This window comes from Chenopodium quinoa, unplaced genomic scaffold (assembly GCF_001683475.1).
Source record: "Chenopodium quinoa cultivar QQ74 unplaced genomic scaffold, ASM168347v1, whole genome shotgun sequence".
Taxonomy (NCBI): Eukaryota; Viridiplantae; Streptophyta; class Magnoliopsida; order Caryophyllales; family Amaranthaceae; genus Chenopodium; species Chenopodium quinoa.
This window is the reverse complement of record NW_018744582.1, coordinates 689841-819906: the sequence shown is the minus strand read 5'-3', so window position 1 is coordinate 819906 and position 130066 is coordinate 689841. Positions and strand designations below refer to the sequence as shown.

At 35.9% G+C, this 130066-nt stretch overlaps 11 protein-coding genes, 3 non-coding genes and 1 pseudogene across 17 annotated transcripts; 10 read left to right on the top strand and 5 right to left on the bottom strand.

The window, feature by feature from the left end:
• Positions 1 to 32544: 32544 nt before the first annotated feature.
• LOC110699186 lies at positions 32545 to 38621 on the bottom strand. The gene is made up of 5 exons (XM_021876677.1): positions 38310 to 38621; positions 38132 to 38198; positions 34367 to 34415; positions 33328 to 33372; positions 32545 to 33005 (listed from the first exon to the last, which is right to left on the bottom strand). Exons 1-5 carry the CDS (start codon positions 38508 to 38510, stop codon positions 32939 to 32941), a joined length of 429 nt encoding a protein of 142 aa, XP_021732369.1. The 5' UTR covers positions 38511 to 38621; the 3' UTR covers positions 32545 to 32938.
• A 1200-nt stretch (positions 38622 to 39821) lies between these two features.
• LOC110699185 (protein N-terminal asparagine amidohydrolase-like) lies at positions 39822 to 48688 on the top strand. The gene is made up of 11 exons (XM_021876676.1): positions 39822 to 40151; positions 40717 to 40871; positions 41470 to 41652; positions 42111 to 42175; positions 42264 to 42363; positions 42440 to 42478; positions 42581 to 42763; positions 43855 to 44033; positions 44243 to 44362; positions 46996 to 47105; positions 48284 to 48688. Exons 2-11 carry the CDS (start codon positions 40824 to 40826, stop codon positions 48301 to 48303), a joined length of 1047 nt encoding a protein of 348 aa, XP_021732368.1. The 5' UTR covers positions 39822 to 40151; positions 40717 to 40823; the 3' UTR covers positions 48304 to 48688.
• Positions 48689 to 49532: 844 nt separating this feature from the next.
• On the top strand, positions 49533 to 55306 carry LOC110699445 (ras-related protein Rab2BV-like). The gene is made up of 2 exons (XM_021876953.1): positions 49533 to 49764; positions 54327 to 55306. Exons 1-2 carry the CDS (start codon positions 49600 to 49602, stop codon positions 54801 to 54803), a joined length of 642 nt encoding a protein of 213 aa, XP_021732645.1. The 5' UTR covers positions 49533 to 49599; the 3' UTR covers positions 54804 to 55306.
• A 4067-nt stretch (positions 55307 to 59373) lies between these two features.
• On the top strand, positions 59374 to 73630 carry LOC110699184 (protein NRT1/ PTR FAMILY 5.6-like). The gene is made up of 4 exons (XM_021876675.1): positions 59374 to 59779; positions 60022 to 60239; positions 71913 to 72463; positions 72585 to 73630. Exons 1-4 carry the CDS (start codon positions 59614 to 59616, stop codon positions 73450 to 73452), a joined length of 1803 nt encoding a protein of 600 aa, XP_021732367.1. The 5' UTR covers positions 59374 to 59613; the 3' UTR covers positions 73453 to 73630.
• A 1114-nt stretch (positions 73631 to 74744) lies between these two features.
• On the top strand, positions 74745 to 77558 carry LOC110699183 (protein NRT1/ PTR FAMILY 5.6-like). The gene is made up of 4 exons (XM_021876674.1): positions 74745 to 75047; positions 75256 to 75473; positions 75709 to 76259; positions 76640 to 77558. Exons 1-4 carry the CDS (start codon positions 74867 to 74869, stop codon positions 77508 to 77510), a joined length of 1821 nt encoding a protein of 606 aa, XP_021732366.1. The 5' UTR covers positions 74745 to 74866; the 3' UTR covers positions 77511 to 77558.
• A 2411-nt stretch (positions 77559 to 79969) lies between these two features.
• Positions 79970 to 83915, top strand: LOC110699407 (protein NRT1/ PTR FAMILY 5.6-like). The gene is made up of 4 exons (XM_021876924.1): positions 79970 to 80156; positions 80301 to 80518; positions 81197 to 81819; positions 82176 to 83915. The coding sequence occupies exons 1-4, from the start codon at positions 79970 to 79972 to the stop codon at positions 83032 to 83034; spliced, it is 1887 nt and encodes a 628-aa protein (XP_021732616.1). The 3' UTR covers positions 83035 to 83915.
• A 310-nt stretch (positions 83916 to 84225) lies between these two features.
• On the top strand, positions 84226 to 87143 carry LOC110699182 (protein NRT1/ PTR FAMILY 5.6-like). Its single transcript, XM_021876673.1, has 4 exons — positions 84226 to 84575; positions 84890 to 85107; positions 85479 to 86032; positions 86166 to 87143. The coding sequence occupies exons 1-4, from the start codon at positions 84395 to 84397 to the stop codon at positions 87043 to 87045; spliced, it is 1833 nt and encodes a 610-aa protein (XP_021732365.1). The 5' UTR covers positions 84226 to 84394; the 3' UTR covers positions 87046 to 87143.
• A 1757-nt stretch (positions 87144 to 88900) lies between these two features.
• Positions 88901 to 90238, top strand: LOC110699406 (UDP-glycosyltransferase 76F1-like; the record flags this gene model as incomplete). Its single annotated transcript, XM_021876923.1, has 1 exon — positions 88901 to 90238. A coding segment is annotated over one exon (882 nt), but the record flags the coding sequence as incomplete, so codon positions are not given.
• Positions 90239 to 90246: 8 nt separating this feature from the next.
• LOC110699405 lies at positions 90247 to 94885 on the top strand (annotated as a pseudogene).
• On the bottom strand, positions 94769 to 94841 carry TRNAK-CUU. Its single transcript has one exon. It is a non-coding gene; the product is annotated as a tRNA-Lys (tRNA).
• Positions 94886 to 96325: 1440 nt separating the features above from the next.
• Positions 96326 to 102004, top strand: LOC110699181 (BEL1-like homeodomain protein 9). Its single transcript, XM_021876672.1, has 4 exons — positions 96326 to 97518; positions 100523 to 100872; positions 101005 to 101065; positions 101244 to 102004. The coding sequence occupies exons 1-4, from the start codon at positions 97030 to 97032 to the stop codon at positions 101682 to 101684; spliced, it is 1341 nt and encodes a 446-aa protein (XP_021732364.1). The 5' UTR covers positions 96326 to 97029; the 3' UTR covers positions 101685 to 102004.
• TRNAK-CUU lies at positions 99858 to 99930 on the bottom strand. The gene has a single exon. It is a non-coding gene; the product is annotated as a tRNA-Lys (tRNA).
• Positions 100058 to 100130, bottom strand: TRNAK-CUU. Its single transcript has one exon. It is a non-coding gene; the product is annotated as a tRNA-Lys (tRNA).
• An 8024-nt stretch (positions 102005 to 110028) lies between the features above and the next one.
• On the top strand, positions 110029 to 115241 carry LOC110699180 (mitochondrial substrate carrier family protein B-like). 3 transcript variants are annotated; one of them, XR_002506876.1, is made up of 8 exons: positions 110029 to 110675; positions 111725 to 111901; positions 112005 to 112154; positions 113182 to 113283; positions 113374 to 113444; positions 113542 to 113609; positions 114029 to 114337; positions 114661 to 114772. XR_002506876.1 is itself a non-coding variant. In XM_021876671.1 (7 exons), the coding sequence occupies exons 1-7, from the start codon at positions 110481 to 110483 to the stop codon at positions 114900 to 114902; spliced, it is 1005 nt and encodes a 334-aa protein (XP_021732363.1). In that variant the 5' UTR covers positions 110031 to 110480; the 3' UTR covers positions 114903 to 115241. The 3 variants fall into 3 exon arrangements, 1 of the variants encoding a protein (XP_021732363.1); XR_002506877.1 differs by having other exon boundaries at positions 110030 to 110675; positions 113542 to 114337; XM_021876671.1 differs by lacking the exon at positions 114029 to 114337 and having other exon boundaries at positions 110031 to 110675; positions 114661 to 115241.
• Positions 115242 to 118923: 3682 nt separating this feature from the next.
• LOC110699179 (protein DA1-related 2-like) lies at positions 118924 to 125535 on the bottom strand. 2 transcript variants are annotated; one of them, XM_021876669.1, is made up of 12 exons: positions 124398 to 125535; positions 123978 to 124165; positions 122057 to 122144; positions 121766 to 121910; positions 121272 to 121392; positions 120987 to 121070; positions 120685 to 120804; positions 120322 to 120534; positions 120174 to 120236; positions 119971 to 120086; positions 119767 to 119825; positions 118924 to 119606 (listed from the first exon to the last, which is right to left on the bottom strand). In XM_021876669.1, exons 1-12 carry the CDS (start codon positions 124444 to 124446, stop codon positions 119281 to 119283), a joined length of 1572 nt encoding a protein of 523 aa, XP_021732361.1. In that variant the 5' UTR covers positions 124447 to 125535; the 3' UTR covers positions 118924 to 119280. The 2 variants fall into 2 exon arrangements, with proteins under 2 accessions (XP_021732361.1, XP_021732362.1); XM_021876670.1 differs by lacking the exon at positions 124398 to 125535 and having other exon boundaries at positions 122053 to 122144; positions 123978 to 124065.
• Between the last annotated feature and the right edge of the window lie 4531 nt (positions 125536 to 130066).

Here is a 130066-nt window from a genome sequence, read left to right as displayed (position 1 = left end):
AGCTCCGCCTCCAACGGTCAAGTTAGTACTTGCTTGAGGAGTGAATAGTGCGGAAAAGTAAAGGTTGGAAGATCTGGTTCCTCTAGGTGAGGAGTGATCAATGTGTTTTGACTTCTCTAGGTGAGAGCCATTAATTGCTGCATTCCCTTTAATGAGGATTAATTAAGTATTTATAGTCTTGAGAAGCGTGCCAATTTTAGGTTTAGGTTAACCAGGGGCAAATTGGGCTTCTCTCGGACTTTGGGCCTTGGTGGCCATTTTGCCTATTTGGCATATGGGAGGCCACGTGGCATGGCCTGATTAGTCCATGTTGGACCTCTTAGGGTGACAAGTGGCGGACGCTGATTGGCCCACGTGGTGGACACGTGGAAGGTCCGGATTGGTCCATTTGTCATGGGTAATTTTTACCCTAAACATTTGCCCCTCGGAAGGAGTAATTTCTCTTTCCAGGAGGGATTTCTCCTTTCGAAAGTTAGACCCTCGAAGCTTTGCTAGGTCGGCATCTTGTCTAGTTCTAATGGGAGATGGACTTGATTAACTTAGAAAATTTTGATACCTTGGGCGGTATGACATTTTCAAAGTTAATCAATCATAATAATGATTGCCGCCGAACTAGACAGATGCCGATTCTTTGCCCTACTATGCAGATAGCCCCTCATCAGGTGGACTGTCAACTATTGCACAAGGGGTAAGCGTTTTAGCATTATTCGGCCGTTGGCCTCTTTTGATTCAATATACTAAGTTCGGTACTTAGTTTATTTCGTTGGGGGATGGCTGGTCGTCTGCTTTGGTGGCTGCATAGAAGCAGGCGTCAGACAGGACGTCCAACCAAAGTAGCTACGTCTGTTGGGTTACAGACGACAGCTTTAAGTATAGCCAACCTAGTAAGAATAGTGGTCGAGTACCTCTGTTTACCAAAAAACAGGCGGACTCCTCATACCTTTTAGGTTCCGTACTAAGGAGGGCGACTGGTTAACCTTGCGGTTAGTCAATCACTGCCTATTTTGTTTGAGTGGTAGGGAAACCAGGCGGCGGGGGCCGGATAGTCCCCTTGATTCGCCAAGTTTTTCTTGGCTATTAACTCAATGGTTGTTAACCTAGCAGGAGTAGTGGTTGAGAGCCCCTGTTTGCTAAAAACAGGCGGGCGACTCATACTTTTTAGGCTCCATACTAAGTTTGAGGGAGTGACATAGGAGTTACTTAGTCTCCGTCACACTCTAGCTTGAGTAGTAGAGGTACCAGGCGGCGGAGGCCGGCTGATCCCCTTGATTCGCCAATGTTTGTTGGCTATTAACCCAAGGAGTGGTTACCTAGTAGGAATAGGGGTTTAAGTGCCCCTGTTTGCCAAAAAACAGGCGATCTACTCAAACCTTTTAGGTTCCATACCAAGTTTAAGGGAGTGACTATGAGTTAACGTTGGTGTTACTTAGTCTTCGTCACACTCTAGCTTGAGTAGTAAAGGTACCAGGCGGCGGAGGCCGGCTGATCCCCTTGATTCGCCAATGTTTGTTGGCTATTAACCCAAGGAGTGGTTACCTAGTAGGAATAGGGGTTTGAGTGCCCCTGTTTGCCAAAAAACAGGCGGTCTACTCAAACCTTTTAGGTTCCATACCAAGTTTGAAGGAGTGACTATGAGTTAACGTTGGTGTTACTCAGTCGCCGTCACTCTTGCTTGAGAAGTAGAGGTACCAGGCGGCGAAGGCCGGCTAGACCCCTTGATTCGCCAATGTTTGTTGGCTATTAACTCAAGAGGTACCCCCTGCATTTATCCCAAGTAATACAGGCGGTCATCTGACTCAGATGTCAACTGCTACCACTGGTTTGGTTAGTGATAGAGTTATCCTTGTCTCAAAAACGGCTACGTGGTTGCCCTTGGGGACAGTCGTATAGGTGGCGTGTAATTAGTTTATAAAGCAATGTTCCACCCAAAAGGGAGCTGCTCTCTGCGACAAATTTCATCCGGATGGATGCTGCCGGACGCCTGCTATGATGTTGGGACAGGTCGTATTAGTTTAAAGATTGGATCAGTTGGCTTGGCGCCTGGACTGATCATTCGGCTTGTGGCCTTGGTTAGTTCTTGGTGAACGTAGGTGCTAAGTAAGAGGAGGGTAGCCGCCTGTTTAGGCACAGGGTCGGCCAGGCCCTGATCATTTTTTAGCTAAGTATAGGGGGGTGGCTGTAGCCAACTGTATGTCCAGACGACATGCCCCTATGGTGAGTAAAATACTCAATGGAGAGTAGCCGACTGTAAAGGTACAGACGGCATGCCCCTCTGAAGATAGAGTAAAATACTCAATGGAGAGTAGCCGACTGTAAAGGTACAGACGGCATGCCCCTCTGAAGATAGAGTAAAATACTCAATGGAGAGTAGCCGACTGTAAAGGTACAGACGGCATGCCCCTCTGATGATAAAGTGAAATACTCAATGGAGAGTAGGCGACTTTAAATGTATAGGCGGCCTGCCCCTCTGAATCAGTATCAAGTATTGAAATCATTTCAAGTGTTAGAGCAGATGGATCACCTAGTTCCCTTCCATAAAGGATGGATGGTGTTATTAATGAGAGTCGGTTGCTTTCATAGCTACGAGACTTCATTGTATAGGGGGCCGACTACTATTCATACCGCCTCTCTTGCTTGATAGACTTAGGCAATATTCTTTAAATGAGAATGACAAGTGATCACATAACTGGGATAATCATAATAATGATTGAGGTAGCTTTAACAAGGCTATGAAACCACGCAAACCATAGAACTAGACATTCGGCATGCCGCCTGTTTTGAAAAACATCCTATTCTTTGATGGATTTCATGCCGCCTGCTAGCCTATTTGTGAGGACCAATGAAGGTGCCATCGAAGTGCCGGCTACCCAAGCTGAAGCGTCCACGAGAAGTTGCTAAAATAAGAGTAATAAAGGTTCTGACTTATCAAGAAATTGCCGGTTGTTCTCATGATGATTTGCTTGATGATCTCGTCCATCCATGCTTATTATGGCTTGTCTAACAAAATACGAAGGTTGCTCTGTTTTTCTCATATCCAACCAATAAGGGTTGCCCACTTTAGTTAACCACTGACTTTTAAGTGAGCATGTGCCACTTGCTTTGTAACATTGCTAGCTCCATTGCCGGTTAGTGGCTTTCTTGCTTTCCTTGCTTAGCCAAGTTCGAAAGGTTAACCACCTTACCGCCTGTTTACATGTGAACAAAGGTGTCATTTAATCATGGCTTTGTTCATTGCATCACAATACAATAAGCCATAATGTAAATGCCGGCTGAAGCTAGGTGACTAGCGCATGATGCCGGTTGCATGCTATTTACGTGCTTGGCATTATTTAGACAAAAATGATCATAAGACTCGGCCCCTATTTAAAAAGTATGAAGACCCACTTTTGCTCATGCCCTTTCAACCAAGTGCCGGTTGTTTAAGGTGAGTCTAGCTGGGACTGGGCTTGAGTCTTGAAGAGCACTTGTGGCCGCCTGTTTTTATAACAAGGGTGGCCGACTATTTGATTTTATTGAGCGTCTGAGCACTGAATGCCGGCTGAAATAAGAGCAATGAGGATTCCCTAACTTAGCAAGTTGAGTTATATACTCTTGGGCTCATAAATTTGGCTTGGATGATCACTTCATGCGGCTCTTCAAACACATGGATACACACTTGGTTGGACGAATGGATAGCTTAGCATCTACTTGGCATGTACTCGTACCCAGCATCAACGTCAAATCTCAGCATGATATTTAAACTTAGCACGATAATTGTGTTTCATGTGCCGCATGTTTTACTATGGCTAGCTTCTTTGGTTGAAGTGCCCCCTGCTAGCTTGAGCTACGACACCTAGATGCCGCCTGCTCTCGAATGCTTCGACCATCTGAACTCAGCCAAGACGGATGTGTTTTAGAGCCGCCTCCTTGCTGTGTTGCTAGGACTAGGCCGGCTGTCTATAGACATACAAGGGACTTGCTGTTGCGTGCATACACATGGTGGCTGTTTCTTTACAAAAAATAGCAATGTGTCGTTTGATTCTTGATGTTTACCCATGATACTATGAAATTTCAAAAGGCACTCATTTTGAGCTTACATGGTGCTTTGGTAAGGATGCCGAGCTGCTCTTCTCAATGGAGCTAACTTTCAAAATTTTATTCGGCCACATGATGTCGTATGATCAGCTTGCCGCTTGTTTTAATTATGTTTTGATCGTGTTGGGCATTATTTAGACCAAAGTGATTCAAGACTCGGCCCTCATTACAAAACATGAAGACCCATATCACCTCACGCATTGCTTGATGCGTTCGCTGTGGATGCCGCCTGCTTTCATAAAAGACAAGTGGTTTGTTGGATTTACTTGATGGCTAAACAGCCGGTTTCAATGCTTCCCATACATAAATACAGTTGCCTAGCTGCCTATTTTTTACATACACACGAACTCATTCGTCTCGGCCTTTTGAGTTGCTTGTTCTTGAAGTGATCAATCCGGCTGTTTGGTGGCTCGGATTGGGCTGGCTGTTTAGGTGTCGCCTACATTAGCATGGCTAGCTGATTTGTCATGCTTCGTGGCTAGGACTAGGCCGGCTGTCATCTGGCCGCCTGCTTCCTTGGGCGAGACGCCAATGCCCAGCTTTCACAATAAGAGACTAGCACATGAACAAGTTAAAGCATTCACTCTCATGGCCAATTATATTACTACGAGCCAAGCGCTACTCCTCTCGGCAGGCCGAGAGATTTTTATATGTGCGAGTATTTTGGCTGTTTGCTTTTGGAAGAACAAGCTGGAACCAAACTCATTTGTATCAAGTATACTTGGCATTATATTTTGAGCAAAAACCTTGCGACTGTACCTTGATAAAACATCATATAGAGCCGGCTGTTTATGCGAGAATGAGGGTTGCTCTTATGGTTGCCGCCTAAAAGCTCAAAGGCTCGACGTTGGCATGCCACTACTGCACTCACAGTCGGGCCTTTATCGAAGAAAAAACAGCAGGCTTCCTAGACATGTAGAACAACCGACCGAGGAAGCTGTTCGTGACAAGCATCATGGGAGCCGGCTATGTATATAGCGATGTGGGCTGGTAGTTATGATACTACTTATGCCACTTGATAATATCAAATGCTAAGATTAACTTTGTAGTAGGTTGCCACCTAAGGCTCTTAGGTGGAGCTTTGCCATACAAAATCAGTAAGTTAGGCGCATGTGGCCGTATGATAATGATTTGATAATAATGAATTTTTTTTTTTTTTTAAAATCAATATTATAATAATGATTTGATAATAAAATTAATAATAGCTTACAAGCCTATCCATACGACTCTTGGCATCCGACCGTACGACGCTTGTAGTACTTGGCTGTCGGGCCGAATGCTGGGAGGCTGATATTTTGCCGGATGTACCCATTGAGTGTCGTGCTAGGCGTATGTAACTTCAACTGGGAGTGGTTTGATTTGGCCGATTGTTCCTTTGCAGGAACAAGCGCCCTTTGGTTGATCAAGTCTTGGATCTCCCCCTTGAAACTACTCATGAGGGTCATGAGTTCATTCCTGGTGATAGGGGCAGATCCCTCGGCCGCCTGTTGATGATTAGGCGGCGGGCCGACTGGTTTACTAAATTCAGCCAGGCAGTCTCCCCGTTCCTTCCTTTCGATGGGACGGGTGCGTCGAGCTCTGAGGGACCCGTCAGGGGCCGTGTGAGTCTCGACTTCATATTCTTCGTCGGTACCCTGGTCTGACTGGACCAGGGGGTCGTCCATGGGACGCTTCTCACTTAGAATCGGTACAGACTGTGATACCATCTCGAAAGTACTCTCCCCACAGACGGCGCCAAAATGTTTCGGGGTTTTTTTATGTCCTGCGGGAGTGTTACAATTTCGAGACTGGAACCGGACGCCTGTACCTGCAAAACAACGGAGACTCCTTGTGGTGGGAGCTCCGCCTCCAACGGTCAAGTTAGTACTTGCTTGAGGAGTGAATAGTGCGGAAAAGTAAAGGTTGGAAGATCTGGTTCCTCTAGGTGAGGAGTGATCAATGTGTTTTGACTTCTCTAGGTGAGAGCCATTAATTGCTGCATTCCCTTTAATGAGGATTAATTAAGTATTTATAGTCTTGAGAAGCGTGCCAATTTTAGGTTTAGGTTAACCAGGGGCAAATTGGGCTTCTCTCGGACTTTGGGCCTTGGTGGCCATTTTGCCTATTTGGCATATGGGAGGCCACGTGGCATGGCCTGATTAATCCATGTTGGACCTCTTAGGGTGACAAGTGGCGGACGCTGATTGGCCCACGTGGTGGACACGTGGCAGGTCCGGATTGGTACATTTGTCATGGGTAATTTTTACCCTAAACAATTATAATCTAGCGGATGACATCTAATGTATATAACCTAATTTTCTCTCTCCTCCCGCGAAAACACCTTCTCTCTCCTCTGTTATTTTCTTCCTCCTCTTCCTTCTCTCTTCACTTTCTCTCTCCTAATTTCTCGACATTTTTTCCCCAATTTTCACGCTACTTTTTCAAACACCGCTTCAATTATTTTGATTTTTAGCAATTTCTCAGCTCTACGATCTATTATCAGGTGAGTTCTTTGTGGTAATTTCGCTATTTTTGCACGATTTGAGGTTATTAGGTTTCTGAAATTTTGTTTGCTGGAATTTCATGAGTATTTTTTTGTAGATTCAACCGGAAATTTAATGTCTATTGTGTTTTTCGTGTATGCTTTTTGTTTAATTTTGTCATTTTGCAAGTTTTTTTATTTATTTTTTCGATTTGATTTGATTTTTTGATTTTCAACTTAAGTTCGTTTTAGTAGGAGTATTTTTGCTCGAATTTCTACTTTTGTTGTTGTTCTTCACCTTCTTAGTAACACGATTTTTGTGTTTCTGATTTTAGTAAATTAAGTTTGGGTAATTTTAGTAACATGCATGTTTGATTATGACGAGATTTTGCGTGTTTCGTTCATCAATTTTGTTCGATTTCCAGTGCGATTTTGCGACTTTTGCTCATCAATTTTTTCGACTTTTTTCATCAATTTTGTTCGATATTGTTTTATTTTGCGATTTTCTGTTCGAATTTGTTCAATTTTGTTCGATTTCCTGGTTGATTTTGTTCAATTTTGTTCAATTTTATTCACTCATTTTTTGCTTTCAATTTTTTTGATTTGTGGGTATTTGCAGGTGAAATGTGGGAATTGTGGAGAGGTGACAGAGAAGGAGAGTTATGTGATGTTGGGAGAAGTTGTTCCTATCCCTAAGAGTCGTGTCCAGGCTAATCTTGTTCAGAAGGTTTATCTCTATTACTCTCTGATAACTTGTTGTTCTATTCTGATTTGATTGTGCTCGCTCTATTTGAGATTTAGTTGTCGCATTGATAGTGTAATTTGAATGAGTAATGTTACAATTATATTTGAATGGAGGTAGTATTTTGGCACTATTGATTGGTTTTGTCAGTGTTAATTTCTTTTTCTGGACTAATGTCTTGCCATTTAGTTTCATGAGGGTTTTAGCATTATATTGACTATTTCTTGGTTATTGTAGTGATTGTAGTTATGTGTTGATCAATGAATCATATGCTGCATTTATCTTACTGTAAATGTTACATGGTTATTGTAGTGATTGTAGTTATGTGTTGATCAATGAATCATATGTTGTATTTATCTTACTAAATGTTACAAAAATGTGTGTTATCTGTAAGATGATCAGTGTTTATGAAGTCTATTTCTAGCGTATCTTATAGTGAAGGAAAGTGTTTTAAAGTTTTTGAGAACTTGTGGGTTCTAGGAGCTTTGAACTTTCATCTTTTATGTTTAGTGATGATCTTTCGTCAATTTGCTAGAAGCGAGTTGAATACCCCTTAAGCTTCTTCATCCATTACAGGAGTATTGAACATGTATTAAGGATTATGAACACCAGGGTTGCAAACTGGAAATTTCTCCTCGTTGTTTTGATACCTGTCTGATTTATTGAACTGTTCAACATGATATAGCGTTTAAGTTTGGTATGAAATTTCTGCAATTTTGTTATCTTAGGATTATTTGCTTAGGAATTAGGACTTGTTTAGTATGTTTCTTCCGGATGTTAATTGATGGCCTTGTATTGGCACTTGGGGAATGGTTTATGATAGTGTATTGATGTTGTACTAGTACTTCTGCTCTGGCTCTTAGAATTCTTTTTTTTATCTATTGTTCATTCATTTGTTGTACTGATTCCATCTTTTTCAATAATAGTGTGCCCGTTCAAGTGATATATGGCTTACGTTGTTGCTATATCTGTATTGACTAAGCCTTGAATAATGTCCTGCAGCTTATAGAATGTGTTTGATGCTTTGATATGTATGAATCACGTGTTGCATTTCTGCATTTTTCTGGTTTACACTTAATTGACATTTGATGCCTGAATTATATTACAATGTATACATTTTCTGTGAGCTGTTAACTTTGTTCCATTCCAGCTATTAAAATTCTGTTGCTTTTTGTGTGTTATTGCCTTCTAAATTTTGGATTTTCTTACATTGGTAATGGTGATAGTTACATTGTGTTTTTGGCTTGTTGCTAATCAATCACCCTTTCATTATTTCAGTGCAAGTTCTGTGGCAGGGAGGGTACTATTACAATGTTACCAAAATCTGGCTGCTATCTAACAGGTGATGACTGACTGTGAAGCAGGAAAGTTTGTCCGTTTGATGAGCTTTGACTGTCGGCTTTGGAGCCAGTGGACTACTCCTTTGGTGGTGACAAGGAGGAGCAGCAGAAATTATCTTATGACAAGGAGCAGCAGAAATTATCTTATGATAAGGAGCAGCAGGAGAAGTTATCTGATGACAAGGAGGCCGGAGAAGGGGAAGTTATTTGATGATAGTTACCTTACTTTTGTAAATAGTGACATCTATATAAATGTGGTCAATGTTGTCAAAATTTATATAATTACCTTATTTTTATATATAGTGACCTTCGTTATTTTTATATATAGTGGCCTCTGTATAAATGTGGTCAAAATTGATATAGTTACCTTATTTTTGTATATAGTGACCTTTATGTAAATATGCTCAAAATTGATATAGTTACCCTATTTTTGTATATAGTGACCTCTAAGTAAATATTCTAAAAATTGATATACTTACCTTATTTTTGTATATAGTGACCTTTATGTAAATATGATCAAAATTTATATAGCTATCCTATTTTTGTATATAGTTACGTTATTTTTATATATAGTGACTTTATGTAAATATCGTCAATTTAGATAAAGTTACCTTATTTTAGCATGTAGTGACCTTTAAAACGTTGCGTTTGTCAAAAAAAAAAAAAAAAACCTTTAAAACAGTTGAATTGATTATATGTAAGGTTGGAATGATCTTAGGGCTTTATAACCGTCTGATCTTTTGTGCTAAAAACAGAGCTTGTGGTGAAAACTAAAAACAAGCAATCTTAGCCATTCATTACTAGCACAAAAGATCAGACGGTTATAAAGCCCTAAGATCATTCCAACCTTACATATAATCAATTCAACCGTTTTAAATGTTTTTTTTTTTTAACAAACGCAACGTTTTAAAGGTCACTACATGCTAAAATAAGGTAACTTTATCTAAATTGATGATATTTACATAGAGTCACTATATATAAAAATAACGTAACTATATACACAAATAGGATAGCGATATCAATTGTTACAATATTTACATTAAGGTCACTATATACAAAAATAGGGTAACTATTTCAATTTTGACCATATTTACATAGAGGTCACTATATACAAAAATAGGGTAACTATAACAATTTTTACAACATTTACATTAAGGTCACTATATACAAAAATAAAGTAACTATATCGACTGAGTTTTTGACACCATTTACATAAAGGTCACTATATACAAAAATAAAGGTCACTATATATAAAAATAAGGTGACTGAAACAAAATTTACAACATTTCCATAATTCTAAGGTCATTATATTGAAAATAAGGTAACTATATATTAACTTCGGGTAATTATATCAATTTGACACCATTTACCCATAGGTCAATAAATATAAAAATAAGTATTAAAAAAGTCTATGTAGGATTCGAACCTACATCACGTGATTACACAGTGCTCGACCAATTGAGCTAATAGGCTTTCAACATGCCAAAACAGCCAATAAAAGCATACCAACATCACAGACTGAAGCAAAACAAGCTTGACAAGATCAACGTTTCAAGGACAGAAGCAGAGGCAAATAAAAGCATACCAGGATTTCATGATACGAGCAAGCCACCTGTATATGAGGAATCCCAACAAATATAGATATTGAACAGGCAGGCACCAAAAATCATAAATCTTCATAAAGGCTGAAGAAGGTTACTACACTAACTCCAGCCGACAAGGTAAGATCAGGCATGATAGAGCTCACAATAACGCAAACTAGCATACTCGAATTCTAGAAATAAATTTCTAAAGACACGCTTCTACCATTTAACTAATATGTCCTTTACCCTGCATATTTCAAGATGAGAATAAAGTATCAACAATTATTGGAGATCAAAGGGAAAAATTGATACAACCTATAAATGGTCTTGAAAGCATTGTACAATCTCAACAGCTCTAGTATATTAAAACCCCACAGAGGCCTACTCAATAACCTATAGATACTACTACATGCCAGACCAAAAAGGAGCAAAAGGAATACATACATACAATCTCCCAAAGGACAAATAAAACAAATCAGATCAGTAATCAAATCATTACTCCTAGATCAGTAATCAGGATGGATGAGTTTTGCTAAAAATTTAGTCTTAAGCTCAATTAAACAGAGGAATTTCAGAAATCTGCAAGCTTCACCTGATCCTTCATCTGCATGAGAGCCAGGGGATACTTTGATGTCAACCTGTGTAAAAAAGACAATACTTGTATTATTCGTCTGAGAAAATCATGATGTCCCCATTACACAAGAGCCAGAATATCATGGTTCCCCTTACACAGCTCGAAATCACATTGAACGAAAAGTATGACTCAAAGGACAACCAAACGATCAGTTTCAGAAATAATTACTCCCAGATCACCAACATGGTTTTATTTCAGATTACTCAAGGACTGAAGACGACTAGATGACAATGTAAGACATCATTCTTCTTGTTGGATATGTTAATGAGCTGTCGATTTCAATCTATGGCAGACTGGCACACAAGCTAGCAGATGTGATGCATACAAAAACTTAAGACAAATGACAATTAGAGAGTGGAAGTATCTATATCTGAGCTACCAGTATCAACCCACCAGTTACTTAGGGTAGATTTTGTTCTTCACTCGAGTTGATCTATACATTTTGTATTTATTGTATGGCATGACGAACAGAAATGGGCAGTCTCGAAAGGCTTCTCAGATTATATTTCAAGCATAATCAAACAGGAAATCGAACAAAAATCACAAATGAAAACGAACAAAAACCAAGCAAAATCAAACAGGAAATCGAACAAAATTGAACAAAATCGAACAGGAAATCGCAAAATCAAACAAAATCGAACAAAATTGATAAAAAAAAGTCAAAAAAATTGATGACCAAAGTCGCAAACTCGCAGTGCAAATCGAACAAAACACACAAAATAGCACAGAAATCGAACAAAATCGCAGAATTTTTTTTGATAAAATTACCAAATGATATCGAAAATTAAAAATCTGAAATCTAATCAAATTATGAAAAAAGAATATACAAATTTGATGAGAAAAAGTCGAAAAATCGCACTAGAAATCAAACAAAATTGATGAACAAAACACGCAAATCGCACAAGAAATCGAACAAAATCGCAGGAAATTTTTTTTGATAAAATTGCCAAATAAAATCGAAAATTAAAAATCTGAAAATCGCATAAATCAAATCACAAAAATCGCAAAAATTAAAATCGGAAAAAAAACGTACCTGATTTGAGCAATTTAGGTTGTTTATGCGAAATTTGAACAAAAATTCTTCAATTTCTAGCAATTTGTGTTTAATTTTGGGATTTGAGGAGAGAGAAAGACAAGAGGTTTGCAAGTTTGAGGAGAGAGAAAATTTTGGACGGTGGTTGAGGGAGGATATGTGTTTAATCTCAGCCGTGAGATTTGATAGGTCATAATCTACGGTCTTGATTATCCGTTTTCATGTTTTTAGCTATAGGCTTGTTTTTACATGATCCACACTCTCTCTCTCTCTCTCTCTCTCTCTCTCTCTCTATATATATATATATATATATATATATATATATATATATATATATATATATATATATATATATATATATATATATGGTTTGATTAGAAGTATTGAATTAATAAATTTATCTTTTCCTATATTTTTACTTTATTTTTTTCATTAAAATAATTTAATTCGTGGATTATAATTTATGTGGCATTAAAACTTTAGATATGTCAAATCTAATTCGTTACTTTTATCTAGGTGGCGACATAATTTTTTAATTCAAAAATAAAATACAAATCTTTCTTCTTATTGGTCGAAATAAGTATATTTCTTACGTGGCACTCCGAATGCTCTCCAAAAATACCTAATTTATATATATATATATATATATATCAGATTTTTATTTTTATTTTGACAGGTTTTCTATCGAGTTTCAAAGCTGCTACGTACTTGTATGTGGTAACGAGAAGTGTCCTATTGGATCTGGTCAGTATCTTTCTTGATTATTGTAATCGAAAAGGATGACTTTTAATGAAAAGATAATCAAAGACTCAAAGTAGATAATATTTGTGAAACTTCTTTAAATAGTAGGATATGATATGATCAAATCCTATCAATATTATTATCTACTAGTTTTGTGCCCGTGCAATATCCGGGCTGTTTATTGAATTTAAAGATAAATATTTTATATATATATATGCCAAACATACATTTGATACAGACAGTACAGTGTTACGTAAGAGGTGTATATTTTGACGTATCATATTGTAAGAACGCAATAATATTATAGAATATACTTTATATGAGAAAAATATCTATATATATTTAGATTTGCTACTCATGAATTAATATTTTTTAAAAGTACCCTTATTAAAATATATCATAAATAGATTTCTTTTGAAATACTCTTTTTATTGAAAATAAAACTCTAACTAACTTTTTTGTCTTACAAAATCTATCTAAATCTATCCAATATTTTTATCCTACGTGTCAACTAATAATTAGTTGTTGCCTACGTGGCGCAACTTGACGAGCGAAACATTAAAACGCCAAGTGTCACTATTTTGTAGCCTGGCTAAAAGTTTAACTTTATATATTAGTTACGTTATATATATATATGATATGATTGTAGTTCTATACTTCTATTTGTATTATATGAAGTATTTATTCTGTATGAGAATCAAGAATTAAGGGATTAATAAGTCTTTTAGATTCTGATAGATATTATATTTATGATAATATTTTGTCGCAGATTAGGATAGATTTTGTGTATATTTTGTATCCTTATTGTATTAGGTTTTCTAAAATGATTAGGCCTAATCTTGTAAGCTCTATATATATTGATCAAAGGTACATGTTCCATTTTAAAGAATTTTCCCGAAATCTAACAGATTTCTTTTGTTCACTTTTATATACTCTCTTTTGGTAAGTGCTATCGATTTCTTATGATTCTATTCCTATAATAAAGATAAAATGTCACTTTATATGAAGAGTTTGAAGAGATTTTTTGGGTGTTTTATGGAGAATCCATTAAGACATCAAATTAAAACATGATTGAGGTGTACTCAATTAGATAATCAAAGATTTTCTAGTTATTATTCATGTACTCGTAGTAAAGATTATAAAACTTTGTTTGTCGTTGATTATAATATAAGGCATGTATGATGTATCAAGTGGTATATTTTGATATTATATATATATATATATATATATATATATATATATATATATATATATATATATGTATGTATGTAATAATGTATCTTACTAATTTAATATCAACTTTTCATATCCTCATTGCTACGAAACTAAATACTCCGTACCATAATATGTATTTTTATAATTAAAAAAGTGCGCAAAAGATTACTTTAAAACAAATTGAAAGAGAATGTCACTAAATAATTACATTGACTTATTTTTGATTAATAGAACCATCTCATTTTGGATGTATACAAACAATTAATTAGGTTGCGATTTATAGGATATACATTTATATACAAAGTAATTTTTGTTGTGAATTGAACTTACGTAGCTTTTATATTAATCATTATAAAACTAATTTTTCCTGATCTGAATTTAATATGAATTAAGTCTTATTAGAAAAAATCAGAGCCATAATACAATTTTCCTAAATTGATATTAATATATATGCTGCCACTATTGCAACTCTACTACAATGTTTCATCCACCATTAATGCTCAAGTTCAGGGGAGGAGATTGAAGGATATTATGTTGTTGAATTGGCATATTCCATTTCTTCGGTAGCTAACCAATAATCCAATGTGCTGCTCTATTAGCGTATGTCCTGGTAGCAGTTTCTAAGGATGGCACTGCACCATGCGTAAATTATTGAGTTATACTCCATCGGTATCACTTGAAAATTCTATGATATTCCCTGATTATTATTTTCATATATGTATTAGTATACGACTGTATTTTTATTGTTTATAAGATCAATACAGAGTAATATAATAGATAGACCTAATTCTATATTCCTATAATTTAATGGCGCTAACTTTTAAACTACGTAAAAGACTAAAATGAGCAACTCTTTCATTTTTTTAACGATATAATATTAATATATGAGATCATATTTGCGAAAAACAGAAAAGGGACGGTATGTCTATTTCCGATGTTACATTATTTTTTACAATTTATTTTGGGACTGTGTGACTCCGATGTTAATTTATATACATCATGAATCATGATATGAATAATTTTATCATATTTAAATAAAAAAAGATATGTGCAATCTTTAAGGCTGCATAAAAGAAGTTAAAAGTAAAAAAAATAGACAATAAATAAACATTTATTACACCAATTTACTCATAAATTATCGATATATATTAAAAAAGGAAGTATATTTGCATATAGCATTACCCTATTTAAATAGATGATTTCGTTTTCATTCCCACACAATTTGCACCAAGTTCGTAACTTTTGTTTTGTTTGATGGTACCAAATTCTTACCTCATTCACCTTTAACAAAGATCTTTTAGAAGATAATTACGTGTGTATTATCTATTGATTACATTTTATAAAGGTAGTACAAAGTCTAAGCTAGAAAGTAAAAACACATTAGTTCCAAGAATTGAAACTTGAAGTTTTATAAATCTATTAATTTTAAAGGAAATCATAAATATTCACCATCATAAGTCCCCTTAACGTTAATAATAGCATCATATCTATTATATATACATTCGATTACCTACTATATATGGAGTATCTAGAAATATAAAGTAAGAAGTAAGCTAGTAACAGATAAAGATTTAGATGATCGATGGACAACACTGTGAATATAAATTTTACATAATGTCATGTCAATTTTGTTATGGAAAGATATTAGTTTAAATTCTTATATATATTTAAACTATATCATTAATATTAACTCAAACCTTAATTCAACTATTACATGGTTGATAAGGTCTAAAGAGTTGTAAACATAAGGTAATTGAAATTGGAGTTGATCAGCTGTAATCAAGTCGTCTAATAAGTTTAATTTAGATAAGTTTAATCATACCTTTGTGGTAAATTATAAGTATGATTATAGCGGTTAATGACCGACAACATGATTACACGTGGATGCATAGACTAGTGCCAAGTGGACAACGAACCCAAGTACATACAGCAATTAGTTAAGCCATGTGTCTAGGAGAAGAATGAACATGGTATGAGATGCATATCCCTGACTATATATGTTATGGTCCCTCCTCAATTACTCATTCATGTTCAAGACCAAAAGAAAAAAGAAAAAGAGCAAAGAAGGGCAGAAATGTACATATTAATGAAGACACAGACCCCATAAATTAGTGGATAAGGGTAGTTGCCCCCCCACCCCACTTGTCAATTTAGCTTATTCGGATATGTTTGGCATACCACCTTTTAAGTCCTTAATTAACCCCAAAAATATGAAAGACGGTTGACTGAAAAATATTATTATTCCTATGTTTCTCGGCTATAGGGTTTGTCATTCACATACAATGGAAGATATTAAATGCTTCATCTTTTCATTCTTCAATTCCCCTTTTTGTTCTTTTAACGATTCTCTAAGTGGAGAATACAAGATTCTAGTGTGAGAATGAGAGTTTACTCTATTTTTCAATAACATCATAATATAAGGGTGGAGGGTTTGACTTTTGTCTGTTTGCTCTTACTTATGCTAATGTATGGTTGGGGTTGGGTGGATCGGAATCCACATAGGCACATATATGTATGAGACGAGTATATGATGGCGTTATATATAAGTGATGAGTTGAATTTTCCTACTACGATGATAACTTTGTTATGCATGATTAATTAAGATGAAGATCAGTTTGTTGGTGATTTCTAATCAGAAATAAATGATGTGATAAATTTTATAAGATCAATTTAGGATTTGCACTGGCCTTTTATGTGTTTTATTGAAGCGACGACTCCTAGTGTTTAGAATTTAAAATTGAGATTTGTGGTCTTAAGGATTCTACACTTTTATGCGGGAGGAATAGTTCAGTATGAGTTTTCTTGAAAATTCATGGAGTTTTTAGAAAACCTACACTATATTTTAGTTATTATTAATAATTATTAGGATTTTGCCTATGGGTTTTTACCTTTCAATTGAAAGGATTTTTCTATTTTTAGGCTTTAAGAGTTTTACTTATTAGGATATTTGTTTGTTTAATTTATTTATGTTAGGATAGATTTAGTAATTGGTTACAAATATAATTAGGAGATTTATTAGGATTAGGATTAGGATTCTTAATATTATATCTTATTTTAGGATATGATTATTAGTTTCCTATCTTATCTTTGTACGATTTTCCACCCTATAAATATGGGTGCATATCAATAGTGATTTTTAATTAATAATGATGAGAGATTTATTACGGGAATTAACCCTTTGAGCGTTGCTCGTTTGATTATTAATAAAAACATTGCGACTTGTGATTATCTTCTAGTTGCGACTAGGAAGAGACCCTCTATTCTTGCGAGAATTAGAGTATTATCCTTTTAATTATCTTGTAATTCTTTAGTTTTTATTAAAATCCGAAGATCCAATGTTATTATAACTTGCGAGCCTTGTGAGGTCTTGAGAGATCCACATCATTCATTTAAGAGTATATATACCCTCAAGAGTCAAAGAGTATGTACCAAAGAAAAAGTATAAAATTGGTCTGGACCTTTTGTATTTCAACTCTTTTTCTTGATCTCCCTAAGGAATTTTAGTAGAATGCTTTGAGTATTAGAACTTGTCACATTGAGACGTTGATAAGTCAAAATTAGTAATTGTCTTAGTAGATGCCAATAATTATAGCATGTAATAAGCCTTTGTCTAAAGCTTCGAATACATACGAAACACAAATAACAATATGATATTAAATTAGTTGCAATCGCTAAAATATTTAACCTAAACAAAAGGATTCTACTATTTCATTTAAGAGTATATATACCCTCTAAGACTCAGAGTATGTACCAAAGAAAAAGTATCAATTGGACCTTTTATATTTCAAATTTTCAACTCTTTTTAGGGGTCGTTTGGTTGGGGTTATTCATTAAAGGGAATAGGAATCAACTGTTCGTATTCCCTTTGTTATTGTTTGTTTTGCCTTTTCCTCTATTCCCTATACCCTCCTCATTCCCCCAAATCCTTTCAACTTGATTCCCCACCTCTCTTAGGATTTTCCATTCCCTTTCCTTAGCCACCATTACACAACCATACCCACACCAGCCACCACCTTCCTAACCCTACCCCCATCACCCAGCCACCACCCAATCGGCTCGTCGCCCACCGCACCTCCTCTGCCCCTTGCCACCCCTGAAAAAATCCCCAAGGTCCACCCCAGCAAAACCCTAGGAACGCCTCCCCCTCCCCAAAAAATCATCAGCCGCTCCCCCCACCCTCGAAACCCTAGCCTATAGGATTATTATTATTTGGATCTTACTAACAAGAATTTCGGAGCGTTAGATAACTTATTAATAAATTACTTAAAATAGTATTAAGTTCGGAATGCATGACAAAATCACGCATCGATGGATGTAGTTAATATATATTAGTTTAACTTTAATATTTCCACATTTAGTTCTCTTATTTAATGCCCCCGGCTCCCCGATGGCTTGTTAGCTTTTACCTTATTATTTAGTGATTAAATAAATAAATTTTATAGATTCAAAATTATCTTTAACAAATACTTGTATTATTTTAAGCTAATACAAATATACCTAATTTAAAATTAACATCGAAAGAACCACGACCATTGTTATATATTCTTTATGATGAAAGGTAGGGATCGGAGTATGTGATTAGTGGGATCAATGGTGAGTGGTGACTGATTCATATACACAGACTTTATCGGGGTAATTATCCTTTCGATCTTTATACATAGTTGTATATAATATGGTTGGCAAATGATTATCTACAAGTGTCTACTTGATCAAAGTTAATGATTGTAAACAGTTTAATGATTGTACTTAGTGGTTGGACCACCAACCTCAATCCAAAATGTCATACTCATGATATGATTGAGAAAGACAAGTGATTAAGTGAAGAAGCCATAGACGAAAAGGAACAAGATCAAAATCTATTTAAAATGATTGATAAATTGTATTTCTATGTTCTTTCCTAAATGACTTGCGTTTGATTACGTTTATAATAGGTAAGACTAACTACGATTACATAAATTAATTGATACTTTCATTTTTTACATTATTCATTCATATACTTAAATATATAATCTTAATTACGGAGTTTTTTTACTTAATAATTATATATCCTAATGGTTAAAGTAGTGTAAACATATAAATAAAATGTAACGATTGTGTTAAGGACTGATGGAGTATAAAAAAAAAAGTACTATTAATCAATATAGCTGTTTTCAATTAGTAAATTAAGTTTTAGGTTATGTTTCCTTCCTTATTTGATATAATTTGAAATGGAATTTATTGATTAATTTTTTTTAACTATTATATTTTGCTTTGTAAGGTTAGATTTTTATTGATTAAAACTATTTTTTTTCTAATAAGTAAAAATTAATTTCATTGACAAATTACTACTTGGTGACTTGGTGTATCAAGTACTCATGTTATTTTTAGAAGTGATTTGTCGTGCATCTTTAGAGAGAAGTCATTATCATTATAACACTCATTTTGAATCTACTATCATTCACTTATTACAATATGTCCTCCCGATTCCAAGATATCTCGGGATCGATTCTCATGACCTGTCCTATGACTCTCTAAACACCAAACAAAAAAAAAAATAATAGGCCCTCCTTCATATTTGCCTAAATTGGACAAACATGTAACACCCCCAAATCTCCCTCTACGGAAATACTAGTATAATATGTATAATTATATCGTAGATATAGACTTAGGCGTATTACTGCCGCATGATTACACAAGGCTACTCAAAAATTCTTAACTCAATAACAAAACTTGCAGCGGAAACTCAACTTTCTTTTATTAATGCTTATAAATATAGTAACATTGTTATGAGTACTCAAAATAAAGACAAAACCAACATTCCTAAACTAGGTGAAGAACATCCCGGGACTCCCATATGCTCAAATATTGACTCCACCTGAAAATAGTCAACCTAACACTGCTTACCATTAAGGTAAACAGGCCGAACCAAAACAAATAGGAAATACGGATTAGCAAATATGCTAAGTACGATAAGTACAAGATAAGTAAACTCAATATATTTGCAAATATGCTTTTAAAAACCAATTCCAATGTTAATCCAATAATTCCAAAACTCATAATTTCAAAACCAATTCTCAATATTCTGAGAGCAATTCCAATAACTCAATAATTTAATAAAAACAAATAAAACCAATTCCTCTTTTGAAAACTAATTTCTTACCCAAGTTTGCACACCCCCCAAGCTAGTCTCCTACTATTTCAAGGCTATTCTTCAGAAAGACTCGGTCATTCAAAGGCCAAGGTCTTATCAACCAAATCCGCATAGTGGCTTTAATAATAAAATTCAATAAATTCTCTTTAAATTCATCTTTTGAATAAATCAAACTTTATAATAGAATAACTCAAAAACTCCTTTTGTATTTAATTCAACAAGCTTTTAAAATCAAACCTCTTTTTTTTTTTTTTTTTTTTTTTTAAAAAAAAAAAAAAAAAAAAAACTTTTTAAATCCATCCAACATACTTTTAAAAACCAAATTCCTTTAAACATAATAAATAATTATAACACTCATTTTGAATCTACTATCATTCACTTATTACAATATGTCCTCCCAATTCCAAGATATGTTGGGATCGATTCTCATCACCTGCCCTGTGACTCTCTAAACAACAACAAAAAAAAAAACACAATAGGCTCTCCTTCATCCTAAATTGGACAAACCTTACTCAAATACATTCTTCTTTCTCCTTTGTTCTTCCACTCCCATAATTTGTCCAAAGAAAAAGAAGTCCTAAAGATATGATTCTACTATACATTCAACCGGAGATCAAAGCTTGGAATTGCGGCTGAGTAAGAAGATTTATCAAAATCAAATCAAATCATATCAAATCAAATAATACTTTCATATGCTAAAATTTTTATAATGAGAATCTTTAATTTTCCTTTATTTTTCAATTCATGACAAGACTATGATTTTTATTCTTTGAATTTAAAGATGTTAGCTAGACTAGATAAACATTGAGCAAATAATTTATAAGATAAGGTTTTTTTGTTACATTGTAATGACCAAAAAAGTTAAAATAGGAAGGAAAAAAAAAAACTATAAATTGTTTTTAACTGTCTTGCCTATATTTGGGCAATGCCGACTTTAGCTGTCTAAAAGATAAAGTTGGAAGTTTTGATATGATCAAATACAGTTAAGAGAGGTTAAAGGAGGAAATTGGTTGCCGAATCAAATCAGATTTACGTGTAGATTGTTGAATGGATTTTAATCCCAAATATAATTGAGGTATATGCATGTACTCTTAGAACCATTGTTTAAGAATTTTCTCGATTGATACATTAATGTTCCAAAGTGCCCTTTTGATAAGGGAAAGATAAGATATGATATGATGATGCCACCAATAATCTGCTTTTTCATTGAGAATGATATGTCAATTGAAGAATCGTGGATTTAATTTTTTATTGATGATGAGTGATTAAAGTTAAACCATCTTTATTTTCAATGCAGCCTGTATATATTTAACATTTTATCTTTTAAAATTAATTACATATATGTAGAGTATTAAAAGCGGGTTAAATATTGTATTTTTTTTCTTTTTGAATGATGTTAAATATTGTATTTAAATGCACAATATATAATATTTTTATATATATAAAATGTGCATGACACGTATTGGTATATAAATTACACGTGACTAACATGTACACATTATTATGCTGATATATGTGACACACATACCACATACATAGTTCATGCGATAGCAAATATTGTACGTACATGCATTCATATTAATTAAGTCCACAAACCAATTTTGTCAAAAAGATATATTAGCTAGCTTAGCTTCTTTGAGTACCTTTCATCTTTATCTATTCACTCAACGAACCTTTCGTACAAGAAATTTTTTCTGTTGTAAAGGAATGCTAATTTTAATTAATAGCTCTATTAAAATAATTCTTTCTAGTTCTATTATGTTTGGTTGGTTTATTACCTAGCTTGCTCATCAGCTTGCCAGTAATTTACAGTCCACTTGTTGAAATTATGAAGTTTGCAACTCGAAACAGTAAATAAGTGAATTAGTGAGACAATAATATGCAACACACAACTGTATGATCCCCTTTAATGATCAAACTATATATTGCAAGATGCTATCGTTGTAGCTAGTAGGTTAAAAAAAATCAGAGATATGAAGTATATATTATGATTTGTACATGCATGTTATAATACTTAAATAAAAATTCATATCACTTTTTACTATACGTATTAGGTATATTGAAAAATAAAAGTCGTTGATTCTGGCACTCCAAATACACGATAGCATCTTGCAATATATAGTTTGATCATTAAAGGCGATGTGTGAGAATCAGAATAATTTAGGGTGTCTATTATATAGGAATGAATAATACTTTCATTAGAGATGAATCAAGAGCTAGTTTTTAAGAATCCAATAGATCAAACTAATTCAATTTATACTGACCAAAAATGTGCAAACATATGAGATTCTTTAGTCAATGTACACCATATAGTTTCTCTATGCTCCATAGAATTGAAAATAATAAAGACCAAAAAGACAAGAGCCATGTGCTCTTTACCTAGTCCATCCTAGATCCTCTGTCTACAATTTCACAATTACTTTTTTTTTTTTTCCAAAGCTTTCACACCCTAGTATATCTTCAATTCCTTCTCATCATTTTTTGTAAATTATAATGCTTCACTCTAATCCGTTCCTTAACGTTTCTTCCATTTAACACTAGTATGCATAAACTATTATTTATATCTAAAATATGGTGAGTTGATATTCAACAAAATATTCAAACTAAAATCTTGAGTCTAGGTTAGTTGTTAATTAGGGATTTTTGTAGGGAAGTCAGTGGCGGGTTAAATAGGAGACTCGCCCCATGATGGGTCTTGATTTGGCGAGTGATGGGACAGGGATGGGGATAAAAACCACACTCGCCATGGGTGATGGGGCAGGGGTGGATTTTAGGTTGTACCCGCCTCATCCCCGCCTCGCCCCGCCCCACCCGTCCCACTTCGTAACCGCCCCATCCCCACATCTATATATTTTTAAAAACAAAATTTTATATTTTAATACTATTTTATAAAAAAAATTATGTAAAATAAAATAGTAAATATAATACTTTGTAATACACTTATATTATAAACAAAAAAATGTGTAATATTAACAATAATTTATTTTTTTTGCAATCTTTATTAATTATGAAGGATTGTGTATTTGGGAGGCGGGGATTAGGCGGGTCTTAGGTGGGGATTAGGTAGGGGTGGATATCCAAGTGGGGGGTGGGGCGGGGATGGTTTTGGAGTTGTATCCGCCGGGGCGGGGATAGGGATGAATTTTAGACCCACCGCAGGGATGGAGATGGGGATGAAAATTTTAAGTGGAGATGGGGATGAGAAGACCAACATCTGACTCGCCCCGCCTCATTGACATCCCTAGATTTTTGCAATGAAATATTCGCTTTTTATCTATACATTTATTAAAAGGTGTAAGACATTAGCGTCGATATATAACATATGTTGATTGTAAATCAACATGAATCCCATCTTCATCACTCTTTACATGTTCGAGGTGAGTTGCTCGTGATGTTTTTGGTCTACTAGAATCATTCATCAAATACACGCGTCTTAATAGTTATGTATTAACGCACTAAACTTAATTCAATTCATCACTAGCTACAATCTGGTTTAGCTTTAGCCTATGCTTGGAACCTAAGATATAAATTATTTCCACCATCGATACATACATGTAGATCTAAGCTATTATAATCACTGCATTAGTGCCTAATACTCGAGTTAGGGAAAAAGAGGTGATAGGAAAATAAAATGAGCTTAAAGGCTTATAAGGCTGTTGTTTCATGCGCGACTAAACTAGCTTTAATTAATTTTTTTTTTAATTGTACTATACTTCGTATTTCATTTGCTGTATGAATGCAATACATGTGCATGACTGAAATTTGTACAGTAGTTATTGTGAAGAGAAAGGTCGATGACCGTTATGGAGTTGACAGTGCAACTAACTAGTTAGTTTATAGTTGAAGTCTTACTTCCATTATGGGCTTGAGGTTGAGGCACATGATAGCTATGCCTTATATACTACGTGTATTTTTTAAAGTTGATTTAAATGATGCAATTGAAAATCTTACATGACAAGAATGAAATCAAAATATATTTGGTGAACACCAAACCGTTTCTTATTAACATAGCTAATTAAATGTTGAAATAAAAAAAAATATATATATAGAATTTTATATTGAGGTTATGAGTACATTATCATTGTCGCAGATGCATACCATTCAATATACCTCGTAATCTCCGATCCAATTCAACAACCGGATTTTAGTTACTAAGAACAATCAAATTTGAATGACATTAAGTTAACTCAATGTCAGTTATGATACGCATGTCATATTTTGTAATTATATTTATAAGTTACGTAACTTTGTATATATACTGTATATTTATACCTCTGGTGTAGAATCACCAACTCTACTATAAATTGCAGTTGGACTAGATTGAGGATTAGAACTAATGATATAAACAAATAAATGGAGAGGATCATATGTAAAGGCAAAACGATGGATCAAGCAACATAGAACGTGGAAAGATGAGGAAAACTGGAATCTAGAATCTCAAGCGTAAATAAATTAAAGTAATGGAATACACAAGATTGTATTGGGTGCTCTACTTGTTCAATGTTCATTACCTAGGTCAGTGTCAGTCAATTAGTCAAACTCATTTTAACTAATTTAATGACCAAATGTGGTTTGTCCCTAAAACGGTTATAACGGTTGATAAAGTAAAAATACTTATATACCTACACCTTCCTATTTCATACAATGGTTACGGTATTTTTTTTAGTCATAACTAGTATAGGACCCGTGCAATTGCACCGTATAATAGGTATTTTTTTTAGTCATAACTAGTATAATACCCGTGCAATTGCACGGTATAATAAGTTTATTTAGATTTTTTTTAAAAAAGTATATTTACACTAATTACTGAAGTTATTTTCAGTTCAACTTATTTTAGAAATAATCAGATTAAACCAGCTAGCAAATCAGATCTTATCTGTTTATTTGCTTTTATTTATCGTTGAACAATTATATTTTCGTAATTTAAAAAATTATGCAAATTTCATATTTACAAAGTGCATATTAATTTCGTAATATGAATCAAATGATATCTCATCTTATAAATCTGGAAATCAGATCAAATAAGAATTTAGTCAAATCTGGAAATCTGGTGAACTGTACTGAACATAACCCAAGGTCAAATCTGAACAATCAAACATAGCCCAACAATAAGTTAGGTCAAATCTATAAATCAGATTAGATCATATCAGGAAAAATTATTTAGATTAGATCATATGAACTGTATATAGCCCAAATCTTAATAAATTGAATAGTGATAATATAAATATATTTCATTTAAAGATATACATAATTTACATATCAAAAAAATTTAGGATATGTTCGATTCACTTAATTTTTACTTATCTAAACTTATCTTATTTGAACTTATTAAAACTTATTAGACCTTATTTGAACTTATTTTAGTTGTAAATTTAACTTAAGTGGCCCTTATCAACACTTATTAGAACTTATGTTTCTTAAACTTATATTATCTAAACTTAATTAAACTTGTTTTCTCTGAAATAAATGAAAATAATAAGGTGAACATAACAAACCTTAATAATGATAAAGTGGATTGGAAATCAACATTTCTCTAACATTCACAACTCCTAGCAACAATGTAATCATATCATAACTCTACACTGATATTTACATTACGAGATTAATAATTAATCCATTACTGTTTTACCAATCATATTATATATTGACTTTAAAATGATGTAATTGATTAAAAATTTTAGTCTTTGTTTTTCTCCGTTCTTTTTTGTTCTACTCACTTTCTATTTTAGGTTGTTCTTTTTTTGTTTTATTTACTTTGCTTTATTCCATTTTTAACATGCTCATTTTACCATCTTATCCCTTCAATCCAACAATAATTACACCTTTTCATACTCTCTCTCTTACTTTATTTAATTTTTTCTTACACAAATCCACTTTTTTACATTATCTCTATTACTATATCTTACACCCATTCACATTTTTCAACGACCCTTATTATTATAACTTATTTTCCCTGGACTTGTGTTATCGATCTAAAGTTATTTTTCCTGAAAAAGTGAAAATAAGGTGAACAGAACATGACTTTAGTTGAATTAAGATTATTTGAAATTACCGCACGCATCATATGTATATAAGGCTAAATAAGGTGAAGAAAATATGGATTACATGCAATATTCAAAACATAAGAGTAATTTTGATGGCTTGCATTATTTGGTTATTCTAGAATTTCTTCTACATTCCATAATATTATAGTTAATTATCATTATTATATAAGCCAAAGGGAAGGGGAGTGAAAAGTTGGTGTCCAACTTTTGAACTACCCAAATAGCCTCTAAAAGCTAAACAAAAAAAAAAAAAAAAGAAAGATATTTTGCATAATAATGTGAGTTTCCAAAATTTTAAATAACTATTCTATTAATAAGAAACAAAAAGAAAACATTTACATAAATATGTCAACCAATCAACATTCATATGTTGTTGTTAAATTGATCACTAATGTAATAATTTTATCGTTTTCATCCATATACCACAATGCATAAAAATTATTTAAAACACAATTTAAATTATGTATTAGCAATTCACAATATTCAATATATAATTATACAAGATTTATTAATTATTATAAGAAGTTTTGGAAACTTTTTAATAACAATCTATCTAGCATTGATCTACGGAGTATTAAAATAGTGCATAGTTTATGACCAAAATAATTAGATTTTTCATGCTCTGTATAATTTTTTACTATATTGATTATTCTTTAAGTCATAATCATGATATATTTTGAATTTATATATAGATCTTTTTAACATTTTTTAAAGTTTTCAACTAATCATTTGTGAAAAAACCTATAAGAGGTACTTACCCAGGTCGTGTATTCATTCTAAAATATTAAATATGAATTTCTTAATGGTAATTACATGCATTCTAGCTAAAATCAAGCACTCATCGCGTGCATAGAGTACTAGTCAAAGTATATTGTATACGAAGTGTATATTAGTCAAATATATGCATGTTATCTTACACTAAATTTATGGTCAGTTAGTATATATGTATAATTGTATGAATGATTCTAAATATATATATTTGACTAAATTCTATTATATCAAAGCTTTGTTCGGCTGCATTCCATTATATTTAGATAAGATTCATCATTACCGAAAATATAAGTTTGAAAATCTCACAAATAATTGCACGAATTACTTAAATATCATTATCATGAGATCAATTTAATGACCATTAGTATAACTTACAAGATTTTTCTAACATGCATGATAATATACAACAATAAATTATAGAATTATTTTGCAATTACATGGGAAACTCTATATTGTGAGAGTGACATGTGTCATTTTAGCACTTAGGTGCTTGTGTTTTTGTATAGTTATAGATTAACATAAATATATTCAAGTTATAATTACTTACATGTGTTATAATAATTTGACAATTTTACTAAATATATTACAGTTTATATTATTATTCTTCTTTATAGTTTTGACAATTAAGCTAATAGATTCTTATTTATGGTCAAATTTTTGCGTCAAATTAATCGTAACTTATTTAGCTTAATACTTTTTCGTATATCTCAATTTGCATGACATTTGACAAATTTAGATCAATATAAGCTAATAGCTAGTCTAATATTTCCTTAATAAAAAAAAAATTGCGTGACATTTGTCAGTTTGTATGAGTTGTATGAGTTGCCGCAATTGCATGATATCACATAAGATAAAAATTATCAGGCAATTTAATTATAAACTACAGCTTAAGATCAATATTTTTGTCTGATATATATAGTCTATTAACAGAACAATAAATCTTGCGTGAACCTAGTCCACAATAATATTATTGTGGACCCGAGGCTTATACGCACGTAGCTGACATTATATTGAACATAGTGACTCCTAATTTTAACATAGTAACCTTATTATTATAAACCTAAAGTACGATGTTACGTTAAAGATAGTGACCTTTATTATTCATATTAACCAGTCTTAAAAGATTTTACTAATTTTTTTTTTTACCTCTTATAGCCTTATAACACCAAAATGACTTTTATTTCGACATAATAACCTTTATTATAATATAGTGACTTTTTTAAAAAAACAAACAAACATAGGATCTCTAAATATTAGTGGTCCACAATAAATTAGTGTGAACCAGGTTCATTTAAGAGTTTGTATTAACCGAAATATATTCAAGTTATAATTATATTACATGTGTAATAATTTTTTGACAACTTTACATAGTATATATAATACAGTTTATATTATATATATTTTGATAAGATCAAAAAATTGATCTTGAGTGATAACACATATTCTCAAAATATACGGATATCTTTTTTTTTTTTTTTTTTTTTTTTTTTTTGACAGCAAATATACGGATATCTTACCTTGAGTGATACCACATATTTCACAATCAGAGCGTATACTCAATCATTGCATACATACTCCATATATGATTTTTGGAGTATCACGGGTTCGTGCAATATAGAGTTCGATAACTGCTTTAATATCTTTTATTATATATTTTTTGTGATAGAATCTTTTATTATATTATACTATGATTTAATATGTATGAAATTAATTTGTTACATACTACATATTAACGATATTATACTATAATTTAAGATAAAAAATATTACGCAATTGTCACATAAGATCGTAAGATTTTTTGTAGGCAATAATTTATGATAAAAATATTATGCAATTTTATCACATAAGATCAAAAATATTCGTAAGATTTTTTGTAGGAAATAATTTAAGATAAAAAATATTATGCAATTTTGTCACATAAGATCAAAAATATTAGTAAGATTTTTTGTAGGCAATAATTTAAGATAAAAATAGTATGCAATTTTGTCACATAAGATAAAAGGTTTTTTGTAGGCAATAAAAAATTTCTGCAATATATGAAGTATATATTTTGACAATTGCTTTATTTAGGATTGGGAAAATGGGCGGGAAAATGTTTAATAATGGAGTGACATGTGAAACTTTTGCATATAGTGTCCTTTGTTTTAGTATAGTTAATAGATAGATGGTTACACTTATATTTTTTATTTTTCTAATTTTTGGGAAACATGACCTATTTTTAGAACCTCTTTCTAATTTTTTGCCTCGTAATCTTTATTTTATTGTTGTCAAAAAATCTTTATTTTATCATTATTGTTTTTTATTTGTTATGAGTTTACTGTATTATTTTATGACTTAACAATTAAGTTAATTTTGTTTTTCTTTTGTTTTTTTACTGTTAATTTAATTACAATAATTCTAATGGAAAGAGATATGTAATCATTAATTACTTCAATCGAAAATATTAAAATTTCCTAATGTATCTTTAAATTATTTTACTTAAAAGTAAAATGAGACAATATTAGCGAGACAGATTGGCTATCGGTTGATGCAAATATCTAAGTATTGTTCATAGGAATAAGTTAGGCAATAAAAGCCCTGAAGTAGGCAACATCTAGTTAGGGTTGCATACCAACGATATTCTACGATAGACAATAAAAGTTAGTTGTTGACTGTTGTTTGGTTTATGACAAACATGTTCATGTGATATGGCCGGGCACGCAAATAACGGAATTTTATGGGATTCACACATCATCTCATCTTCTTGTAAATCGTTAAACTTTGATTCCAAATGCATGGGAATGGGAAATTTTAACGTACATCCATTTCTTTTTTCTTTTTTGTTTTTTTATTTATTTTGGTTTGTTATAAAAGTTTGATGATGTGATGGATCACATTTATTGATATAGGTTGCTAGTGAAAGGGAATTGTATGCGAGGGATGTCCATCTAATTAGCATCGTTCTGAGGTGAAGTTGATAGTTCATGTAAAAGGAGGCTTAGATAAGTTAATGAGGTTCGCGATGTTGCCTGCCACCAACATCATGGATGGATGATTATGATACGAATTTTGGTGGTTGTTTACGAGTAAATTATGATGGTATGGTGTGTTTAAAACCATTATATATGATGCATTCAAGAACACTAAAGAGATGCTTTCACAAGGTCACACTATAGCATGCATGCACGTGAAGAGGCGTGTATGGTATGGTTGGTATATAATACGTGTAGTGTCAACCTACACATGTATGTCTTGAACAATAGTAGAAGTATCATCAACACATTGATGTTTCATCTATTGATGTAGTATTAATTATCAAAGTTAATATGATGTAAATACACGATCAAGTGTTGTGTTTTTGGCCACCAATAAGTATACTATAGTGAATAGTGTACACTTAATTACTATAAATCTTAACAAATACACCATATATACTAGTAAGTAATACATGTACTCCCTCCGTTTTTAAATACTTGCTCCATTTCTCCATGCGCGGAGTTTTAGAAGAAATTGGAGAAAGTAGTAAAATATGGAAGTAGTGGGATAGGTGGAAGAATAAAAATTGTAAAAAAACAAAAGTAGTTGAGAGGATTAGAGGAGAGAGAATATGAAATTAATAAAATATGATTTATGTTGGGTCCACTAGGTGAGAGAAATGAATTAAATATTGCAAAATCTTTCCAAATAAGAAATGGAGCAAGTATTTAAAAATGGCCGAAAATGAAAAGTGGAGCAAGTATTTTAAAACGGAGAGAGTATATTAGAATTTTTGGATAAAAAAAAATTGACATAATTGATAGAAGTGTTGGGTTTACCTAAAATTATTATCAATAATCCTTTTTGGATCGGATTCTGCATGGTAATCGTTTTTTTCAATAGTATTAGTTATTAAGCCCTGTTCTTTTGAACTTTTAGGCAGAACAGAATAGAGCAGAGTAGATGTCAGCAGAGCAGAAACATGCCTAGTATGGCAAACCATTTTTCTATAGTAGCGCAACGCGTATAAGCTTGTAGTATATGACTGACTATATGGGAAACACAAACATGAAATAGTGTGAATACAAATGATGGGAATCAGTGGGAGGGTAAAAGACCCGCATTTGTGTCAGAAGAGCCCAAAAATAAAGACCAAACTTATTAAAAATTTAACACTCTTGTAAACATTGGTAGTCAACATTTTGATAGATCAAGCCTTTGTCTCTAATCTTTCAGTTAGTCCCAACTCCCAACTGCTAAGCTACTATGAATTGAGCAACCATGCAGTGTTGCAGTTGCAGTTGCAGTTGAGTTTTTCATCTGTCTACTATGTCGGACCCGGCTAGGAACGAGGCTTGACGGTGAGGTAAACTAACCAAGTGAGAGCTGAATCGCGAAGCACACAGATCATCAAACAAAGAAAATCCCAATTTTATTTTATTTTTAATTTTTTTTTGAAACAAATCAATTTATTAATCAAAAGTCATACAACATCTACAAATAAAATCTAAATCAACAAATACATAAAATTGAATCAAATAAGGGTTTCCTTCATCAAAGCTACGATCGTTGAATAGATATTGCGTTGTGGTACATCTCTCGCACACATCGTTGGAATATACAGTTTTTTCAGAGAGACGGTCTAATGATTTGTTGTAGCCGTAAAAATGATTTTCATCTGATTCACTTGAACGCCTTTGAAGATATGACAACCGTTGCGTTCCCGCACAACTCTTTACCAACGAACTGATAATAGGGCAAAAGATGATTACTTTACCATAGGGAGACACTCCAACATAAGGAGATGGACGAATAATATCTACACTACTCGTGTAAATTTATTAAAAACTAAATTGCAAAACTGGAGAAAAATAAGGGATAAGGGTCAGAAATAGTCTAATTTCCGAAAAAATTAGACTATTTTCGGCCTAAACGGCCAAGAATTTGGAGAAACCCTAAAAGAGAGGAGGAGAGGCGGAAAGGTTTTATTAGAAAAATTTAAGAAAACCCCAATATTGACCACGGTATTTTAAATTTTAAGTTCAAATTTTTAGCACAAAAATTAATATATATAAACTATGTAAAGGAGCAAGAAGCCCATAGCTCAGTGGAGCTAGGCTTCGGTTCCCGTGGCAGTGACCCCAGGTTCGAGGCTCATATCCCCCCTCCCCGGGTGGGTAATACCCCCTGGATATTCCCTTGGTAGGAAATCAAGGTAGAGCCCACCCCTTACCCTTTAAATATTTATATATATATATATATATATATATATATATATATAAAGTTGCGTGAATGAGCTTAACTCCAATAGCCAGAAGTATCTAAGATCACACACTCTTTTACAGAAATCACACATACTAATAAACATATTACAAGTACAAATATTCGAGATATCATGGTTCTGTACCATTTCGATTTCAAGGAAAGACAGCACTACCGGTTGTACTACAATATCATGTTTACATGTAAGATTACAGATGCAGTTATTTTTAACGTGTAGTACTAATACTTCAGAGGACTCCTTGTGGGAGGCAAGGGGCAGTAATGTGTACTTGCTCATGGTGAGGCACCAGCTCTGAGCTCAAAAGTTTCTAATGGACATTTTTAAATCTCAAAGATAATAGAGGAGAACATATGAATAGCACAGGCATTCAATCCATATCAATTTTATACCAATGCCTCTAAAGAGACTCCTCCCTTGAACAAAGTAAGAGTGCCGCATGTACACATGCGTTACCCCTATACAGCACAGGTTACTTTCAATTGCCCTTTCATCCAACATTTGATTGTATGCCACTACCAGTCTACCATTATCCCATAGTTATGTTAACATGTACTAGTAAAAATACTCCATTATACCTACCCAAAATAACACACATTTGACTGCCAAATAGACCAGTTCACCGAGGATAGAAGAACATAAAGCATTTTCAAGTTATCATTGATAGATTGATCTAATTACAGGCAGCTAAGAAGTATAAGTTAGATGTACTATTGTACTTCTAATCAGATACAAAGTCAATAAGCCAAACATAAACAGCAGGACAGTAGATTTGTAATTGCTTGCCTTCAAAAGACAGGGTGCCGATTGACGATCTCTATACAGTGACACCAATCACCTAATTCAATGTTAATATGACAGTTTCAGAATAGTCAAGAAAAATGTTCCAGCTTTAGTGACCTGCATGAGTCATCAGAATGATGAAAAAGGCAGATCATGTGATTCGGAGGAGTCGGCTGGCTGCTGAGTCCAAAGCATCTACATTTCTCTTGAGGATTTTTCTGTAGTGTGATTAAGGATGCCAAATGGCCCTAATACCATATAAAGAAGTAAAAGGAAGCAAAGAAGAAGGAAAAAAAAAAGGGAATCCCACAAGAAGTAGTTTTCAGAGAATTAGATACTTCAATCATTTTTTTTATTTATTTTTTAACTTTTTTATAAAAGGTAAAAAAGTTGGGAGCTAACCCGTTTGGATGTGAATACTCCCTGAACACAAGGCATTCTTGTTCTTAGTGAAAGAAAAATATAATGGGAGTTAGATGCACAACCCTTGGTAACAGTTTTTAAGAAATGAGCCAAAACAGATCATATCAGCAAGGATACAAATGAGCTGCTAAATCATCAATGCCTTTCATCTCATCATTTAACCTGCAAGAAGTACATGAGAAAGAAAACATCACAAATCAGTGGTCAATCTAATTAACTATTCAGTTAACCAGATCACAGCAGAACCAAGCAACTGAAAATTTGCCAAAACCTAATCAGAAATGAGACGGTAAAGCTATCAGACTTAAATTACAGCTTACAATGTCATGAAACAGTAATATAAAAGTGACATCTAGAATATAAATGTACAAATTTTTTTCATAACCTAATGTAGCAAGGTCAAACAACGCATTGGGATTGTGAAAATGTGTGCTGCAAGGCCAAACATTATAATCAAGTACGAATCTTCAGGAGTGCTGAGGGGAGGAGGATGTGTACAGCAAGGTCAAATGGCACATTAGGAATCAAAATGAGAAGCATAAAAGAAAAGGTGTGGATAGCAAGGTCAAAGGGCACATCAACCACAAAAGGTCTATTTCCAAGTATGAGTTTGGTTCGATTTTATGGCTATTTCGAAATTTCTGTTGTAGCAGTAGTAAAGAGATTCAAGAGATGATTCTAATCACCAACTTGACTTTGTGGGGTCCTGTTAAGTGACATGAATCATTCATTGGATTACCAAAACCAAACCCACCCATCACTTACCATTGTTGATGGCATGGGTTGCTAATATCATATTGGTGTTACACACACCATTATAATTGTTTGGTTGTTTAGAATTGTTAATATGGTTGGCAATCCTACGTAAATTACATAAAGAAGTATTATTATTTACGAAGAGAAAACAAAAATTGATAAACACAAACCACCCTTCCTTCCCACAACCACCTAGACCCATTTTCACTCATAACGTGAACATGCCCGAACCCTGAAAAATAGCACATCGGGACCCCGGGAGCTCCCAAAAAAAGGAAATTGACATTGATTGATATTCTAGAACAACTACTCATATCTGCATAAAGGAAATCAGCAATTGCAGTAGATGCACAGACATGGATTCCAAATAGAAGTTTTAGCCTAGACATAAGATACATACCTGATACATGAATGTATAAAACGATTCCCTCTTGTTGCTGCATCAATTGCTGCAAAGTGCAGATAATGACAGTTATGGTTGGGTTATATGCAGTCAGAACTAAAGGTTGAAACCTCTTTTTGTGATTACCTTTCATGTGTTTCGGAAGAACACAAGTATAACCAAGAAAATTTCCCCAAATAAATGAGATTTAAACATTATGGTCTAAGTTACCACATCTAGACCAAAATGTACATCATCAGCATTGTATTCATCATGCCTATGTTAATCGGACACGGCTAATATCGCGAAGTGACTTCACGGACACGGACACGGGACACGTGTCCGATCCTTCACTGTGCACTCGGACACTTCCATTAAGAGAGGAGAGGAAAAAGAGAAGAAACATGAAAGAAAAACATATCTTGACAGAAAACCACCATTAATATAGAGAAGATGGAGAGAAGAAGATTGCCATTTATTAGGAGAACTAGGTTAAGACCCGTGCCATGCACATTCAAAATTAAATTTTACAACAAATAAATTATAAATAATGGTGTCAATTCAACAATAATTTATCTAAAAAAATTATTAGTAACAAAATAATTTGAATTTAGTTTATACCAATACCAAATACGTAAAGATTATTGAATTGGATTGTATAAAAAAATAATATAATAATATAAATTTAGAAGCTATAAGGTTTTATATAAGAGAATTAAAATATTAGCTTAGGTTAATACCCATATACGAACTCATATACATTTATCCTTAAATTGTTGACATACTTTGCCCGGCATAATATGAAAATTTAGTTAATTTTATTTTACTTTAAAAATAATTAGTATTCCGTAATCAAATTTTCAAATATATTTTTAGTGAGTAGTAGGGGTTTTTATTTTTTAAATAATCACATTAATATTTAGAGTAATTAGTTTAAATTTTCCAATATATGTTATGTATACTATAACAAAATGATTTTGTTCTTAAGATTTATACAAAGTATGCTACCAAAATGATTTTTCTTTTTTAATTAAAATAAATTTTATTGTCAAATGATAAAAGTTGGAGAAAAAAAATTGATACTGATAATATTATAATAATCTTGGAAAATAATATACTACAATATCTTATTTTTAATCTATGCTAGTATTTTTGTAATTAAAAGTTTCCTAGTATGTAAAATATATGTAAAAAAAAAAAAAAAAAAAAGAGTATAATTGGATTAAATATGTTGTCAAAATGGAAATAACTATTATTGTAGGTTATAAAATGAATGTCATTAAAATATGGCAAAAAAAAAAAAGGCGGGAAAATTTTTAACCAGAAAATGACAAGTGTCATTCCAGGTTTCGCCTTTAGTATATAGTTATTGATTATAATAATCTTGGAAAACAATATATTACAATACCTTATTTTTAATCTATGTTAGTATTTTTTGTAACTAAAAGTTTCCTAGTATGTAAAATATACGGTATGTAAAAAAAAAAATGAGTATAATTAAATTAAATATGTTGTCAAAATGGAAATAACTATTATTGTAGGTTATAAAATGAATGTCATTAAAATGTGGCAAAAAAAAAAAAGGCGAGAAAACTTTTAACCAGAAAATGACAAGTGTCATTCCAGGTTTCGCCTTTAGTATATAGTTATTGATTTATCGAGGAAAGAATTATAATAAAAAAAAAAATAGGGGTAGACATAATGAAAAATTTAAAGCTTTTATAATATATAATTTATTTATAAAAATTTAAGTGACGTATTGACGTGTCCTCGTACCCGTGTCCAAATATCGGACAGAGTCCCGTGTCCTAAAATTTTGGAACTTGCCGGATCGGACACTTGGACATGTGTCCGTGTCCGACACCCGTTCCCGAGTCCATGTAACATAGCATCATGCATTAGTTTTTACCCAAGCTACAATCTCACAGATGACATCAAACTCCTAAACCATACTCCTTTCTACAATATTTACCACATAATACCATAAAGAACAACACCAAGTCACCCAATCAACTCATGAGCCCTTTTGGAACTTCTGCGAATTGCAAGCTGCAGTATGAAGCTATTGTGACCATAAAATACCCGTGTGCAAAGGTGTAGATGCAGAATTGAACTGTTTTAATCAGCATTATAAAACATGGTGTGTAATTTGCAGGTTTTAGACTCTACAGAAAGAGTGGAGAAGATAGACGAGACAGAGGAGAGGAAATGATCTTTCAATTTGTGTTACTGTAACTCTGTAAGAAGAAGAAAAAAGTCCTCTATACAACACTTAAAAGAAATCCTCATTTCAAATTTGAGTTAAATTGCAGTTCTGTGCAAAGAGACTCTAACAAAGTCAACCAAAAATGACATTCGGACAGATGTAATTTGTCTACTCATGGAAAGCAGGATCTTCTTTCATCAAAAACAATCTGCTTATCTCATTTGAGAGGAATTTGAGTAATGCTAAGAGCTTTAAATTCACAAATAATTTGGAAGTATAGGACAGAATACTGTAGTCTACTTGCTGTTGGACTAGCAAGATATTAGACTTCCTCCAAGGTAGTAAACATTCAAGCAACAAATTTTCTAGAAGTGAGGCACAACCTATAGGGCATAGCCTAAAATGAAGAAGAAGACATCATAAGGATATGCAGGAATACCTTGAGATACTTAAGGACATGACCATTGTTGTAAAATGAGGAGCCTACATGAATTCAGTTAGTTGTTCCATTGCAAAGATAAATCTTATCTAGCATGGGTCAGGAATATAGTTTTCCAATAAGCTTCCTACGGATGATAGGCTTTGGAAAGTGAGCCTCTGGCATATGGCAGCAACTCTGCGTCCATGCAGACCGACAACAAAACCCAAATCAGAACACAATCCTCTCAATCTAAACCATTCCAGAAGCACAGGGTGTGATGCAAAGAGCCCAGGTATTCGAGTTATGAATATTTGTAGACTGTAAGTCTCTAATTATTACGTCCTCAACATAAATATCATTAAAGACAGACGAACATTGTCTGTTTGGTATAACCAGGAGTAAATATTGAAAGACCGAGTATGCTCTTGATAGAAAAAGAAAAACTTGGCATAACACAGGGTGAAGCCTGTTATAGATCATTATGTAAAGACTCTTTTAGCTTGTATACAGTGGATGAAATGGGGATAGACATATAAGGAGTCAATTTTTATGTTTTTTATAACCTTAAGTTAGAGTAGATCCCAAACAAATTGATAGCTATCTACAGCAACAAGAATTCTAACAGTAGTCCTTTTACCAATTCTATGATTTCGTAGGGTGAAAAACCATTCAAAAAAAATGCATGCAAATCCGTCTCTATAAGAATTTTATTGAATCCTACAAAATGCATTTCTAAGCTCCAAGACATAAAGTTTGTTCTTTGTTGTATAATTGCTTCGGTAGATCATATAAGACCTAACAATCTTGATTGTGCGGTGTGCCAGTCAGATTAATTCCTATTACCTCCATTTTTCATTATTACCGGATACCAAATGGGCTGTTGAGCTAACCAATTATGTTCCATTTGTCAGACTAATATATCGACCATAATATCAATAATAATTGTATATCTGTGAGTTACTTCGACCCCAAATCTCCTTATACTTTATTTTGAAATATGTTTAAGGCGATATCTACCTTGCACAATCGTTGCTATCAATAAGAAACACAATATCAATTACACCAATATTATTTCACAATATAGTTGGCAATAAAAAGAAAATGAACAATTGATCCATAAAATAAAAGTCCCAGAAAAATTAAGTAGATAATATACCTGACTCTTGAACCTTGCCTGCAGCATCACTAAAGCATTGGATATGATCAACAGAAGTGTTGGTAATCTAATCATCAAATCCAAAAACCCCAGAAAAAATGAAGTTAATTAACAAAACCCCAGATTAATTAAATAATTCCCAATAAAAAAAAGGGATGATTTTGATTAATGGGTGTACCTCGGAGAGTGCTAATCGGAGAGAAGCGAAGAGAGAGGTGTAGCTCTCAGCAATGGCGAGGGAATCTCTCTCAACTACTTCAAGGGCTTTGAAGAGATCTTCTTGGTTGAAGGTTTTTGAAGCTTCCATGGCTTCTTTATCCTCCATTGATGAATTATCGATTGAACTCATTGAAGCTTCCTTGGCTTCGTTATCTTCCATGTCTTTTACTCTCAAATTGTTTTTCAACTTTTGGAGTTCTGAATTCTGATACCTTTGCACTTTGCCTACAATCGAGTGATTCGAGTCTTTACAAATCGGAAATAGGGTCAAGTAAAATTGGGCATGAGCTGAATCGTGTAGGTTCATGAGTCAGGCTAGAGTGCGTCATATTCAACTAATCCAAGTAGACTATGACCCTGTTCTGTTTGGTAATTAGCTGGTAGTTGATTGATATAACTTATTGTGTTAGCTGATTTGACTAGCTGGTTATATTAGCTGATTTGACTAGATGGTTTTAATTAGTTAGTTTGACTAAAAGTGTTTGGTAAATATCCGTTAATTGTCAGCTGTTTTAGCATATTCAAAAGACAAAAAGCTAATTATTCAATAAGCTAATTTTAAAAAGCTCTTATAATGAGCTTTTTGAGCCCAAAAAGCTCTTTTAATAAGCTATTTACCAAATTAGCTTTTTTAATTGGTCAAACCTCTAATTGGGCAAAATAAGCTAAAGGCTCTTTAAAAAACTCTTTACCAAACAAGGCCTATGTCTAAACTTTGAAGTATGTTAAAGAATAATCGCGTCTGTTAGGCTCATTCTAATTTATCATAAACAACATTCATCATGCTAGCATATCTCTTCGTATTTATGATTACAAATGAGTGCATTGAAATGCAAACTAACTTGTTGTGCTCGTGTTAGGCTCATTCCCCAATTGAAAATGATGTCCATGTATGGCTATAACCCATCATCATGTCTCTTGTGCCACGTTGGGCTTAGGATGGTTTTATGCCAAGTCAGGTCAAATGTGTGTTATATTAAAGAGACCTACGTCCCAACTCTGCTTATGCTTAGCTTTAGGGTCAGGTAAGAACATTCGTTACACACTTAGATGCATTTACCTCACTGTCTCTTGAATCTTACATATTCTTAGTTTCTTAGTATGCTTTTCAAATGAGCTTTTAAGATTTTTTTTATTTAAATCTTTTTTAAGGGTTTACCTTGCCTATGACTTCCTTTCAATTTTGAAAGCAAGCTTGTACACAATATATTAGAAAATGATTAATGCAAAATTACGAAGTCTCCAAAATACGAATTTAAAATTAAACTTTACGGATACAAGAGTTAAAGAATTTGTCAAGTATCAAACTCATGATCTCACCAACTCTATTCTTTGATTTCTCTCTTTCCAAATTCTTAAATATTCCATAACTTCACATTTTGCAATATTTAAATGCTTTAATTTGTTTCTCACGAAAAAAAAAAATGCATTAATTTGTTGTTGACCTGGTTGTTGTTGTAATTTTGTAAATGTAACTATCTTAGTTTTATTGGGTTGACTAAAGTTAGGTTCCAAACCTTCAAACAAATACCTAAGTTTCGTGAAAACGCCAAACTGCCAATTGCTGTCCCGGTGACTCCCAGATTCCCTAAACCATTGACCACGACGTCGCACCACCACTCCACCACCGTATTCTCGCCGGAATTCAGTCAATTGTAAGCTGCTCTTCACTTTCTTCCTTTTCCGTTGTTCCTGACCGGTGTCGCTCGGCTCCCTGACGGTTGACCTAGCCTTCTCAACCGCCGGGACCCTATCGACGGTTGTACAATCAACAGTGCGACGCTTTCATTTGCCATTATTGGTAAGTTTGCTTCACTTTTACTCTCTCCTTTAGCACTTCTTAAAAACTAGACTAGCCTACTCTTAATTGATCAAATTGGGATAATTTTAGTTAGATTGTTTTATATGGTTTGATTATGGAAGAGTAGAATTGCTGAATACTTTGGTTTGATTGATTAAGGGTGCGTTTCGCGCTTATTTTTTTCTTTTTTTTTTTTTGTTCCATCCGGTTCACCCTTTGGACTAATCCATATCCGGATCAGTTCTGGGTGGTTAGGTTCCACTCCCCTCCCAATTGTTGTTGCGGGATCAAACACGCGGTCTTCCCTACCAAGTGTAGTCCTAATCACCACTACACCAACATCACCACTACACCAACAGCTAATTGGTTAATTTTCATTTATTTGAACTTAACCGAACTTATTTTGATCGTAAATTGATTGTGGATGGATTTTTCCTGAAATAAGTGTAAATAGATTGAGCACAACATACTGATAGCCTAAGAGAGGCATTGATTTTGCTTCTCATTAGATCTTTGGGATTAAGGCTTTGATTGTTGTCGTAAATGGAATTTGTTCATTTTGCAGGTGCCTCTTGCGGTCTCTTTGCTGAATAGCCAGCGTTTCCCAATACTTTCAGCCTTCAGTTCACCTTTATTCGAGTTCTGCTGCAGTTAAGCAGCTATTTAGCAATAATGATATTTGTTGGCGGGGTTTTGTTTGAGCGCAATTCCACCAATCAGGTACCTTAAGTGTAATAATCTTGCTATAGTACATGTTTAGCAAATGTACAATGCATCATTCTTTTCATGCTCAGATGTTAGTGCTTAGAGTGACAAAATGAAAGATAAACTGTTTTACACACGAAAGCATGGTAGGGCGGGGAAGGCTGGAAACTCAGGGTTCTAGAAGCATGGATCATTGTTTAGAGAATATCACTTCCACTGCAGAAACTAAATATTTTTGGTAAAATTGATCTGCTTTAATTTTAGAAACTGCTTCGTTTTTCCTTCTTTATATCTCCTCGCCAATTTGGGGGGGGGGATTGAGCAGTTATTGATGTTGAGCTATTACTTTTTCTATGTTGGTTTGGGGTAGAATAGTTAACCATGTGTTACTGTCCTCCACGGAGGTCATTGTTATGCTCTTCTGCTTTATACTTCTATGGGGATAGTGTCCCATCTTCTTATACTCTTATGTTTACTTTATTGTTTCCTAAATAATATTATCCTCTCTATTTAAAAGAATGATGTAACTATCTGTAATGTTCAAGTCATCCTATTAGCTAGATTATATGGCTTTTCTCATAGTGTTCTTGAAATTTTTTAATATATTTGATAGGGAAATTGTGATCTTGTTGCTCTGATGACGCACCCTGTTCTTGTCTCTGCTTCACTCTCTTTCAAAGCAATCCCTGAGAAGAAGTTTTCGACTTCTGATGCATCTTCAGATGAACTCACAAAGAGCAAGCATGTTTATTTGTTTCAAAGAGAATATGCTACAGTGGACCCTATGCTTGTGGATGTAGGTCAACATAATACTTTACTTTGAGTCATATATTTACACATGTCTTTATAAAGTTAGTTCATGTTTGTGCTCTTTTTTCCTTTTCTTCTTCTTTATGTGACTGTGAATGGGTGTTTTCATGTAAATTGCATTTGTAATTGTTATTCAAACTACATTATTTTAATGGATTCCAGATAGCTGGGATTAGTAAAGTGGTGTCATAAAATTTGTGAAGAGGCTTAAGACTCTAAATGGGTTTCATATGAAGGAAATGTCGTATTAGTTTGCAACTTTGTAGACTTCCTTACGGAAAAAGAGCTGTAAAGGCGGTGATGGCCATTTATATCATTATATGTGAAACTCTCAAATTATGCTTTCTTAATGCTAGTACATCTATCTATGATTTTCCATTGTCTGCTAACTCTGCTTAACTTAAATTTATTATGTTTCGTTGCTTTATTTTATTTTCAACAAAGTTTATTGGCACGGACGAAGCGACTACTTGTGTGGGCATTGTAATTAGGAACCGGAACAATGGAATGTAAGTTCCATTGGTTTAAGGTTCAGCTAACACGGAACTCTCTTAGATAGCTAGATTCTGTTTATCTTATTTACTTGGCTCTCTTCAGGACTTCAGTTGCTCACTTGGATTCTCCAAAGATTGTAGACCTTGGCCTGTCTCAAATGCTGTCAAAATTAGGAGATTGTGGACATGATACTGAGCTGGATGTAAGTTTAGTGTTAAGTTTACCTTTGTGTATTCTGACTTACACAAGTTTTGACAGTCTTAAGGCACATTTTGCAGGTGCATCTTATTGGAGGGTTTGAAGATAACCTAGATAAAGTCTGAGTAACCTCTAAACTCTTTTGTTGTTTTACTTGGTCTCTCTATCCAGCTAGAGGCAGAACTCAAAATGATTATTTTTTTTGTAATTTTTTAATGCAGCATACTGAACAAACTGGAGGCAGTTCAGAGCAGAAGGACCATTCTTTTCCTCTGTGTGCAAAAATTATCAAAGCCTTGGGAAAGAGTGTGGTAAAGTTTCATATCCAAACTCTGTTTGTTCTTGGCCACAATACCAGAAAAGATACTGCAGGGAATGCACTTCCGATATTCAGCGGTGTGCTGGTGAGCAATGAGACTTTAAATTGTTTTGGTTGATCCTCTATATATTTCATGATTGCATCACAATTTCCGAATTGCAAGTCAATTTAAAATTACCACCAGTGAAAAATTAAGATATGTACTACCTCTTTTCAATATAGTTGCAATGTTGTGCCCTTTTCACCACCAGACTTGGTTGGAAGGAGTTAGGAAGGATATGAAATATATGGTTTGCATGAGGATGAAGCATTGGATTATAAGGGATGGAGGAAGAAGATTTTTGTTGATGACTACACGGAATAATTTTTTTTGGTTCATGTAGCCGACCCCACTTATGGGATTAAGGCTTTGATTGATTGATTGATTGACTACCTTTTTTCAATATAGTTGCAATGTTGTGCCTTTTTCACTTTGTCTAAACACAACTTTGGCTATAAATTTTTGTATATACTTTGAAAATACACAATGAAACTAATCCTGAATATTTTACATATTAGTATTAAATTTTATATATAAGTAAAAAATGTAATCAAAGTTGATAAATAAATGGTGTAGTAAGTTAAAACAATGAATGTATTGTGAAATGGAGGTAGTATATACCTAATATCTATGTACTCTATATTAAGAAGTTAAGATTATTTTGAAAATTTGTGTTTTGATAATCTAATATTTTAATTTTAGTAAGGCTTGAACTGTCATTTCTTTGCAAATTTATGTTTTAGCTTTGCAAACCTAAAGTACTGTACTTCTTATAATATTGGTACCTAAAACTCTTAATTAGGCTTTACTAGCAATTAAAATCTAACTTAAAGCTTCAAGTGTGATGAGGTTTCATATCCAAACTTTATTTGTTTTTAGCCATATTACCAACAAGGAATGCACTTCGATATTTAGTGGCATCCTAGCGAGCAATGAGCCTTCACATTCATTTGGTTCATTTCAGGTAGAAACTACTCATGATTTTGTGCTGTGTCCCACAATAGAATATTATTTCCTATCGGTATCCATATTGCCTGCTTTCAATATGATTAAGTAGGTTGGATGTACCTCGAAATAGCTTAAATAAAATGCATTTAGACCACTTTGTTTTGATCTCATAATTTGTTTCATTTCAGGTAGAAACTAGAACAGGAACTGTCATCCCAGCCACATTTGATCAGACCACAAGATGCCCAGATGAAATTGTTAGGAGAATCCGCATCTCTGGTTCTTTTATGGACTCTCGTTGGAGAAATAAGTTACTCGAGACATATGACACTCAAACTGACCGGTTCATTATTGCCCCGTGCTCTTGGTAAAAGTTTTTTGTAGCTATTCTATTTGCTAGCGGCCATCCTAGATTTTCTTTAAGATTAAGATTATCTTATATGCCTTAGTTATTATAGCTTCTTATATGTAGGTTTTATTATCTATTAGTATACTAAATGCTCTCAAATGATTTAAGTTTCTTTTTAGGCTCATTGCTGTTTTCTGATGTGGATCATGTGATTACGACTGTTGCAGGAGTTCACGCCTTGTACGTATGGCTTCTTTCCTACAGCAGTTTCCTGATTCTGAAGTTCTTCGTACTTGTTCTACTTCACCTTTTGCTGAGGCCCCAGACTTTGTGCATAATCAAAGAAGGTTTGAGTTGTCTATATATTTGTCAACATCAGCATTTGCTTTGAAATTTCACATTTATATGTGCTTTCACACTCCCTGTCTGTCACTGATCACTGATCAGCAGATGAAAAGGTGATAGTGTGATATGAAGGGTGCTTTATTTGAATTTTTAAAACAGATGTTGCATTGCTGTAGTCCAGTAGAGTTTATTATTTATCGTCTTCAACCTCTCTCGTGACAAGCAAAAAAGGGAATGCTATCTAGCCTTGGGAAAATGTAGAAGTGACGAAACCTTTGCAGCGTATAAAGAGGCTAAGAGTAAGGCAAATGCAGCTGTTCGCCAAGCAAAAGAAAAGGCTTATCAGGAGGTTTATGAAAAGCTTGATTCCAAGGAGGGAGGATAGATCATTTATAAGATGGCAAAGAGAAGACAAGAGACAAGGAAAGATATTGGCATGGTGAAGTGTGTCAAAGATAAGAACCAAATGGTCCTAGTACAAGAGGAGGACATCAAGGACAGGTGAAAGGGGTACTTCGATGAATTGTTTAATGGAAGTAATGGAGTTGTGACAGGAGATACTTCCGTGAGTGATGAAGAAATCAACATGGAGTATATGCGGAGGATTAGGAGAGTAGAGGTGGAGATTGCACTGAATAAGATGAAGCCTAAGAAGGCGGTTGGCCCTGATGGTGTACCGATAGAGGTGTGGAGGTGTTTGGGTAAGATTGGTATTGATTGGTTAACAGACCTTTTCAACAAGATATGGACGGCTACAAGGATCCCGCAAGATTGGAGGAAGAGCACCTTGGTCCCGGTCTATAAAAACAAAGGAGACGTTCAAGATTGTTCTAACTATCGAGGGATCAAGTTTATGAGCCACACTATGAAGTTGTGGGAAAGGGTGATTGAACATAGGTTTAGGGCATGCACAAGCATTTTGGATAACCAATTTGGTTTTATGCCCGGGAGATCTACTATGGAAGCAATCCATTTGATAAGACAAATGATGGAGTTGTATAGGGTAAAGAAGAAGGATCTTCATATGGTCTTTATTGATTTAGAGAAGGCATATGACAAGGTGCCAAGAGAGGTACTTTGGTGGGCAATGTTGAAGAAAGGTATCCCATGAAGGTACGTGGACCTGGTTAAGGATATGTATCGGGATGTGTCAACAATTTTGAGCACATGTGGAGGGTTGACAAAAGATTTCCCTATTACAATTGGATTGCATCAAGGGTCTGCATTAAGCCCTAATCTTTTTGCAACGGTTCTAGATGAAGTAACTAGACCAATTCAAGATGAGGTTCCATGGTGTATGTTGTTCGCAGATGATATCGTTTTGGTGGATGAAACTAAGGATGGGGTTAATGCTAAGTTGGAGCAATGGAGGCAAAGGTTGGAATCTAGAGGGTTTAAGCTAAGTCGGAGTAAAACTGAATATTTGGTATGTCATTTTGGTACTCAGAGGGGGACAAGCAATGAAGTGGTGAGTTTGGATGGAAAGGATTTGACCATGAGTGAATGTTTTAAATATCTTGGGTCGATTATCCAGAAGAATGGTGACATTGATCAAGACGTGGCTCACAGGATTAAGTCGGGGTGGCTTAAATGGAGAGCGGCCACGGGAGTGTTATGTGACCGAAGAATTCCCTTATAGTTGAAGGGAAAAAATTCTACCCATAAGACCAGTGTTGCTCTACGGTACAGAATGTTGGGCTTCTAAGGAGCACATTAAAAAGCTGGAGGTTACGGAAATGCGCATGTTAAGGTGGATGTGTGGGAACACTCTAAGAGATAGAATCAGGAATGAGGTTATTCGTAGGAAAGTAGGTGTGGTAGACATTGCAGATAAACTAAGGGATAATCTCCTGCGTTGGTTGGGGCATGTAAGATGGAGACCCGAAGGTGTACCGGTGCTAAGAGTGGAAGAGTGGGACCATGGAGGGGTTAAACGAGGGAGAGAGAGACCGAAAATGAATTGGTTGGAAGGAGTTAGGAAGGATATGAAGTGTATGGATTTGCATGAGGATGAAGCATTGGATCTTAAGGGATGGAGGAGGAAGATTTATGTCGATGACTACACGGAATAATCAAATTTGGTTCATGTTAACCGACCTCACTTATGAGATTAAAGCATTGATTGATTGATTCAGCTTCTCTCGTGGTCAACCTGTTTTTTAAAGCTATCTACAAATTACTCCTGTTTCATAATGACACGTTTGACTTTTTTTCATAACTTTGATCATGTTTTTATTTAAATTTTTTTTTTTCTCGCTATTATACAAAATAAAATGTTAATAAGTAAGTTGTTGGATTTATCTTAATATATATTATTGAAATATCAAGTTTTTATTATATATATTAATACGTAATTAAAGATATAAATAGTCAAAGTTGAGAAAAAAAGTCAAATGTGTTAATTATTATGGAACGGAGGGAGTACATCTTAAATTCATCGGTGAAAAATTCCGTCTATTACTCTATTGCTGAATCTTCATCGGGTTTTTGTTAGTATTATATAGTCATCTAGAACAGTTATTGTCTAAGCTATTAATTTTGGCGGTATGATAATTGTGTGCTACAAATGCTATTTTTTTTATTCTTTTGTTTAATGTTCCAATATTTATTTCAACTCCCTTTGTGTTGCCTTCAGGCAGTGGGATTATTTGATTCAACATCCAAATTGGAAGGAAACTTTCCAAATGGAAGAAGCACGCATATTTACAAGGAGTGCTAGTGGAGGATGGATAATGGTTGAGCCAGGTAGTGATTTTCTTCCTCATCAACTTTTTTTTTTTCCTTCCTGAGTCAAATTATAATTTATCAAGGGCATCCCATATGAGTTTGCATTTTTTTTTTTCCCATATGTGTTAGTAATTGGAAGAAATCAAGAAATTAGATGCATATGATTAGTAATCATGTTTTTATGAACCGATCCTGGGCTTCAATCTTTAGCTTATGCTTTTGGTTAAGTTGGGCCTTTTTGACATGGTATCAAGAGCTAGCGTGACAAAAAGGTCATGGGTTCAAATTTCATTCACCTTTCCTTTTAGCGCTGGATATGGGGAGGATAATGTTGCATCCACATTTCAAGCCCAATGGGCTTTAATGTGAGGAGCGTGATAGAGTTTTGCTAGTGATTATGATGTGACGTAATTTTGTTGCAATTTTCGTGTCAGATGAATGACTGTTGTGTTCTTATCCCGACTTTATAGGATTTTAATTATGATGTGACGTAATTTTGTTGCAATTTTCGTGTCAGATGAATGACTGTTGTGTTCTTATCCCGACTTTATAGGATTTTCAGCTAATCTAGATGACTAATGAGAGAGTTAGTTGTCGAGCATAATTCTCTCATTTACATCAAATTCTAGGACCAACTCTTGTTCGGACTCTATTACCTAAATTTTCTAGTTTGATGTCTTTGATCGTAATTGCTCAGCTTTGTTTTGATTGTCTACAATCTTAACCTCTTAGTTAATGTAACTTTGATACCTAGTATAGCTTGCTTTTATTTGAACAACTCCTAAGAGATAATGTCAAGCATCACATGGAGGTTGCAGCATTCAGGTTAAGCATTACATGGAAGCTTGCCTCTGTCTTGATGGCAGCGCCTTTTTCCCTTGCTTTACATGTTTAAAATACAGATTTGTTGAGTAGTCTCCTCTATGGCTCTATCTATAATTGTTTGGTAAATTTCAACATCTTCTCGTTCTGTACTTCTGTTGGTCACCTAGATATGCTTTTGCACATCAACATTATTTTCTGATATTTGTCTAGTTTCTGATGCTGTATGTTCATCTACTAATTAAATAGTTTTTATGTCCGATTTTAGTTTTTATTAGTTAACTCGTGTCTCTGGTATAAAATTTGCCAATAACTAAGCATAATTCTATTTTCTTTGATGTGATGTTGAAGTGATTTTTTATGCAATATTTCAGCACACGAGGCGGCTGACTGATGTTTTCGGCGCTCACATAGATTGTCTTTGACAAGTTGAGCGAATTTATTCCACATTGTTGATTTGACTCATTTGACAACGTTGTGGCTCTTGAAGTTTGCCTGCCTTTTTCTGTATCAAATGCTGCATACTGTGAGTGGGTGAGGAGTTTTTCAACAAATCCGTCAGTCCATTTAAACTTTTAAAGCAACTAAGTGTAAAACTAGCATACCATCGTATGATTATAAGTATATTTGGGTAAATATTTTTACAAGTGGTACACTGTCAGGAAAATATTGTACTGTTGAGATGCTTTGTTTCTTTTTTCTCAATTTGCAACACTTGCACTTATTTTTTGAGAAAATTCTATTTTTGTACTATTTATATATAGTACTACAATTATTTCTTTTGTGCTATGTACTTCCTACTTGTATTTAAGAAAAAAAGGCTGTCAAAAAAAAAAAAAGAAAAAAAATTGTAAAATCTTGATGATTCCTTTAATGTATATTTACACAATATCAACATTGATAATATATAATGTTAACAGTTGAATTTATTATACATTGACAAGTGTAAAAAAAAAAAAAAGAAATGTAATAACTATATAAAAATGAAGGACTCTGTATTGTAATTATTTTTCAGTATATTAGGTTTGAAGATATATTATTTGTCAAACTTGGAAAGGTGTAGATTCAAAATTTCATATGTATTTTATTTTTATTTTATTTTTATTTTTTTTTTTATTTTTTTTTGAGGGGAGAATATTATTTCTAATATATATTCATATAGTTAAGAAAAAATATTGAAGAAAGCCTGTAACTTTTGAACCTTTCTCGCAAGGTGTTTTAGCCCTTGCGGATTTGGATGCTTCATAATAATATTGTTGCTCCTCTGCTTTCTTTCAAAAAAAAGAAAATATTGAAGAACGTATTAGCTTAATTTATCAAAATAACTAGCATCTCACAAGGACTAATTAGTCAATATATATTTACATTCCTAATCTGCCATGCTAGGAATAAATAGATTGTCTAATTTCTTTTGCCAACAGTGTTCTCATATGATCCCTTAATTCATTTGCCAATTTATTCACTTTATTGTAATTTTCTTTTTTATTGAGTGATTTATGTGCAAATCATTTCTTCAACCCTCAAAATTTTTTAAGGTTCCTAAATTAGATAAGTTCAAAAAAACGTTATGAGTTGTATAAGTGTTATTTACCCTCCATTTTATTCTTCTTTTTCTCCAAGGAAAATATCTTAAACATGTATATTTGATCAAATAGATATATTTTTTTATTGGAAGTTACTTATTCTTGTAATGGCTTATAGAGTAGATCATGAATATGATTATCTATTCAAGATTGTCTTGATCGGAGATTCAGGTGTTGGCAAATCCAATATTCTGTCAAGGTTTACCAGAAATGAGTTTTGCTTGGAATCCAAGTCAACAATTGGAGTTGAATTTGCTACAAGAACGTTACAGGTGAGTTCATCAAATATTTTATGCAATGTTTTATGTAATCAAATCATCGATCTTTTCGTCAATTAATGAAAATCCACCTATCACAAAACTATTTTCGCACAAAGCACGGTGCATAAGGGCATCATTCTTGGTGCTATCAGGTGCATGGTATAAGTGTAGTATTATTGCAAACTATATACTTCATCCGTTCTTTTTTTATTGCATTATAGGGGTTTTGGAAGCAAAATTTGGTAGTGGGAAAAAGTAAGAGAGAGAAACGTAAAAATACAAAATTGTCCATGTAATACAAAGATAAAATAGAAAGTAAGTGTGAAAAGGTAAGGGCATGTTGGGTATTTGCAGTGTGAACATATATATTTTTTGTCCTAAAATGGAAGTGATGCAATATTTGTGAAACTTCCCTAAAAAGCAAGTGATGCGATATTAAAAGAACGGAGGAAGTATATATATTCGTAGCTGAGTTTGCCTTGTTATCTGCTCTTATTATTTGGTATCCTATCATATAAAGTATTGCGAAATGAGTATAACAGGAATATTACATACTTTATATTGGTATATGAGAAACCTTGAAACTGTGTACTTGTAGTATAAAGTACTGTATAATTGTATTATACATAAAAATCTAGGCACGTAAAATAAAATTACCCAGTGTAAAATTGAAGGTATAGTTGTTTAGAAAAAAATGACGTTCTCATCAAGGGAGAAAAGAAAAAAATCTTAAACACGAGAGTTTGTGTAAGAGGAGTGATCAATTACACGCATTATTCATTTTTTGCGTCTAATACAGTGAGATTGTGAGAGTACACAATATTATTTATTTATTTATTTTATTTAATTTAGTAAGTACACGTTATTTTCATAACTAACGTATAAGAGTGTGAGAATTACAGTGAGAGTTCACAAATAACTTTATTTTATCATGTTCGTGGTGAGATTTGATGATTTGGATGATGAGAAATATAGTAGCGTGATGAAGTTCAAGAGGATTTTTTTTGTGATTTTCTGCGGATTGTTTGATGATTACATATTGCATTTAAATGATGACATGATGCAGATTTTATTTTATTGTCCAAGTCGGACGTTCGAGATCTACACCTCCCGACTTGAGGGAGGGTATTGAGATAGGATTGTGTATGTTGATATGATATTATGAGAATAATCTAATATATCATATCACTAATAAATAAAGCCGGTCTCGCAGTCAGACCACGAGACAGCGGCACTTGACATTCCAGTTTTTCGTCAAGTGTCGCGCCACGTAAGAGATAAATAGGTATTATTGTAACACATATGATGTTAAGTAAGCGATTTTTGGATAGATTTTATAAGATAAAATTGTTGCATAGAGTTTTATTATCGATAAAATTCTAATATTTCATATATACAAAATTAATCATAACTTTTGATAAATATCCTGTAACTCAATTCTATTTCCATTATCAAATTCGTTTTAAAAAGTTCTTTAAAATAAGATCCATTTATAATATATTTAATCACAAACTTTTACACGTAGCTGGCCAAACCTTGTCACCAACTATTACAAGATCAGAGTTACTTCGTTAGTGCTATAGGGGTTACTTGGTCAGCGTTATAGTAGTTACTCAATCAGTGTTATAGATAGGGGTTATTTAGTCAGTGTTAGAGGTTACTCGATCAGTTAGTATTATAGGGGTTACTCAATCAGTTTTATAGAGGTTACTTTGCCGGCCAGATGGTGTAATTAGCCGCATACAAAATGCATTGTAATTTAATTTATTTTTTTAAAAAATAGATAATTAGTAAAATAAGTATTAATCAGCAAAAATAATTTTAGTTTGGTAAAAATACTTTAAGTTCAATGAAAATAATTTACGTTCAATAAAAATAATTTTAAGCCAATAATAACATAGATATCTATTTACAAACAAAACTATACAAGGTACACTCCATATAATATCGTATGTCTAAATATCCTACATTATCACAACGAATTATTTGATCGTATTTAACATTCAAGTAAAAATGTTATCTTAAATTTTTTATAACCATCTGGACATCGCCCGGGCACAAAACTAGTCACTAATAAATAAAGCCGGTCTCGCAGCCACGCCACGAGACAACGACACTTGGCATTCCATTTTTTCACCAAGTTTCGTACCACATAGGCGACAAATAGGATGCTAAATAATCGAATTTTGGATAGATTTTTTAAGATAAAAATATTGTATAGAGTTTTATCTTCGATACACTACTAATAATTCATATATACAAAATTAATCATAACTTTTAATAAATATCCTATAACTTGGTTCTATTTTCATCATAATATTCGTTTTAAAAAGTTTCTTAAAATAAGATCCATTTATAATATATTTAAAATAATAGAGAATTAGTAAAAATAAGTTAATCGGTAAAAATACTTTTAGTTTAGTAAAATTATTGAAGTATGATATCGCATGTCTAAATATCCCGCATTATAAAAAGTGATTATATATATGACCGTATTTAACATTCAAGCCAAAAGGTTTGTCCTAAAATTCAATAAACAACTTGGGCATTGTCTGGGGCACAAAACTAGTATATCATATCACTAATATATAAAGCTGGTCTCGCAGCCAGATCACGAGACAACGACACTTGGCATTCCACTTTTTTGCCAAGTGTCGCACAACGTATGTGAAAAATAGATATTATTGTGACATATAGGATGCTAAGTAAGTGGTTTTTGGATAATTTTTTATAAAGATAAAATTGTTGTATAAAGTTTTATTATCAATAGAATTCTAATATTTCATATATACAAAATTAATCATAACTTTTAATAAATATCCTATAACTTTATTCTATTTCCATCATCAAATTCGTTTTAAAAATTTCTTTAAAATAAGGTTCATTTATAATATATTTAATTTATTTAAAAAAATAGAGAATTAGTAAAAATTAAACAATTTAAATTCAATAAAAATAATTTCAAGTCAATAATAACATAGATTTTCACAAACTAAACTACAAAAAGTACACTATTATTTAATTAAATAAGCGATATGACATTGTATGTCTAAATATCCAACATATCAAAAGGGATTGTAAGACCGTAATTAACATTCAAGTAAAAAAGTTTATATTGAAATTTTATCGACAATCTGGGCATCGCCCGTGCACAAAACTAGCATATATATAAAGGGGAGTTTTTTCCCGAGTTTTAAGAGAGCTACATAGGATTAAATATTATTAACGCGCCATGTAGGACTAAAAATGTTAGTTATGACCAATTAAATAAAAGATTTGTAAATTCTTTTAGAATTAAATAATTCAAATGCCGCATAAGCAAAATTGGCGAATGAGATTTTAAAGTTTAAATTAATTAAATATAAATTATTATCTTTTGAGATAAGGAATTTTATCTAAATATATAACAAAGGGAAGGAAATTTACAATTTATTTTAAAAATATTCTAGTGAATATCTTGTGAGAAAGATATATATGTGAGATATTGTGATGGACTTAGGAAGTTAAGATATTTAGAAATATTAGGGTTAGATATTCCTATTGTCTATATATATTGTAATGTGACCGAATATTAAGAAGGGAAAATACAATGGGAAAAAATACGGAGAGAGAAATATTTTCACCACAATTTAACATGGTATCGATCAAGAGTCTTGGGGTTTTTCACAAAAATTTTCTCCCTGCCGATGGGTTGAAAAAGTAAACTCACCGGTGGAATAAACTTTTAGCCAAAATTACATTTAATAATAAAAAATAAAAAATTCCGCTGTGCAAGTTTTTTGGGTTGGTATACTTGATATATATATATATATATAAGTGAACTTTCTCCCATAATAAAATAGAAAAATCACGTTTGGCGCAATATTTTTATTATAAAAAAAAAGAAGATTTTTCGGCTCTCTTGTGTTGTGAGACAAGATATATTGGTTCTCCGTTCTCCTTGTGCTGTGAGACAAGGTTTATTTGTTGATTCTCCTTGTGCCGTGAGACAGGGTTTGTGATTTGATTCGAGCTGATTTTGCTCCTTTGGATATGAGTTTGGTTTTGCTCTAAAATAAAACCAATAAGAGATTTGAGTGTGGTTTGCTCTGAAAAACCAATATTGATTGGAGCACGGTTTTGCTCAAGAAAAACCAAAATACAACGAGTTCGAGAAGAAGAGAAGTTCTCGTTGTAATGTTATTTTTACAGGTTCAAAAAGAATGATGTTCCTGCTTGTTTGATGATTGATGGGTTCGAAAAGCTGAACGTTCTCATCATTCAAAAAGAAAAAATAAATTCAAGGCGACATAAAGTGAAGAATTTCCATGTTACTGCCGTTACGATTGCGGGAGGGTGTTAGAGATATGAGATCAAATCATATCGGAAATAGATGTGTGATATATTTTCCATATTGATATTACCGTGAGAATAATATATTTAGGTTTATTTGTGTTAAAGATATTATTTAGTGAATATATCTCTAGGATATATAGTTATTATAGTATATTTTTTAGGAAGATTGTTTCCTATCTTATGAGCGTAGACAAACCATTTAATTCTCTCCTCACCCAAATTTGTCAGTGTAAGTGCAGGTAGAAGGCAAAGTGGTAAAAGCACAAATATGGGACACAGCAGGGCAAGAAAGGTACAGAGCCATAACAAGTGCATACTACAGGGGAGCTGTAGGAGCCCTGTTAGTGTACGACTTAACCAAGAAGCAAAGCTTCGACAACGTTAACCGATGGCTTCATGAACTACGTGACCACGCAGATTCGAACATCGTGATAATGTTAGTTGGCAACAAGTCCGATCTTAAGCATCTGAGGGGTGTTTCCGAGCAGGAAGGGCAGTTCTTAGCCGAGAAGGAAGAGCTTGTTTTCCTCGAAACATCAGCCTTAGACTCAACCAATGTTGAGAAGGCTTTTCAAACAATTCTCTTAGATATTTACCAAGTTATTAGCAAGAAATCTTTAGCTGCTCAACAAGCTTCTGGTTCTTTACCTCAAGGCACCAACATTAATGTTGGGGTTAATAATATTTTTAACAAGAAACCATGTTGTTCCAACTGATACATTTTTTTTTCTTATTTTTTTTTTCTGTTATTTTTTCCCTCTTATGATGTAATTTTATTTTTTAGGAGGGTGTTGAGTGAAATTTGTTGCAAGGGAAGGAATTGAAAGGAACTTTATTAGTACCACAAAGACATAAGTAGTGTTGCTTGATAGTGATAAATTGTACAAGAATAACAAATCTTGAAATATTTGCAAGCTAGTTTGTCAATTACTGTAATGATTTATTGTGTTACTCCCTTTGTTTTTTTTTTTTTTTTTTTTAAATTTTTTTCACGTAGGATATTGTTACAACTTGTATTTTCATAATATCAACTTTATATATATATTTTTAACAATTCATAATTAGAGTTATTGATATAGTATATAAACTGATTCGGAATTCAATCACCCGCTTATGTTTTTGATTGAAGTGCTCCTCATATATGGTATCAAGAGCTGCGTTGTGACAAGGGATCATGAGTTCAAAACTCATCCACCTCTAACCCCTTTCAAATTATCAAATTAAAAAATGTATAAAATACAAATGGAATGATCTGTAAAGAACAAAGCGAGTATATTTTCAAATAAAGTAGGGAATATAAAATACAGTACTCTGCGTGTCTGAATACATATTTGTGGATAATAACCACAAGTAGAATCGATGGGCATAGGCTATCTAGTCCCCCTCGAATCAATCTTTACAGTAGTATTCCTAGCAGAAACCTATCTAGCCGTTGGTAACTCGCATATTCACAAAAAAAAAAAATCTGTTCATCGAATCCATTTCGGAGACAACGTTCAATTGTTACACCATTAATATTCCGAGGTTTTTTTTTTTTTTTTTTCAAGGTAGAGAAATGAAATTCCTTAGAATTTTAAGTACGAAGATTTGAAACCAACGTAACTTAAGGCTTTTTATATATATCTATATATATATATTTTTGGTGTTTAGAGAGCCTACAAGGGCGAGTTTTTAGAAACGATCCCATGATCACCTGGAATCGAGAGGGAAGCTCTAACCACTTGAGCTATCTCTCACTCTCGGCTTTTTATATAAGAAGGTAGAATTTGTAACATTAGATGGAATTATTAAGCATTAAATCACAAATAAGAGTTTTATTTTGTTGTTCATAATGTTCAAGATACAATTATTGTACAGTAGCATGTTGATACACTACTTGAACTTTATTTTATACTTACCTAAGTGATTTTAGAATTATTGTACAGTAGCATGTTCAAACCTTATTTTTCCATATTATTGGCATTATAGTATAATAACTTCTTTTAGAAACGAACAAACAATTGTGTGACCACATGTCATTGTGAGTGGAGGAAAGGGCGATGAAGAACTCCCAAAGATGCCATTAAACTGATCGAATAAAGCTATCTTGGCATGCTTTTCAGTAACATATAAGCTAATTTACTTTTCATTTCAACTTATAAACTTAGATGTTGATGAGAGAAATAATTATTAGGGTAAAACCGACTCGTTCTTTCTGAAAATTGGTAATTTTTATATTGACCTAGTTTCTATATAAATCACATCTAAAAAAATTTCAACAACCATAACTTATTTCTACCTTTTAACCAAATAAACTTCTAGCTTCTTTCTAATTTTAGTTACCGTTGCAACACTACTTGAGATTTTGGCATTTGATTGATGCTGATTTCTCTACATGTTAGCAATGATGTACATATGTTTTTGTAAAACTTCTTTTGGCATGGGATATGGAATGACTTTTTTCCATGTTAACTACTGTGTATGTCGTGGTTTGTGCTCTATTGTATTTACTCATTATTTAATTATTCGAAAAGAATTTAAACGGATTAGTCCTAACTAAATATGTAGTACTTTGTCCGTCATTATAGATTTTCACATTACTATATGAAATAATACTATCGACATGACCCATTATCATATTTTTGATCAGATCATATTCTAGAGAATAATAGCTTCTCTGGATTAACACGAATCCATTCAAGGGAGCTAGCTCGATTGATTGATTGAATAATAGACAGGAAAAGGTAGGTTAACTAGCTTAGCTTAGTACCACAAATAAGAAATAATTTAGTTTCATAGTGGTTTTACCATATTGCCAGACCCCTCATTCCATTTGATTCAGAATTCATGATCACATCTCAATTAAGTAGGAGTAATAATTATTTGCTTATCTTTACTAAAAAAAAAAAAAAAATAAATAAAATTAATTCTCCAATTAGCAACCAACAATTTGTCAATTTGTATAATGCTTAGTACACGACATAACGTATCTAATTTTCAACCGCATAATATGGATTAAAAACGGGTCTAGGCAGAATATATCATCTTGTTATGTCTTTTTAATTATAAAAAGTAAAGCTTAAAAAGCATCTAGAAAAGCATGATGTATTAGTTATAACCATATAATAGACATATAATATGGGTAGAATATATGCTGATCTCTGGAATTTTAAAGCAAACGTTATAAAAGGGTTTATATAGGTTAAATTTCACACATGCATGCAAATTAAAGCAAAATGAAGGAATATATTTTTCCTTTTGACAGAAGGATTTAAATGAATTCATATTGAAATTCAAAGTAACTAAAAAAGAAAAAAGACCAATTGATTGGATAATGCATGGAATCATATATATACATATTGGATTATATGTGACATTATAAAATTATTATAATCCTCCCTTATCAAATCAAAGATAATTTTGAAGAGGATTAAGGTTAGGATATGCAAAAGGACTTGATAAGTTTATACAGGGAGCAGTAGATAATATTATATTTTAGCGTTTAGGAGAATTTGACCGATACATTTATTTGTTTATTTTTTGGGAAGGGGGTGTTAGTGTGTTAAGAAAGGCATAAAGAGTGATCGGTATAATTGTATGAATGAGATTTGTTATTAGGTCATATATAGTATAGATACAGCCTTATAAGATATTAACAGAGTTGGTATCAACATTTGATAGGTTCTTAATAGTAGTGCATGCTAGATGCAATTATTTAATTTCTACATATATGTACCGTACACCCGAATATATCAAAGAAAAGACCCGAATGTATCAAAGAAAAGTGTACATTCAAAACAATACTCATTTATTAGGAGGACCAAGTTATGCTTTGTACTTCATACTCCCTTTTATTTATTTATTTATTTATTTTTTTACTCCATAGTTTACTACTCCCTCTGTCTCTTTATTTTTGCCCCATTGCCATTTTTTGGGTTAAACATTGAAAACTTTGACTATAAATTACCGTTAATCTATAAAAAATAAGGTATGAGTGATTTTTTTAGATTCGTCTCATTGTGTAGTTATTAATTTTACATTTTTATAATTTTTACATGTATGGAAATAGAAATATAGACGTTTTAAGACACGTCTTGAAGACCGTACACTTTCAAATGGGGCAAAAAAAAATAGGGATTGAGGGAGTACAAAGTATATTTTCACTTGCAATTTTGGAATTGAATTATTATTATTGAAAACTCTTGAAAAGATATAAAGCATATATAGTATATTCTAAATCAGGAAATGAAAGTGCATACAACATGTACTTCATATATAGCATATTTAGCCAGGCCACTTTATTATGAATTATACATGTGTAAATGTACTTAGCCACTTAAAAGTCAACTTATTTATGTAATATAATAAGGGCCAATAAGGGGTCATGAAACATGTTATATATTATTCACCCCTAATTTCAAGACCTACACTTAATATTGTGGTTGCAATCATGTATAAAATTTCCACTAAAACATGTTAATGGTCAACAACTCAACATATATCAAATACTCGTTGACGTTTACTTATCATGTTATCAAGCAACCAAGTTTGACCTCACATTTGCAAATTGTTGCGCACCACCCCAAGGCCCCAACCTCTACGGCTCCACCTCAATAGAACCAATTCAAATTTTTTTTTTTTTTTTTTTTTTTTTTTTTTGAAGGTAACTGATGCTCTCACTAGGAGTTTTTGACTTTGGCATACTCCGATCCATTGAATATAGTCATAGTAAATAATACTTGCTTACCTACAAATTGCGTGCGTGAAGAGTCAACTTATGAGGTATAGTATTGTTATATTAGATGCAAGAAAGACTAAAGAAATTAGTAAACAAGAACAAAGATTTTATATTTTTACTAAATTAAAACGATGAGTTAGTTATATCAACAGATAGGCGAGAGGAGAGTTTTACAGATCTTGAGGATGTTACATATATATTACAGAATAGCTGATAGGTTATATAGTCCCCTAAAACGAAAAACGGAGTAGATCTAAATAGGCTCAAAAACAGAAAATTGTAACCTCACGCAGCATATACTGTAAATTTTGGTAGTATTGCCCCAGAATCCCCCCTCATTGGCCACGTTGTGCCCTTGAGCCTGTCCCAAACGACATTTCATTTATTAAAGGTGTCTTGTTTTGTTGAGTGAAATACGGACTATTATTTAAGAAACGAGTATTAAATCGGTGTATATGGCTTGCTGTTTTCAAAAGTAGTTGGAGAATAGCATAAATTGTTACGCTTTTTTTTTTTAGAGAATATTACATGTCTCTTTAAACTCTTTGCATCATCCCAACTTCCAATTTGCGCAAAGATGAGTGGGGGGTACTATACATACACACTGTACTGTATTTATCAATTAATTGCACCGTGCACTATCTTTTGTTAACTTAGTCAAAAAAAATTAAACACCACTATAAGTGACAATTTAGACCTTAGGATTAAGACTTTTTTCATACAATAAATACCATGCCATAGTCACTCTTACCCTCTTAGATTTAATTTGCGATCAACTTATAACAATAATACAAAAAATACAAAAAGAAATGGGTGATCTAAGTACTCCTGAAATCCCATTAAAGAAATTCGAAGTAGAAGAAGAAGATGAAGATGTCGCGAAATCACAAGTTCTTGATTCGTCGTATGATTACAAAGGAAGGATTCCTCATCGAGCTTCCACTGGCTCATGGAAAGCCTCATTCTTCATCATAGGTAACCTCATAACTTTTTTGTTGTTATACATTATACTAAGCTAGTTTTTTTTTAAAAAAATTTATTATCAGCAAAATCTTATATGAGGCGATCTTCTTTTAATAACTTATGACTAGACTAGATGACGTCTCACTAGCTTCTTATAATAAAAGTTAAAGTTATTGTAAGTTTGACTCACCTAAGATTTGCTGATAGCTCAACAAAATTCTAATATCGGTTGAAATGATTATGTATATATGTAGCAATTGAGTTTAGTGAGAGATTGAGCTACTTTGGAATAGCAACAAATTTGATAACATACATGACAAAAGTGATGCACCAAGACCTGAAAACGGCGGCGAACAGCGTGAATATATGGACAGGAGTAACAACAGTAATGCCTCTTCTTGGTGGGTTTCTTGCGGATGCTTACACTGGCCGCTACTTCATGATTCTCTTCTCTGCTATCCTCTATGTCTTGGCAAGTCTTTTCTCTCTCCTCCTAATTCTATATTAATATTTCCAAATTTAAAAAAAAAAAATATCTTTAATTGCTTTTGCTTTATATTTGGATTTTAATTTTTATGGAGAATGATAAATGCAGTCTAACAACATATGTGAATATTAGAAAGGAAAAAGTTAAGACTTATTTAGCGATGATGTTGATCAATGGACTATTTTGTCATTTATTCTCAAATTTGTATTCCCTTCATTATATTTGTTCAAGTTTAGAATCTTGACACTATTCACAATTTGAAAAAAAAAAATCTATCTTTTAAAAATTACTCTCAATATATATGATAATTCGTAAAATATAATTAACTGAAATCTTGTCTGATTCATTTCAGTGAATACTATAATAAGAATATCAAATGTTTATAAATTTTGTTGTAACACAATTAAAGACATTGTTAGTCAAAAATATGAATGCATTGACAAACATGCACAATCAAATTAGAACGACAAAAACGAATGAAGGAATTATTATTTATAGGAAATTAATGGTTATATACAACCCTATATGTCATGCATAACCGAATTTTTAAGAGAAGAGATATCCCGTTTAGACTCTTTAGAGCTTAGATATTAGCCCCAATTATATGTAATACAAAGACTAATACTTTTTTCACCAATAAATGAGTACATACTTTTTTTTTACCAATAAATGAGTACATTACTTTTTGAGAAATAAGTGTTATAGTTGAATTTCTTTTAGTTTTTGGTAGGTTAATTCATAAATTTACGCAATAAATTAGCCTTTTCGTTTAACATGTCAAATGATTAGGGGATTTTTCCCCACCAATCACCATCTGACAAGTGGACCAATCAGGTTCCGCCATGTGTCCGTCACATGGGCCAATAGGAGCCTGCCACGTGTCAAGCAATGATCCGTCCACCATGGACCAATTACGACACGACACGTGTCCTTCCCATGACACCTGGGATAACCGGTCACCTAGGCCCAACTCCCGAGGGAAGCCCAATCAGCCCAAGGTTAACCTAAACCTAGATTGGCACGTTTCCCGAGGTTATAAATACCTCCCTTAATCCTCATTAAGGGAGATTACATGCTGAACATGCTAAAAAGCAGATTACATACATTAAACACTCTCACCTAGAGAGACCCAATCACTTTAATTTCCGCATTAATTACTCCTTAATCAAGTACTAACTTGACCGTTGGAGGCGGAGCTCCCACCACAAGGAGTCTCCGTTGTTTTGCAGGTACAGGCGTCCGGTTCCAGTCTCGGAATTGTAACTCTCCCGCAGGACATCAGAAAACCCCGAAACATTTGGCGTCGTCTGTGGGGAGAGTACTTCTGAGATGGCATCCACGTTTGTACCGACTCCTGAAGAGAGGCGTCCCCTAGACGACCCTCAAGTTCAGTCGGACCACGATACTGAGAATGAATTTGAAGTTGAAGCTCACACAGCATCAGACGGGACCCTAAGGGCCCGACGTACCCGTCATACCGAAAGGAGGGAACGGGAACATCTTCAAACTGGAAGTGAGCCAGCAGGCGCACCGCCTGTTCGGCAGCAGCCGACTGATGGGTCTGCTCCCATCACAAGGAACGAACTCATGACCTTCATGAGGGACTTCAAGGGAGAAATTCAAGAGTTGATCAACAAGAAGCCGCCTGCTCTGGACAAGGAGCAGTCGGCTAAGAAACCCTCCACTTCACTGAAGAGAAAGCCAGTTCAAGGGCGAGAGGCGACTCCTCATCCTAAATCTAGGAAGCGGGAGCCGACTGCCCTTGATTTCACAAAATACCGTTTTCCTACTCCAGGAAATAGGAAACCTGTTCGTCATATTCAGGCGAACGGGTCGAGGAAAACATACACAGACGCTCGGCTACTGCTAGAGCAGAAGAAGAGTAGCCGATTGTCAGAGTCGGCCTCTACTTCAAATTTCCAAGACAGTCTGCGAAATACCTCGATGAGGCATGCTCAGTCGTATCATGAGAGTCAGTCAGGCGGCACCTCCCGTCAGTCCGGCTTTCATAGCGATCAGGCGGTACCAAACTTACCGTTTGTACCGCAACAACAATATTTTTTACAGCCACCTCCGTTTGGTGGACATGCAGCAAAAAATGTCCAACCTATGGACTGGCAGCTACGGTTGCTTAGACTAGGTGAACAGCCGTCGGCCTTCTCCAAGGAAATTACTGAAGCCGCTCAGCCGGCCAAAGTGAAAAATGTATTAGTAGGCGCCTATGACGGCACTACTAACCCAGAAGACCATCTGATGGCATTCACCAACCTGATGTACCTTCAAGGGTTGGATGATCCCACTTGGTGCAAGTGTTTCCCAGCGACTCTCAAAGGAATCGCACAACAATGGTTCGGCAACCTGCCGACTGGTTGTGTAAATAACTTCAGGACGCTTGCTTACTTATTCACCTCCAACTTCGCCATGAACATCCCTGCGAAGAAGACGACCCTTGATTTAGGAACAATTCAACAGGACGAGAAGGAGGGTCTTCGTTCTTACATCAGGTGGTTTAACCTGATGAGAATACAGATTCAAAGGTTACCGGATGAAGTAGCCTATACTGACTTTTTCAGAGGTCTCAAAGACGGGTCGACCTTCAAATTTGACTTGGTCCGAAAGAGGGTGGCGACTCTTCAAGAGGCCTTGATTGAGGCGGAAGCCTATATACAGGCGACTGATCTTTGTAGTACGGTAAAACGGTCAGACGGGAAAAGGTCCGACAAAAGAGAAGGACGACAGAAACAGTCGTCAAACAAAGACGAGAAAAGAAAAGAGGTCTGGGCGGCTGATTCCTCTAAACAGCCGGCCCAGAAAAAGAAAAAAGAATTCAAACCATACTCCCCAAAGTATGCGTTTAACAAGGATAGCCAGTTTATCCTAAAGGAAATCAAGGGACGGATCTCAATTGAGAAGCCGGTCCCCGTGAAGGGTTCTGCAAACAATCGAAACCAAGAAAAATTCTGTGATTATCATGAAGATGTTGGTCATCACACCAATGAATGCATCAGTCTCATGCGGTATCTGGACCGCCTGGCTGAGCAAGGTGATCTTGACACTTATGTCAAGAAATCTACGAGGAACACTTCCTCAAAAAAGCAGTCGACCAAAAAGAATCAACAGGCCGACAGCTCCGATACAGATGATGCAGTCGTCTACACCATTGCAGGCGGCTTCTCAGGAGGCGGCCCCACTATTAGGGGCAACAAAGACAATATCAGACGGTTAGATGTAAATTCCGTTCACCAAGAACGGCCCTCCAAATATTCATTTCCTGAGATTGTCATCACTGAAGAAGATCTAGGAGGGGTAAGAGGGTCGCATGACGACCCTATCGTTATTGAATGTAAAGTGGACAACCAGAGAGTTGGCCGAATCCTCATAGATATCGGAAGCTCTTCAGATCTCATCAGTAGCAAATGTCTGTCGAAACTAAAATATCAGACTGATTGCATACATCCGGCATCCCACCCTTTAGTAGGGTTTGGAGGAGGAGTCGTCCACCCAGTGGGACGAGTGGATTTACCCATCCGCCTGGGCGAAAAAGGGGAAGGACGACACATGGTAGTCCGGTTCCTGGTAGTAGAAGAACTCTCGGCCTACAACATGATTCTGGGACGACCAACCCTGAATAATTCCAAGGCTGTTATAATTCCATCTCTTATGTTGCTCAAGTTTGAGAGGGATAATGGAACAGTCGGGTCCCTAAAGGGAGATCAGAGGATGGCCCGAGAGTGCTATCTCTCGGATGTCAAGCCCACTGTTATGGCCACTGGGTCGAGTGGTGGAAAAATAGACCTTGACAATGTCAAGGAGAGTGCGCCTGTTCAAGAAGCAGGCGGCAAGAAGAGAAAGACATCCTAGACAGAAGCTCAACCTGGATGGATCCAATCAGGGCATATCTGACAAACGGTACCCTGCCGGATGATCATCAACAGGCGGCAGCACTGAAAAAACGAGCAACCAGTTACCTTCAACCCTTCTTAAAGTGTGTTACTCCAGAAAAGGGACGAGAGATACTAGACGATCTTCACTCTGGTTACTGTGCTTCCCATATAGGCGGTAGGATGCTTGCTCAACGGGCAAGGCGGCAGGGCTACTTTTGTCCTACTTTAGAAGCAAATGCGATGGTGATGGTGAAAAAATGTGACAAGTGCCAAAGGTTTGGCAAACTAAATCACCGTCCGGCTACTGACCTCACTACCATTCATAGCCCACTACCGTTTGCTAAGTGGGGCATGGATATTCTGGGTCCATATACGCCTGCTACAGGCGGAAGGAGGTACATACTTGTTGCCGTCGACTACTTCACTAAATGGGTAGAGGCGGAGGCTGTAAAGGGAATCAAGACGAAGGATGTAATTTCATTCATTTGGAAAAATGTCATCACTCGGTTCGGGGTTCCCATGTCTATGGTTTTTGATAATGGTCCCCAATTTGAGACGTCTGTTCTCAAAAGCTGGTTGGGTGACCAAGGAATTGCACACTACTTTGCATCTGTCGGCCGTCCACAAGCAAATGGCCAGGTAGAAGCCTTTAATAAAATCATCTCAGACGGTCTCAAGAAAAAGATTGAACGAGCAGGCGGCCTATGGGCGGATGAATTACCACATGTTCTCTGGGCCATTAGGACGACTGAAAAAGGGGCGACTGGAGAAACTCCATTCCTCCTAACTTATGGTGCGGAAGCTGTTCTTCCAATAGAACACTACGAGCCGACTCTTCGAGTAATGCTATATGACGAAGAGGCAAACTGGGAAGCCATGCGCCTGGCATTAGACTCACTTCCTGAAAGGAGGGGCAATGCTGTCTTGCGCCATGAAATTTACCGCCTGAGAATGACTAGATCATACAACAAAAAAGTACACAGGCGTCCACTCAAAGTGGGGGACTTTGTACTTAGAAAAATGGAAGCAGTTGGTAGGGCTAATGAGTCTGGCAAACTAACTCCCAACTGGGAAGGACCCTACCAAATCTGTGAAGAGGTCAGGGACGGTACCTACCGTCTGGGAACACCAGACGGACAACCGTTGCCTCGAACTTGGAATGTAGATAATCTTAAGAAATATTTCTTTTAAATGATGTAAATAGTCAAGGGCTACTTAATAAAAGTTTGCATACTTAATATTCAATTTTGTACTAAGAGGGGCACGCCTACTAACAAACAGTCGGCTACTCTCCATACTCAGTTTTTATTCTTACTTCAGAGGGGCATGCCGTCTGTACCTTTACAGTCGGCTACTCTCCATTGAGTATTTTACTCTATCTTCAGAGGGGCATGCCGTCTGTACCTTTACAGTCGGCTACTCTCCATTGAGTATTTCACTCTATCTTCAGAGGGGCATGCCGTCTGTACCTTTACAGTCGGCTACTCTCCATTGAGTATTTTACTCTATCTTCAGAGAGGCATGCCGCCTGTACCTTTAAAGTCGGCTACTCTCCATTAAGTATTTTACTCTTCAGAGGGGCATGCCAGTCGGCTACTCTCCATTGAGTATTTTACTCTATCTTCAGAGGGGCATGCCGTCTGTACCTTTACAGTCGGCTACTCTCCATTGAGTATTTCACTCTATCTTCAGAGGGGCATGCCGTTTGTACCTTTACAGTCGGCTACTCTCCATTGAGTATTTTACTCTATCTTCAGAGGGGCATGCCGCTTGTACCTTTACAGTCGGCTACTCTCCATTAAGTATTTTACTCTTCAGAGGGGCATGTCGTCTGTACCTTTACAGTCGGCTACTCTCCATTGAGTATTTCTCTTCAGAGGGGCATGCCGCCTGTACCTTTACAGTCGGCTACTCTCCATTGAATATTTTACACCATAGGGGCATGCTGTCTGGACATATAGTCGGCTACTCTCCATAGAAGAGGGCCGACTGGTTCCAAAGCACACAGCCACCCTTATACTTAGCTAAAAATGATCAGGGCCTGGCCGACCCTGTGCCTAAACAGGCGGCTACCCTCCTCTTACTTAGCACCTACGTTCACCAAGAACTAACCAAGGCCACAAGCCGAATGATCAGTCCAGGCGCCAAGCCAACTGATCCAATCTTTAAACTAATACGACCTATCCCAACATCATAGCAGGCGTTCGGCGGCATCCCTCCGGATGAAATTCGTCGCAGAGAGCAGCTCCCTTTTGGGTGGAACATTGCTCTATAAACTAATTACACGGCACCTATACGACTGCCCCCAAGGGCAACCACGTAGCCGTTTTTGAGACAAGGATAACTCTATCACTAACCAAACCAGTGGTAGCAGTTGACATCTAAGTCAGATGACCGCCTGTATTACTTGGGATAAATGCAGGGGGTACCTCTTGAGTTAATAGCCAACAAACATTGGCGAATCAAAAGGTTCAGCCGGCCTCCGCCGCCTGGTACCTTTACTACTCAAGCAGGAGTGACGGCGACTGAGTAACACCAAAGTTAACTCATAGTCACTCTCTCAAACTTAGTATGGAGCCTAAAAGGTATGAGTCGTCCGCCTGTTTTTAGCAAACAGAGGCTCTCAACCACTACTCCTGCTAGGTTAACAACCTATGAGTTAAAAGCCAACAAACATTGGCGAATAAAGGGGAACAACCGGTACCAACCGCTTGATACCTCTACTACTCAGTTACTTGGCGACTAGGTAACAATCATGTTTACTTGGTCAAACCACTTTCCTACTTGGTTAATTTTACAAATGACAGGACTGTCTGCCTAAAGGGGATCCAGTCTTTAAAATGGTTCGAATACCGATTGGATTAATTGCCGACTGATCGTCTAGCCTGGAAACAGACAACCAGTCGTCCAGGGGCATAGGCGGCGTGACTAACTATCCGTACCTGTCTGCAACTATCGGCCATGTAAAACAGTCGGTATAGTGTACAATTGGATATCAGAATATTCAATACTTAAACAAATTTGAAGCAAAACAAAAAAAAATTCATTAAAAAGAAGCCAGTCATTAAAGACCGGCAAAATATTCAGAGCCTCGGCCCCCTGGCCGGGTAAATACAAACAAACGGCACGCAGGCCGTGGAAAGAAGACATAAAGCTTAAGAAGGGGGCAGATCTTCAATATTAGCAGCTGCCGCCTGGTCAGCACTCTTCTTGCTGGACTCGGCTTCAGCTGCATCCTTTTTTGATGCATTACCCCAAAGCGGCACGAGCGCCACTACCGGCTGCTGCTCCTCCTCCAACGCCTCCTCCAACGCCTCTTCCTCAGCAGCCGCCAGGATCTCTTGATTATATCTATCAGAACACTGGCGGTACGTTTTTTTCCATGAGGCAAAGTCGGCATTGGGGAAGAGGCGGCCCCAAGTCATGCGCTGGATTTGAGCAGAGTCTTCCATCATCTCCCGGACCAACTCTTTCTTTTCTTGCTCGGCCTTTTCCGAGAGCTCCTGAGTAAGACTCTTCTCCTGGGTCACCAGGCGTACCTTTACGCTCGCCAAGGATTTCTCCAAGGTTTCGTATGAGGAAATCTTTTGGCGAAGAGGTCTCAGCTCGGCCTTGAGGTTGTTGATGGTCGCCTCCAGCTCGCTATTCCTCTTCTGGGCCGCCTCTAACTGAGCCCGGATAGCGGCGGTAGCCTGCACCTGATAATAAAGAATATCAATAGTCAGAACTTCATTTTGGGCAATTTGAAACATTGCCTTATCACAGTCAGAGGCGGCCATAGCTTTTGCAGCCTTTACCTCTTTGTTCTTCCGGTCAAGCGGCTTGCGAAGGCCGTTTACTCGGAGCAGGGCCTAAGTAAAAAGGGGAACAGGCGTCAGTTTCCAAACAAAAAGAGAAAACAGGCGTCCTGGAATTCAAATACTAAAAAATATGCTAAGTATACCTCAGCAAGGACCCCTGCAATCCCGTCTAGGTCAAGGGTGCCGACACCCCTGACCGCCTTCCTTTCAGTTGGAGGAACGACCTTGATCATAGACTTGGCCACCTCGACCAAGTCAGGCTCCTGAGGGCCGGCTGCATCAAGCATAAACAAACGGATTAGACCTAGTAAAGAAGGGAGCAAGTCTAAAATTTACAAGGACAATTTCATACTTCTAGGTGGCCCAGCTGGAGTTTTAGAAGAAGTGGCCGGCTGTTTCTCAGCCGCCGCATGTTTCCTGGCAGAACCAGGAGAGCTCGCAACAGTCGTCCTCCGGGCCTTGGGGTCCGGCTGTTGGGAAGAAGAAGCTCTTGGAGCGCCCGTCTAAAAAAGAAGAAGTCAGTATATGCATAAACACAACTCCAAAAAGAGGGTTAAAGGTTCGAAGCCCACCAAGGGTGCCCCCTTGTTGGGGGAGTCGGTTGAAGACTGTTGCATGATGGAGGCCCGCAACATGGCCGCCGCAGTCTTGGAGGCGGTAATTTTGCTCATAGCGTCCGCTGCAAAAACAAATAGCAAAGTTAATAAGTCATAACAAGAAATGCATGGAACAACAGAGTATTCGACAGGCCGGCTACCTCTTGAGCACCGACTGCTGAGGCCACATGCGGCCAAAAAGTACTCGTCGTAGAGCCATTTGAAGCTCGGGACGCAGTGCAGGGGTACTTGCTCTCGTACCCCTGAAGTAGAGTTCACCTTCGCCTCTACTTTGAAGAGTCCTTTATCTAGGATCTCTTTCTTAGCCTTAGGGGGAACAGGCGGCATGCTGCGGCCGCCTGCAAGAAGGGGCGGATTCCTATTCCACCTGTTGAAGCGCTTGTTCAGCTCTGTGTCTGAACTCTCAATGATGAGGAAGGTGCTCCGCCAGTCCTTCCATTTGTTTGCTTTACCTCTCGTCATGAGGTAGCCCCTGTGGCTCGTCAATTGATACCAGCCGGTACCGCCTGCCTTAGGGGTCCGGCTGAGGTAGTTCATGTGGGCGAAAGCCTCGAAGCTCGGCTCCACCCCGTGCAGTTCGCACCCGGCCACATAGCCGAGTACGTTGACCCAGGAGTTCGGGGCTAACTTCCATAACCCCAACTCATACCCATCCAAGATCCGCTGAACAGCCGGATGTAGAGGGAAGCGCAGCCCAGCCTTGATGGCCGCCTCGTAGCAGCCAAAGCAGGCGCTATCATAACTGGTACCAGCCGGCCAGACGACTGTGTCTTCTGGATCCGGCACAAACACTAAAAAGTCGGGGCCCATTGTGTGGTTTGCGATAAAGCTCTCCACTTTCTCTTGCATGGCTGTGATCCGGCCCCAAGGTACCGTGCAGTAGTAGGGGGTATTTTGCTCTCGGTGAGAGGCGGATGGCTCCGCCCAATCGTCCCCCTTCTCAACTGCGTGAGAAAGCCTCGCCTCTTGTAGGCGACTGTTTTTCTCTTCTGTGTCCAGGGAAGCATGACCAGAAGAGCTAGACTCGGAATCGTCCTCTGACGAGTCCGAAGAGGACGACTCTTCCCCTCTCCCGGAGGGGCCCGCCTCCTCTCCTTTAAAAGGAGCAGGAGAGAATGTAGAATTGTCAACTGTAAAATGGGAAGGGGTCACTTTGACTCCTCCCTCAGAACTGCCGGCTTTCAAGCCGCTTTGTTTCACTTCCACATCTGGCGCCTGGTCAGATGTTTCACTAATCGGCACCCTGTGGGAGGAGCCGTCTGAATTTGAGATCCTGGCAGTCTTTTTTGTTCTGGCCATCATGTTCTGCATAGACACAGATACAGTCGGACTTTGTATAAAGGGAAAAGATGGGTCCAGAAAAGGGCAGGCGGCACTCCTAGTCCTAGATTCAGCCGTCCCCGGTGACCGGATGATCACTAACCTAGGTCGTGTCGTGTGCTTCCGTGGTGCCATTTCAAAAAAGAATAAAATAAAGAGAAAATTAAGAGTAAGAGAACCGACGGTTACCTGAACGAGTGACGATTGATGAAGTTCTAAAAATCCTTTGCAGTCGGCTTGTCACAGCAGGCGGTAGGCAGAAAGGGTCCAAAATGTCAGAGCAAGTTCAGGGGACCGAATGTTCTCTCACAAAGTTCTCAAGTGGGAAAATGACCGAAGTCAACACTCCTTTATATAGGCGAAGTGAGAAGGCGAAGGGTCACTTCCAGAATTCAAAATTTTGGCGGGAGAATCTCTCGGCCTCTCGCCGAGTGACACCTGTAGCAGGCCGTCGCCTGTTACAGGGCGATACCTGTCACAGGTAACACGTGACCAGTCACGTGCCACATGTGAGGGGCAAATGATTAGGGGATTTTTCCCCACCAATCACCATCTGACAAGTGGACCAATCAGGTTCCGCCATGTGTCCGTCACATGGGCCAATAGGAGCCTGCCACGTGTCAAGCAATGATCCGTCCACCATGGACCAATTACGACACGACACGTGTCCTTCCCATGACACCTGGGATAACCAGTCACCTAGGCCCAACTCCCGAGGGAAGCCCAATCAGCCCAAGGTTAACCTAAACCTAGATTGGCACGTTTCCCGAGGTTATAAATACCTCCCTTAATCCTCATTAAGGGAGATTACATGCTGAACATGCTAAAAAGCAGATTACATACATTAAACACTCTCACCTAGAGAGACCCAATCACTTTAATTTCCGCATTAATTACTCCTTAATCAAGTACTAACTTGACCGTTGGAGGCGGAGCTCCCACCACAAGGAGTCTCCGTTGTTTTGCAGGTACAGGCGTCCGGTTCCAGTCTCGGAATTGTAACTCTCCCGCAGGACATCAGAAAACCCCGAAACATCAATCAAGAAGGAAAGTAAAGTGATGAAGTCATACTTTTTAACAACCTTAAAGAAAGAGACATGCAACCATGAAGTATATGATTACATGTCTATATCATGAAGTATTAATTACAAATAATGTCAATTTTTGCAAATTCACCACTATTGGTTATTTTGGGATTTACCTAGGCTAGCAAGTTGTAATGCCTAACATTTTCTAGAAGAACTTTCTTTTTAAAACCAATATCTTTTATCCCATACAAATATTAAGCAAAAAGTTAAAAGTAAATTTAATTAAATTGTTGAGCAGAGGACGTTTGTTTCATTCAATTATTAATCTTTTTTTTTTTTTGTTTTTTTTGGACACAAACATTCAACTATTAATCTTATCTATGAGGTTTAACTTTTTAAAAATAATTTTATTAGTTTAATACTATTTTTTAATAAATTATTAGTAGAAAGTATGAATTTAGTTAGCTTTACAAAATTAATACTCCACGTTATAACTTGTACTCCATATTACATAAGTTTAGTAAAATCAAGTATAGAAAATTTAATTTCTAAGTATTTGTAAGTCAAGTTTGCATCTTACAATCAAGAGGTTGTGGGATCAAACCCCACTAAAGACACTTTAGGGATGGGGATTCCCTAACCCTCCCCCCCACTTTTAAATTGTCTAGTCCGTTAATCAGGATCGGAAGAGGTTTCTGTTTGATAGGGCCCTTGTCCTTATCAACAAAAAAAAAAAAAAAAAAAAAAAAAAAAAAGCCTTTTCGTTCAAACACTAATGGGCTTTGGGCCCTACATTTTGATCAAATGCAAAATGTGGCATTGACATTATTCAGACCCAAAAAGGGGTGATCGAACAGTATAATTGGGCTTTTTGGCCCACCAAGATATGATTGGATTAGTTGAAAAAACTACAAGGTCAATTAGTTTCGTAAATTAGATTGTACACCCAACTACCCAAGTGCGCTTTTTCGTTGACAATTTAAACTAATTTCTTAACTCTTTTGTTCAGGGCTTAGGTCTTTTAACCATGACACAATACGTTCCAAGTCTTAAACCCTGCAGTACAACCCCAAATACATGTGATCATGCTAGCAAGGTTCACGAGGTAGTCTTCTTCATAGCGGCCTACCTCGTGGCGCTAGCAACGGGTGGTCATAAACCGTGCTTGGAGAGTTTCGGGGCTGACCAATTCGATGACAATCATTCGGAAGAAAGGAAGCAAAAGATGTCATTTTTCAACTGGTGGAATGTTGCACTTTGTAGTGGCCTCTTCTTTGGTGTAACTTTGATTGTGTACTTGCAAGACAACTTTGGTTGGGGTGTTGGATTTTTTATACAAACAATAACTATGGGAGCTTCTGTCTTGGTATTTGTTCTTGGGAGGCCATTTTACCGTTATAGGAGTGCCCGTGGTAGTCCCTTAACCCCGCTGTTACAAGTCTTTGTCGCTGCAATAACAAAGCGAAATCTTCATTGTCCTTCGGATTCTTCCATGTTATATGAGCTTACTAATTCGGAGAAGCTCGAAGGACGACGTTTAGGTCACACAGATAGGCTCAGGTAAATAAAAGATTCAGGAGAATTCGCGCTAGTTGTACTTAATTGTGTACTAGCTGTACTATTTTCTTAAATCTCATTTTGATTTTAATATTCATGAATTGAATTGTATTTTTTATTGCAGACTCCTTGACAAAGCTGCTATAATTGAAGATGGTGAATATAATGGAGCAACTAGGAAAAATCAAAGTCCATGGAGGCTAGCAACCGTGACACAAGTAGAGGAACTAAAGCTCATAATAAACATGGTTCCTATATGGCTAAATTGTTTGGTGTTTGGCATAGGCATTGCACAAGGGTCCACATTCTTCATCAAGCAAGGAAGCGCGATGGATAGGAGAGTCTTCAAACACTTTGAAATCCCACCGGCTTCAGTGTACACCCTAACGGCCCTAGGGATGATTGCCTCAGTTTCCTTCTACGACAAGGTCCTCCTACCATACTTAAGGAGAGCCACTGGCAATGAGAGAGGCATCAACATTCTTACAAGAATCGGTATTGGTATGGTCATCTTAATCATATCAATGATGATCTCGGCCTTAGTGGAGAGGAAAAGACTAAAGATGGCATTGCAAGGGAAAATGATGAACGTATTTTGGCTTGCTCCACAATTCTTGCTAATTGGTATAGGGGACGGGTTTTCCCTAGTAGGAATGCAAGAATATTTCTATGACCAAGTTCCTGACTCGATGAGGAGCTTAGGGTTGGCATTTTACCTTAGTGTTATCGGTGTAGGGAGCTTTCTTAGTACGTTTTTAATCAATATTGTGGACTATGTGACAGGGCTGAAAGGCGGTAAGGGTTGGATAGGCAAGGATTTGAACCATAGTCGTCTTGATTATTTTTACTGGCTATTGATGATCATGGTTGTGTTGAACATGTGTGTTTTCGTGTTTTTGGCCAAGAATTATAAGTACAAAACTGTTCACAGAAGTACGGCTGTAGGTGATTCTTGTAATGGTGAGAAGACAGAGGAGATGGCTAGTGTTTAAAAACATGAGTAAACTGAGTATACTGCTGGCACTGAGATTTTTAGTACGTACTCAGATAATGTAGTAAGTATATATGAAGTAGAATTTTTATCTCTCCATATTTCTATACACATTTAGTAATTTGCTCCACTTTTATCGATTGTTTTTCTTAATTTTCAATGGTACAGTTCATGTTTCAGATGTTGAGTTGTGCACTTATAATTGGCAAATAATTTGGGAAGGGCTCTTTTTTTTTTTTTTTTTTTCATCTTATTTAATTAATTTTATGTAAAAAAATAAGTTTTAATAAAAAAAATCGGTAACTTTAAAAAACAAATAACCAAGTACAGTAGTACGGGCAGAGTGTATGGTTAAATTTTCTATCAGCCTTCAAAAGTAAACGATACCTAATGTGTTTACTTTTAATGAACGTGAATCTCATTGTATGAGATTTTTAATTCTTTATTAAGATGAGGATTGCTTGGATGGTTGACTAAGCAACCTTGCTTGATCTAATTATTGCATCAAGCTAGAGTCTACTACCAAGTACCAACCTCCGTCTCAATCAAATATGTAATCACTTTCAGCCATGCATTATCTTTTCACCGACGATAAATTTTCAAATATATATTGCTAGATTCAATTCGACTTAATGAAATATAAGACAATTGCACCCAATATAATTAACTATAAAATCACTTCGAAAAAATTAATTAACTATATATAATATAATTTTGTTGTTCAAATGATTATCTTTAGAGTATTAATGTATTATCATATCCAAATCACATTGTCATATAAATCACATATGGCGTTAGAAAATCCAGAGTAGTGCGAATCATATCTTCTAACATACTTCCTCACTTTGTTTTTATTCGCAACGTTGGAGATTTCACGCTTGTCAATAATGTACGTTTATAACTAATATTAATATCTTAAATTATACTTCCTCCGTTCTTTTTTACTTGACCCGCTTTGACTTTTACACTATTCATCACCCTTCCTTTGACCGTCTTTTGTGACTAATATGTAAGGAAAAACATATTCATGTGAGATCTTTTTGAATTCGTCTCAATAAATACTATCATAATATATAACTTTAATAATTTTTACTTATAGAGAATTAAAGTTATTGATCGTTTAAGTTTTGCATTGACAAGCGTGATAAAAGAAACAGGTCAAATAAAAAAGAACGGAGAAAGTAGTTTATTAATATAAAACTATAACATGTTGATATTTTGAAATTATATTTCAATACGAATCTTATAAGTATCACACAACATTCAGCATAATAATATATGTAAACGCAAATCCGCACGTCTAAGAATTAGATAATAGACATACAATACATGGGTTTGCGGGTTAATATATAGCGGAGCAATTGGGGTATCGATTACTTATCCACTTACCTATTATTTCCTTAATTTTGTGTATAATGATGGAAGGAATAGGAACAGAAACACATGATGAAACACAGAGAGAAATAGGTGAGTTTACAAAGAAAATTGATGAAAATGTCACAAACTTACAAGTTCACGACTCGTCTTTGGATTACAAAGGAAAGCTTCCTCTTCGAGCTTCGACTGGCTCATGGAAAGCATCCTTCTTTATCATAGGTAACATTATTCTAGTATTCTGCTTCTCATTTTTTTTTTGGACAAGCAAGTATTTATTACGAGCGATGATGTTGTATCATCAATCATGTTTCATGTGTTATATTTAAGTAATTCGTAATATACTAGTACATACTATGAAAGTTATTTCCGAACATATATAAAGGTATGTTTTAGAGGCTTAAATTAAAATTCTATATGAAATATGCAGCAATAGAGTTTAGTGAGAGGCTAAGTAACTTTGGAATAGCAACAAATATGATAACGTACATGACCAAAGTGATGCACCAAGACTTGGAAACGGCGGTCAACAGTGTGAATTTATGGGCCGGAGTTTGTACTGTTATGCCTTTGCTTGGTGGGTTCCTTGCTGATGCATATACCGGTCACTACTTCATGATTCTTTTCTCCGCCATCCTCTATGCTCTTGTAAGACTTCTCGAAATTTTCACATACAATCGTTGTAAATGATAGCTGGTACGTACAATAATACAATGCTTTAATTTTCAACCAATTAGAAAAATTTTACAAAATTTCATGCCATATTAATTTGTAACACTTATTGGATTTTACAACCTTCTCGATGCTTCTCTATACTTTTTTCTTAACACTTTGTTTTATAGAATGTTTGTGTTTGATTCTTTGCACCGTCATATGTATTCAGGGTTTAGGTGTTTGGACCATGTCACAATATGTTCCTAGCCTTAAACCTTGCGGTGCAACCTTGACTACATGCGAGCATGTTACCAAGGTCCATGAGTTGGTATACTTTTTAGCGGCCTATCTTGTGGCCCTAGCAGCAGGAGGCTACAAGCCATGCTTAGAGAGCTTTGGGGCGGACCAATTTGATGACAACCATACGAAAGAACGAAAGCAAAAGATGTCGTTTTTCAACTGGTGGAGCATTGCTCTTTGCACCGGCCTATTATTTGGAGTGACTTTGATTGTGTATGTACAAGACTACGTAAGTTGGGGACTTGGATTTCTAATCCTAGCCATAACTATGGGATTTAGTGTCTTAATTTTTGTTCTTGGAAGGCCCTTTTATCGTTACAAGGCCGCTCTTGGAAGTCCCTTGACCCCATTGTTGCAAGTTTTAGTTGCTGCCGTGGCCAAAAGAAATTTAGCTTGTCCTTCTAATCCATCCTTGTTGTATGAGACGCCGGATTCAGGGAAGCTCCAAGGCCGGCGTTTGGGTCATACAAATAGGCTCAGGTAAATAAACGGTCCAACACCTCTCCATATGTATCATGTTGGCTAGTTAGGCCATTTTTATTGTTTATACTCCCTCCGTCCCAGAATAACTGGGACATTGGTCATTTTTTCACTATTCATATATCAACTTTGACTATTCTCTTTACCTAACCTAAAAAAAAACATATTTTATCATAAAATGTGTTGTTAGATAGATATTGATATAAGTTTCATAATACGTAGTATAACTTTTTAAATAATTTTCGTTAATATTTAATTATGCAAAAATAAGGTCACACTAGTGCATTGACATGTGTGCAAAGTTTGACTGCGTCAGTCATTCTGGGACAAAATAAAGTAATTATTTTATACAAAAATTGTGCATTTATCTCATATACCAGATTTTTTGACAAAGCTGCAATCATCGAAAATCATGAAAGTAAAGGAGTAGCCACGAAGAAACAAAGTCCATGGAGGCTAGCAACCGTGACACGAGTGGAGGAATTGAAATTATTAATAACCATGGTTCCCATATGGCTAACTTCCCTAGTGTTCGGCATAGGCATTGCCCAAGGTGGCACATTTTTCGTTAAACAAGGGAGTTCAATGAATAAGAACATAATCAAAGACTTCGAAATCCCAGCAGCTTCTATGAATGCCCTAATAGCCCTAGGGATGATTGTCACAATTTCTTTTTACGACAAGGTCCTTCTCCCATACTTAAGACGAGTCACAAACAATGAGAGAGGCATCAACATCCTTACAAGAGTTGGTATTGGCATGGTCTTGTTAATCATTGCATTTATGATATCGGCCTTGGTTGAAAGGGAAAGGTTAAAGGCGTCACTAGAAGGGAAAATAATGAACATGTTTTGGCTAGCTCCTCAATACTTAATCCTTGGTATAGGAGACGGGTTTTCTCTAGTAGGATTGCAAGAATACTTTTATGAACAAGTTCCTGACTCTATGAGGAGCTTAGGAATGGCGTTTTTCCTAAGTATTATCGGCTTTGGGAGCTTCCTTACTAGCTTTTTAATCATCATTGTAAATAGCTTGACAAAGATGCATGGAGGAAAGGGATGGATAGGCAAGGATTTGAACCATAGTCATCTTGATTATTTTTACTGGCTCTTGATGACCATTTTTGTATTAAATATGTGTGTATTTGTGCTATTGTCTAAGAATTATAGGTACAAAAGTGTTCAGAGAAGTGTGGTTATAGTAGATAATTCTTGTGATGGTGAGAATAAAATGGAGCCGGGTTGTGTATAAAGAGAGCTTAATAAAAGTGACGTTGAATTATTGTTTGTTCATCATGAATTTTATTGGTACTAAAAAAGCATTATACCAACCAATCAAGTAGAATTTGGTCTAATAAAAAGGATTGTTATTGTGGGATCAATTTCCACTAGAGGCAACTATCCCTTACTTTCAATGGGCTTTTCTCGATGAGTGTCAGAGGCTCCGGTCCGCTATTCTGTAATCACAACAATTTTTATTTATTTATTTATTTTTTAATTTTTTATAGGAACATCAATAATTTATTTATTTGACATAAGCTAATAATAACAAGACAATAACACTACTGAATTGTAAAATTGGAAATTTTGATTAGAAGGCTCACAAATCGTACAAGCGGTTGACAATATTTTAATGCAAACAAAATAGACATAAAATAATAAAGAACACATGAAAACTTCCTCTTTGCCATAGAGAAGTAAAATTAATTACCAATTTGCCCCAAACTTCAATCAATGTGTAACATGAAAAAACAAGGCTTTCAAGATCTCTCAATTCAAGCCTAAGTTGGTTTAACACTCTAATATGTATGCATAATTTTTTTTCTTTTATTTAGATCTAATTATGTTATTAGACTTGATGGCCTAAACATGTATATATATTATGTAGGTCTTATATATTATTCATATCACAATAGGAGAAGATATGTAGGTGTTCAAAATAGTTGAGTAAAATTCTGCGACTTTGCTCGAATAACACTTGCACATGCATGCAAGAGCAGCCTAGTTGCATGGGCGTACGTGTTTCCATCTTTCCTGGCTTCTTTTGCTTACTCTCATAGTCAGATCGATCACTCAACCCCAAGTCAGCATCATCATGCAATGAGACCTCTTTTAATAACTCGTGATGATCATCATCGTATGTTGTGTTGAGCATGTGTGTTTTCGGCCAAGAATTAGGCCTTGTTATGATCACCTTATTTTCACTTATTCTAGTAAAATTACGTTTTCCTACAGGGGTAAACAACACTAATTTCTTCTTGGTCAAAGCATAGGTAGGCATCTAGAATATAATGCACAGCTAACTAATACCCTAATTATGTAATAATCAAACTAGTATAAAATAATACTGGCAGATTATATGCTGATTCCTATATATATCAATTTTCATAAGTAAACGAAACCAAATGAATATACATTTTCTGATCGTGAAGCTCATTATGAGAAAACGATACGAATATTATTAATTATAAGAATACCTGAAGTCTATGTTTAGACCAAGATTAAGTACTAATAAACCCTATCTAAATTATAATCTATTGCACCCAACCGACCTCCATCTCAATCGATCAATAATTTGGAGTATGTAACAATTATATTTTTCAGCAATAAAAAGGTATTAAATATTTTGAAAAAACTTAAATCTTTTTATATTTGCTTAATTACACTAAAGGAAAACCAAGACTACCCTTTGTTGGGCCGGGGTTGTCCATCCCAAGTACCACATGAAAGAAATATGGAAGAGGAGACTTTATTATAAGTGGAAGCATACTCCAATCCATTAGTTTGAGGTTTTTTAAGAAGGTGACTACAAACAAATCTATACGGGTTTAAAATAATTTAAGTCAGCAAAAATATACAGTGAAGTGAATAGTGCCTAATTTAGTGTGTGTGCGGCCCAACGCCCTTGTCATGACCAGCCTAACACAATAAAAATAAAACTAAAAAATCAGAGGCTAATGCAGACATGTTCTCAGCATAATTATATTTTTAACATTTATAGTAACGGTAATGATACATTTTAAATAGTATGATACCTTACTGATGAACAATAAGGTTATTTATACTAGACCTGGCAATCCTGACCAGACCCGATGACCCGACCCGACCCATGACCCAAAATTGACCCAAAACATTGTCCCGAAAATGACCCGAAATCCGAAATTGACCCGACCCATACCCGACCCGAAAATGGAATTGACCCGATCCTGATCTGACACCTGAATTGACCCGACCCAAAATTGACCCGAACAGACCCTTTACCCGAAATGTCCCGAACTAAAATTACCTTATAATTGAATTTAAAATGTCTTGTACCAAAAGTAACTCAAATTGTTCATCTTCAACCGTAGCTAAGTTCATAAACTAAATTGATAGTTTTTATTATAACAATAACAAAATATATACTCTGTATAAAATTATTCATTTGAGCTTGATTCACAAATGAAACAATCCGAACATGACTCGACCAGATTTTTTGACTTGACCCGAATATGACCCAAACATACTTGACCCGATACCTGACCCAAAGTTGACCCGAAACCTGAATCAACCCGACCTGACCCATACCCAACCCAAATGTTAGCTGACTCGAAATGACCTGACCCGAAAGTGACCCGACCCAGACCCGACCCGAATGACCCATTTGCCAGGTCTATTTTATACAGCGCTAGTATCAATTAAAACCATTATTTCCATAATTTTGCACTAAAAATGGAGGGAAGAGGAGATATACATGATGAAACACAGAGAGAAAAAGGCGACGACTTCAGAATCCCAAAAGAAAAAATCGATGAAAATGGCATGGAATTACATGTTCATGACTCAACTCTGGATTACAAAGGAAAGCTTCCTATTCGAGCTTCCACCGGTTCTTGGAAAGCATCCTACTTCATGATAGGTAGTGCTTCCTTTTGCTATACTAAGCTAGTAGTTTCAAGTTAATTCTCCTTCCGTTATTCACCTATATGTGACTATTGATTCCGGACAAGTATGTAAAATTTTGTACAATAATTTGGTTGAAAAAAAAAATTTGTATATGCAGGAATTGAGTTCAGCGAGAGGATGAGTCACTTTACAATATTAACAAATATGATAACTTATATGACTGATGTGATGCACCAAGACCTCGAAACAGCGGCTAACAATGTGAATATATGGGGTGGAGTAGTTACTGTCACGCCTATGCTTGGTGGCTTTCTTGCGGATGCTTATACCGGTGGCTACTTCATGATTCTTTTCGCCGCCATCCTCTACGCTTTGGCAAGACTTCTTTCTTAGTTTCTCTCTAACTTCCTTTCATTTCATTTTTTGTTGTAATATTTTGATTGGATGTATATTTATAAATTATAGGACTTTTTGTCAAAAACTACCTAATAAAACCCAGATTTTGTGAGAAACTAGCTAATAAAAAAAATGTTGTAATGAGCTATCTAATAAAGGTAAAATGTTGTATAAAACTACCTAAGAAAAGGTAAAATGTTTTAAATTACTACATATACCGGATTCCACCGTTAACCAACCTCAAAACAATCTCGAAACCACCGCTTTCATTCCTAAAACTAACACAACTTGCTTGAAATCGTCTCCACCACACCTAAACCACCTTTCAACCCCAAAACCACCACCTCTAACCCCCAAAAACCACCATCCGGATTAAGCACTAATTAATCTACCCTCACCAACTCTAAATATCCTCCAATCACCCCGAAAATAACCTTACCACCTTGAAAACCAACCCTCACGGTGATTTGGGGGTGTTTTAAGGTGGATCAACGTTGTAAAATTAAGTCAACAGTGGAAATTCGGTCAAAGGTAGTATCTTATAACATTTTACCTTTTATTAGGTAATTTCTTACAACATTTTTTTATTAGGTAGTTTCTCACAAAATTAGGTTTTATACGATAGTTTCTCACAAAAAGTCCTAAATTGTAATATAGGTCCTAAGTCTTGACAAGAAAATATTTCTTACTATTGGAAATAACAAGAAGCACTATCCTATTTCTATTCAGGGTTTAGGTGTTTTGACCATGTCTCAATACATTCCAAGCCTTAAACCTTGTGACGCAACCTCGACAACATGTGACCGTATTACCAAAGTACACGAGTTAGTCTTCTATCTAGGTATCTACCTCGTGGCCTTAGCAACAGGGGGTCACAAGCCGTGCACGGAGAGCTTTGGGGCGGACCAATTCGATTACAATCATACAGAAGAGAGGATACAAAAGATATCGTTTTTCAACTGGTGGAACATCTCCATTTGTGGGGGTTACTTCATAGGAGTGACTGTGATTGTGTATGTGCAGGACAATGTAAGTTGGGCACTTGGATTTTTAATCCTAGCCATAGTAATGGGAGTGAGTGTCTTAGTGTTTTTTCTTGGAAGGCCTTATTATCGATACAAGACCGCTCTTGGAAGTCCCTTGACCCCGTTGTTGCAAGTCCTGGTTGCGGCTGTAGCCAAGAGAAATCTAGTTTGTCCTTCGAATCCATCCTTGTTGTACGAGGATCCTAATTCAAGGAAGCTCCAAGGCCAGTGTTTGGATCATACGAATAGACTCAGGTAAATGTTGTTGAACCCCAGGCCTTTAGGCCATACCGCCTTTTTATAATCCTCCGTTCTATACTAGTTGCTACGTGTTAGAGTGACACAACTTTTTTTTTTTTAAATTTAAGAGATCATCTGAAAAGTAGAGAAATACAGAGGGATAACACGTAAGAGGGATCATGCGACAAGGAGACAAATAAAATACCTTACCAAAAATGGATATGTAACAACTAATATAAAATTTTCCAATTGAGAAATATAGCTAGCAATTAATAGAGTAACTGAAGAAAACAAGATAGATCGAGAAGTTAATTTACTCTTCATACCGTTATAATGCAATTCATCAATCTATCTCCTTGTATGCAATGCAGATTTCTTGACAAAGCTGCTATAATCGAAAATCATGAAAGTAATGGAGCAGCAGTGAAGAAACAAAGTCCATGGAGGCTAGCAACCGTGACACAAGTGGAGGAACTAAAGTTGATAGTAACGATGATTCCCATATGGCTAAATTCCTTGGTGTTCGGCATAGGTGTAGCCCAAGGCCCTTCATTCTTTGTCAAGCAAGGGAGTGCAATGAATAGGAAAATTTACAAAGAATTCGAAATCCCAGCAGCTTCCATGACCGCCTTTATAGCCCTAGGGTTGATTATTACAGTTGCCTTATACGACAAGGTCCTTGTCCCATACTTGAGGAGAGTCATAGGCAACAACGAGAGAGGTATTAACATCCTTACAAGAATCAGCGTTGGCATGGTCGCCTTAACCATATCAATATTGATATCGGCCTTGGTTGAGAAGAAAAGGCTAAAGGCGTCACTAGAAGGAAAAATAATGAACATATTTTGGCTAACGCCTCAATTTTTTATCCTCGGAGTAGGGGACGGGCTTTCCCTAGTAGGAATGCAAGAATACTTCTATGAACAAGTTCCTAACTCAATGAGGAGCATAGGAATGGCATTTTACCTTAGTGTTATTGGTATTGGGAGCTTTCTTAATAGTTTCTTGATTATTATCGTGAATCATGCGACAAAGATGCATGGAGGAAAGAAGTGGATTGGCAAAGACTTGAGCCATAGTCGTCTTGATTATTATTACTGGTTGTTGATGATCATTATTGTATTAAATATGTGTTTATTTATGTTGTTGTCTAGGAACTATAGGTACAAAAGTATACAAAAAAGTGTGGTTGTAGATGGTGAGAAAAAGTTAGAGCTGAGTACGGTTTAAAAAGAGTTAAATATGTTGACATCGAAAATGATTGCTCATCATAAACTTGGTACTAAAAGTGGCACATCATGGTACTAGAATTTTTTTATTTTTTTATTTTTTTTTTATGTGGAGAAGATTTCATTACTAGACTATTATCAAAATGGGGAATGGTTTTTTTATAAGAAATTGAAGTGTATCTACAAAAAAAATTATGATCTTTCTTTTGTCTTCCATCAGCAAAACTATTAATTGGTGTCTATATAATTATTTAAGTCTAATGATTAAGAATATAGACACCAAGCTCGATTTAACCACTACTACTTAACATGCTTTGTCCACTCCCCAAGCTCGATCTAACCACTATTAATTGGTGTCTATATTCTTAATTAAGTCTAATTATGACTTGTATTTATCTTAATGTTTCATATTTAGAACAATATAATACTACTAATGAGAAAAGAATAAAATAAAAAATAAAAAAATCAACCAATCAGATAATTGAGACAGCAAGTGGGATTGTATATACTGGTATAATTGACTTGAATTGACTTGACCTAATATCATTAATTTGGTGTTGTTCAAAGCATAAATTACAGGAAATCATGTGCAGCAAACTAATAATAGTATTCGGCAGTTTAAATGCTGAATTGCTGATTCTTTCATCAACCTGAAAAGTAAACGGTACATACCACATGATTGTACATTTGTACATATAATATGCTCAACGTACGTTAATTAAGCTTATGATATATTATAAAAAATGATATTAATTGTATTAAGCCTTTGTTCACGTGAAGATTACTGACCAAACAACCAAGCTTGGCTCATCCTACAAATATAGTAATCACACTTGCACTGCGACCTCCTTCTCAATCAATACGCAACGACTATCAGCTAGACAGCTACCCTGAATTATATAACACGATTTGTATTATTCAACTCCATTCATGATACGAAGTAATATTCAACTTTATAAGAAAAATAACTCAAATGTAACTTGAGACTATTGATCCCACGTTGAAAACTGAGAGGGGGATTAATATACGGAATGTAATATTATTGATGGTTAGGTCGTGAGATACTCTACTTATAATTTTAAAGAACTAGCAGTGAAGTAAGGATTTTAAAGACCGAGTGTCAAAGTATAATAAATGAGTAGTACGGGCTATAAGATTAACATTATACAGACAATTGTCAAAATTACAACAATTGAGCGAGAAATTAAACAAAGGTGGTATTGCTGTAATGCTTGCAGTTATTGCTGTATGAAGTATATAATATACTCCTTGTATTAGAAAACGTACAGTCGGCTTAATATCTAGCTGATATATTAGTAATAATCAAAACTATCATTATTACCTTAATTGAGCGTTAAAAGATGGTGGGAATAAGAGCCGATGAAATAGATGATGAAACACATGAGAGAAAAAGAGGTGAGTTTGAATTCCCAAATGAAAATTTGGACGAATCACAAGTTCTTGATTCATCATATGATTACAAAGGAAGGATTCCTCGTCGAGCTTCAACTGGCTCATGGAAAGCAGCCTTCTTCATCATAGGTAACCATCTAATTCTATTTTAACTAGCTTGTAAGTCAGTGAATGCGCCATAATATATAAAGTCCCGAGAACATCTATCTTACACCCGGGTGCCCTACATGCACCTAAGCGTGTTTTATTACCCTCAGCTAATCAATTTTGTAGATTTTTAAAAGTTTTGAAATGACCAAATGAAAGTAAGCCTATGTATATATGCACCTTGGTCTAGGTGCACCTGGATGTAACAAGCAGATGTAATTAATCAAGTCGTCACAATATCCTAATAATGTTGGTTGAAAAAAAACAATTGATGATGTATGTATGTATGTATGCAGCAATTGAGTTCAGTGAGAGACTGAGTTACTTTGGAATAGCACCAAATATGATAACATACATGACAAAAGTGATGCACCAAGACCTGGAAACAGCAGCCAACAGTGTGAATATATGGTCTGGAGTTGCCACAGTTATGCCATTGCTCGGTGGGTTTCTAGCAGATGCATATACTGGTCGCTATTTCATGATTCTTTTCTCTGCCATCCTCTATGCACTGGTAACGAACTCTTACTATATCTACTCACTAGTCACTACACATTACTCCGTATTTTCTAAGAAAAACATATATATACACCCAAGCTAAGAGACGTTCTCTCAATAGTTAAATTTTAATGTTGTTGTTGTTGTTGTTGTTATGTACTTCTGTAGTCCTATATGCGTAGTGTTTGTTTTTTCCTTAAAGATATTTTTTCAAAGCAATTTTTGGGGCAATACTTTGACATTTTCTTTACACTTGTAACTAGTTACTCTATAAAACAGAGTAACTTTAACACATCATGCTAATATAAAACAGGGTATTGGATTTTATTATGGTGTATGAATCTATTAAATTCGGTTGTTGATTTATCTATCTATAATTGAAATCAGGGTTTAGGTGTATGGACCATGTCTCAATACGTTCCGAGCTTTAAACCTTGTGGTGCGACCTTAACTACATGTGAGCATGTTAACAAGGTCCACGAGGTGGTCTACTTTGTAGCGGCCTACCTCGTGGCCCTAGCAACAGGAGGTTACAAGCCATGCTTAGAAAGCTTTGGGGCGGACCAATTCGATGACAACCATACGGAAGAAAGGAAGCAAAAGATGTCGTTTTTCAACTGGTGGAACATTGCTCTTTGTACTGGCCTCTTCACTGGGGTGACTTTGATTGTTTATGTGCAAGACTACGTTAGTTGGGGCCTCGGGTTTTTAATCCTGGCCATAACTATGGTAGCCAGTGTCTTGGTTTTTGTTCTTGGAAAGCCTTTTTATCGATATAAGGCCGTGGTTGGGAGCCCCTTAACCCCATTGTTGCAAGTCTTGGTTGCTGCCGTGGCCAAAAGAAATCTAGTTTGTCCGTCAAATCCGTCCTTGTTGTATGATGAAGCTCCCAATTCAGGGAACCTCAAAAGCGAGCGTTTAGGTCATACAAACAGACTCAGGTATGTAAATTATTGTTAAACCTCTTCTTAATTTTGTATGATCGTAGAGTAACTAAGCTTCTCACCATTGCCAATTGATTTTGAGATGAAACCTCACTAGGAATGAATTTAAATGGTCCTTGTATACATGCAGATTTTTTGACAAAGCTGCTATAATAGACAATCATGAAAGTAATGAAGTACAATTGAAGAAACAAAGTCCATGGAGGCTAGCAACCGTGACACAAGTGGAGGAATTAAAACTCGTAATAACCATGGTTCCCATATGGTTAACTTCCTTGGTGTTTGGCATAGGCGTTGCACAAGGCACCACATTCTTCGTTAAACAAGGGAGTGCAATGGATAGGAAAATTTCCAAACACTTTGAAATCCCAGCAGCTTCTATGGCCACCCTAATAGCCCTAGGGATGATTACAACAATCGCCTTTTACGATAAAGTCTTACTCCCATACTTAAGGAGAGCCACGGGCAATGAGAGAGGCATCAACATCCTTACAAGAATTGGCATTGGTATGGCTTTCTTAATCGTTGCAATGTTGACATCAGCCTTGGTTGAGAGGGAACGATTAAAGGCCTCGCTAGAAGGGAAAATAATGAACGTGTGTTGGCTAGTGCCCCAATTCTTGATCCTCGGTATAGGGGATGGGTTTTCCCTAGTAGGAATGCAAGAATACTTCTATGATCAAGTTCCTGACTCGATGAGGAGTTTAGGAATGGCGCTTTACCTTAGTGTTATCGGTGTTGGGAGCTTTATGACAAGCTTTTTGATTACTATTGTGAATCGTGTGACTACTATGCATGAAGGAAGTAAATGGATAGGGAAGGATTTGACGCATAGTCGTCTTGATTATTTTTACTGGCTCTTGATGATCATTTTTGTATTGAATATGTGTGTTTTTATGTTGTTGGCTAAGAACTATAGATACAAATCTGTTCAAAGAAGCAAAGAAGTTATTGTAGACGATTTTGATTCTTGTGATAGCAAGAAGAAACTGGGATTGGGTGGTGTTTAAATTGAATATATGTATGTTGACATTGAAATGCTCAATCACATACTCCCTTTGTCTCATTTTAGTTGTTTAAAGAAGTATTTCGTACATGTTTTGTAATTAAAAAGAAATGTAAGATAATTTTTTTTTTTTTAATAATTTACTCGTATAATGTTTTAATGTGAATTATGGTTTTATATAGTACTCCGTTTGTCTCATTTTAGCTGTTAAATTTTCCAATGTGAAATATTACAAAATACTAATAGTTGTAAATTCCAATTATAAACAACAAAAATATTTAATATGCCTTTATACTTAACCATACAAAACATAATGGGAAAAACATAATAAACGGGAGAGTATCATTACAAGAAAAAGGTATACAAGAGAAATGGCAATAAACCATGCATTATTAATACCAGTATTTGTTAATTCTCATTGGGAGCTTGAAATTTTAAGAAGATTATATGATTGAAGTAATTAAGTTCATATGTTAGAGTTATAAGATCTTAAATAATACGAAGTAGGAAAATATATACTTCGTGATGTATTCTCCATGTCGATATTAGGATTGGTTTGGTAAATAACTTCATGGTTATATACACAAACCCCCAAAGTCTGTACTCTTAGTTTGGAAGCATGGTACAAACAAAGCTGATTTTATAGAGATAGTCTGCGGATTAGCCAACAGCAAGCAGCCATTCAAATGGGTGGGTGGTTCGCCGTGGCTTGATTGAAGGATCAGAGGAAACTGATCCACTTCCCTTGCTAGTGGGTTACTCAGACACAATAGGTCAAAGGGGTGAATAATCTGAATATTGTCAACTGGGCACCTAAAACATTAAGCTTCAGCCCACTCTGCTGCATGAGGTTTCATTGCAGATGGAATTCAGTTATGTGGAGCATTAGTGAAAGGACACCAATGCTTTGTCTACCCTTCTTTGTTAGTCAGAATATAAACTCTACGTGAATAAACGGAGATTGAAAATTTGATATGGAGCTGGACAAAGGGATAGACAGGGGTGAAATACAGTCAGTCAGTCAGAAAACTGATGATGGAAGAAGAGGGTGCTGGGTCTATCGCTGCTAGCTTTAACCTTCCTAGGATGGCGCTGAGGACTGGTGGTGTGTTGTCTTTACTGGTTTATCTTTCCCTGCCTTCTTTACGAGAAAAAGGCTATCTCCCACCCCAAGGTAACTTCCGCCTTTATATCTTTTCCTTCCCAAGCAAATGTCTAGCCATAAGGGCGAACTGGTGAATTTTACTGGGATAGAAAGTTAAAAGAGCTTTTCTCCAAAAGCCTGAATCTCTACTGTACACCCATTGGATTTTCAGGCGCCGTGTGCATGTTATGTGCCTCTACACATATCATGCATCATATACACGCAAATATGTGAGGCATGTGTACAGCACATGCCACCTGGGTAACAGTACAAAGTTATTATAGTGTAAAATTATATACTGATAGAGACCAAAGTCCCTGAAAGAAACACATGGCTTTCCCAATTTATATATACATAATCAATACACTACATGTACAAAATCACTACTAGCTTCAGATCTCATTAATTCCTTAGGGTCAGACTCATTGTTCAAAAGCATAGTAAGCAGATGATGTTCAGATTTGGTATACATCTGCAATGTCTACATAAATGCAGGATATAATTCATGCAAACCCTAATTCCCAACGCATAAACGCAATTAACTCCAATGCATATCAAAAACATGAAAAATCAGTGTTTACAAAAACAACCATATCGTTTATAGATAAGTAATAGCATAGCTGCTTTATGACCATTAAGAAAGTATGTGTTGAAGTTGTTTTACTTGACGTTATTAAAACTTCCGGTCTATACTGTTCTGTAAAATCCTTGACCCCTCTCTTTTTCTCTCCTACATTTAGATCATAAATTAGACGAGCCACTGCCAGAGCTTCCTCCTTTGAAAGTCAGGGACCTTCCTTTACAATTGCTACATGAGCTACTGGAAACTGTAGTCCATCAATTTAAGACTTCCCAAGGTGTTATATGTAATAGCTTTGAGGAACTTGAAGATTCTTCAATAGCTCAAGTTCACCAAATCCTTTCCATCCCCATCTTTCCTATAGGCCCTTTACACAAACACTCACCAACTTCTGATACCAACTATTGGGCACAATACAAAACCTCCATCACTTGGCTGAATCATCAAGCACCCAAGTCTGTACTGTATGTGAGTTTTGGGAGTGTTGAAGCTATAGACAAAGCTGATTTTCTTGAGCTAGCCTCGGGATTGCTTGAAAGCAAGGTGCCTTTCCTGTGGGTGGTACGCCCTGGAATGATCCAAGGCACAAACGCTTATGACTCATTGCCAGAAGGCTACCTTAAAATGGTGGGTGAAAGAGGACACATTGTCACATGGGCACCTCAATTAGAGGTTTTATCCCACCCAGCTGTTGGAAGTTTTTGGACTCACAATGGATGGAACTCAACTTTGGAGAGTATTTGTGAAGGAGTGCCAATGCTTTGCCAGCCTATCAATACTGACCAGTATACGAATGCAAGGCTGGTGAGTGACGGTTGGAAGATAGGATTGAAGTTGGAAAAGAGGGTAAAAAGAGAAGAAATAGTAAGGTCTATAAGCAAACTAATGCTGGAAGATGGTGGAGAGATGAAGAGCAGAATCACAAGTTTAAAGGAGAAGGCAACTCTCTGTGTCAAGGAAGGTGGTTCTTCATACACATCTTTAGAGAAGCTTACCAAATTTTTACTATCATTTTGATTCACTTGGTCTTTGTACCATTTAATATTTTCATTAACTATATAGTCTGAGAAGAAAATTTTATATAAAAATTACCCCAAAAAATTTGCTTGTTCAGGTCCTAGAGCAAGTCCGAACTGATGACGAACATTGCTTGTATTTTGATTTTTTAGCTCTTAATCCCCAAAAAAAGAAGAGGGGAGAATTTCATCAGTCAAGTAAACTTCAGGCATGAATAAAATATCTTTAGAAAGGAATCGAAAAGATCCGTTTTCTTACCTTTTTTAAAGAGACTGAAAATTTCTAATGTTGGAAAGATTTAAAGATAAACATAGAAGCTCAGTCACTCACCCATTACCACTTCTTGCATCTCCTGCCACCATATTCTCTCCAAAAAGGTCATTAGACACGCTGCTAAGCTCTTGATCTCTAAAAAAGAATTTGAGTTGAGTAGTTTTCAGTTGTCTTACCCTTTGGAATCTACAATGCCATACAGGACCAAGGTAAGTTGAAAGCAGAGATATAGAAAACTTTTGGTAACTGATCAAAAGACCAATGGAAGTTCAGCAATGCATGATGCTCACTACCCAAAAATCCCGTGTTGTGTGAAGTTCAGCAATGCATGATGCTCACTGCAGACATGCATGAATCCTTCTTCATACGGTTTTTTTCTGATAAATTCAGATAGGCATAGTTTCAAGGCAGTACGATACATACCTTATACTGTTATACAACACAAAAATGACAGGGCTGTCAAGGTTTCATGTTACCCTGATTTAGCCCTGCTAAGAAAGATAGGCATGATCCTATCTACAATACTCACTACAAAGAACTAGAGAAGCCTTTAACTTATTTCTTAAATATCAACCAATATTCTGAAAGAGAGAAGCAGCAAATTAAGATAAGGGTAAGGGTATTCCTAATCGTACAACCAATCAAGGCCATATTACACCAATGTTCCACCTAGCAAATATTCTCCATTCAAAACTCTTCTCAACCACCGTCATCCAAACAAACTACAAATCTTTTCCCATTTCCCACGTTTCTTTATCACTTTCACCGAATAGCTTCCCTGATGATACCATATATGCATCAAGCCATCAAGTAATATAAGCAGTCTTAGCTTCCCTTAATACAACCCGCTTAGAAACTTTGAAGAAATTGCTTGTCCTAGATTTTGAGCAACAGTGTGGCCTCCTATCAGGAGACCATCAGAGGTCTCATTGTGAACACTACGTGGTCGTGTGCTGGTTCTATTGCCAGAAGCCTAAGCCTTCCAAGGATCATGTTGAGATGTGGTAGATGTCTACCTTTTATGTTTATCATTCCCTGCTAACTCTCAACAAACAGGATTACTATCCATCCTCTCCTAGGTACTAACTTCAACATCTTTGCTTAGAAGACTCTAAATTATTAATTCTAACATCCTGAATTTCTTCTATCAATTTGTTACTAAGCTGAATGATGTAAAGTGAACTTCAGTAATTTGCATAAAACATGGTTTAAGTTTATGTATGACACACCAAGGGTTTATAATAAATAATAATCTTAATTTTGCAACTTTAATCGCGATATCTAACAATCGACAACATCAATCATTTAACAATTACTCCTCTCTTCTATGCACCCGAGAGCATGATGCGCATTAGGAATCACATTTTGTAAATTACGTAATCAAATTTTATACTTGTATAATAATTAAAAAGAAGTCAGAGATAACTTAACTCATAAAGTCATAAGCATAACACAAAAGGCAAACCCAAATATCAATCAAATAATAAACATTAAAAGAATGAATTTTAAGCAAACAATTACAATCAAATTTAAGAATATAGACAAAATTTAAGTGGAAATAAAACTAACCTAAACCATCCATGGAAGCCTTTATACAGAATATAATAATTCTCCGGAGTCTCAAGCGCCGCGCCGCCGCAGGAGGAGGAGGAAGAAGCGGCGTCGTTTCAAACTGAGCAATTGGCCCGTTCAGAGCACCACCATTGCCGGAGGAATTACGTCTGCGGGGTTCCTGACAACGAGAATGAGTTAATGACAGGTAGGAAATTTACATTTAGTTTTTTTTTTTTTTTTTTTTGAGGAAAGATTAATTTTTTTTTTCGACGGGAGGATTTTAATTACTGTAGTAGATACTTAGTTAGGAAATTTACAGTATGCACCAGTTAGCGGTTACATTTTTTTTTTACTACGTAACAAGAACCCACGTATTAGCATTATAAGAACAAAATGTAGTTGGCTTTATTCTACTTCTTATTCAAATAAGTAAACTAACACAAATTCTTATATGTGGATGGCCATACGTGTGGTCAATATAAGTAAACTAACACAAATTCTTATATGTGGATGGTCATACGTGTGGTCAATATAAGTAAACTAACACAAATTCTTATATATGGATGGTCATACGTGTGTTCAATCATCATAAGGTTACTTCGTTAGTGTTATAAAAGTAAGGTTACCTAGTTAAGTGTTCAGAGGTCACTTCGTTAGTGTTAAAGAAATTACTTCATCAGTGTCACAGGGTTACTTAGTCAGTGTTTTAGGGGTTACTTTGTTTTTTTACAAGCGGCCACACGATGTGGCAAGCCGGCAGCCGCACACAAGACGCAAATTTTTTAAAAAAAATACTTGTTCCCTCCGTTTTTAAATACTTGCCCCATTTTTTCATTTTCGGCCGTTTTTAAATACTTGCTCCATTTCCTTATTTGGAAAACTTTTACAATATTTAATTCATTTTTCTCAACTAATGGACCCAACATAAATCATATTTTATTAATTTTTTATTCTCTCTCCTCCAATTCTCTCAACTACTTTTGCTTTTCAAAATTTTTTTTTATTCTTCCACTTACTCCACTACCTCCATATTTTATTATTTTCTCCAATTTCTCTTAAAACACTGCGCATAGAGAAATGAAGCAAGTATTTAAAAACGGAGGGATTTTATATTGAAATAAAGCGTATATTCACATGTGTATAAATATATTATGTTTTGACACTTTCTTTCAATCAAACAAAGGGAAATCTTCACACAATTTCTATAAAATCTAACAAAGATGTACATTTCTTCCATTGCATATTCAGAGTCTAGGTATATTCACCATGACACAGTACATTCCAAGCCTTAAACCTTGCAATACAACCTCGAGTTCATGCCAACATGCTAGCAAGGTCCATGAGACGGTCTTCTTCATAGCGGCCTACCTCATGGCCCTAGCAACAGGGGGTTACAAGCCATGCTTAGAGAGTTTCGGAGGGGATCAATTCGACGACAACAATCCTAACGAAAGGAAGCAGAAGATGTCATTTTTCAACTGGTGGAACATCGCGGTTTGTAGTGGCCTATTTGTTGGGGTAACTTTGATAGTGTATATCCAAGAAAATGTAAGTTGGGGCATTGGATTTATAGTATTAACCATAACAATGATTGTTACTGTCTTAGTATTTGTTCTTGGAAGACCATTTTATCGGTACAGTACCGCCCTTGGAAGCCCCTTAACCCCGTTGGTACAAGTCTTGGTTGCAGCCATTGCTAAGATAAACCTACCGTACCCTTCTAATCCCTCTTTGTTGCATGAGGCTAACGGTTCAAATAAGCTCCAACGACGACTTTTGGGACATACTAATAGACTAAGGTAAATGCAATGTTCATGAAATCTAGTATATAAATACAAAATTAAGTTTGTGCTTTGTGTTGTCCATTTTAATTTTTACGTGACTAAAAATAATATAGGTTCATTATACAGTATAGTATAAAGTACTTCGTATATATTAGTGCTATCATGAACAACTTGATGTATGAGTTGATCATATGATAATGAGATAATGCATACGTATTACAGATTTCTTGACAAAGCTGCAATAATCGAAAAAAAAACGAAAGTAATGGAGTAGCCAAGAAGAAGCAAAGTCCGTGGAGGCTAGCAACCGTGACACAAGTGGAGGAATTAAAACTAATAGTAACCATGATTCCGATATGGCTAACATCGTTAGTGTTTGGCATAGGCAATGCCCTCGGCCCAACATTCTTCATCAAGCAAGGCAGTGTAATGAATAGAAAAATCTTCAACCACTTTGAAATTCCAGCAGCTTCTATGGCCATCCTATCGGCCATAGGTATGACTGCTTCATTAGCCTTCTACGACAAGGTCTTACTCCCGTACTTAAGGAGAGTCACAGGCAATGAAAGAGGCATCAACATCCTTACAAGAATTGGTATTGGCATGGTCACCTTAACTATAACGATGGTAGTCTCGGCCTTGGTAGAAAGAGTAAGGCTTAACGCGTTTTTACAAGGGAAAACAATTCATGTGTATTGGCTCGTTCCTCAAGTCTTGATGAGTGGCATAGGGGACGGGTTTTCCCTAGTAGGACTACAGGAGTATTTCTATGAACAAGTTCCTGATTCGATGAGAAGCTTAGGGATGGCGTTTTACCTTAGTGTTAACGACATTGGGAGCTTCCTTATGAGTTTTGTCATAACTATAGTGGACTACGTAACTGGGATGAATGGCGGAAAAAAATGGATTGGCAAGGATGTGAACGACAGTCGCCTTGAGTATTTTTACTGGCTCTTCATGGTTGTTTTTGTGTTAAACTTGTGTGTTTTTGTGATGTTGGCTAAGAATTATAGGTACAAAAATGTTAAAATTGGTGATATATATGATGACGAGAAGAGAGTGGAGCTCGCTAGTGTATGAGCAACAGGTAGGGTTGACATTGTAGACAAAGTTTGTGGTGACGATAAAGAGAATCATTAAACGATTAATTTGAATAATTTTTGTTTTCCCTAATTGGTATCTCTTAGAGCATAAATGAGCACTCTTCCTTGAGTTTGATTTTGGCTTTTCGAGACTCTTTGTACATCTTTGTATTTCGATATGGTGTAACTAGATTGTACTCATACTAATGCATAACATTAATATAATGTACTAGTAATTAATTTTACTTACAAAATTGGATAAGAGATTAAAAAAAAGGTAAAACAATTGCATGCGCCCACCGTGGGGCTCGAACCCACGACCACAAGGTTAAGAGCCTTGCGCTCTACCAACTGAGCTAGACGGGCTTTTGATTTTAATCTGATTGTTTTAGTTTAGATTTTGTCTTGTATGTTTTTTTTTTTTTTTTTTTTGGTGACAAAAGTGGAGACGTGGGGTATGCATGTCTCAGAGAAAATATGTAGGAGTATTTAGTACTTCCGAGATTGGTCTCGAAACTTTATTTTGGTGGTAATGTTCAAAAGTAGAATCAGAGGCGATCTTTCGTGGCACTAATCCATTATATCAGATTTTGATCCCCAATGTAAAATTGTATGATATTTTATAAAGAACAAGCTAACTAGCTCAATATCATAACTCATTTATTTAACTCCTACCATTAGTAAATAAATTGAGTTTATATATATTAGTACAAGGTTCATATGTTATAGCATGTATATAGAACCAATCATGTGCATGCGTAGTTTTAACCATTAAGTCATTAATTAAATTTTTGAATGGTATGTTGACATACTATCAAAAGTTAGCATGAAAAAAAAAAAAAAAAAAAAAAAAAAAATTATAGATTCATCACTAACAAAATTATAGATTCATCATCATATATTAGTATTATCTCATCCATCTATCGTTTAGTAGCTTCATGCCACTCAAGCACACTCAAGTCTTTTGAATTAAAAGATTCATCCAGTTGGAAATTTTCACAACAGTATATTTGTATCACTAACAAAACCCGAGGCTGATCAATTTGATTCGTGGACAACCGAGCGCAGACTGGTCGAAGTAGTTCAACATGCGTAGAACAGATTGTGGCACCATTCGATCCTTTCTAAAATGGATTGTCTAACGTTGTACATAAATCTCTATACTACATCCACACCCAAATAGATCTCAAGTGAGATAATGTACAAGTTATAAATAAAAAGATTAAAAACAATAATGAGAGTGTAATCATTAATCTAAGCTTTTAATTGTTGACAATATACATTCTCCTTTGATTTTATATTTTATTTTTTGTGAAAAAACCTGTTGTATTAATTTGTTTTGGGGTGGGTTTCTGATAATTAAAGTCCCTCGTAAAACCAGGGGTGAAGAAATAAAGAAAGTACGTACGAGTAGAAAAAAAACAAGTGCAATACAGTAAAGTACAAAATAAAATTGAATTGGATGTCACTACTCAAACACATGGGGGAGAGTTAAGAATTAAAAAAAGGGTGAGGGTGAGGGTGAGGGGTGATTTGGGTATGTAAGTTAATTGCAGTGGAGTTACCCACCTATCTTATTTTATGCTGATTAGTCCCATCACTCGTCTGTCCGTCAGTCAACTTAATGCCTTTCTCTCTCTCCAACCTTAGCTAGTCTCCTCTTTATAACACCCTACCTACATATATCATGACATAATCTTCCTCAATTGTCCTTTTATCACTACGTGCATCTTATTTATACTTATAGTACCAGTAAAATAAATACGATTACAATTTTACAAAAGGTTGTAAACACCTTACTACTATGAATTCAATTCTTCCAAAGCCTTGGCCAAGAATAAATAGAGAGTAATATGTGCTCATGTATGAGTACCTATTTTAATTCCAAAAATTGCTTATTATTATCTACTCTTTTTTCTTAGAATTAAACTTATCTTGTTTAAATGTGAAAAGTACATATTACAGAGTAAAACATAATAAAGTTTTTTGGATATAACTCACAAGATTAGAATAATAATTTTATCTTTTTGAAGAAAGTTATAATTATAAAAAAAAATAAAAAATTAAAACCACTGGTCCACTATTATTCATGAATATTATATTAAATGTAAATAGTTAATTGAAAAAAAAGGATCATTTACCCCAACATAATTCACAAAATTCACATCATATAGAGTATTATCAATAAGTGCATAAAAGTGTGCAATAATTAATACCTCAATTTTATATTATTTACAACAATTAGATACTTTCTAATTATATTTTATGTCAAAACATTAAATACAAATAATATAAAACAGAGATAGTACACCCCAATAGATGGATAGCATCATTGTAAGAGTGTCCATTTGTATAGCAAAGAACAGTTCCCCTCCCCTTTACTCCTTTATTACTCCAAAAATACATCTGCCTACCTCCCCATCAAATCATCAACTCCCTCTCCTACCTTCTTTTTCATATAACCACTCAAAATTTAGTAATCACCTCTTTCCCTCCCTCTTAACTCTTTCCATTTTCTTCCACTCTTTTCCATTTCCCATTTTCTCTCTCCTCCATGGACGACGATCCTTACCACGTCCCTCAACAAAGCCGACGTCACAAACTCCGCTACCACCCCCACCACCACAATCATCGGAACAACGATATTGATATCGATATCGTTGTTTCGCAACACCACCACCCTTTCCTCTCCCCTCTCCAAGTACTCCAACCAACTTCCTCCGCTTCTTCATCAGCTGATCATCCGCCAATAATGGCGGCGGCATCAACTAATTTATCACTGTCTTCCTCCTCCGCCCACGCGCGCGCGTACCTTCCTTCTCCAGTGGGCCCATTTACGGGCTACGCTTCTATATTGGGCCGATCTAGGTTCCTCCGGCCCGCCCAAGAAATTCTCGAAGAATTCTCCCGTGCCAGTGGAGTTTCCTTCGAGAAACAAGGGCCTTATAAGATTCTAGAAGATTCTGGAACCTTGTTTAATGATACTGATGATGATTTGTCACTCCGATGTAGTAATCCTAACCTCGTATCTATGCTTCATGAGGTCTGTTACTACTACTCGTAATACTCACGTACTCTTCCGTACAATTACGTTTATTTTAATACAAGTACATTATTAGTGTGCTTTTTCTTTAATCTGTTTTTTAATCATTCATGCATTGTTTTAATTATGTTGGTATAGTAGTTGTTTATTGTCCTTGTTAGTGTATATTATCTATAAATATGTTACGGAGTACGAGTAATATTATTTAATGTGATCTTTGTTATCATGTACGAGTACAAATATAACAATGTAAAATTAATTAACATGATTTAATTAGGTATTACTCCGTATTAATGTTATGTTATTGAGTGAAAGTGAGAATGTTATTGTTTTAGGTGAAAAGTGAAAGTGAGAATTTAAACAAAAATAGGATGTTTTTGAGTTTCAAGGCATATTTTAGCCCAAGATAGTGAAAGTTGAACTAGTGATATGCTCCGTGTATGACGCTGAAAAAACCTTAAAAAGTTGTGATTATAGGTTACTTTGAGTTAGTTTTGTGACAACTAAAGTTTGAGAAAATATTAAGGGTATAATGTAAATTTTTATATGCATGCATTATTGTGTTATTTCAAAAGCATTATTACTTTGTACTCGTATAAGATTGCTTGTCCCATTTCAATTTTTTGGGTCAATTATTTAATTTTGACCATCACTTTTCCTGAGTCTATAAGATATCAATATTCACATTAGATATTGTTAGGATTGTTTCAATGCATTATTTATGCAGCATTTTATCTTTTATAGGCATACATGAAATTAAAGATATCAATGGTTTAATTTATGCGGTAAAACTAGACAAAAGTATAATAGGGTGACCTATAAGAGATCGGAGTATTCACTATAATCCTTGTGCAGTTGTGCTTAATTTTATAAAGCTAGATATTTATTGTTTGAATGTGAAATCCTGTGTGTGGGGAATTGTTGACTTGTGAGAGGCTTCATTCAAGTAACGCATCTTCTCCTTATCCACCTAAAAAAAATACTTCATACGGAGTATAAAAAGGTGTTAAGAGTATTGGAGTGATATTTTCAGATTAGAATAACTGCTCTATCGGTTCAAAATCTATCACAGGTTAACTCGATCCGGGCTTGTAGGTGGTTAAATAATGAGATTACAGGTAAAAAGGGTAAGGGGAATTGGAGTTATCTGGTGATGTACAGTGTACTCATATGTAGATGTTGATATGTATGAGAGTGATGAGTTGATGATCTGATAGTTGCTGTCACTGTAAAAGGGCAGTAGTTTGGGTTTTCTTGCGGTAAAAATTATTATTATTAATCATATCTCTCTATTTCTCTCTCTGCTGCACTGGCAGTGAGACATAAAGATGTCTAGTCTTGTCAAAACTTATTAATCAAATCATTTCCTCCTATCTTTTTTAATATTCATTTTTTATGTCTTTTCTCTGCCCTTTTCCACCAATTTTTTTTATTAAAGTATGATTTAAAAAATCCTTTTTAGCTCTACGATTATTATTTACCCCTTCTACTATGCATTAACTATACTGTAGTTAAGAGAATGTAATAAGTTATATTTTTTCTATTTATAGTAAGGTTAGTCAGTCAGGTAAGATTTTCCATATTTGCATGACACAATACATACTTTAGAGCTTGGAACCTAAAGATAGACTAGGAGAACCATACATGCAAAATGTAAAGTGACATAACCCTACTCCCCTAGTTTTTGATTAAAAAAAGTAGGTATTTCAAAAAAAGGAAGCTTATTAATGAATTCTCCTACCATCATTTAGATCTGTAATGCATTGGTCATTTGTGTGTTAATATCAAAAAAAATATAGTATGGAGCCATGTGTCAATAATGAGACGATAGTGAATCTTTCGTATTTTAAGGGTGACTTGTTGTATTTTTAACGGAAGAACTAACCTTGATAATTTCTTTTGCTTTTAGAAAGCTAATTCTTTATGAGACGACGACACCTATTAAGGTCTATTCATGTTCTACACCTCTAGCCACTTGCAACAATATTAGTTCAAATTGCACTATTAGTTCAGGTTACTAAGAACTTTATCAAAGAGGATAGCGAGTCATTTGAGCCTTTTTTTACCTTCAAAACTCCAACTATTTTACAACAGATCGATCGATGATTCACCTTCTGCAAGAGTTTCTTATCTTCTTAGAGGATGTTAATTACTCATCTCTTATGGAGCCTTTTTTTGCTAGTTTGAATGGGATATGGTCTAAAGTTTAAGTGTGTTAAGTATTTGATAGGATTACTAAAGTCGAGCTGACCTTTAGTGATAATGAAGTAAAGTGCAGTAGCAGCTAAGAATTTGCGATGTAAATAATAGTTGTTCAAAGATGCGATTATAAAAATGAGCATCCACCGTGGGGCTCGAACCCACAATCACAAGATTAAGAGCCTTGCGCTCTACCAACTGAGCTAGACGGGCTTCTTATTTTTTACTACGCTTGACGTAATACTGTAATTTACTGAAGAAAAATTAGAATTTGTTTTTTTACTAGCTGTTTATAAAAGGGTTGTCTAGAAAAATGATCTTTATTCTTTATAAAAATAGTCGCCCACCGTGGGGCTCGAACCCACGACCACAAGGTTAAGAGCCTTGCGCTCTACCAACTGAGCTAGACGGGCTTTCTGTCTCAGGGAAATTCTGATGCAAATATGTCATATGAAGTTGTGAAATTTGTGACAAAAAACCAAAAGTTGCAGTTCATAAAAAATACATCAGCATAGATGCATAAATTTATCACAAAGGAGGTTCTTGGGGAAAATAATCGGCACAAGCTAAGAGGCTTGCGCTCTACCAACTGAGCTAGACCGTCTTGTGAGAGTTGTGACTATGGTCCCTTTTTCTACTATTTGTGCAATGTATCCCAATAAAACAATTTGGACGAAGATATGATTTGCTTGCATTGCATCAGTTTGATGGTTGTTTTGTGGACCAAACTACAGCATGCAGCATGGTCCTTTCCTGTTGGACATTGTTTCTCTTTTTTGATGTTGATCCTTATTTTCTGTTTTAGGTTTACAAGAGATATAAACTCTACTGCCAACAAATGCAATCAGCTGTTTCATCATTTGAATCTGTTGCGGGTCTTGGAAATGCTGCCCCATTTTTATGCTTTGCTGTTAGAGCCATGATTAGGCATTTCCAGTGCTTAAAGAATGCCATTCTGGATCAAATTCGCGTTACTAGTAAAGCTTTCTCAAGTAGCGTAGATACCAGGAGTGATCGCACTCCAGGGTCCTGCTCAGAAGACAAAGGTCCATCTCCTAACTTTCTCCAACATCCTGTCTGGCGATCCCAAAGAGGATTTCCTGATAAAGCTGTAGCTGTTCTGAAAAATTGGCTATTTGAACACTTTCTACACCCGTAAGAAATTACTTTGTTTTCCCTCAGTATTGCAATTACCTCATGAAACAAGAAGCTCCAAGTTTCTATCATTTGATTATATTCATGGATCTTGTTTACTGATGCTATTATGCTCTGAATTCATTATTTCAGTTATCCTAGTGATTCTGACAAGCACATGTTGGCGCAGAAGACCGGCCTATCAAGAAGTCAGGTTAGTGCTTTTCGAGTATTGCCTTGTTTCAACTTTCAAGCTTATGGGTATACTAGTTACAATACTTCCCCTTCAACATCAAAATCCCCATTGAAAATTAAAGAACCAACATTCTTAACATGTTTACGACGTTTATAGTAGCGTTTTATAAAGAGGTCTTCATATATCCTTTGTACAGGTATCTAATTGGTTCACCAATGCAAGAGTGAGGCTGTGGAAGCCGATGGTGGAAGAAATGCACGCATTTGAGAGGAAAACTCAATGCTCCAAGGCAGAAGATACGCCAAAATTCTTCAGTTTGGTGACTGATCAGCAAACTTCATTACAGCCCCAGCTATCTGAGAAGGATTTCCAGATTACATACTCACATAGAGATCAAGATAATAGTCATTGTAAGCGCAGTAAGATTGAAGCATTTCCGAGAGCAGAGCAGGGAAAGGAACAGTTCAGCATGCTTTGCAACCGTCTTCCAAACAACCAGGTTCTCGATGTTGGAGGAAGTCATAGTGGAGCACATATAAGCCATTCTTCTGCTATAGGTAGCAATCAAGATAATACAACTGGGTTGTCGTGGTCTAATCATGGGCAAATCGTACCATTCTGGCTTGCCAAGCAATAATTTTCATGGTTCTAGGAAATTGATTTCGGCTCTTGAAAGTGCATAATTAGAATCTCATATGGACTCCAGAATTATTTGCCCAAATTTGTCTAGGAAAACTGATGTAACTGCATGCTCGATCTTGAGAGTGCCTGAAATTCTACTAGATTCAGAATTCAAATTGCTCGAAAGTTTGAGCATGTGTATGTAGTTTGTGTTTAATTAGATGACTTCATGTTTAGCATTGTAGAATATAATCCATTGACTTGCATAGTTGCTTGTCCATCTTCCTTTCCTCGAAAAATCTTGTGATTCATCTTGTATGAGAAATATTGTGAAAATACCGTCTGGCCTGGCAAAAAATTCCAAAACATTTACTCGTGGTTAGATTTGTTTTCATTCTTATAGGTAAGCATACAAACATGCTCTATCTCAGGCATTGAACCCAGGCCGAGACTCAGCTCAGGAACAGCAGGTGCTTCCTACTGAACCATTTACAACTAAGCGCGGTGAGGAACTTGTTAGGCAGTATCACAGCATAAAACGAAGTATAGTACATTCTAGTTAATCTAGTACAAGCAATAAATCAACGTGAAACATGAGGTTCATAATATCGGTCGAGAATTAGTAGCTATCAGAGGGGGACCTGGCCAGCCCCCCTAAATTATTGTAATTATTTATTTATTGAACTTAAATAACCTATATTTACTTATAAAATATTGGGGTTTAGTGATTAGTTTTGAGCAAGAGCTAAAATATTTAAATCTCGGCCCTTCTAATATTTTCGGCCAAGATCCACCACTGGTAGCTATCGTAAAGTTTAATATTTGACTAAATAACTAATAAATATTGTTGACAAATATATAATCAGTCGTTTGTCAATTAGCTGTAAAACACGATAAGCATTCACAAATTATAGAAACTAGTATATATAGATCCCGTGCATACACGGATAGTACTAAGATTTTTATTTAACTTATTAATTCAAAGATTATCATAATTTAACTTTAATGAATTGAAATTAATTGACACATAAATATGTCTCACTTTTGAATTTATAGTACTAACATTAATTTTATAAGAAATTATTATGTATAATATTTTTTTTTTTTAAATGATTTTAGTTTATACATTTTCCTTATCCGTTGATTAATAGAAGTTTTATAAATTATTGAATTATTGAATAATATTTTTCCAACTTTAGATTCGTTGTAATATAAAAAGGAAATTTATTGTAATTAATAGTTAATGAAATATCATGTACACACTTATTCCTTGAAAATGATAATTTAAGTTATGGTAAGATTTAGTAACAATTGTAATAAAAAGAAAATTTTGAAAAGTGAAATTAGACGGGAAATATTTTATCACAAAATAACACATGTCATTTGAGATTTGTGTTTAGTATAAGTTTATTTATTATTGATTGATGATGGAGCCCACAACTCAATATTTCTTGATTGTAAATTGTAACCCACTCATTATACACGGTAAATGTTGATAAGTATATTAGGTGACTCGTACTTCGTAGCTTTGTCCGCCCGATCGGGCGGACATTGCCCGGTCTGACCGGGCGGAAGAAGAAGAGGTGCCTGGCAAATTCGTTGAAGAAGCTGCTCTCGCGCCCGACCGGGCGAGCCTTCGCCCGACCGGGCGAGCCTTCGCCCGATCGGGCAGACCTTGCCCGGTCTGACCGGGCGGTGGGGGTTGGATACGTTGAAGCATTCGTATGGAGTTTTCTTCTCGCGCCCGATCAGGCAGACCTTGCCCGGTCTGACCGGGCGGAGAAGGAAAAATACGGAACGCGGATTTTGCGGTTTTAGGTTATCTTATTTTATTATCTTTTTGCCCAAGTATCTTTTAATTAGGGATTAATATAAAACCTCCCTAATATCAGTATTAGGGTTAAGAGAGAGAGAGTGAGAGCCGTTCTTGAGAAATACAAGAATCATCTTTGTAATCTTTGCAGTTTATAGTGAAATCATTCGATCTCGGTGCCCGTGGACGTAGCTATCACATCGATAGTGAACCACGTAAATTCTTGGTGTTGTTCTTATTGTTTGCATTGAATTTCTTTATTGTTTTCTTGTTTGTTTACGACCTTTGCTTCCGCTGTCGCACAACAATTGGTATCAAGAGCTCAGGTTCAATCCTTGGAGAGTTTCTTGAAGATAACAATGGCAGGAGATTCAACAATAAGAATTGAGAAGTTTACCGGGAAAAATAGTTTCGGGCTATGGCAAATTAAGATGAAGGCTCTGTTAAAACAACAGCAGATATGGCGTCCGTTGGCTCCAAAGAGTACTACTTCGGAGTCAGGAGACGGACCGACTGACTCGCAGTTAGAAGTTATGGAAGAGAAGGCACACTCTACCATATTACTTAGTCTTGATGATCAAATCATCACGGAGGTTGCTGATCAGGAAACGGCGGCTGGATTGTGGCTGAAGCTGGAGTCATTGTATATGACTAAGTCGTTGACCAACAAATTATTACTGAAACAGCGGTTGTTTAGCCTCCGGATGCAGTCAGGTACTTCCTTACGGGAACATCTAGAAAAACTTAACTCTATTTTGCTTGATTTACGTAATTTAGATGTTAAAATTGATGATGAGGATGCTGCGTTGATTTTACTTGTATCTCTACCGTCTAGCTTTGAGAATTTTGTAGAGTCTTTTGTTGTTGGTAAGGATTCTATAACCTTAGAAGAAGTGAAGGCAGCACTTCATACTAGGGAACTCAGAATGAAAGCTACGAGTGATAATGGGGATAATGGTAGTGGGTTATTTGTTAAGTCCGGAAAGTCTAAAAAGAATAAGGGGTTTAACAAGGGGAACAATGCTGGGTCGGGTGCTGGAAACGGCAAGGATGGATCTAGTAAAACTACTACTAAAACATGTTATTACTGTAAAGAACCGGGTCACTTTAGGAATAATTGTCCGGTGAGGAAAAACAAGTCCCAGGCTGCTGTAGTTGAAGAGAAACCGAATGAGAGCTATAATTCAGAGGAAGATTTAGCATTAGTCAGTTCTGCTAGGTCTGATGATTTATCTGATAACTGGGTTCTAGATTCGGGGTGTTCGTTCCATATGTGTCCACGTCGAGATTGGTTTGATACATATGAACCTCGCAATGGGGGTATGGTTATAGTCGGTAACAATGCTCCATGTAAGGTCACAGGTATTGGTTCCATGAGGTTGAGGACTGTTGATGGGCGGAGGTTAACTTTGACTAATGTACGGCATGTTCCTGCTTTAGGAAAGAATCTGATTTCATTGGGTACCCTGGATGACTTGGGGTACAATGGTGTGTTTTCAGATGGGGAGTTGTGTATTTTCAGAGGTTCTGAGTTGGTACTTAAGGGTATCAAAAGGAACACCCTCTATGTTTTTGAGGGTGTTACACTGCCTAGTTCTGCGGTTTGCGCATCTGTATCTCACCAGGAGATGACTAAGATTTGGCACATGAGGCTTGGTCATATGGGGGAGAAGGGGATGCAGCTATTGTCCAAGAGGGGTCTTCTATCCGGGGTCAAGGTTGCCAACCTTGAATTTTGTGAGCATTGTGTGTTTGGTAAGAAACACAGGTCAAAGTTCAGCAAGGGTGCTCACATTACTGATGCAGTGCTCGATTACATCCATTCAGATTGCTGGGGTCCATCTAGAGTTGAAGGTATGGGAGGTTACCACTATTTTGTGTCATTTGTTGATGACAAGTCCCGATACACATGGCTTAGGTTGCTTAAGTCAAAGGATGAGGCCTTCAAAGTTTTCAAGCAATGGAAAGCTTTGGTGGAAAATCGACAAGGAAGGAAGATCAAGAAGCTACGAACGGACAATGGGCTAGAGTTTTGCAAAGACGAGTTTAATCAGTTCTGTGCAGATGAGGGTATAGGTCGGCATCATACTGTCAGGAAGACACCACAGCAGAACGGTGTAGCAGAACGGGTTAATCAGACACTGCTAGAGAGAGTTCGATGCATGCTCTCTAATGCAGGGCTTGGGAGGAGGTACTGGAGTGAAGCTGTGTTAACAGCTTGTTATGTCATTAATAGGGGTCCTCATTCTGGAATTGATTCCAAGATTCCGTTTGAGATCTGGAGTGGTAAGTTGCCTAATTTTTCGAATTTGAAGATTTTTGGTTGTGTTGCTTATTATCATGTTATTGAGGGTAAGCTGGATCCACGAGCCAAGAAGGGGTGTTTTGTTGGGTACGGGGATGGTGTGAAGGGGTTTAGAATTTTTTCACCTTCGGAGGGTCGGGTCATTCTTAGTAGGGATGTTACTTTCGATGAAAACACCATGTATTCAATTAAAAATGCAGAGATTTCAGATTTGAGAAGGGAAGGAGACAATTTATTACAGACAGATGGGGTACTTGAGGTACATCAGTCTACCATTGCTGATTTACCTCGGGTACAATATATTGATGATGATGCTGATGTTCCAGTGCCGGGTACTCCTGAACCTGAGATTACTCCTACTCATTCTAACTCTGGGGATGAGGTGGAGCAATCTAATCAGGGGTCATCTAGTCAACCTGACACCATTCTTGAGATGCCTAAACGAGTTATCAAGAAGCCTGTTAGATTGATTGAAGAGATGGAGGGAAGAAATTGCTGTGTTGATGCGATGACAGGTTATGCATTGAGTGTAGCTGATGATGTAGAGTCATTTGAACCTGCCACATATAAACAAGCAATTAGTTGTAGTGAGTCTGCGCAATGGCTTGCCGCAATGGGTGAAGAGATGCAGTCTCTTTACAAGAACAGAGTGTGGGAACTGGTAAAAGTACCGGAAGGGAGGAAGCTTGTGGGTTGTAAATGGATTTACAAGAAGAAAGAAGGGTTGTCGGAAACTGAGCAAATACGTTTTAAGGCTAGGCTAGTTGCTAAGGGGTTCAGTCAGGTAGAAGGGGTTGATTTTGTTGAGATATTCTCACCTGTGGTTCGACATACTTCTATCCGTGTGTTATTGTCAATTGTAGCACATTTTGATCTTGAGCTGGAGCAGTTGGATGTTAAAACGGCTTTCCTTCATGGCGATTTGGAGGAGGAGATTCTGATGAAGCAGCCCGAAGGATTCGAAGTTCCTGGAAAGGAACACTATGCCTGCAGATTGCTAAAGTCATTGTATGGACTTAAGCAATCCCCCCGACAGTGGTACAAAAGGTTTGATTCTTTTATGGTTTCACAAGGTTTTGACAGGAATTCATATGATTGCTGTGTGTATCATAGTAAGCTGGATAATGGTTCCATGATTTATCTTTTGTTATATGTTGATGACATGTTGGTTGCCACAAAGAATAAATCTGATATTGCTAGATTAAAGGAGATGCTTAACTCGGAGTTTGACATGAAAGACTTGGGTGCAGCTAGGAAGATTTTGGATATGGAGATCTACAGGGATCGGGCTAGAGGTAAGCTTTTCTTGACTCAGAAAAGCTACATTGAAAAGATTTTGTCTCGTTTTGGGATGGAAAAATCGAAGCCTATAAGTACGCCAACTACTGTTAGTTGTAAGTTGTCTTTGTCTATGTCACCTCAATCAGAGGAGGAGTTGTCTTATATGTCTAGAGTTCCATATGCAAATGCGGTTGGTTGTTTGATGTATGCTATGGTCTGTACTAGGCCGGATATTGCGCATGCCGTTAGTGTTGTAAGCAGGTTTATGGCTCGACCTGGGAGGGAACACTGGCAAGGGGTGAAAAGGATTTTTCGCTACCTGAGAGGGACAGCTGATATTGGTCTTGTGTACGGGAATGATAAGGAATGCTTGGTCACTGGGTACAGTGATTCTGATTATGCAGCTGATGTGGATACCAGGAGGTCTGTGACTGGTTATGTGTTCACTTTGGGTGGTTCTGTGGTTAGTTGGAAGTCTACATTGCAGTCATCAGTTACGTTGTCAACTACTGAAGCTGAGTATATGGCTTTAACTTCTGCAGCTAAGGAGTCTATTTGGCTCAAAGGCCTAGTAGGTGAACTGGGTATTGCACAGGATTTTGCTACAGTGTATTGTGATAGTCTAAGTGCGATTTGCTTAGCTAAAGATCAAGTACACCATGATCGGACGAAGCACATTGATGTCAGGTATCATTTCTTACGTACTGACAAGAGGATTAAGGTGAAGAAGATTGGGACTGCTGACAACCCGGCTGATTTCTTCACTAAGCCTGTTCCGTTGAGCAAGTTTAAACATTGCTTAGACTTGCTAAATATTGATTACTACGTGATGTAGTAGGCCCTGAGGGGCGAAGTTGGGGAGCTCCTGGTGTAGGTGTGTTGGCCTTAAGGTGGAGCTTGCCCGGGGCTTGTGATGCAGGTGGAGCATTATGAGTTGTTATACTTGGAGACGAGTATGTGATGGGTCTTGGTTGAAGACTTATCGGGATGTATGGCTTATGCATGAGTCCTGCATCGGGTTTGGCTTGAGATGTTTTTTCACTATGTCTTGATGGGGTTGTTTGCTGACTACGAGTTCTCGTCAAGGTGGAGATTGTTGATAAGTATATTAGGTGACTCGTACTTCGTAGCTTTGTCCGCCCGATCGGGCGGACATTGCCCGGTCTGACCGGGCGGAAGAAGAAGAGGTGCCTGGCAAATTCGTTGAAGAAGCTGCTCTCGCGCCCGACCGGGCGAGCCTTCGCCCGACCGGGCGAGCCTTCGCCCGATCGGGCAGACCTTGCCCGGTCTGACCGGGCGGTGGGGGTTGGATACGTTGAAGCATTCGTATGGAGTTTTCTTCTCGCGCCCGATCAGGCAGACCTTGCCCGGTCTGACCGGGCGGAGAAGGAAAAATACGGAACGCGGATTTTGCGGTTTTAGGTTATCTTATTTTATTATCTTTTTGCCCAAGTATCTTTTAATTAGGGATTAATATAAAACCTCCCTAATATCAGTATTAGGGTTAAGAGAGAGAGAGTGAGAGCCGTTCTTGAGAAATACAAGAATCATCTTTGTAATCTTTGCAGTTTATAGTGAAATCATTCGATCTCGGTGCCCGTGGACGTAGCTATCACATCGATAGTGAACCACGTAAATTCTTGGTGTTGTTCTTATTGTTTGCATTGAATTTCTTTATTGTTTTCTTGTTTGTTTACGACCTTTGCTTCCGCTGTCGCACAACAGTAAACTTGCTCTTGGAATTTGTTTCTAGTGTCTAATAATACCTTTGGTAATTTGTTAAAAAAAACTTAGAATTAGAGTTGTTACAAAATCACTTAAGAGCTATCAATTTTCAATATGTGATGAATATCATTAATATGACTAATTTTAAGTTCATTACACGGCTTATGTTGTACAGAATAAAATTCGAGAATTGATAGTGATACCGATGATTGGATTTGGTGCCTATCCTTGTGATTCACAACTTTATCTCATAATTGGAATGAGAGGATATCGTCAGCTCCAAGAACTTATGGGGTTTGGGTGGATGACCCAAACCGTTTGGGTCATCCACCCCTCTCATAAGCAGTCTATTCTAATCAAGGAATTTATGTGTACCATAATTTGTTTGCGGTCCTACTCGGCTCCTTTGTAATCCACGATCATCTTGTTATCTATGATTATCTGATCTCTGCTTTTAACTGCTAGAGCTTTCACAAAATCTACTCTTTCCTCTCTCCGTTTCAATTTGTTCTCTTTATTTTGAATTTTTTTTATGTGATAAAATTGATCAAATTAGAAAGAATAATACGAAATGGAGAAAATAATTTTCTTTATCTAGTCAAATAAACTTGGACCAATAATAATAGTTTTATTTATTTACTATCACGACATTATATTGAATTATTATATATTATTAGTGACCCTATCTTTGGGTAAGTGAAAAGAATTGAGGATTATATGAGTCATAAAAATTAGATACGAAAAGTTTACCAAAGAGAACATGGGACAAGTATATTGAATTGTTGATCCACCCTAAAAGACAAATGTACGGAGAGCTAAATTACTAATACATCCTAGAAAAACTACTTCCTACTATGTTTTTATAATCAAATCGTTAGAAAACTTGTTTCAAAAAAAAAAAGTCGTTAGAAAACTTATATGTTGGGAAAATTTATTCATGAAAAATCTTGCTAGATTTAGTATTTTACATTAGTGACTTTTTATAATTTTTCAAAAGAATAATTAAAGATATTAATAATAAAAATATAGTGTAAAAACTCTAATGAAATCATGAGTTTGGTTATGTCTTATACTCTTATGTGATTGGAGTTTAAGTATGAACCGAGAGCATGTGGAATTGTGGATATAGTTTGCCCACCTTATACTCAACTCCTCCCCACCACCGACTTATATAGAATTATTATTATTATTTATTATTATTATTATTATTATTATTATTATGGTATCAATTTAATGTTAAACCTTCACAAAAAAAGTTGCTCTTAAAATTAGAAAAAATAGGATAGTGAGGAAGAATATTCGACTCCTAAGCTTAACCCTTCTTTTAAGATATTCTCTCACTTAACCTTAGTTTACTAGAAACTTGAGCAGTAAAAAACTGTGTTTTAGTCGGTTTAGAGTTAGATACGACGTCTTTTTACTCGCTCAATAAAATCTCAAATCACCTGATTTTCACCCCTTCGTTCAAACAACGCAGAAATATACCAGCCATTTTTCAATTTCTAGGGTTTATACTTTCCAATTCCTAATCAAATTCACAATTAAAAAATCTCTTCAAAACTTTAATTTTTTCTAGATTCTTATGAATTAATGCTAGGGTTTTCTTTGAGTTTTGAATAATCTGAATAAAATCCCCAAATTTTGTTGAATTTGGAGAGAGAAAAAGAGGAGAGAGAAAGTGATTCGTAATGCAGACGGAAGCGAGGGTAGGAGTAGTCGTTGATGGAGGACAAAGAGATGGATGTGCGCGTAAATACGTACAGGTGAAGCAACAACAAAAAGCCCAAATTGGGACGGTTTCTCAGCTTCTTGCCGGCGGAATTGCCGGCGCCGTTAGTAAAACTTGCACCGCACCGCTTGCTCGTCTCACCATTCTTTTTCAGGTGAGAGAATCTCAAACTTTTTCATATTTTAGGTGAGAGAATTTGATTTTGCAATGTTCTTGAGTATCCCTTTTGTTGGGTTCGGTTCAGGAAGGAGGGTATTGTTGATTTTTGTAATGGGTTGATGTAATTTTATGTTATTCGAAGGGTTAAGGATGAAATTATTTTTATTTATGTTTTAGAAAAATTAAGTAATTTGGGGGTTTTTTTGATTTTCTGTACAATTTGGGAGTATAAGGTTTTGCCCTGTTTTGTTGGGTGTGTGAAAATGTTGAATTTACTATTTCCTTTCTTGAAGGGTTTTCTGAATTATTTGTTGAATGATTGAGTTGAACTTGGTGTAGATTGTTAGATTTTATTTGATAGTAAATTATATGATGAAGGCAAGTGCTGTAGTCAGCTGGAAGTTGAGTATAAAGTTGGCCGGAACTCGTTTGGGTGGAGTTTAGAGGTTGTTCTCTTCAAGTTGGTTTAGCATCGGAACTTATTTTGTTCGAATTTTGAACGTATGGAATTTGTTTTATCTGAGGATAAGATACTTATTTTGGCTGAAGTAAGTCTAAGTTAGTAAGTTGAGGAGAACAATGCCTTAATGCTATCTGACCGGTGAACACCAAATGAACTATGTTGCTGTCCAATGTAGCTAGTCACAGCATTTGTTGTTTCTGGAATGTGATTCTGATTTGTGATTATTGTTTAAAGATTTAATGGTTTATTTGAATTCAGAGCTTTTTAATCAGAGTAAAAGTGATGATTACTTCTTTTCTTATTGTGTATGGTTTGACAACTGGTAGTGGTGATCTGTGAATTTTTTTCCTAATGTGTCATCAATATGGATTTTTATTACTTAGTGATGTTCTTATTATTATTGTCTCTAATTAGAGTTCACAAGAGGTATTTACTGTTTGTCTTTAGTCCTTTTTGAGGTGTTTGTTTAAACTTCTAAGATTGTACTTTGTTTCAGCTAAGATTGATAGTTTAGCTGTTTTAATTTGGCTGCTCAGAAACTTGTCAATTTCTCTATTATTTCAACATGGTACTGCTTTTAGGTGCAAGGCATGCATTCAGATGTAGCAACATTGAGGAAAGCTTGCATCTGGAGGGAGGCTTCACGAATTATGCACGAGGAAGGATTAAGAGCTTTCTGGAGAGGAAACTTGGTTACAATAGCTCATCGCCTTCCTTATTCCTCCGTCAGTTTCTATTCATACGAACGATACAAGAATGTTGGTATCCGCGTTCCATAAGCTTACCGCACATTCCCACACTACTAAACTTGTTTGGGTGCTGGATTGTAGATCTGACATTTTCTTTTAATATTTCTTGCAGCTTCTGCAGTCATTTCCTGGATTAGAAAGTAGTAGTGAAAGTATAGGTGCACATATCTTTGTGCGGCTGACTGGTGGCTTTTTAGCTGGAGTAACATCTGCAGCTGCTACTTATCCTCTAGATTTGGTGAGGACACGGCTTGCTGCACAGGTAAATTTCCTCAGCCAAACTCTATTATTTGGGTCATTATCTTGTTTGTTGTGTGAAGATATTGTTGTACATTTCCTCAATCACCCATATCTGTTTTTGCTTTTTTTTTTTTTTCATTTCATTTCTCATCTGGGCTGTTGGACTGCTTTTATGCTGTATGTATTTGTTGATGTGGATATTAGTATTCAATATGATGTAATACACCTGTACCTTTAGTCTTTAGCTTTCTGGGGACCAACAATTCTTCTAAACTTCTTGCCAACCAACACTCTATCAGATACAAGATACTTCCAAGGATCAAAGTAGAACCCCTCAGGATCAAAACGCTAAGTCAGATATTAAATATTATTAAGTTTATGATTAGAAAACAAAGAACAAAAAATTAATTGTTTTTTGAATTAAAATGTCAATGATTTATATGAACACATATTTTTTGCCTTTTTCCCGGCCAAATTCTTTATTTAGGGAGGATTGTTTAATTTCTTTTCAATTTTTGACTATTTTAATAGACGAGCTAGGTGTGTTGGGTTTGCGCACAGTTTCACATACAACCCATTTAAAAGCACATTTTAATTGTTCTGGTTTTGGGTTGAGATATTTGTCCATATTTAACATGCTTAATTTCGTGTTAGGTTCATCATTTTAAATGACCCACTTCTACATGTTTTGTGCCGTATTTAAGTTATCCTTTTGTATGAGCTTTTACTAGTTCATGGTTTGAAAAGGAAGTAAGCAAGGCAGCGCCTGATCTGAAATAATTGGAAAAAAATAATGATCTGTCTGTTTTTCTGCTTTGTCATATTTATATGTGATTATTTGAACTCTTGATGAAGTGTTGCCTTAAAAGTAGTGATTGCATTAATATATCGTGGTTTTGCCTTTTGTCTCTCTCTGCATGGCTGTTGCTTATATCGATCAGTTGGCTTGGAAACCAGCGTAGTCAATCAATTTTGATCAAATGTTTAATCAGTCTCGACTCTCTTTTTTGTATTTATTAGTTTTCCAACTTTGTTTGCCATTCTTGCAGACAAATGTGACATATTACAAAGGTATATGGCATGCACTACGTACCATTAGTAAAGAAGAAGGTGTGCTTGGTCTTTATAAAGGGCTTGGGGCAACCCTTTTGGTAATCCCTCATTCTTATCTGACCTACATCTATGCTGTGCTATTGAAGTATGTTCCTCTAAACTGTTGATTTTCTAACTTTTCTTTTTAGAGTGTGGGGCCAAATATAGCGATCAGCTTCTCTGTATACGAGACTTTGAGGTCTCATTGGCAGTTGCAGAGGTGCTTAATGCATTAACTTTACTATAAGATGATATCAATATACTGTTTTTCTACTATCCATGTATAACTGATTTATTTCCATAATTTTGGACCACAGGCCCCAAGATTCCACTGTGCTTGTGAGTCTTGCTTGTGGAAGTATATCTGGTGTTGCGTCATCCACTGGTGAGCGAATCTAAATTTACGTTAAGAAGCTAATAGTTTTGTGCAAGTTTGCACATTTTTTTTGTTTTTAGCCATCTACTTATGTGTTATCTGAACAATTCGGAGCACCTGCTACTTTGACACGTCTAGGTGTTTGCACTTGACCGTTGATCGTTAATCTGGAGTGATTTTTGACCTTACTTGAATTCTTTTCCAATGACATGTGTGGCTGCCAATGTTTGACATTAACGATTGTTCTTTTTTTTTTTTTTTTGTTTGTTTGTTTATGCTGAAAACTGTCTACTGAATTTATTGTAGAGAAGGCCAGCATGGAAGAGAAATTTCTGGATGACTAGTTAGATATTTTTAACTTCGTTGTTTAGATACTCCTGCATATTGTGCAGAAGTTAATTCTTCTAGTTATTATGCTTTTGATGCAGAGAAACAGGCTGAGGTGCTGGCTCTGCACTAATGTCTAACAAGACTGACACTAGAGCCAGGAACCAGGAAGTTGTTTAATTTTTGCAAATGATTTTGCAGGGAATTAGATTAGAATTTATCTTAAATTCCTAAATCCTAATACTTGAATTTTATTGACTCTTTTGATTCAAAAGGGTCTTGCTTGGATTAATTTCATCTTCAAAAGTCTATCAAGCATTGCAGTTGGTCCCTTTTCTAGGGAAGCACCAGTCTCAGATGATTTGAAACCTGTTCTCCTATGCCAAATGTGAGAGGCTTCCTCTTGTGAGGTATGCTTCTCACTTAGGCTTTTCTGTGGTGGATGTGTACATGAAAGGCCAAGTCTTTTGAGTTCATCTATTACATAATTGCTTTGCTCATCTTTTTGATTTCCATGAAGCTTTGATTTGTGTGTTGATAATATGATTAGTCCTCTTCCAATGTTGGGCATTAGCTAGCAATTTCTACTTTATAGTTGTGGCAAGTAATGGTGATCACTGCCACCTATTCACGTCATCTTTGTTGGTAATTTGATTCTGTTACATATCTTGTGTTGAAAACCTAAATGCACAATATTTTGTACTTCATTGATGTTACACTCCTGTAACTGCAGCAATATTTCCCATTGATTTGGTAAGACGAAGGATGCAATTGGAAGGAGCTGGTGGTCATGCACGTGTATACAACACCGGTATTTTTGGTACATTTAAGCATATCATCCGGACAGAAGGATTGAAAGGACTGTACAGAGGGATTCTCCCTGAATTCTATAAGGTTGTCCCCAGTGTAGGCATTGTTTTCATGACGTACGAGACAATGAAGAAGTTTTTGTCGGATAATGCTGTAGATCAGTAGCTTCCTGTTGGAAACAAATGTTCCAGTAAGGATGTATTCAGATTTGACATAGAAGTTTTTCGATATGCTGCTCCATTGATGTATTTGCAACCTCTTTTTACTTGGTCTAGACCGCTAGTATGGTGGCAAATTTTGCTCCTGTCACCCTTAGAAAATTTACTTGTATACATCATTGAAAAATGTTTTATAAATGTTAAATCGTGTGGAAAGTGTGCTCATCTCCTTTCTTAGATATTTCCCTCATTTTGAAGTCCTTGTATGAGAATAGTTTAGAATCATGATGTAAAGGAGTTTGTAAAGCAATATTCTTCTATATAGAAAACAAGCTTGTTTGGTGGAGATGGTGGGGAAGTCACTATTACAAGTTCAAGCCCCGCCCTTGGGAGTAGGGAGATTCTCCGACCTCTCTCTCGCTTTTCAAGCATAGATCTATTTCTAGGAAAATGTTTCAATCCTTTTGCTCTTCTTTGACTTGTTTTATTTCACTTAAAAAAACTTCAAATGAAAAGAACACAGAGGATTAGAGGGCAACAAGCTCATGATATCGCTAATTTTTTAGTGGTATTGCTTTCGTGTCTTTTTCATATAAAGGAAAAGGTCTCTTGTAAATTATAAATTTTGTAAAACTCTATACTGATATGCTAGGTTGCATCGATACGGACACGAGTACGATACGGACACGGCAATCCTAAAATAGGGGACACGGGTACGGCAAATAACAAGACAAATAATATATCAAAAAAGGAGATTTTGACAACCTATTCAATAAAATACTAAATAATTAACCTTAAAACAAGTCATTTACCGTAGCTAAATAATTCTCCTAATTCACATACGCTATGAAATGTGCTATGAAATGTGTTTTGAAGACGCTCATATTATAACTCTTACCTTTTTCTCTCATACTTTACCTTAACTTTCTAATTAAAAAAGTTAAAAAGATGAGGTGACATATCAAAATGCAAACTGGATCGTATCATAGTAGGATACGATTCGTCTCAAAATGTCTAAATATATTAAAAAAACCGGAAGCAGTTTTTATGTGTGTCCGTCGTGTGTCGAACGAGTGTCGGTATCCGAAACGGTGTCGGACCCAGACACAGCTGTTGGACGAAGTGTCCGAGCATCCTAGCTGATATGTTTGTCATAGTAGTTTGGGTCGAATATATCTTTGTTTTTTACCAAATGTATTTAATTAAATTTTAATTGATATGTAACAAAGATATACACATCAAAGTTGATATGCAGCAGTTTCCATACTTTTCATATTCTAGAATTTCTGTTTAACCCTAGAAATAATAGATTAAATTTGGAATTTTATTTAATATGTGTTTTAGTTAACTTTTTACAAATTTAATCGAAGATACTTATTCTTATAAGTTTTTTTTTTGTTTTTTTTTTGACAAGAAGCCCTGACAAAGAAAAAGCCTGAACAACCAGCCAGTGAGCCGGGGCAATCCACTGACGAAGAACCTTGTGAAGCTTGCAAACGGAGAACCGCAAGAGAGAATCGAATATTGAAGCAACCAGGGGTAAGAAATATCGCCTTCACGACAATTCTCAGAAGGGAAAAAAGATTGGAACAGTCGGAGTAGATAAGGAGACAACGAAAGCCTCGACGATCGGCAGCCCGAAGAGCCCACAAACAAGCCTGTTACTCAGACTGAAGGGCCGAAGAGGAGTGACAAGCTCTCGAGCAACCACCCAAAAGAGAATCTGAAACATCCCTAAAAATCCAACCTGCTCCCCCCCTAAGGTCGCGAGCACTCCATGCCCCATCAAACAGAAGACAGACATCAAATGCAGAGGAGGAATTACCCTACAAATAGCAAGAATCAAAGTTTACCAAAGTAGGGGGAGACGGTCTCCCTAACGAGCAAATGAGGGACCTGAATCCTTGCACCGAAACACTCCTAAATATCCATTCCTGCACCAAATGAAAAATTGTGCCAGGAGACAACACTGCCTGTCTAAAACTCTTATGATTACGCGCAAGCTAGACTGTCCAATAGAAGGAGACCAAACCGTCCCAATTCCGAGAGGAACGAAACTCAAAGACTGTATCAACGAACCAATCATTAAAAGGTTTCCCATGCAACAGAGGAGGAGAAAAGGCAATTGGAGCACAAGCCCAAAGATGGGAAGTGAAGGAACAGTCACGGAAAAGGTGGTCTGACGTTTCACGTTCCCGGCAACATAACACACAATTTGGATTTATCGGAATTCCCCGAAGCTGCAGATTCCCAGAGAAAGGCAGAGCATTGTGAAGCAATTTCCAACAAAAACACTAAATTTTTGGGAGAAGAGGCAACCCCTAGTAATGCTTCCACCAAGAGGCGGGAATTGCACCCGAGACCCCTGAAGATACTGAATGATTAAGCAACATAGCATAAGCAGACTTGGTAGTGAAAGATCCATCCCTAGAAAACTTCCAGTAGACGAAATCGTCCATCGAAGAGGGCGATCCAAAGCTAGGATGCGGAGCGCCGTAGTATTATCAAAAAGCCAATGAACTGAGGTCGAATCCCATGCGTAAGAACGCGGATTAATTATTGAAGAAACATGTGTTGGAGAAGCCGACACACTAGAACCGTCACGAAAATTAACAGGCCCCCCGGAACCCAGTCATCCTCAAGTATTCGAACCTTAGTGCCCGAACCAACTTTCCAGGCTATTCCTCGATCAAGAGTAGACAAACCAGTTAAAAGGCTACGACAAGCCCGAGGAATCGTCCAAGTCTGAAAAGAACGCAGGGAGGGATACTTAGTAGTAAGCATCCGCGAAACCAAAAGCTGAGAGTGTTGGTGAATATGCCAGTATTGCCGAGCGAGTAGCGTAAAGTTAAAACTTTCCAACCTACGAATACCCAAACCACCTAGATCTTTAGGCAAATGAAGAAGAGACTTCGAACGCATTGCTAAACCCCGAGACCGAGAATCAAATTTCTACCAAAATCGTGCCAACAGGTTGTCAATGCGAGGACAAACCGAAGGCGGAACCTTAAAAATCGACAGGATATGATTGAAAGAAGCAACCAAAATCGAATTAATAATGACTAATTTGGTAGCAGAAAACAAACCAACAACTGCAAAATCAAAAAGTCGCTTGACCACTTTATCAATCAAAAAGCCAAAGTAATTACTACGACTTAACTCAACCGGTTACCCCAAATAAGAACCAAGAGAGGGCTTGCAATAAAGTTTCAGACTACAGGAAAGATAGTCTCGATAATCTTATGGAGTATTCGGGCTAAACTTGACAAACGACTTGCAGTTGTCACGAGAGAGCCATAAGATTGTCATAAGCGGAAGGAGAAACCTGTAGGAACAGCAACGAGTCGTCCGCGAAGAACAAATGAGAAATCGAAGGGGCACCCCTTGAAATACTGATCCCCCGAATAAAAGAGTCCCTTTCAGCCTTCCTGAGCATGGCAAATAAAACTTCCATACAGAGGACAAACTAATAGGAAGAAAGCGGATCCCCCTATCGAAGGTGACACTGCGGCTAAAAGGCTGGGGAAGGATTACCATTGACTAATACCTGATAAGAGACTGTCGAGACACACTGACTAATGATATGAATCTAGTAAGTTGGGAAACCATAAGCCTGTAGAACCCGATCATAAGCTTTATTCATGTCCAATTTGATAGCTGCAAAAAACCTCTTCTTGGCCTTTGAATTGTTCATAAAAGAAATGACCTCATGAGTAATGAACGCGTTATTTGATAAAAAAACGACCCAGAACAAAGGCGTTTTGATAATCAGCCACCAAACTAGGCAGAACCACGCGAAGGCAATCTGTGAGACACTTCGCAATACACTTATAAATCACGTTGCAGAGACCAATTGGCTGAAACTGAGAAATTAGTTCAGGATTTTCTACTTTCCTTGTTCTTTTCCCGAAAGTATAAGTATTTTGTTGGAGTAATGCATTATGCAAAAAGTAACATAAGGTAATAGGGCTATACAATTGGCTTTGATTTTGTATTTGAAAGAACAAGACATTAAGTAAGCAAGGATGAAGCGCTGGAAGAACTTCCTTCCAAAAGAATAATTCAAGTTCAGAATTCCTTAATCGTATCAATCATGGTAATTCAATTGATAACAATAACAGTAAATAAAATGCAAGTGACTTCTCAACAAATATACGGGCAGTACTTGGACAGTTTATTACGTAATCGTGTAGAATCTAATAATGTGATGTGTAAATGACCCCATAAAAACCAAGGGTGGAAACTCAATTTAAGATTTCCATAGTCAGCTGATGTTGAATACTCGAGAGTTGAGACCAAAGAACAGAGGAACTATCCTGTATGTTAAATCCGTCAGAGTGAATGTAATAGGAAGAGAAAGGGGTGAAAGGAGGGAGCTTGGTTCTTTATATTGGAAAACTTCCAGTGAGATGTATATGATTTAAGGTACGACGTAAACCATAGGTATTGACAGCTGCATTGGCTGCTCTAAATCCTCCACCGTAAGCTGGAGAAGCATCATGGGCAATCTGGTGCAGGAAAAACTCACCCAACTTCTTCTCAACCTCAGAAGTCCTGCCTTTTTTCGAAGATGAATATGAAGATGTAGATGTAGAAGCTGTAGATGTGGATGGCATGTTTCGAAAACCTGGCATCACCTCCGACTCAAGCCACATATACGAAAGCACTTGACAAATACCCTCCTCAACCTCAGGACTAAGATTACGGTAGCCTGCACAATTTCATAAATCAGTTTCAGGTGTAAGTGAATGATTAATGTTCTTGCTAAATGACAAAAATTATTACAAAGTAATTACTCGAATATGTTTCTCATTTCAAAAGCATTACCAACTTTGAGGATAGCTAGTGTATTTCTATAATGTAAACAATACCTTTAAGACGTAACCATCCATGCATCAATTCATGAGCAAGTATAGCACCCGTCAACAACCTGTATGCAAACAAAGCAAAAATTATCAACGATTAGTTGAAGAAAATTAATAGAGCTAATTGAAATTCTTATAATGAATTGTAGCCAGCAGCCTCCACTGTGAGCTAGGTTCAATATTGTAACAATCATCAGTAGTGAAGCTTACCTAGGCAAACCATAGAGAACAAGAATTGCTGTCACTTCACATTTTCGGGTTAGCTTCTGGGGTTGTGTTCTCATTCCTACCAGTTTATGTCCTCCAATTTTTGGCCTTCTAAGTATCTGGTTGATTTGGCAAAGGATAAATGGTTGGCATAGATAGATAATAAATCTATATATAAAAGGGGAATGAGGATCATAAGGACATACACTGGTCACAGTCTGCTCTTCAGATAGACATAACCCTCTGGTCTCTGGCATGTGATGAAAGCCCTTGAATACAATCATTCACAGGGTTTAGAGATTGTTCACAAAAAAAAAAAAAATATTAAAAAAAATTAGAGAAACTGCTAATTACATTTTTCTCCCCTACAATAGCTTCATTTAGGGCTTGTCTTTCAACCAAAAGCATGGGAATTTGTTGATCAATTCTCATGTTCATCCCTTCATAATAATCCCTGATAGCATGATAGAGAGGTTGACAATCTCCGGTGTCCATGATGGCAGATTCCATGCACTCTAAGCATAAACTCCTTCCATCTCCTAAGGCAATGTACCTTGTATTCCAAGACTTTAAAATAGAAAAAATAAGGAAACATAAGCCAAGGGAAAGCAGAAGTTACATATATCAGAAAGAGAGATATTGCAATCCACAATGCAGTATTCTATTAATCTGTTACTGAAATTTGGTAAATGAACAAGATTTATTGCTGTAATGTACCTCTAAACGTTCACAACTGCAGCAACGAGCTGTGTGATCATGCTCATGTGAGGGACAATATTTCTGTGTCCAAAATGGGTGGCATCGATACTCAATTAAACCAGCTGCATTTGTTGGGATCTGAAAATGAAGGATAAGATATACTTCATTGTCTACTCAGTGATAAAACCTCATTCTGATAGGAAAACCTATTAATATTTAATTCCAACATTCACTATCACTAGGCAAATACTACATATAACAAATAAGAATAGAACTGGAAAGGGCCACAGATCAGAGGACAAAAGTTGGCATTTCCTTACAAATTGGTGGCAAACTTCACACTTCGGATGAGTTAACTCCTTGAAACAGGTTTTATGGTATGGATCCTTCCCTGACAAAGAAAACTTGAATCAACGGAAAAAAGTAAGACTTGTTTCAACATAAGGAAATAATTGATAATATTTTAAACAGAGATAATACATTGGTATAACAGGGTAGAAACAAATTACAACCGTGGTTGAGGAAAGTCGGAAGTGACATTATAGAAGCATGCAAAATTGTAAACATAGATACAATTTATTATTATATAGGAAATATTGGACTACCTCATGCTCAGTGATGGGGAGACGGCAAGAGCGACAGCAAAAGCATTCTGGATGGAAAAATGTTCCCATGCATCCAAGATAATTTCCATACCCAATTTCACCGTTGCACCCACTGCATAATCTGCAATCCAGAGCATTAACCATAAGTCAGCATATGCATTTCAAGATTGGAGATGTCCATAAAGTAGAAATACCAGAATTGAAATTTTAAATCTAAGATTTTATTAACATTAAGGCCATAAAGGCATAAAGCCAATGGAGACTTATTCTCAAATTTCTATTTATGAGCAACTGATAACATTCAATGGTTCACAGCAAACATCAGAAGACTTGTGTGATGAAAAAAAGGGAACACAAAGAACATTGTGAATCATTGAATGGGACTGGAAAGAATGGGACTGGATCATGAGGATAATCAGGGTAAGTGTTCTTTGTGTTCCCTTTTTTCCATCACACAAGTCTTCTAATGGGACGGGAAGAGAGAGATTTTGTACCTATAGCTTCTAGGAAAGAATGGGACTGGATCATAAGGAGGATAATCAGGATAAGTGGGCATATAGGGGATATAGGAAGGTCTATGCAGACTATCTTGTAGACCTCTTGCTGTATCGTCATCATTGTCTGTGCGCCGTTTATAGCCTGAAAGTGCGGATACAGCTCATTCAGTGACAGGATCAGAGAGAAAAGGGTGAAGTAGTGTTAACTTGGATAATGTGTGTTAGAAAGAAATATTATAGAATGAGAAGCACAGCCATTAGGCTCAGTTCTTATTTAACAATACCTACCACCTGGTCTTTTGAAGTCATCTGACAAAGAGAGAGCAAGCGCACGGTCTAACTCATCCTGGTCTTTACTTGCTCTAGGCCGATCATCCTGATGCCATTGTAAATACAGGTTAGGCTTTTACATTATATAATATGAGCTAACTTGTACTAAAAAATCAAAACAGCAGACGAAATCAATTCCAATATAAGGGACTGTATGAGAAAAATGGTTATACTGAAAATTATGTTCTATGTTGGGGCCAATGCTTGTTCCTGGTAGCTAAATATGCAAATTTGTTTAATGTTTGAAAGTTCAAGCGACGTGGATGAGAAGAATAGACCTGTTTCTAACAGCATATAAGTGAAGGTAAAAATTCTGCATCCACTATTTATTGTAAATAAGAATCAGTCTGTAATTTACCTGAAAGTGAATTCTATCTTTCACAGCCCATTAGGTAGTCAGCTATAAATAGTGGTAATGGAAATAAATTTAACATTTTAACTGTAATTTGGCATACAGAGTAACATCCTAATGTCCATAGTAATGCAATCTCATCCCCAAACTTGTGTGTTTTTTCATAAATGTCCATTACCACCCAATACCACTCTCCCAAGTAGTAATGGATGGTAATGAAAATTTGTGAAGAATAAGAGATAATTTGAGGGTGAATTAGCATTACCATGGGATTGGACATTGATTTTTCTTACATAGCAATACACAAATTCATTCTCATTACCACTATTTATCACCACTTACCAATCAGGTTGTAGACTTTTTGTCTTCTAACCGCTCAATACTTTGGGCTAGCAAAAGACTAACACAGAAAGGGAAATTTTGTAAGGAGCTTATGATCTGTTGATCTAAGCAACATGTTTGTTCATTCTTCATCAGATTATGTAAGCTTAGTTTAGTTGATGTTCACCAATGCAAAGAGTGGTACACAATTAATAAATCCAAAACAACAAAGGTGTGCTATGTGACAAGAAAATTAGTATCTCCTTTGAAGTTCACGTGTTTGAAACTCCGTTCTGTGCCACAATAGCGCTTACATAATAAAGTGATGCATCTTTTCATAGTAATTTGTGTTGAGACTGTTGGCTGAATTTGCAAATTAAGATTATATACAAAGTCATCATCTATAAACTAATATGGAAGGAGGGAAAATGATACTTATATTTAATAGAGCATTACTAGAAACAGGGAACTAGGGATCATATCTAAACTAAAAAACTTTTTTTTTTTTTAAGGAAATAAACAAGGTTCTCGTTACTTTGATACAATTCATAAAAAGTAGGATTACAGCTATAAAATAAGTAAAGATATCATTTTTCCCAGGATATGATTCATGATCTGAAATATGTATTGCTTGTAGCAGGCTCACAGAGAATTTGGGATGCCTGGACTCCAAGCAACCCATTCCCCTCCTCTTAACCGAAAAAGGAAAAGCAAAAAAGGAGAACAAAAAAGAAAAGGAACCCCTGTATGATCTTTTTCTTGGTCACCCTTAAATATCTTATGGTATAGTAAAAATGTTATAAAATGAAATCCTTGCAAAATACAATGTAAAAGGAAACTTTACAGAAATTACATGTTTTTTTCCTGTTTAAAAAATTCAGCTTTTGGGTCCAACTCTTCTACTGTAGTAAATATACCATTACCACTTTCTTAAGGAGCACATTTTCACGTTTCATCAATTATAAAAAAAGTGGGACAAAAGACTAAAGTGCAATAGCACCATTTAGTGCCTACCTAACAGGATTGAACTTTGGAAGATATGATGTAGGCAATAACCAGCTTCAATTATTCTACATGACATATTAAAAAGAGTTTATTTGTTACTCAGACATTATTTGCTAGTTAGAATTACGAGTACTTGTAAAGTTGTAATAAAAAGATCAACCCGGTTGCAAAAGATATATAAAGCTGTGTTACATGTATTACCAATGATCTAGAAGGTGCCCGCCAAACCATATTTTCATCCTCGAGAAACTGTGGATGTCGACCACCAGCTGATGAGCCGCGACTAGACCCCCCACCACCACCTCCTCCGCCACTACTGCCTTTAAAAATCTTACTCAACCATTTCATAAACCGCGACTTCTTCTCTGTATTCGGATGAGCCGAAAGCCCTGCTCATCATTATTACAAACCACTTCAGAACTTCATAACTATACTCATCATCTAAATTTCAATCAAGACATAATTTTTTTTCTAAATAACAATAATATTACTAAGTCCCATATAATTAAACAGAACATGATTAAGCGCGAAGCTCGAGAGTTCATTGAGGCATTTTATCGAACACATGGCTGTATACCCAAATACAAATTAAAAAAAGGCGGCAAAAGGAAAGAAGCTTACCATAAATACAAGGCTGAGAAAAGTGTTGAATTTCAGTGGAATCAGCCATGAAAATGGAAGTGTAAAGCTAATAAACCGCCGGAGTTTGAAGGGGGGAATCGAAAAGCGAGAAAGGGAGGTTTTATGGAATGAAAAGGACCCAAAAATTGAAGAGAGAGAAAAGGAAAGAAGAAGAAGAAGAAAGGAAGAAAAAGAAGTAAAGGGTGGGAAAATAAAGGAGTAGTACAGATTGAAGAAAGGGGGCATCGTAAAAAAAAGGCAAAACCCAGAAAAAAATAAATAAATAAATAAATAAAAGGAGAAATACAGAGAAGAGATTCTTGGCTTGGAAAAAGGAATGAAGAAGAGAAGAGAGAGAAAGAAAAGGATTGATCAAAGGGGAGGGAATCTATTGAGGAGGATGATCGTTGAAAAAGGTGGTTTAAACGGCTCAAAGAATTTGGGGAAATTCGATTTCTGTGGAACTGGGTTAAGGAATTATTTGGAATTATGGAATTTTTTTATTTTTTTTTTGTGTGTGTTTTAATGGAGGAATATGAATATCTTGTTTCTTTCTACTGTATCATTTGATTTGAATTTTAAGGGTTTTTCCCGGGTAAAAATTAAATTAGTGTTTTGAGTTTTTGACTCAGCTGGGGACGGCTAAAGTTTGATGAATGATGATTGTGCCTTTTTATTTTCAACCGTCCTTTTGCGAGGGCGTTGGGTCCGGATGGCTGAGAGAGTGATGATACGGTCATATGGATGATGTTACGCTGAATTGAGATAAAATGAACTGATATCAAAGTAAAAAATGAATTAAGTTAACTCCCTTGGAGTAGAAAAATAAGTTAAGTTGAGTTTAACTTAAATGAATTGAATAATTTTAAAAGAATATAATTTTAGTGGGGCAATTTTTTAGTAGAGACTAAAATGAGTATATTTAAATAGATTGACGGCGTGTTTTGTTTACTTTTTAAAATAAAAGTTTTGACGTAAACGTGATTTTTTTTTTTTTTTGGGTTAGCAGGTTAAGCACTTTGAAAGTGGGGGGATAGGTAAGGGAATCCCCACCCCAAAGTGTCTCTAGTGGGGTTTGATTCCACAACCACAAAACTTACCATTAGACCAGGCTATACTTGGTAAACGTTTTTTTTTTTTTTTTTGGTAAAAAGAAGACCCATCTTAGAAAGGAGATATAAGGGAAATCTCTTCTAGAATATGTTTGGTGCGATTCGACCCCTAACCTTACACCTGAAAATCGGAAAACTAGCTAACTACTCTAGCCTTCTATCTCTAAAAAAAAAAAACTAGTTTACTTGGCCCTTTGTCGAACCTGGTATCAAGGAGTGTGAAAGCTAAAATTTGAAGGCACAGTATCGCTATGCTAGACGCTACACTTCCGTAAACGTGATTAATTGGGTCCAACCTGATATACATATTACATAAAAATCAAAAATCAAAGTTAATTAATTAATCTAATCTAATCAAGTCTGAAGTTAATTTTAGATTAGAACAAGTAAAGAAAACACAATTTAAGTGCCTATGGGATATTAGATATACTAGGTTAGACTCCTGCTATTCACGTTTTTTCAAAATCAAAAATTTAGCAATTTCGCATAAGAAGAGAAGATCAAACAACTCTAATAATAATTGATATTACCCTTGTAAATCATTAAAATAAAAAAATTAATCCAATAAATTACAACAAAATAGAAAGATATTTGGAAAGCGAAAGGAAAAAAAAGTAGATCCGAATAATTGAATAGATTTAAGCTATAATAGATGTAAAATTTCTGTGCAGTAAAAAATATGGTTGAATACTTGAATTTAGTTTTTTTTATTATTTTTTGTATTTGTATTTTTATACTTTAAATTTAATTAAACAGAAATTCAATGTATCATATTACTCCATAATTTACAGTTAAAGAATCAATATTATGGCTTATAAAAAAAAATGGAAGCTTAGGCGGAGAAAAAAAAAAGAAGGAGAAGTTGACACGTGTATAGCCTGGGAGGAAATATGATGTAAACGGTTATTACTTTAGTAATAGTTATAGATTATTCATTGTCATTTTAAGAAGAAAAAAAGTGCATTTTGAAGGAACTCAAGGAATGAAATTGCATGAAAAGAGAGGAATGATCAAAGAAAATTATGTACGAAGTATAAATTGGTAGTAAAGAAGGGCTTTCATTGACTGAATATCTAAAGGGCACAAAGCCACAAATAATACGTAGTAACAACTTATCCGAACTATAATCGACTTGTATATGGAATGATGATCTTGTCACTTGAATATTTCACATCCGCTCTACTCTTATATCATACGGAGTAGCATCTTAATGACCTGCAAATAATCTACGAGTAAGATGAAGTGACAATACATCATATGAATACCCTCCCGATAATTAGCTTAGTATACGTAGTACTACTACTCGTATATAGCAATCCAAAGTACAAGATAAAACCAATCTTTCAAACCACATTCATAATCATACTAGCATTGAAAAAAAATTAAAGGGAGATCAAAAGATAAAGGCATAACATGTACATTATGTGGCTTTATGCATCATCCAACTGATCATTACAAATTGTATATACAGACATTAAATTTTCCAAAATCTTTTCCCTTCGATTTGAGCCTCTGACTAACCAATAAAATCAAACTGCACCAATATATTATTACAGATTTACAGTAGTAATTTATGCTTTAATCACTCCTATAAGATAATTATTCTTTCGAGTAAGAAAGTTTCCTAAAACGTATTTTTTTTTAATCTATAACAATCAAACAGAATTTTGCCTTCTTTTTTGATTGATTATTTATTCATATCACCTTCTTCTTCTTTAAATTTGCAGTACTTTTTGGCAGGACTTTTAAATTTTACAGTTTTGCATCTTTTTTTTCTTTTTCTTTTTCTTTTATCATATATTAAACTTGTATACGTAATATATACATAGTAATTAGATCAATTGTTACAGCTAGTGTACAAGCTTTAACTTTATTTTATCAACTTTATAAAAATGTCTAGCTTTATTAACACAATTCAGGTATGATGCTTCTTGGGATTATATTCGTTGGATATCTGAATCTAAAGATTTAAATTTCAAGTTGCATAAATTCTATGTTTACATGAATGGTTAGCTTTGAACCTTTGTCGTTGTCTCTTTGATGTTACAACTATCTATTTTAAATCTCTTGTTTTTTTATGTGTTGCAACCGTTAATTTAGGATCTTTTTATTAGGTAAACTAACTGTTTCGAGTGAAAACAATGGGACCTTGTCGAAGGTCCGATGAAGTGGAGAAGACTAGATTCGATCCAAGTAATGTTGGGCCGAAGGTTTCCTGCACAGTAAACACACGTAAACTAGCCTCGGGGGTGTTGCCGAGGAAGGCCCCTCCGATGCTAAAGTCAGTACAGTGCGTAGAAAGAAAACACTATGCAAGAGAATTAGTTGCTTGAAGCTTTGCTTGAATGAATGTACAAATGTAATATTGATGGCTTTTATACCTCTGCATACATGGAGAAGTTGGGCCTTAGCCCCATTGGCTTGCCTTGAGGACTGATCTTTGACTTTAGCACAATTGGAGAGATGAACCTTGACCTTGGGCTTTTAATTGGATCATTTAATGCCTAAGCCCAATTGGACTAAATTGGACCCAAACAACTTGCCCCCCAGACCCGATTTGGAAGGATGACGGGTCGGGTTTGATTTAATCAGAAAAGGAGGGAAGTGAATGATTTAATTAATCCAAAAATTTGAATTTAAACCGTAATTAAACCGTAATTAATGAGATAACAACAGTTAAGGCGGATAATTGTGGAAGTTGGACGGATAATGGGCAGTTTAATCGCAAGGTCGTGTGTTTAACGGTTACTTAGTGGGGTATTTAAGAGAAATTGAAATGCGGACTCCCCGTATTCCCATTTCTGGAGATATAATTAGAGGCACGTCATCTCTCCTCACTTATTCACCAACACAAACCCAGAATCCTCGAGAGAACCCAAGAACCCGCATCAAAACTTCGCAAATTCCCCGAGCCTTAAGCTTAGAAACTGAGACTTGCCACTACCAATTCGTAAATCGGCAACTTTCGCTTCAGATTAAGGTAAATTCCTTTGATTTTAGTTTATTTTTCTTCGAATTTGAACTCCTTCCCTTTTTTTCGACTTTTTTCTTCGAAATTATCAATGGCAAGAGGAGTTAGGGGTAGAGCCCGTGCTCCAAGAAGAGCAAGGCCAATTCCCGATCCCAGGAACAGGATTGGGACCTGGAATGGACGAAGAGCAGAGTCTGACCCTGCTGAAGGGATCAGGGCGACTCCAGTTTCCTCGGCTCCTCCTCAGAGAACGGAGGGGCCGAGCGCTTCTGGGCGGGACGATGAAGTTCCCGCTATCCTTTGGGATATCCTTCCCGGGTTTTCAGAGTGGGAGGATTCCGAAGTAGCTTCGGCCATGATAAAGAACCGCCCCTACTCATGGTGGGTGGAGAATGCTGAACAGTATCGGTTTGCCGAACAAATTGAGTTGCATTACGGCATCCTTGAAGCTGATGGGTATTGGTGCCGAATGCCCGTGTCATCCGATAGAATCCATCGTCCACCCCCGGGGTATGTGGGGGTGTACACAAGACAACTTCAGTATGGGCTTAGGTTCCCTTTGGACGTATTCGTCCGAGACTTGCTGATCCATTACAATATTTCCCTATGTCAGCTAACTCCTACTAGCATCCGAAGGGCGATGACATACTTATGGGTCTGCAAGTTCTTCAGGTATGTGCCGAACCTGCACTGCTTCAAAAAGCTTCATCGGCTAGTGCCAAATATTCAAAGTGGGCACGGAAGTCATGGTTCTGGGTGGTACCGGATTGAGTCTCGGCCCCAGTACCTAACCATGTGACCGAACGACTCTTCAGACAAGGACTGGAGAGGTCAATGGATTTGGGTTAGAGCACCCACGGACCCGGGCCACCCTTGCGTCTTCAGCGCTCCCCGGTACCTTGCTGAGCCTGATCCCGACATGGGAAGTTAGGTCCCCCCGCAGATAACGGCCCAGATCCAAACCTTAATCAACAGAATATCTTCGGCAAGCTGCCGAACCGGGGGGGCAGCGGCCGAATGCAGCATATCCCGGAGACTTGGCTCCCCGATACGCATTATGTTTTCCAAGAGAACATGCTAGCAGCTGTCGGCCTCAGCCGAAAGTTTAAGGATGGTAAGCTTCTTCGGCTGGGGCCGAGGCTTTTTAATTATCTCTTTTTCTCCTCTCACTTCGCTTTTTTATGCTGTGCCAACCTAACTGAACTGACCTTTCCCCTTTTCTTTTTCAGAGCGGGACGAGACCAACGTCGGCATTAACTACGCTCGTCTTGGCGTCAACCGAGAACGAGTTGTAACTGATCGGGCCCCCTCTATCACTGAACCGCGGCATAGAGAGGTTCATCTAGACTCTTCCCACTTCCAAATTGAGGTTGTTGCTCTGTATCAAAGGCAGAAGCCTTGGTGGAAGAAGAGAGATCCCTGGTTTCAGCTGCTGGACGAAGAAGCTGAAGCTGCCCGTACGGCCGAAGAGGTTGCACGGGTTATTGAAGCTTGTGAAGGAGGAGAAGGGTCCTCCAGGGCTGCTGAAGAAGAAGCTGCAGCTAGGGCAGCTGAAGAAGACGATGCTTTGCTGAAGACCTCGGTGA

Coding starts and splice junctions, on each gene's coding strand:
- LOC110699185 (XM_021876676.1), top strand. CDS start 40,824: ATGATATTTGTTGGCGGGGTTTTGTTTGAGCGCAATTCCACCAATCAG. Junction 40,872..41,469: donor AGCGCAATTCCACCAATCAG/GTACCTTAAGTG, acceptor TATATTTGATAG/GGAAATTGTGATCTTGTTGC. Junction 42,479..42,580: donor TTGAAGATAACCTAGATAAA/GTCTGAGTAACC, acceptor TTTTTAATGCAG/CATACTGAACAAACTGGAGG.
- LOC110699182 (XM_021876673.1), top strand. CDS start 84,395: ATGGTGGGAATAAGAGCCGATGAAATAGATGATGAAACACATGAGAGA. Junction 84,576..84,889: donor AGCAGCCTTCTTCATCATAG/GTAACCATCTAA, acceptor GTATGTATGCAG/CAATTGAGTTCAGTGAGAGA. Junction 86,033..86,165: donor GGTCATACAAACAGACTCAG/GTATGTAAATTA, acceptor GTATACATGCAG/ATTTTTTGACAAAGCTGCTA.
- LOC110699183 (XM_021876674.1), top strand. CDS start 74,867: ATGATGGAAGGAATAGGAACAGAAACACATGATGAAACACAGAGAGAA. Junction 75,474..75,708: donor CCGCCATCCTCTATGCTCTT/GTAAGACTTCTC, acceptor ATATGTATTCAG/GGTTTAGGTGTTTGGACCAT. Junction 76,260..76,639: donor GGTCATACAAATAGGCTCAG/GTAAATAAACGG, acceptor CTCATATACCAG/ATTTTTTGACAAAGCTGCAA.
- LOC110699445 (XM_021876953.1), top strand. CDS start 49,600: ATGGCTTATAGAGTAGATCATGAATATGATTATCTATTCAAGATTGTC. Junction 49,765..54,326: donor TTGCTACAAGAACGTTACAG/GTGAGTTCATCA, acceptor GTGTAAGTGCAG/GTAGAAGGCAAAGTGGTAAA.
- LOC110699181 (XM_021876672.1), top strand. CDS start 97,030: ATGGACGACGATCCTTACCACGTCCCTCAACAAAGCCGACGTCACAAA. Junction 97,519..100,522: donor TCGTATCTATGCTTCATGAG/GTCTGTTACTAC, acceptor TTTCTGTTTTAG/GTTTACAAGAGATATAAACT. Junction 100,873..101,004: donor TTTGAACACTTTCTACACCC/GTAAGAAATTAC, acceptor TCATTATTTCAG/TTATCCTAGTGATTCTGACA.
- LOC110699180 (XM_021876671.1), top strand. CDS start 110,481: ATGCAGACGGAAGCGAGGGTAGGAGTAGTCGTTGATGGAGGACAAAGA. Junction 110,676..111,724: donor GTCTCACCATTCTTTTTCAG/GTGAGAGAATCT, acceptor TACTGCTTTTAG/GTGCAAGGCATGCATTCAGA. Junction 112,155..113,181: donor GGACACGGCTTGCTGCACAG/GTAAATTTCCTC, acceptor CCATTCTTGCAG/ACAAATGTGACATATTACAA.
- LOC110699186 (XM_021876677.1), bottom strand. CDS start 38,510: ATGGAAGATAACGAAGCCAAGGAAGCTTCAATGAGTTCAATCGATAAT. Junction 34,416..38,131: donor AGGCAAGGTTCAAGAGTCAG/GTATATTATCTA, acceptor TGCACTTTGCAG/CAATTGATGCAGCAACAAGA. Junction 33,006..33,327: donor GATGATTTAGCAGCTCATTT/GTATCCTTGCTG, acceptor ATCACACTACAG/AAAAATCCTCAAGAGAAATG.
- LOC110699407 (XM_021876924.1), top strand. CDS start 79,970: ATGGAGGGAAGAGGAGATATACATGATGAAACACAGAGAGAAAAAGGC. Junction 80,157..80,300: donor AGCATCCTACTTCATGATAG/GTAGTGCTTCCT, acceptor TTGTATATGCAG/GAATTGAGTTCAGCGAGAGG. Junction 81,820..82,175: donor GATCATACGAATAGACTCAG/GTAAATGTTGTT, acceptor TATGCAATGCAG/ATTTCTTGACAAAGCTGCTA.
- LOC110699184 (XM_021876675.1), top strand. CDS start 59,614: ATGGGTGATCTAAGTACTCCTGAAATCCCATTAAAGAAATTCGAAGTA. Junction 60,240..71,912: donor CTGCTATCCTCTATGTCTTG/GCAAGTCTTTTC, acceptor TCTTTTGTTCAG/GGCTTAGGTCTTTTAACCAT. Junction 72,464..72,584: donor GGTCACACAGATAGGCTCAG/GTAAATAAAAGA, acceptor TTTTTATTGCAG/ACTCCTTGACAAAGCTGCTA.
- LOC110699179 (XM_021876669.1), bottom strand. CDS start 124,446: ATGGCTGATTCCACTGAAATTCAACACTTTTCTCAGCCTTGTATTTAT. Junction 121,911..122,056: donor TGACTTCAAAAGACCAGGTG/GTAGGTATTGTT, acceptor CCGCACTTTCAG/GCTATAAACGGCGCACAGAC. Junction 119,826..119,970: donor GTTCTCTATGGTTTGCCTAG/GTAAGCTTCACT, acceptor GTTTGCATACAG/GTTGTTGACGGGTGCTATAC.